The sequence below is a fragment of the Populus nigra genome, chromosome 5 (genome assembly GCF_951802175.1).
Source record: "Populus nigra chromosome 5, ddPopNigr1.1, whole genome shotgun sequence".
NCBI lineage: Eukaryota > Viridiplantae > Streptophyta > Magnoliopsida > Malpighiales > Salicaceae > Populus > Populus nigra.
In genome coordinates, this window is record NC_084856.1 from 15,476,932 (window position 1) to 15,621,110 (window position 144,179).

The 144,179-nt window shown below is 32.3% G+C and overlaps 8 protein-coding genes and 2 pseudogenes across 11 annotated transcripts; 8 read left to right on the forward strand and 2 right to left on the reverse strand.

Annotated features, from left to right (window-relative positions):
• Nucleotides 1-6,328: 6,328 nt before the first annotated feature.
• Nucleotides 6,329-30,848, forward strand: LOC133695043 (uncharacterized). The gene is made up of 35 exons (XM_062116796.1): nucleotides 6,329-6,641; nucleotides 6,863-7,584; nucleotides 8,413-8,538; nucleotides 8,628-8,713; nucleotides 9,357-9,465; nucleotides 9,722-9,817; nucleotides 9,931-9,993; nucleotides 10,079-10,138; nucleotides 11,250-11,318; nucleotides 12,283-12,364; nucleotides 12,549-12,601; nucleotides 12,735-12,833; nucleotides 12,899-14,131; nucleotides 15,420-16,412; nucleotides 16,485-16,820; nucleotides 17,359-17,617; nucleotides 17,800-18,022; nucleotides 18,116-18,506; nucleotides 19,081-19,230; nucleotides 19,329-19,550; nucleotides 19,758-19,979; nucleotides 20,391-21,044; nucleotides 21,640-21,900; nucleotides 21,996-22,340; nucleotides 23,418-23,824; nucleotides 23,900-24,329; nucleotides 24,722-26,017; nucleotides 26,463-26,723; nucleotides 26,806-27,096; nucleotides 27,190-27,675; nucleotides 27,938-28,369; nucleotides 28,594-28,872; nucleotides 29,098-29,649; nucleotides 29,737-29,946; nucleotides 30,520-30,848. Exons 1-35 carry the CDS (start codon nucleotides 6,584-6,586, stop codon nucleotides 30,637-30,639), a joined length of 11,676 nt encoding a protein of 3,891 aa, XP_061972780.1. The 5' UTR covers nucleotides 6,329-6,583; the 3' UTR covers nucleotides 30,640-30,848.
• Nucleotides 30,849-46,141: 15,293 nt separating this feature from the next.
• On the reverse strand, nucleotides 46,142-47,966 carry LOC133693884 (uncharacterized). Its single transcript, XM_062115245.1, has 3 exons — nucleotides 47,767-47,966; nucleotides 47,130-47,590; nucleotides 46,142-46,911 (listed from the first exon to the last, which is right to left on the reverse strand). The coding sequence occupies exons 1-3, from the start codon at nucleotides 47,849-47,851 to the stop codon at nucleotides 46,339-46,341; spliced, it is 1,119 nt and encodes a 372-aa protein (XP_061971229.1). The 5' UTR covers nucleotides 47,852-47,966; the 3' UTR covers nucleotides 46,142-46,338.
• A 4,759-nt stretch (nucleotides 47,967-52,725) lies between these two features.
• Nucleotides 52,726-55,251, forward strand: LOC133694454 (naringenin,2-oxoglutarate 3-dioxygenase-like). The gene is made up of 3 exons (XM_062115960.1): nucleotides 52,726-53,218; nucleotides 54,075-54,503; nucleotides 54,627-55,251. Exons 1-3 carry the CDS (start codon nucleotides 52,859-52,861, stop codon nucleotides 54,927-54,929), a joined length of 1,092 nt encoding a protein of 363 aa, XP_061971944.1. The 5' UTR covers nucleotides 52,726-52,858; the 3' UTR covers nucleotides 54,930-55,251.
• Nucleotides 55,252-60,722: 5,471 nt separating this feature from the next.
• Nucleotides 60,723-63,114, forward strand: LOC133695417 (naringenin,2-oxoglutarate 3-dioxygenase-like). The gene is made up of 3 exons (XM_062117410.1): nucleotides 60,723-61,211; nucleotides 62,022-62,450; nucleotides 62,574-63,114. The coding sequence occupies exons 1-3, from the start codon at nucleotides 60,852-60,854 to the stop codon at nucleotides 62,874-62,876; spliced, it is 1,092 nt and encodes a 363-aa protein (XP_061973394.1). The 5' UTR covers nucleotides 60,723-60,851; the 3' UTR covers nucleotides 62,877-63,114.
• A 4,663-nt stretch (nucleotides 63,115-67,777) lies between these two features.
• LOC133695418 (naringenin,2-oxoglutarate 3-dioxygenase-like) lies at nucleotides 67,778-71,676 on the forward strand (annotated as a pseudogene).
• Nucleotides 71,677-83,609: 11,933 nt separating this feature from the next.
• LOC133694465 (calcium-dependent protein kinase 28-like) lies at nucleotides 83,610-89,862 on the forward strand. 2 transcript variants are annotated; one of them, XM_062115978.1, is made up of 13 exons: nucleotides 84,060-84,200; nucleotides 84,316-84,990; nucleotides 85,172-85,302; nucleotides 85,510-85,551; nucleotides 85,699-85,810; nucleotides 85,898-85,976; nucleotides 86,260-86,429; nucleotides 87,001-87,127; nucleotides 87,271-87,386; nucleotides 87,478-87,585; nucleotides 87,730-87,792; nucleotides 88,582-88,755; nucleotides 89,324-89,862. In XM_062115978.1, exons 3-13 carry the CDS (start codon nucleotides 85,172-85,174, stop codon nucleotides 89,486-89,488), a joined length of 1,287 nt encoding a protein of 428 aa, XP_061971962.1. In that variant the 5' UTR covers nucleotides 84,060-84,200; nucleotides 84,316-84,990; the 3' UTR covers nucleotides 89,489-89,862. The 2 variants fall into 2 exon arrangements, with proteins under 2 accessions (XP_061971961.1, XP_061971962.1); XM_062115977.1 differs by lacking the exon at nucleotides 84,316-84,990 and having other exon boundaries at nucleotides 83,610-84,200.
• Nucleotides 89,863-90,092: 230 nt separating this feature from the next.
• Nucleotides 90,093-93,562, reverse strand: LOC133694466 (transcription factor bHLH121-like). 3 transcript variants are annotated; one of them, XR_009842289.1, is made up of 7 exons: nucleotides 93,429-93,562; nucleotides 93,149-93,316; nucleotides 92,692-92,816; nucleotides 92,045-92,172; nucleotides 91,462-91,923; nucleotides 90,946-91,388; nucleotides 90,093-90,625 (listed from the first exon to the last, which is right to left on the reverse strand). XR_009842289.1 is itself a non-coding variant. In XM_062115979.1 (6 exons), the coding sequence occupies exons 2-6, from the start codon at nucleotides 93,283-93,285 to the stop codon at nucleotides 91,284-91,286; spliced, it is 957 nt and encodes a 318-aa protein (XP_061971963.1). In that variant the 5' UTR covers nucleotides 93,286-93,316; nucleotides 93,429-93,562; the 3' UTR covers nucleotides 90,734-91,283. The 3 variants fall into 3 exon arrangements, 2 of the variants coding, with proteins under 2 accessions (XP_061971963.1, XP_061971964.1); XM_062115979.1 differs by lacking the exon at nucleotides 90,093-90,625 and having other exon boundaries at nucleotides 90,734-91,388; XM_062115980.1 differs by lacking the exons at nucleotides 90,093-90,625; nucleotides 93,429-93,562 and having other exon boundaries at nucleotides 90,734-91,388; nucleotides 93,149-93,420.
• A 2,090-nt stretch (nucleotides 93,563-95,652) lies between these two features.
• LOC133694825 (DNA-(apurinic or apyrimidinic site) endonuclease 2-like) lies at nucleotides 95,653-104,023 on the forward strand (annotated as a pseudogene).
• A 1,763-nt stretch (nucleotides 104,024-105,786) lies between these two features.
• Nucleotides 105,787-106,380, forward strand: LOC133694826 (putative RING-H2 finger protein ATL71). The gene has a single exon (XM_062116527.1). The coding sequence runs from the start codon at nucleotides 105,787-105,789 to the stop codon at nucleotides 106,378-106,380; it is 594 nt and encodes a 197-aa protein (XP_061972511.1).
• An 8,789-nt stretch (nucleotides 106,381-115,169) lies between these two features.
• LOC133693119 (chaperone protein dnaJ 11, chloroplastic-like) lies at nucleotides 115,170-115,993 on the forward strand. The gene has a single exon (XM_062114242.1). It carries the CDS (start codon nucleotides 115,243-115,245, stop codon nucleotides 115,660-115,662), a length of 420 nt encoding a protein of 139 aa, XP_061970226.1. The 5' UTR covers nucleotides 115,170-115,242; the 3' UTR covers nucleotides 115,663-115,993.
• Nucleotides 115,994-144,179: the final 28,186 nt, after the last annotated feature.

Here is a 144,179-nt window from a genome sequence, read left to right on the forward strand (position 1 = left end):
AAGCTATATCAAGCTACCAGTATATGTATCATAACAGAACATACAACTACAAAAACAACCATATTGACATTATAAAAGATCAAAGACAATATAACAAACAAGAAAAGAACCATCAATCAACCATATTTAACTTTAGTCAACCATGTCCAAATCATATATGCAATGACATTGCCCTTCCTTAGAAAAACTAAACTTTTAAGAAAACAACAACCCTACATGATAATAAAACTTCAAAAAATAATAGAATGCTTTTAATAGAAAACAACAATAAACCTTGTCAATGAGCACAAACATCATTTGTTTTAAAAGCAAACACACAACAAAAAGTATAAAAATATATATAATCCAACAATCAATAAAACAACAATTATAAACACATAAAATGTGAACAAATAAATACAAAGTAACAAAATAAAAGAGAAAAACTCGCACACAAAGTCCTAGTAATTCTCAAAGAAAAGGGACTCTAATTCTCTCTCATAGGTAGTTTATAAGCATTATTATGAAAAAATAATTGAAATAAGGTTAGCATCTACCCCACCTATACAATAACATGGCAAGCAAAAATTAAATAAAAAGACATCAGTTATATAAAACATGATAATTCCAGAATGAAACTGAATTAAAATAAACAAACCTAAAAGAAAAATGATTAACTTATCTAGTTGCATATCAACATAATAAAAATAGTACACTAAGAGATTGCACAATTGACAATTGGTTATGACTGTCCAGAACCATCCAACCATTAAATCCCACTCATACCCAACAACTTTTCTAAGGTAAAAAAACACAACCTAAAAGTTACAAAGTGGGAAATGCATTAAATGCATAATGATGTCTACTGGTCCAAATTGCCACATCAGCAAACTAACCCCAGCTTCTATTAACAAATAAACGAGGCCACACCTATAAATTAAGGCTAACACCTATTAATTCCCAACCCGTTCCCAAAAAATTACAACCATCAATTACAACTCATCTTAAGTTATTATGAGCACAAAGAAAAGAAGACTCACCAAGGCAAAAAGGATGACTTGGCATTGTGTGAATCTATAATATTCCTGTCTCTAGATACATAATAGAATAAACATTGAATTTGTTATACATTTTACTTTTTTCATAATATATTTGCAATGTAATGTACCGATGGTAGCACCAACATTGGATTTAATTGTAATAACTAGATTTGTAGGCCCATGCTACGTTGTGGGGCAAAATAATATTTTTTATTGATAAAAAAAAAAAGGATGTTTGAGTGATGAAAGGTTGTTTTAAATAAGTAAAAAAAGAAACAACTCAAGGCATAAACCCAACTAAGCCAAAAAAATTGGTATAATTTAATTAGATAATAAAATAAGAGATAACAACAATACATCAATCAATTTTTTTTTTAAATGAAGACTTGTAAACAAAACAATTACAAAAACAAAAAAGACAACGAAAATAATATTCCCGCTAATCAAATATGAAAGAACAAAATTAGAAAAAAAATGACCTAAGCCTTCTCGAGTGAGCATGCCAAATATGCAACCAAGGTCATGAGATCGAAATAAATCAATAAAAAGCAAATAAAAAACTTCAAAGTCTAATTCTAAAAAAATCCAATATAGAAGCATGAGATAAAAAAAAAGGTAATTTAAAAAAATGACAAAAAAAATAACAAGCAAGTCGGGAAAGCCAATTAAACTATACAACCTACATCGTATAAATAAAATAACCTAATAAAAGGCAAACCTTAAAAGATTATGAAACTTTATTATAAAACAACCAATGTTGAAAGACACAATGGAAAAAATATTAAACTTAAAAAAAATGATCATAAAAAAAAAACTCGAGGCAACCTAAGCCAACTTGCCAAACATATGATGCAAGTAATGAGACCGAGATAAACAAATAAAAAGAAAATTAAAGAATATCATGAAGCCTATTATTATAACAAAAGCTAAATGGTGTGAGAAAATCACTGTAGATCAAGAGACTTTTTACGGTGGATTGTAATAGTAGTTTCTTTTTCAATTTCTCATCTTTTCACGAGACGTTTCTTTAGCTTTCCTTTTCTTTTCCATCGAATAGATGGCGTATGCGCCATTAAGAAGGCGTGTGAGATGCTTTTCGGTGGCTAAATCTGGCTATCAGCCTCCTCAATGGATGTGTAGCTGTGTCGTCTTCTACATTGTATGACTCGTGTAGAGTCTGTAGATAGATAATGATTAGATTGCCGCCGGTGATTGATTATTTGTATTTTTTTCTTTCTTTTCTCTCTCTTGACAACTAAAGTGTATAATTATTCTCTTTGTTTGTTGTTTGTCAAGTTAGACATGTTTGCCATACCCAAGTACTTTGGGTCTTGCATAGCTGCTAGACCCACGCACTCTGGGTCTAAACCTAAACGCTTGGGCCTAGCAACCATGCAAGACCCACGCTTGGATTAAAAAATTTATAATTTTTAAAAGCATGATTGGACTGTAAAAACAAATGTTGCCTCATTCAAACATGATTTTTCGTTTATATGTAGTTAAACTTAACTGCAAACTCTTTTTTGTTTGTGCAACTTATTTTATAAATTTGTTATATTGAAAGAGGAAAGAGTGAAAAAAAAATGTTGAGTTCTAAGTGACTTATTTCAAGTCTTCAAAAATAAACTTCCCTTTTTATATACATTATGAATGAAAATATTAATTTTATGTTTCCATCCATGTGTTGGATAATTTTTTAAAGGATTCATGCTTTTTAAATTTGAGATGTTGTTGCATGCTCTAATTGTCAAAATTTGTTACAATGAGAGTTTATTATACATTATAATAATTAGTATATATGAAAATTTGAAATATATGATCATAAGAGAAAACTTTTGAATTTTTGAATTGATACAATATGTTGTAGGAAAAGAAAATATTGTATATGTAAAAGACTTATTGTCATTTTGACTATCTTAATTTATGCATTTTTGTAGATGATTTTCACTAAAATTAGAGATTAATAAAAAAAATTGAGTGAATTTTAGGGATATGTGTGACAACAACGCCAGACCCAAACATGGGTACCAGACCTAAGTAGCTTGGCCTTGGTGTGGTTGCTAGATCCACGTACCTTGGGTCTGGTGTGGCTGTCAGACCCAAGGTGCAAGGGTCTGGCATGCGTGCCAAACATAAGGTGCGTGGGTCTGACAAAGAGTTGAGTGGAGGTTTAAAAATTAGCCCACATGGTTATGTTTAATAACGTTATTAAAATATTCCTCATACTTTTAATATTCTTTATACATTTTTAAAAAATTGAGATTGACTCGCTGCGGAGAACCAGCCAATATGCTAGTCCTATCTAAAGATAAATGGCCTATGCTACATTGCTAGTTGGTCAAAAAAATTTCCAATATTAAAAAAAAAAGATGACAAAGCAATGCAAACTCCCCTAAAAAAGAAAAAAAATTCACAAGTTCTGGTAATTGGCTCAATTGAGTTTAACAAACTTCGCTAACCTAAATAAAGTGTTGAAAAAAACAAAATGTAAAAAAAGAAACCAAAAGCTCAATTTCTAGCAAATAAAATATTGAAGGCTGAAATTAAAGAAAAAATATGAAAAAAAGGTAAAAAAAACTTGGACCAAACCCACCACAAACAAAATGTAAAATCTCTGACTCAGTTGTGTTATAAGGGTAACCCCATTGAAAGAAAACTCAATAAAATAATAAGCTCAATTATTAAAGAATAAATGTTGAAGAATGAAAATAAAAAAAAATTAATTTTAAAAAAAGTTACAATAAATATTTTTGAGTTAACCTGGGTTAATCTGCTAGCCCTATAATTATGGAAGAAAAGCATATATGGCTAGGACTGAAATAATCCCTTAGAAAGGCAAGCAAAAAGTAAAAGGCAAAGATAAATTTCCAACAAATCTAACGTTGAATGATGAAAATGAATTTTTAAAAAAAAAGACAAAAAAAGCCCAAACTCAACACGTATAAATCTTAAAAACCATGAAGCCGAGACTAATCTCATAAAAGGCAAACCCCAAAAATCACAAAGTAAAATTCTAAACCAACAAAATACCGAGTGATGAAATTGAAAAAAATGATGAAAAAGGGATTAAAAACAAAAAATAGCAATAAAAAAAACATCGAAAACAAAAAAAAAGAATTTAAAAAAGCAATGAAAAAAAAAGATCCAAATGAACCTGGGCTAATTTGTTACCACGGGTATAAGATTGAGATAATCCTATAAAAAAGAAAGGAAAAAAACAGGAAGACCAATCCCTAATAAATCAAATATTAAAAGATGAAATAAAAAAAATTATTTTTAAAATGTGACAAAAAAAAGACTAAATTGAACCCGTGTTAACCTTCAAAATCAGCGAATCTGGTCATGAATCCTGGACTAACTTTATAGAAGGCAAACCCTAAAAACAACAAAGCAAAATTATAAATTAATAAAATGCCAATGGATAAAAGTGGAAAAATAGCAAAAAAAGGGACCAAATCGACATAAAAAATAAAATCAAATGCTTAGAGAATTAAAAAACAAAATTCAATTATGAAAATAATAAATAAAGCAAATAAAAATCAAAAGAATAAGGACAAAATTTGATATAAAAATCAAATTAAACCAAGTGATGAGGGATGAAGTTGAAGAAAACAATTTAAAAAAGATAACTAACAAAACAAATAGAAATCAAAAGAATGAGGGCAAAAATGGATATAAGAAAAAAGTGGCAGACACCTTTAAGTTTTGTCCAGGAAAAGAGAGAGAAAGGAGAAAAGAAGAAGAAAAAAATCCACAAGAGCCTAACCATTTCTATGTCGTGAACAAGCGTTTGACCATTGGAAAGAGGATACGATGATGCTTCCAATATTATCGTGGAATACAATGTTTGATCACTGATTTAACACACATGCGTGGCCCAAAAGGTATAGACATTGCCTGTGCGTATGTGCGTGGGGCAATGCACTAACCATCTTTTCCTATAAACAATATTTTTAATAATATTATTATTTAAGGTGCGCGTAAGTTAGCCCGGATACTCATGTTAATTAAAAAAATTTAACAATAATAAAAAAAATCAAGATAAAAAAACCTAAACAACCTGCACTGGATGCTAGTTTAAATAATTTTAATCAATATGTTATTTTATTATGCATCAAAAATAGAAAAATACCTCTAGTAATGCATTAACATTATATCTATCGCAACCGTAATCAAATATAAAATTGTAAAAGTGGATGAAAAACAGTAAAAAAAAAAACCTTTTACCGATGACCCGGTTCTTGGATGTCGGTTCTCCTCTGAAGTACTTAGGCCCCGTTTGTTTGCTGGAAAGTAGTTTCCTTTTGGAAAGTGAATTTTGAAAAAATGAATTACTTTATGATGTTTGGTAATGTAATGGAAAATAAGTTGGAAAACAGTTTCCAGTGTTTAGTTATGTCATTGAAAATGAGCTAGAAAATAACTTATTAATATTTTATTTTTCTCAAGTTTATTAAAATAATAAGAAACAAATCTTAAAAATTAAATAGTTGAATGAGAATGAAATTGAAAAAAAAATTATAATTTCATAAATTATCTCAAATAAAATAAATAATAATCAAAATAATAGAGACCAAATCTAAAAATTAAAAAAAAAATAAACGATGAAGAAATTAAAATAATAATAATCAACATTTCATAAATTATTTCAAATAAAATAAGTAACAATCAAAACAATGAGGACCAAATTTGATAAATAAAAAATTTCAATAAAAAAATGATAAGGAAAAAGCAAATAGCAATTATAAAAATAAGGACCAAAGTTAATATAAAAATTAAATTTTAAGAGATAAAATTGAAAAATAAATATTCAAAACAAAATGTATATTGCAATTAAAAGTTTAAGTATCAAATTTGATATAATCAGCAAATAATGACATTTCTAAATTTTTCAGGAAAACATTTTCCTGAAAACCAAGCCAAATTTTCATTTGACTGGAAAGTGTTTTCCGTGTACCAACTTTCCTAACAGCAAACAAACACAAGAAAGTTTGGAAAGTGATTTTCCGGAAACCACTTTCCGAAAAACAAACACAGTAAAAAAAGAAACACTTTTCTGAAAATCAAATCAAATTTTTTTAATTGAAAAGTATTTTCTATTAATTGAAAAATATTTTTTATTAATTAAAAAATATTTTTTATTTACTAATTTTTTTAATAGCAAACAAACACGAAAAAATCTTAAAAGTGACGAACATGTCCCTAATTTCTCATTTTTTAGTTCTCGAAATCTCTCGTGAGCCCTTGGGTGAGATAAAGAAAAGAAAACAAAGCGAGAGAAAGTTATTTATAGCAGGGGTCAGTACTTTCACCTCTAGTAATAGACTAATAGCAGTGCTTCTTCACCCTTCCCTTTCAGAGCCGATAGATACAATCCCCCAAGTTTTCACTCTCAAATTTAAAACCCTAAATTTCTCTCACAGAAATCAATTTCTCTCTCTTTACACAACCATAAAATTATACCAGAACCGAAGCGAGAGAGTTTAGCAGCAGTTCACCACCATGGAACCCTAGAAAAACCCTAGAAATTCAAATTGAGAACAAAACTTAGGGTTTTTGACGCCATGAGTCCAATTCAGAATTTCGAGCAGCATTCTCGCCATCTCGTGGAGCCTGACCTCCGTAAGTCTTTCTTTCCCTCCCCTTCTTTTTTCATTTTCCTGTTAGTTCGTTGAGAAAATGAAGGAAATGAGTGTAATTTGTGTGTTTTTTGTTGTTTATCATGGAACTTGAAGTAATATAAGAGAGATGATAGTCTTATTAGGTTAAAGCTGATAATAGTTATAGAAATTTAAGTCCCTTTTCTTTTTCTTAATTATGTTCTGTTTATAATTTTTGAACAGCGATTCAAACGAGGCTACAGATGGCTATAGAGGTGCGGGATAGTCTTGAGATTGCGCACACGGCGGAGTATTTGAATTTTCTTAAATGTTACTTCCCGGCATCTTCTATTATTCTGTTACAAATTACAAAACCGCAATTTGTAGATAATTCTGAGCATAAGTTACGAAATATTGTGGTGGAGATTCTGAATCGCTTACCGCATAGTGAGGTTCTTCGGCCCTTTGTTCAGGATCTTTTGAAAGTTGCAATGCAAGTGCTTACTACCGATAATGAAGAAAATGGGTTGATATGCATTCGTATTATTTTTGATCTTCTGAGGAATTTTAGGCCAACATTAGAAAATGAGGTTCAGCCATTTTTAGACTTTGTATGTAAGATTTACCAGAATTTTAGATTGACTGTTAGCCATTTCTTTGATAACACAAGTGCGGCTGTTGAGGATGTTAAACCAATGGAAATTTCTACTTCTTCAGATCAAGGGCTTTTGAGTACTGGACACATTGGGAATGGCCAGCTTAATCCTAGTACTCGTTCATTTAAGATAGTTACTGAGAGTCCACTTGTGGTTATGTTTCTGTTCCAATTGTATAGCCGTCTTGTACAAACTAATATTCCTCACTTATTGCCATTGATGGTTGCTGCAATATCTGTCCCGGGCCCTGACAAAGTTCCTCCCCATCTGAAAACTAACTTCATTGAACTGAAGGGTGCACAGGTTAAGGTAAGTTTCGTTTGCTCATGATGTCCGTTCATTGTCTTTTCCTGCATGAGATAAAGCTCGTTTCATGTAGATGTTGCTGATGACTTAAGGCAGCACTTAGCTGTTAGTATATTTATACTGATTTTGGAGGGGAGAAAACCAGTTTTTTCTTAGAGTAGATTTTTTAGTCATTAAAATGACTTAAATATGTGCTCTTCACGTTTATAAATAAGAGAGATTGTTTTTGAAGGGAAACCATAGTTCTCACTTGCCTTGGAATCATGGTGTTATCGGAAGATATTCATGTTTTTAGATTCTGTAATCTAGCATGACTGCAGAAACAGTGATGTTATTGAAGCTCCTTCAATAAGTTAAAATCTTTTGTCGTGGGCTTGTGAAACCACTTGAAGTAGTTTCTTGTCTTGCTTTTAGATTTTAATTTGAGGATGTGAAGGCGCAATGGGATTCCAGGCTGTAAGGATCCAACGAATGATCACTTAAGTGCTAGAGCATATAAAATGTCTAGCAACTCTTTACTTGAATAATGTAAAAACTTTCAAACATATTCACAAAAGCTTTATGTGCCTCTGCTCCCAAATGGATGGAAGTTTACTGTTTTGATCTAAACTTGACATCCTTTCTTGTGCTTAGAGCTACTCTTCAATTTTGCCACCTTTTGTCCTCAAAAAGCTGGGGGAGTGGTACATAAAATAGATTTGATATCTGTGGAAATAACAAATAGAGCTTCGGCAGAAATCATATTGTTGTAATCAAACTTCCAGAACTATGTGCACCACAATTTGTTTCTATCATATCATTACACTAATTACACTATTTTGCCGTTTGCAGACAGTTTCTTTCTTAACCTACCTGTTGAAGAGTTTTGCTGACTATATTAGGCCACATGAAGAAAGTATATGTAAAAGCATTGTGAATTTGCTTGTTACATGCTCAGACTCTGTAGCCATTAGAAAGGTTAATGATTGCTTTTTAATTGATTTTCTCTTTATGAATGTTGGTCTCTTGTAGTTTCAAAAACTGATGTCTGAGCACATTTGGTGCAGGAACTGCTAGTTGCCTTAAAACATGTTCTAGGGACAGATTTCAAGAGGGGTTTATTTCCTTTAATTGACACACTTTTAGAAGAGCGGTAAAATCTTCTATCTTATTATGGGTCATGCGTGTCAATGAGCTTTCATGATCACAAATTCTCGGGAGATGCTAAAACTGTCTAATTATTAAATTTTTGGGGCACATGGAAGACAATTGAAATAGCACTCTAATCTGTTTGTTGTGTGGGCTTAATGGTACTATGTGAAGTAATGACTGAGTGTTAAAGAATTCAATGCAAAAATTACAACAGAGGAAGAGAAAATTGAACATGAACGTCACAGTTGGCAATCTATACCTACTCCTGGAAAATAATAAATTGATAGAGGTTCTGTATAAATTGCTGACAAAAGATTGAATCATTTGATTCTGAGCTTATTCAAGGAAGCATCATGTGGTTGGTGGCTTTACTGGAAGAGGTCCATCACATTTCTTCAGAATGTATTTTATGCAACTATTTGTATAAAATGGAGCCAATTTTCCTGGTCCATATTTTATTTTGCTTATTTTTAGTTTGTATATTTAAAATTTCTTATAATTTTCCTTTTGATGGTATGTACATCTACTCCGATCATTTTCAGATAGTTGTGAATATTTGGCCCTTCGATTTTAAGAATTTCATTATTGGTGGTTCTGGCACTGAACATTTCCTGTTTAACACTTAGTTTTCCTATCCATTCTAGAGTTCTAGTTGGGACTGGTCGGGCATGCTATGAAACTCTGAGGCCATTGGCTTATAGTCTACTTGCAGAGATTGTTCATCATGTTCGGAGTGACCTTTCCTTATCACAGGTTCTGTTTCTTATGGGATATCTGATGTCAATTTTACTTTCTGATATCAAATTTCTCAATTACTATTTCATCTCTTGCTTTCTCACCTATGTGTTGTGCACTGTACTAGACACGTATTGGTCAGTTCTGTTGCCAGTTTATTAACATAAAAAGTGAAAAAGTTCCTCCTGGTTCAATATATTTTATCCATGAGATTCTTTTGGTTCTTCTTATTGAAAATCTGTCTTCTAACTTCCTCTTTCTTACTCTACTGCAGCTGTCACGGATTATTTACCTGTTCTCAAGTAACATGCATGATGCTTCATTATCTCTCAGCATCCACACCACCTGTGCCCGGTTAATGTTAAATCTGGTGTGTATACTTTATTCTGTCCTTGAAGGCTTAGCTTCCTAATTAGGGGCATAATTATGATTAGTTCCACAGACCTTTTTTTTATTCTTTTAAATTGTTTTTGTCGGGTTTAGGTAGAGCCAATTTTTGAGAAAGGTGTGGACCATTCAACCATGGATGAAGCTCGGATTTTACTGGTATGAACGTCAGTTTAAGTATTGTAAATATCTTTTGGTTGGATTTTCTCATTATATCTTGGGAATAACTTATGCGGTCCTACAGGGGCGTATTTTGGATGCTTTTGTTGGCAAATTCAGCACTTTTAAGCGCACCATTCCGCAGGTAATCCTTGCTTGGTGATCCCTTTTCCATGTGGTATTTTTGTTGGGACAAAATTTTGGTCAGTTACTGGATTGAAGTTTAGGGCACGCGTGCTTCTTGTTTTTTTTTCCTCGTGCAGCAATTGGTGCTAGGATATGGTTAAGTTGATGCTTCGAGTGTATTTAGATGCCATTTGCTTTTATTTTCTCACTTTTTCTATAGTTAACATGCAATCTTCATCTTGTATTTTTCGTTCTGAGAGTTTGTGGATATCATTAGCTTTTCATGTTTCAGTCACAGGAGCTGGTGTTAAATTAGTTTTCAGTGCCTAAACTGTCTTGGCATGTGAAGTATGTCATGACCTTGGAACATGTATTAGAGATTGGAATTTACAGGTTCATGTTGTTGTTTGATCTGGATTATACCTTGGAACTATTGTATTAGAGATAGGAATCTACAGGTTCATGTCGTTGTTTGATCTGGGTTATAGGATGGTTCCTTTATAAGTATCATCTTTTGGCATAGTTCTGATTAGCATTTTGGAGCAGATGGAATATTTGTGTTATTTTATCTGGTTTCTTCATTGTTATGGATTTAAAGGCAGATGCAATCAGATATGGTCTAAAAATGCAGTGACGCTAACATAAGCCCCCTTTTTTATTGTTTACTATTCTCTGCTGGATACTAGCTCATCGAAATATGTTTAGGTGTTTGATGTTACTTTTGGAGGTACCTATCTAAAGTACTTTGCTGCAGAGTTTTAGCTCTCAAGTGTTCCTGCTCTAGTTTTTGCTATAGCCCTTCTTATTGTCGGCTTCAAACAATTCTGTTGATATTTTAGTTAAAAAAACAGAAAATAAATTGAAATATAATAAGATTTTTCCTGACCTTTTGCACCGTGTTAATTAAATGGCATACTTGCATCCACATGCTTGTTCAAGGTTCTAAGTATGTTGGGCCAACTTTCTGATAGCCTTATCATTGCCATTTTTCTTTCTAGATAGCAATATTTGATTATTTTTCTTTCCATTTTTCAGAAGCCTGTCTTCTTTGCTCTCTATTTTCTTGTTCTCGTCTTCAAATCATATATTTTTGCCTGTGATCATTAATGCACTTCCTTTTTGGTTGATAGCTGTTGGAGGAAGGGGAGGATGGAAAGGAGCGTGCTACTTTGAGGTCAAAGCTTGAACTCCCTGTGCAGGTTGCTCTGTGACTTTCCACGTGCTTTTAAATCACTGTCTAATGTTGCATGACGCACCAGTTTGAACTTTAGCTCTTGTTCTTCACGCTTCTTGTTTCTGCTGTTACAAGAATATACTCTGTTAACCCATCCTCTGATTTTAAATTTTACTCTGTAGATATGATTGTTACAAATGATAAGCCTTGCTAGATTGCTACACTTACTATGTTCCACAATTGATAAACTACTGCTCTATGTTACTATTGGATTTAAGTTTTTAGTATTTGCTAGCTGTATGCTGTTAGGACTTGTTTATTTGTTGCTTGTGTATTGGAACCCTTTTGAAGGTTCCTGTGATAAAGCATTTGGAATATCACCTGTAGTTTGCTTTCCTTGAACCAAAGCTGGAGTCTAGAAATAGATTCAACAAAAAATACTGGCAATGGCCTGAGGTTACGCAGTCTTCAGAAGTGCTATTTATTTGCGCATGGTTTAAGACATGGAACTTTAACTGTGGTCAAGTTGGCTGTTTGTGGGTCAAGCAAACTGCTAAAGCCTAACTGTGATCAAGTTAGTTGTTTCTGGTAAAAGCAAACTGCTAAAGTCCTGAAGTATCTCACATGAAAGTTGTTGTATCAATAAATAGAATGTGTTTAGTTGATCCTTGAAATAAAAGGCCTTTTAGTTTATCTGTGAATCTCTTTATTTTATATATCAATGAACTTTGCATAGGTTGAAAACATTAAATGTTTTCTCCAGTATTGCGGGAGTTATTTTGAATATCTGTGCATAAATATCCTTGTGTACTGGAAAATATTTAGAACATTTTGCATGTTTCAGTGAAGCACTGTCATTGACGTGTTACAGGAGTGTCCTCTTTCGTTTGATGGATGAATACAAATGGTTGATATTTTCTTTTCCAAATCCATCATATACACAATCTTGGGTTTGTCTTCCTTCAATCTTGACTTGTAATTGGTTGCAGGCAGTTTTGAATTTGCAAGTTCCGGTGGAACATTCTAAGGAAGTCAGTGATTGTAAGAATTTGATCAAGACCTTAGTTATGGGTAATAATCCAATACCATCCTTGTTCTCCTTCAATGTTTTATGATGATGATTATGATAACCTATAGAGTTTCAAGCACCATTTGATGCTACTCAATGGAGATGAATGCTTCTGAATTATGTTTCTAATTGTTAATTTACCTATTCTCAGAGAACTTAAGAATCTTTGGGTGGTTATGTTTTCAGGAATGAAGACTATTATATGGAGCATCACTCATGCACATTTGCCACGATCACAGGTTTCTGTTTCAAAATTTAACCACGTTCAAAAATTGCTTTTCATTTAACATTTCTTTACGTGTTAGCTTCTTGTTCTTTTTCATAGCTTAATTCCATTGGGTTCTTTTTCATAGCTTAATTCCATTGGTTTAGGTTTCTCCTTCCACGCATGGAACACATTCTCAAGTGCTTGTTTCACCGTCTTCTAGCTTACCGGCTCCCCAAGCATTCAAAGGGATGAGAGAAGATGAGGTATTATGTGATGCATCTTCTTGCTTGTCTCTCGATTGGCTTGGTCTGACTTTGATTTTTAACAGGTGTGGAAAGCCTCAGGTGTCCTGAAGAGTGGGGTGCATTGTTTAGCTCTCTTTAAGGAGAAGGATGAGGAGAGGGACATGCTTAATCTATTTTCCCAAATACTGTCCATAATGGAACCTCGAGATCTTATGGACATGTTCTCATTGTGCATGCCTGAACTTTTTGAATGCATGATTAGCAATACTCAACTGGTTCACATTTTTTCTTCGCTTTTGCAATCTTCGAAAGTATATCGCCCATTTGCAGATGTCTTGGTGAACTTTCTTGTATGCAGCAAACTTGATGTTTTGAAGAACCCAGATTCACCTGCAGCAAAACTGGTTCTGAATCTCTTTCGGTTTATATTTGGTGCTGTCTCTAAAGCACCTGCAGAGTTTGAACGTATTTTGCAGCCTCATGTCCTTGTTATAATGGAAGTTTGCATGAAGAATGCTACTGAAGTTGAAAAACCTCTTGGTTATATGCAGCTTCTTCGAACAATGTTTAGGGCTCTTGCTGGATGTAAATTTGAGCTTCTCCTCCGGGATCTGATTCCAATGTTACAGCCCTGCCTGAATATGTTATTGACAATGCTAGAGGGTCCAACTGGTGAAGATATGAGGGACCTTTTACTTGAACTATGCTTAACAATGCCTGCACGCTTAAGCTCATTGCTGCCGCACCTTCCACGTCTTATGAGACCTCTTGTTTTGTGTCTGAAGGGAAGTGATGACCTAGTGAGTTTAGGTTTAAGAACACTTGAATTTTGGGTAGATAGTTTAAATCCTGATTTCCTGGAACCCAGTATGGCTAATGTCATGTCAGAGGTAATTTTATCCTTATGGTCTCACCTGAGGCCTGCACCTTATCCCTGGGGTGGAAAAGCTCTGCAACTCCTTGGCAAGTTAGGTGGCCGCAACAGACGTTTTCTTAAAGAGCCCCTTGCACTTGAATGCAAAGATAACCCAGAGCATGGGCTTCGTCTTATACTTACATTTGAGCCTTCAACTCCGTTTTTGGTGCCTTTGGATCGATGCATAAATCTTGCAGTAGCAGCTGTCATAAACAAAAACAGTGGCATGGATGCTTTCTACAGAAAACAGTCTTTGAAGTTCCTCCGTGTTTGCTTATCATCTCAGCTTAATTTGCCTGGGAATGTTTCTGATGAGGGATATACAGCCAGACAGCTGTCAACCACCTTAGTTTCTGCAGTTGATTCATCCTGGCGTAGGTCCGAGACATCAGATATAAAGGTAGTTGAAAAATATTGATTGAAATGCTGCTGAATCTCAATTGTTAGTGCTTTCTAATCTACATTAGCAATTTCAGGTTTTCCCACAGTACCAATGTCATGTCCATTTGAATTGAATTTACTTTTGGATGTGGATGCAATCATAGTACCACTAATGTGCCTGAAGTTGACTGCTGTTGGGCCTGAATAATGCTAGGATTTGTGATCTCATAGGAAATCCTCGTGTTCCACCCATCCTTTTAAAGGAAAACAAAAATTTACTTTGGATCTTATCATCTTTGGAATACTGACTTCGGTACTGTTGTGGCATGGGATTGATTTTCTTGCTTTTTTGTAGTGCTATGCTGCAGGCACTTCCTGAGGCACTTCCCTAGCTGATATTCACAGGGATCCAAGTGTCCTCTTATTTTGATTTTGACTTTTTTTTTCTATCTCCCTTTCTTTTTCCTGTTTCTGTTTGTTTTATGGATGACATGGTCTCCAAAACCATCTTGTACATTCTTTTCCAGCACGTGCTTTATAGTGCCTGGTCCAGTACTTCAGTAGATTAACCTGAGTGTCTTGTGCATTGTGATGGAATGTCTCTGTAATTCAAGTTTGTATATTCTGCATGTTGGGAATTCTTGTTTTGCATGAAATATCCAGCCACCAAGCCTTGTTGCTGTTCACCATCTCCATTATTTTCTCATACCTTTTCCCTTTAGTAAGTTCAGTTAAAATTTTCTAGGACACTTCGTAATGCATTTCAAAAATTCTGAAAATCCCTTCCTCCAAACACCACTACAAAAGTTAAGAACAAATTTTCCTCTCTTCCTCAATTTTAGATAAGATTGTTCGTTTAATATTTCAATCTCACAAATGTTCATCTTTAACCAATTTAGCATTTTATTCCTATGAAATTTTAGCTCATTCTGATTTATCACTCAAAGCTTGCAAGTGTTGTTTAATTATGTAATTTTTTTTTATCAGATTATTAATATATAATTAATACATTATTATTGTACTCAAAATATATTAAAGTAAAATGATATATTCTCTAATAAAAATATAATATATAATGATAGAGAGAGAGACACCTTGGGGCCCACACTCTCTCATACTCTCTATAGCATAAATATATGTTTATAAAGATATTTATAAGCTCCTTTTACTGATCCCCTTTGTTCTATTAATTTGTCATATTTGAATTTTCTTCATATTTGAACAGAAAGTACTAATTCTTTCTTATGACGTCGTTTGTGTAGAATGGTACAGCATTGCATAATGACATATATGGTGTATTATTTCAGGCTGATTTAGGCGTGAAGACAAAAACCCAGCTTATGGCTGAGAAATCAGTTTTCAAGATTCTGTTAATGACCATAATTGCTTCCAGTGCTGAACCAGATCTGCATGACCCCAAAGATGATTTTGTTGTCAATGTTTGCCGCCATTTTGCTATGATATTTCATATAGATTATAACTCAAATAACCCTTCAATTCCAAGTGCTCTTGGTGGGCCTATGCTTTCATCAAGTAGTAGTGTCAGTTCCAGGTCAAAGACTAGCACTAATCTGAAAGAGTTGGACCCTTTGATATTCTTGGATGCTTTGGTTGATGTGCTATCTGATGACAATAGGGTCCATGCCAAAGCTGCTCTAGATGCTTTAAATATCTTTGCTGAAACACTTCTCTTCCTTGCTCGCTCAAAAAATGGTGATGTGCTGATGTCAAGAGCAGGCCCTGGTACACCTATGATTGTGTCTAGTCCATCAATGAATCCTGTATATTCACCACCCCCAAGTGTTTGCATCCCAGTTTTTGAGCAACTTCTTCCACGTCTTTTGCATTGTTGCTATGGAACGACATGGCAAGCACAGATGGGAGGTGTTATGGGACTTGGTGCTTTGGTGGGAAAGGTAACTGTTGAGACTCTGTGCCACTTCCAAGTAAGAATTGTGCGGGGTCTAGTCTATGTACTCAAAAGACTTCCTCCCTATGCAAGCAAAGAGCAGGATGAGACTAGTCAAGTGCTTACACAGGTTCTTCGTGTGGTGAATAATGTTGATGAAGCTAACAGTGAACCACGCAGGAAAAGTTTTCAAGGGGTAGTTGATTTTCTTGCTTCAGAATTGTTCAATCCCAATGCATCTATTATTGTAAGAAAGAATGTGCAATCATGTTTGGCACTATTGGCTAGTAGGACTGGTAGTGAGGTATCGGAGTTACTTGAGCCTCTGTATCAGCCTTTGCTTCAGCCCCATATCACACGGCCACTCAGGTCAAAGACTGTTGATCAACAGGTATGCTGTGTTGCTGCCTACAACTAATGCAATTTATCAATTTTCTTTGCTAACCTGATTTGGTACTTATAGGTTGGGATAGTTACAGCTCTGAATTTTTGCCTGGCCTTGAGGCCGCCACTTCTCAAGTTGACTCAAGAGCTAGTTAACTTTCTGCAAGAAGCGTTGCAAATAGCAGAGGCTGATGAAAATGTATGGGCTGTGAAGTTTATGAACCCCAAGTACACCTTGTCACTAAATAAGCTTCGAACAGCTTGCATTGAGCTACTCTGTACTGCTATGGCATGGGCTGATTTCAAGACTCAAAATCATTCTGAATTGCGTGCAAAGATCATTTCCATGTTCTTCAAGTCCTTGACATGTCGGACACCAGAAATTGTTGCTGTTGCCAAGGAGGGGTTACGCCAGGTATTGTTTAGCTTTTCTCAGAGGCTTAGCTTGCATGTAGATATTCATCTCCATTTCCTTATAGCTTGGCCATGATTTCAGTTTTTGTACATAATTTACATTTAACAGCTGTGTTGCAAGGAGCAGAGATCTTCATAGATGATTCTGTGGGTATCCCATCTCAACTGATGTGTATATTCAAGTCTGTCCATAATATTGTTTGACCAAGAATTAACATAATGCATTAGGAATATAAGTGTACTTTTCTTTTTTGAAAAATGGAAACATTGAACCAGGGGGAGAGAAGCATATATCACATCACAAATGGCTAATAAATAAATAAATAAAATAAGCCCCCTTTTCCCATACATCCATCATGAGCTATCTGTTTTATTCAGTTTCCATTTGACTTCCTATAAAAACACTTCTTCAAGTTTCTCTAATGAACTCAACATGTCATATTATTCGCTTTCTCATTCTGGCTTGGGAATGCTTTTGCTTCTGATCTTGCTTTTATTTAACAGAAATTACTTTCCTTATTTGTCTGGACTTTTTTTAGGTTATTAACCAGCAAAGAATGCCGAAAGAACTTCTGCAGAGCAGCCTCAGGCCTATTCTAGTTAACTTGGCTCACACCAAGAATCTTAGCATGCCTCTTTTGCAAGGTCTGGCTCGCTTGCTTGAACTTTTGTCTAGCTGGTTTAATGTCACCCTGGGTGGTAAGCTGTTGGAGCACCTTAAGAAATGGATGGAACCTGACAAGCTTTCCCAGAGTATAAAGTCATGGAAGGCTGGTGAAGAGCCGAAAATTGCAGCAGGTAAGCATCTAGACCATCCACTTTAGTGGACACAGTTTGTTTGCCTAGCTAGCAGCTTATGTAATGTATGCCTGCATAGACGCTTGGTGAGATATGAACATGTGTGGTCTGATTTTGTGCGTCTTGGTTAAATTTACGTATGTGTATTCCTAATTGTGATTCCTTTTACTGGTTCTGTGCAGCTATCATTGAGCTATTCCACTTACTTCCCCATGCTGCATTGAAGTTTCTTGATGAACTTGTGACCTTGACTATTGATTTGGAAGGGGCTCTTCCTCCTGGACTAGTATACAGTGAAATTAACAGTCCATATCGTCTACCTCTTACAAAATTCTTAAATCGATATGCAACACTAGCTGTTGATTATTTTCTAGCCCGATTAAGTGATCCAAAATACTTCAGGCGGTAAGCTTAAACACTGGAGTTAATTTCTAAATTATGTTTCTGGAAATGACATTGTTGGTGTTCTTACCTTTTCTGCTCTTTTGTGAAATGCAGGTTCATGTACATTTTGAGATCAGATGCTGGCCAACCATTGAGAGACGAGCTGGCTAAATCCCCCCAGAAAATACTTGCAAGTGCCTTTCCTGAGTTTCTGCCAAAATCAGACGTGGAGATGACTTCTAGCTCTTCAACTCCACCTTCTGCTTTGTTGGGTGAAGAAAGTCTTGTTGCCCCTCCAGCTGACGGTGCAAATTTACCATCTATCCCCACTGGTGCAACTTTGGATGCTTATTTTCAAGGTCTTGCACTTATTAAAATGCTGGTCAAATTGATACCGGGCTGGTTGCATAGTAATCAACTTGTGTTTGATACGTTGGTACTAGTATGGAAGTCACCCGCTAGAGTATCCCGTTTGCACAATGAACAGGAGTTAAACTTGGTGCAAGTAAGTTTACTAATCATTTATGGTAATATCTGCCGTACCAAGTTTCTTCTTGGCTATAATATTATTGAGATAACCTTGTTGACTGGGGAACAATAAAGTTTTATTCTCATAACACAATTGATTATAAAACAATGTTGAACACTGAATTTGATTAGTGATAGCTGGTTGAATTTCTCCTCTCTATCTTTTATCTCTTCAATTGCCTTAAACACTGCCTTTTGTGTTATCATTGCCCTATTCTAGTTATGCTTAACTTGCACAGAAGTGTGTTCATGATTTTTCCTTCTTCTGCTGAAAGCATGGTCTTTCTGCCTCAGCTCCCAAAAACTAAAGGAAAAAAATTTGAATTGGTCTTATGTGCATATGCCTTGCACACAGTTGGGTTTTGCTTTTGCAACAATGTTCTGCAGTTGGTTCAATCAGTTTTTATCAATCCTATAATGTTGACCATATTAATTGTGAATCAAACAAACAGTGCCTGTATTTTGAAGAAATGAAAGGTCCACTTAATTGGTTGAGTTAGATTGACTTATTATTCTAAAACCTTTGGTTTTTATTCATTTTTCAAATGCAGGTTAAAGAAAGCAAATGGCTTGTCAAATGCTTCCTGAATTACTTGCGTCATGACAAAAAAGAAGTTAATGTTCTCTTTGATATCCTCTCCATCTTCTTATTCCACAGTCGCATTGACTACACTTTTTTGAAGGAGTTTTATATTATTGAGGTACTTAAGCTGATTTTTCCCCATAGTGAAGATTACCTTTTCTTTTATTAGTTCATTTGGCTTTTATAGCTTTTGCACAAATTATCATTCTATATCAGGTCGCAGAAGGATATCCGCCAAACATGAAGAGAGCGCTCCTCTTGCATTTCTTGAACCTTTTCCAATCAAAACAACTTGGTCATGATCATTTGGTGGTTGTTATGCAAATGCTCATTCTTCCGATGCTTGCTCATGCTTTCCAGAATGGCCAAAGCTGGGAGGTTGTTGACCCTGGTATTATAAAAACCATTGTTGACAAACTTCTTGATCCACCAGAAGAGGTTCTCCCTTGGAAGTTTCATTTTTCTTTTATTTATTTAATGTATTTTGTTTGTCATTGTGCCTTCTGTAGGTGCATTAATTTATTCCTTAATTAAAGTACCATAGTATCAAAATATTCTGTAGGTGCATTAATTTATTCCTTAATGAAAGTACCATATATCAAAATATTGTAGGTGCATTAATTTATTCCTTAATTTGGTGATTAGGTTTCTGCTGAATATGATGAGCCTTTGAGGATAGAACTCTTGCAGCTCGCCACTTTACTGCTAAAATATCTCCAAAACGACCTTGTTCATCATCGGAAAGAGCTCATTAAATTTGGCTGGAATCATCTCAAACGTGAGGACAGTGCTAGTAAGCAGTGGGCATTTGTGAATGTGTGCCATTTCTTGGAAGCCTATCAGGCCCCAGAAAAAATTATACTTCAGGTACCTTAAGAAATAATTAATGACAAATCTTCTGCAGAGATGTCTCTTTTCTCTTATTTGTCAAGTTGTGTTCATATCATATCTTTTGACATAACCTTCAAACCTCAACCTAACTTCTGTCAAATGAAATGGGTGTAAACAACCCATTTCCTACATGAATTGCTTTTCTTGGATTGTACATTATGAGAGTTTAATTTATAGAGTACACCAATGGTTGTGATCACTGAAGAACAACCTATGTGCGGATTATATAACCCTGCAATTCTGCCTACAAATCTTGATATGCTATCATCAGTCTGAAATAATGATCAAGCATGCAGGAAAAGAAAACATGTAAACCTACTGCATCTATTTTTACCCCTGTGCCTCACATATCATGAAAATGGACCTTACACAAATTAAAAAATGCAGGTTTTTGTTGCGCTTCTCAGAACTTGCCAGCCGGAAAATAAACTTCTGGTCAAGCAGGCTCTTGATATACTGATGCCAGCTTTACCACGGAGGTTGCCTCTCGGCGATTCTCGGATGCCAATTTGGATACGATACACAAAAAAAATTTTGGTTGAGGAAGGTCATTCGATTCCCAATCTGATTCACATTTTCCAGCTTATTGTGCGTCATTCAGATCTCTTCTACAGCTGCAGAGCACAGTTTGTTCCCCAAATGGTCAATTCTCTCAGTCGGCTTGGACTGCCATGCAACACAACAACAGAAAACAGGCGCCTTGCCATAGAACTTGCTGGGTTGGTCGTTGGCTGGGAAAGGCAAAGGCAACATGAAATGAAAGTCATGACTGATAGTGATGTCCCCAGTCAGTCTAATGATGGATTTAACCCTGGGTATGCTGGTACTGATTCTAAGCGTGCTGTGGATGGATCTACCTTCCCTGAAGATGCAAGTAAGAGAGTTAAAGTGGAACCTGGTCTTCAATCCATCTGTGTCATGTCACCTGGTGTTGCCTCATCAATACCAAATATAGAAACCCCTGGACCTGGTGGCCAACCTGATGAAGAATTCAAGCCTAATGCTGCTATGGAAGAAATGATTATCAATTTTCTTATAAGAGTGAGTCTTTTGTTTCATCTTTGGTTTTAATACGAGAGCAAGATTTGATGAGATCTTGCTTTCCATTTGATAAATGCTTGCATTTTCTGTTTACAGATCCTTGGTAGGCTTTGATTTTACAGCGTAGTGCATAACCTGCATGAATTAGATGACCACGGGACAATCAAAATATTGCAACCAAAATACTCTTATATACTATTTATTCTTTACGAAATAGTGTAAGACCTATTGAATTTAGCTAAAATATGACCTGTTTAGTCAAATGATCTTTCTACTTCTACCCAATCTTTTCCAATTCAAGGTGGCAAAACCTGCAGAAATGAGGGCATAATGTACAAAAAATGAAGTTACACTGACACCATGATAGAAAGCTGATCTGTGTCCAAGATGGATAAAATGTTTCAGTCTGCATCTCTCTGCAAATTGAAGAACATCGAGATCATTTATGATCTACATTACCATCATTGTGCCTGGTCAAATTTTGCACCTATTTTATCACACTGTTGTGGAGCAGCTGCATTTCATATAATAGTTATCTTTTTCTTTATTTAGTATGGAGAGAAAAGTTGACAATGTAGTCCGCTGTGTGGAACAGGTTGCCTTGGTCATAGAGCCCAAGGACAAGGAAGCTACTACTATGTACAAACAAGCCTTGGAGCTACTTTCACAAGCTTTGGAGGTGTGGCCCAATGCTAATGTTAAGTTCAATTACTTAGAAAAATTGTTCAACAGCATGCAACCATCACAGTCAAAGGATCCTTCTACAGCTCTTGCTCAGGGCTTGGATGTAATGAATAAGGTCTTGGAGAAGCAACCTCATTTGTTCATTAGAAATAACATAAACCAGATCTCTCAGGTAGTCACATATAATAAGCACTTGCTTGTTTTTTTATTCCTTGGGTTTATAATCATTATTTTTTGGCATTCATGTTTCTCTTATGTTTATATCAGATTCTAGAACCCTGTTTCAAGCAGAAAATGTTAGATGCTGGAAAGTCATTGTGCTCTCTGTTGAAGATGGTTTTTGTTGCTTTTCCACCAGATGTGGCCAGTACACCACCTGATGTGAAGCTATTGTATCAGAAGGTCGATGACTTGATACAGAAGCACATTGACTCTGTTACCTCTCCTCAGACATTGGGTGAGGATACATCTGTTAGTTCGATTTCCTTTGTACTGCTTGTCATCAAAACCCTGACAGAGGTGGGGAAGTACATTGAACCACCCATATTGGTTCGTATCCTTCAACGACTAGCACGTGATATGGGATCATCAGCAGGTTCTCATTTGAGACAAGTATGTCATTGCTTCTTTTCCTTTCTTCTTTTTCCATTTAAACTTACATAGTACCTAATGTGCTTTCTGGTTTCTTTTTGTTAGGGGTAAAACATTTCCTTTCCTTTTTTTCATGCCAATGCTTTTGCAGAAAACATTTAAACTAGTTAATAGCTATACTCACATGAAAAAGCTTTAATTACGAATGGAATTTGCATGAAGCAGAATGGCATTGCACCAACATTCTATCTGTTGGTTTTCATACATGGGAAAACCTATTGCTTCTTTGGTATCGTGTCAGAAATTTGAATCACAACTCTTTGTTTGACATACATCCATGCCATATTCATCTAATATGCTTAATCTGTGTTGTGATAAACACCGAGTTGTGTGGCTTTTCTCTGCTGGTGGGCAACTATTTCCTTTGAGGAGGGAAAGTGAGTCATTGCAACCATAAGAATATTGTATCTTCCGGGACTAAACCAAAAGATAAACAAAACTTAAAACTTTTGGTAATACCAATCCCTCTTGAATATTTAGTTAATGAAACTCTTTGGAAGGCCCTTTGAGTAAGAACACCACCAACAACAATCCAGCCTCAATTCCAAACCTGTCATGGTTGACTTTATGGATCCTTTTGCACCATTTCACATGCTCATATGCAAATCTGCCTCTATTGAGAGCTTTTAAATCATGTGATATCACTTCCATCCATGTTAAGCAGAACACCATAAAGGCCAGTAAAAACACTATTCTATGACAAAGCAGTTATCTAGATGTGGTTTGATTTTGATGAATATTTTAGCTGTGCTCTGACCAAATCTCCAATTAATGGCAAGCTTTGCATGTTTCCACAAAACTCTGCAGGCCTTCATCCTCCAAAACCTGAAATTAACAGAGGACATATCCTGCTCTCTTTCACTAACAGAAATAAAAAATAAAAGTAAACCTATTTCTATCTAGGATCACCCAGGACCCTCAACCGATAGCGATAGGGAACGACTTATATTCAAGGAGCTTTGACCACTAGTAGTAATGTATAATGTACTGCCCTTCTTCACTAACATTGATTTTATATCGTGTTATTCTCTACATCAGGGTCAGCGAACTGATCCAGATTCGGCAGTGTCTTCTTCTCGTCAAGGTGCTGATCTCGGAGCAGTCATCTGTAATCTAAAATCCGTGCTGAAGCTTATTTGTGAAAAAGTGATGGTTGTTCCTGATTGCAAACGATCTGTAACTCAAGTCTTGAATGCCTTGCTTTCAGAGAAAGGCACCGATTCTAGCGTGCTTCTTTGCATTTTAGATGTTATAAAAGGGTGGATTGAAGATGATTTCTGCAAACCAGGAAGAGTCACATCAAGCGGTTTTATCAGTCATAAGGAAATAGTCTCTTTTCTTCAAAAGCTGTCACAAGTTGATAAGCAAAACTTCGGTCCTGATGCTCATGAAGATTGGGACAGGAAATATCTTCAGCTTCTTTATGGAATTTGTGCTGATTCAAAGTAAGCAATATTTTGAGATAATTGGTGTTTCTTATTTTATTAGGGTTTTAACTATATTACTTCATTGACGTCCAGATATTTGGTGGCCCTACGCCAGGATGTGTTTCAGAAGGTGGAAAGACAATTCATGCTTGGTTTACGAGCAAGAGATCCTGACATTAGGAAGAAATTCTTTTTGCTTTATCATGAATCTCTTGGGAAATCATTGTTTGCAAGACTGCAATATATTATCCAACTCCAGGACTGGGAAGCTTTAAGTGATGTTTTCTGGCTCAAACAGGGTCTTGATCTTCTTCTGGCAATCTTAGTTGAGGACAAACCAATCACTCTTGCCCCTAATTCTGCCAGGGTTCAGCCAGTTGTGGTCTCAAGTTCCCTTCCGGATAGTTCTGGGATGCAGCAACTGGTTGCTGATGTTCCAGAGGGTTCTGAGGAAGCTCCTCTCACTTTTGATAGTCTTGTTCTTAAGCATGCTCAGTTTCTGAATGAGATGAATAAACTTCAGGTTATTGCATTTATATTTAAATCTCTGCGACTCAGTGCTATGTCATGCTTTAACAACTAAGTATCTGTATGACCATGAACTTTAAGTGTTGGTAGACTCTAGTGTGCTCAATTGATATTTGTGCTTTGTTGCGTACCCCATTTTGCTGAAATCGTTGTTTTCAAGTAGCAACGATTGTTTTATAAATAATACAAGCAATACATATTCTGCCTCTGGACCTTCATCTCAATATCACTTGAAAGCAGCTAGTGATTCAGCTGCTTCATTATTAACTTTATTGATGTCATATGTCCTTGTGCAGTGCTTTTCTTGCTGTCCTGCCCAGCATGTGAGTTGAGAGGTTTGCTTTACTAAATGTCATTTGAGGTTTAACTACTCCTATATTCTTCCAGGTGGCTGATCTGGTTATTCCATTAAGAGAACTGGCCCATACAGATGCAAATGTCGCATACCATTTGTGGGGGCTGGTATTTCCCATTGTCTGGGTGACCCTGCACAAAGAAGAACAAGTTACATTAGCTAAACCAATGATTACTCTCTTATCAAAAGATTATCACAAGAAGCAGCAAGCCAGTAGACCAAATGTGGTGCAAGCTCTCCTAGAAGGCCTTCAGTTGAGCCACCCACAACCTCGGATGCCAAGTGAGCTTATTAAGTACATTGGAAAAACATATAATGCATGGCACATAGCCTTGGCTTTGTTAGAAAGTCATGTCATGCTATTCATGAATGAAACAAAGTGCTCTGAGTCTCTGGCTGAGCTTTATCGTTTGCTCAATGAAGAAGATATGAGATGTGGGCTGTGGAAAAAGAGGTCAATCACTGCAGAAACTAGAGCTGGACTTTCACTAGTTCAGCATGGTTACTGGCAGCGTGCTCAAAGCCTCTTTTATCAAGCCATGGTTAAGGCAACACAAGGCACATATAATAACACAGTACCTAAGGCTGAGATGTGTCTCTGGGAAGAGCAGTGGCTTTACTGTGCAAGTCAATTGAATCAGTGGGATGCATTGGTTGACTTTGGTAAAAGTATGGAGAATTATGAAATTCTTCTTGATAACCTCTGGAAATTGCCTGATTGGGCGTATATGAAGGATCATGTGATCCCTAAGGCTCAAGTAGAAGAAACTCCAAAACTCCGTTTAATTCAAGCCTTTTTTGCTCTTCATGATAGAAATACAAATGGTGTGGGTGATGCAGAAAACAGTGTGGGAAAAGGAGTTGATCTTGCTTTAGAACAGTGGTGGCAGTTGCCTGAAATGTCTGTACATTCCAGGATTCCTCTTTTGCAGCAATTCCAGCAGCTCATTGAAGTTCAAGAATCTGCTCGAATTCTTGTGGACATTGCAAATGGAAACAAACTTTCTAGCACTTCTGTTGGTGTGCATGGTAATCTCTATGCAGATCTCAAGGACATCCTTGAAACTTGGAGACTGAGAACCCCAAATGAATGGGATAACATGTCTGTTTGGTATGATCTGCTCCAGTGGCGTAATGAAATGTATAATTCTGTAATCGATGCATTCAAGGATTTTGTAACCACAAATCCACAACTTTATCACCTCGGATTTCGTGACAAAGCGTGGAATGTGAATAAGCTTGCTCATATTGCTCGTAAGCAAGGCCTTAATGATGTTTGTGTAACAATTCTTGAAAAGATGTATGGCCATTCAACCATGGAAGTGCAGGTATGAAATCTTTAGAAGGCTTTGCTTCTGGCCCAGAAAATTTTTCCTCTGCTGAAAGATTGACATCTATCATGGGTGTTTTTATTTGCTGCTTTGTTGAATTGGCGGGTACTTATAAGGAGATGTAGGATTGTCCTGACTATTTTCTAATATATATTCTTGGGACCATCTCTTAATTAATATGTTGCAGCCTGGTATTGGAATTTGTTATTTAAATATTCAATTTTTATGAATACTCTAGTTTTTTAATATCCTCAATAGTCATGGACTGTTAATGCTCTAGTAAATCTCATTGTCAACTAAGCAGTGTGTTGGTTGTTGTGTATTTTGCACATCAATTTTTTGTCCTTTCTTTTCTCTTTGGTGATTGTGCTGTTCTGATTCTCCTTTTTGGGATGGAGAATAGAGGAAGTATGTCATCGGTTCTCTTGTTTCATGTTTGCAGGAAGCTTTTGTTAAGATAAGAGAGCAGGCAAAGGCTTATCTGGAGATGAAGGGAGAGCTTACCAGTGGTCTCAATTTGATTAACAGCACAAATCTGGAATATTTTCCTGTGAAACACAAAGCTGAGATTTTTCGTCTTAGAGGGGATTTTTTGTTGAAGCTTAATGACTCTGAAGATGCCAATATTGCATATTCAAATGCTATCAGCCTTTTCAAAAACTTGCCTAAAGGATGGATAAGCTGGGGGAATTATTGTGACACGGTATGTGTTATTATTTACTTGCATTACAATGTGTGTTGCCAGGTTCTGTTACCCAGTACTGATCTGCTGTCTGGTGTTTCAGGCTTATCGAGATACTCAAGATGAAATTTGGCTGGAATATGCTGTTAGCTGCTTTCTTCAAGGCATCAAATTTGGTGTTTCCAATTCCAGAAGCCATCTAGCTCGGGTGCTGTATCTTCTCAGCTTTGATACTCCCAGTGAATCTGTGGGGAGAGCATTTGATAAATACTTGGACCAAATACCCCACTGGGTTTGGCTTTCGTGGATTCCACAGCTATTACTTTCTTTGCAGAGGACAGAGGCACCTCATTGCAAACTTGTTCTACTGAAAATTGCCACTGTGTTTCCACAGGTAGATGTCGTTCCTTGTTCAAAAGATTGTTACCAAATATGTTATGCCATATTTTACGTTAATCTTGATTTTCTCCCGTCTAAAATTTTACAGGCTTTGTATTACTGGCTCCGCACATATTTGCTTGAGCGTCGTGATGTTGCAAATAAATCTGAACTAGGTAGATTGGCAATGGCTCAGCAAAGAATGCAGCAAAATGCATCTGGTGCTGGGGCTGCTTCTCTTGGATTGACTGATGGAAATGCGAGAGTGCAGAGTCATGGAGGCGGTGGTGCTTTAGCCACAGACAATACTGTTCATCAAGGCACTCAGTCTAGTGGTGTGATTGGGTCTCATGATGGTGGAAACACTCATGGACATGAACCTGAAAGATCCACAGCAGTTGAAAGCAGTGTGCATGCGGGGAATGATCAAACTTTACAACAAAGTTCTTCGATGATCAGTGAAAGTGGTCAGAATGCTGTGAGGCGTAATGTTGCTTTGGGCTTTGTTGCTTCTGCTGCCAGTGCTTTTGAAGCTGCAAAGGAGATAATGGAGGCTCTTAGAAGCAAACACAGTAATTTGGCTAGTGAACTTGAGGTGATGATTGTCATGCTAGATTTCTTGCTTCAATTATGTTTTTATTATATACCTCACAAAACTCTTATACATGTTATGACAGAATATCTACCACCTCATGGAAAAGGAGAAATAATAAGAAACCAAGTTCTCTATTTCTAAATGCTCGTCCATGATAATATGAATACTGTTTTTTTTTTTTCCCCACTAATGTTGAATTATTTTAGTTAAATAGAAAGTGGTTTTCAACCTTTTGGTTCATAATGAAATTCTGGTTTTGCAGATTCTACTTACAGAAATTGGTTCCCGGTTTGTGACTCTGCCAGAGGAGAGACTTCTTGCTGTGGTTAATGCACTGCTCCACCGCTGCTACAAGTACCCAACTGCCACTACAGGAGAGGTTCCCCAATCTCTCAAGAAAGAACTCTCTGGTGTTTGCAGGGCTTGCTTCTCTGTTGATGCTGTGAACAAGCATGTTGATTTTGTGAGAGATTACAAACAGGATTTTGAGCGTGATCTTGATCCAGAAAGCATAGCTACTTTCCCTGCCACTCTTTCCGAACTGACTGCTCGATTGAAACATTGGAAAAATGTTCTACAGAGCAATGTAGAGGACCGGTTTCCAACTGTCTTGAAACTTGAAGAGGAAAGCAGGGTTCTGCGTGACTTTCATGTTGTTGATGTAGAGGTTCCAGGACAGTATTTTTGTGATCAGGTAATTGAGCCGCACTTGACATATTAATTTCTGTGATGGATTTCTGCTTTGCATAGTGAAGTTTTCTTGTCTGGTATGGGTGAATAGATCTTGGAAACTGATATTATTATTGGAACTTGTACCACATCATTAGCCTTTTGAAATTTAGAGCCTTTTTTGTATTCAATAGCGTATTTATTGTTTTTATTTTTCTTGTTTTTATGATACTATTTAACTATTTCCAGGAAATTGCACCAGACCACACAGTTAAGTTAGACAGGGTTGGAGCTGACATTCCAATTGTTCGAAGGCATGGAAGCAGCTTCAGGCGTCTGACTCTTATTGGTTCTGATGGTTCTCAACGTCATTTCATTGTCCAGACATCCTTGACCCCTAATGCAAGAAGTGATGAACGAATACTGCAGCTTTTCCGTGTAATGAACCAGATGTTTGATAAGCACAAAGAATCAAGACGTCGTCATATATGCATTCACACTCCAATCATCATTCCTGTTTGGTCCCAGGTGCCTATCACTGCTGAATTTATTTGAATCTTTAAATGGATAAGCATGATGAAAATCATACAAAGACAGGAAATAGCATCTTATAGCGGGACATTGAATCCGTGGTTTTCTGTTCTTTGTTTCCTCTTTCTTACTAGTACAGTTTTTGCTGATAGATTGCACCTGATAGTGCTAACAAGGACCTATCTGAATTGTAATTCTGATAATTATTTTCTGCATGGGCAGGTCCGCATGGTCGAAGATGATTTAATGTATAGCACTTTTCTTGAAGTGTATGAGAACCATTGTGCAAGGAATGACCGAGAAGCAGATCTCCCAATCACCTACTTCAAGGAGCAACTAAACCAAGCTATATCTGGCCAAATCTCTCCTGAAGCTGTTGTAGATCTTCGCCTCCAAGCTTACAATGAGATAACTAAGATTTATGTGTCTGATGGCATCTTTTCCCAGTATATTTACAAGACTCTTCTGAGTGGCAATCATATGTGGGCTTTTAAAAAGCAATTTGCAATCCAGTTAGCGCTTTCAAGTTTCATGTCTTTCATGCTGCAGATCGGAGGAAGGTCTCCAAATAAGATACTATTTGCTAAGAACACTGGCAAGATTTTCCAGACAGATTTTCACCCTGCATATGATGCAAATGGCATGATTGAGTTCAATGAACCCGTTCCTTTTCGGCTAACAAGGAACATGCAGGCATTCTTCTCCCATTTTGGAGTAGAAGGTCTTATTGTGTCTGCCATGTGTGCTGCAGCACAGGCTGTGGTTTCACCAAAAGTAAGTTTCGGTGACCACCCATTTAGTTGGTGAGTTACTTTGATGGATATCATCCAGATGTAATGTTTTCAAATTTCTATTTTGCAGCAAAGCAAACATTTATGGCATCAATTAGCCATGTTTTTCCGTGATGAACTTCTGTCTTGGTCTTGGAGACGACCACTTGGGTTGAATCTGGGACCTGCTGCCAGTGGGAGTAGTATGAACCCTGCTGATTTCAAGCATAAGGTCACTACCAACGTAGACAATGTCATCAACCGTATCACTGGAATTGCTCCACAGTATCTCTCTGAAGAGGTAACCTCTATCTCCAATATCCCATGAAATGTGATGTCTCAATTACATATTTTGGTAGTTATGAATAGCAGAGATACATGCCCTGACATATTTTGGTAAATCTGTGGCAAAACCATCACGTATATTGTAGTGGTGAGGCTTGAAGATAAGCTGCCTGATTTGCATTGGATATCTTGAATCATCATCTCACACATTCTTTATGGTGAGCTGAGATTTAGAATATTGTAGAGTTCAGGATTGAACTTAAAGCACCAAGGCTTTATGGTTTGGATCAGATATAAGGAAAATCATTAGCATTGCAACCCTAATTGGTTGGAGTTAAAACTAAGACAAAAGTAGCTAATTTCTTCATATTGACTTTACAGAAGTAGCTATTCGAACAGAAATTATTCATCTTTCTGTGAAGCAGTCAATAAGCATATATGATAAGAAAGGTCACTGTTGTCCCAAATCTGTCATGATGCGGCAATGTGCATGATGCCCAAAAATGTGATCGACGGAAGATCTAAAACTAATTCGTTTCCTTTGCTGATGGACGTGTTTTGTTTTCTTTCCCATTTTGTGCTGCATCAGGAGGAAAATGCTGTGGACCCACCACAGTCGGTGCAGAGGGGTGTCACTGAGTTGGTAGAAGCTGCTTTGACACCAAGGAACTTGTGCATGATGGATCCAACATGGCATCCCTGGTTTTAAGCCATGAATGGAGAGTAGCGATTGAATGTCAATAGTGGTTTTCTATTGTAAATAAAGATTATTATGTACAGCTGAATCTGGAAATTGCTGCTAGTTGTCATTCATTTTGAAGTCTAAATAGTTAACGGTAGGCTTTATATATGAATGTCTATTAATTGAATTAAGCATTTGCATCATGAAAATTCTACAATCAGATGGAAGATTTTACAGTCTTAGGAGTCTTTACTGAGTTTATACACATTTTAAGTAGTGAACTTATTAGTTTGCCCTTTCCAGGGGTTTTTTTAGGTTTTCTTGAAAGGCTCATTGGCCATTACACAAGTGAAATGGTTGACTTTCTCTTAAAAAGTAAAATATTTGAAACTGGTAACATTTTAACCACCATTAAAAACAACATTTTTTTTTTTTGTGTTATTATCAAGTTTAACCATGGCAAGTTGATCTTTTAATTAATATAAAATATTAATTAAATAAAAAAAGAGGTTTGTGAGTGCAGCACATGTGACTGTGTTCAGCGTCTTTTGGCAGCTAAAAATTCCATTAGAATCGTGGTGACATTTTTATCCTTGTAGGGCAGCGCGTGATAACAATGGCGAGACAATTTATCAATGACGGGATTTTATTCCACTTAAAAGCTATTACGAAGGTGAGATGAGATTTGTACGATATTTTAATTTTAATTTTAATTTTTAATTTTTAATTTTAATTTTTGATTTTTTTATAAATTTTTTATTTATTTTTAATTTCATCATTCAATTCTAATATATGATATATTATTTTTTTCAATTTGATTTTTTTTAATATCCTTTAACAAAAACTTTATAACTGTCCTCTAATTTATTTTTTATTTTAATTTTAATTCTCATTATTTTAATTACTATTTTTGATTTTCAATCCTTTTGTATAATTAATTTTTTTTAATTTATCTTTCAATCTCAATTATGATATATTATTTTTTTTTCAATTTGGTTATTTTTTTAGGATCCTTTTGTTAAACTGATTTTTTTTTTCAATCTTACCCTTCAATAAAATTTTGTAGTTGTTCTCTAATTTATTTCTTATTTCAATTTTTTTACCATCATTCTTTTAATTGATATTTTTGGTTTAAGATATTTTAGTATAATTAATTTTTTTTTTCAATTTCATCCTTTAATATTTGATTGACAGAGGACTGGGTTTCATAGTTTTTTCGTGCTTCTGATCTAATTACCCGTGTAACTCCTGGGTAAATTCCTGTATTTTAATTTACAAAAAAAGGGGGGGCAAATAATTATATATATAGAAGTTAAATGAGTGGAAATTATTATCTAATAATATAAATGTGGGACAAGGATTTAAATTGACTAAGTCAAACTTTTGGGCCAAATGATTTTAAAACAAAACAAGAAATAAATGAAAAAGGGAGGAAAACTTGTAAATATATAAACAAGTGGGGAGTGGATTTTAAGAGGGGAGTGGCCGGCCATGTTAGGGCTTGAGAGGGAGAAGAATGGAGTAAAATTTATCAAAGTTCATCTAAAATAAATTCACAAAAAAAGAAAGAAATGAGATATAATTAGTGATTAAAGTTTATTAGGAAGGGTTTGAACAAGAAAATCTCAAAAGGGAAACAAAAGATTTTTTTTTAAAGAGGGGAGGCTTTGAGAGGAAAATAAGGGGGGAAGGAGGAAAGAAATTTGTGGTGATTTCAAGCTTTCCATCTCTTATTTCTTTGAATTAAAAGGTAACAAATCTTTTCCTCTCAATTAAATTGATATATTTAGTATGTTAAGATTTTATGCAATAGTATTAGTGAATAATGATGGTATGAGTTATGAGGTCTAATGGGTTAATTTATGAAATTATGATGAATTAATGTTTTAATAAATGAAATAATAGTGGGTAACGTTTCAATTTGTGAAATTAAAGAAAAAATAATTATGGGTTCTTTTGAGGAGAGGTTTCGGCCAAGAGGAAGAAAATGAATGAAAATGTTGGATCAATAATTAATTGTTGAGTTATGTGGTAATATTGATGATGAAGAAGTTATATTAGTGACGAGTTAATAATTAAATGAGTTATATGGTAATATTGATGATGAAGAACTTAAATGAGTTATGTTAGTGATGAGTTAGTATTGTTGTTTGATAGTTAGATGAGTTATGTGATAATATTGATGATGAAGGAATTTTATTAGTGATGAGTTAATATTGTTGAGTGATAGTTAGATGAGTAGTTTTGTGGTGATGTTGTTGATGAAATAATTAAATTGATGACAAGTTGATTTTGTTGAAATAATTGGTAATGAAATGAACATGTAGGAGTGGACGAGGCTACAGGAACCACTCAGCAGACAAGTTCAGCTAGCAGGACGCAAACATCAGGTAGGTGTTTAATATCTTGAATATTTTTTCTCTAAACTTTAGATATTTAAATTTTTCCTTGATCAATGAAATTTTATGTGGAATGCTGGTAGATTTTTCCATGATAATTTATTTTAAAAATAGAAAACTTGTGAGCCAGTTATCCTGAAATGGAACTAGTGCCCTGTGAATGGGTTGTTGGTGGACCAGTTATCCTGGTATGGGACTGGTGCCCTGTGAATGGGCAGCTGATAACCAGTTATCCTGGTGCCCTATGAATGGACAACTGTGCTGGTATAGAACTAGTGCTGGTAGTCCAGCTGTGCTGGTATGGAATTATTGCTGGTTTGAAACTGAAGTTCTATGATGTGGACATATTTAAATTTTAGATTATTGATTTGTGAATAGTACTTGGAAGATGATAGTAAATGTGAAAATTTTGTGAGTAACTAATGTATATATTTATATGTTAATGCAAATGTAAATGCTCTAATTGACCATAATTATCTTTTAAATCATATGTAGGTTCATCTCAATACCGCGCCTCATAGTAGTTTTTAGAGTTTACTTCCATTACCAGTAAATCTTTTAAATATGTAAATTGTTGATAATAACATTACTATATGTATATTTTAAAAATTATAATGTTGGGTATGTATGAATTTAAAAGGATCAGTTTAATTAACTTGTACTCTGTTATGTAAATATTATCTAATTATAGTGGTGATATATATATATAAATATAAAAGCATGTAGTCATGTAGTTAATATCATTTGTGTTCTTCATTTTAGCAAAATAATTATTCATTGAGTTGATATGTTTGGGAAAGTAAAATATTGTTGATTAAGATATGTTGGAGTATGATAAGAATATTGAATTGTGGAAATGGTTGATTAGGGACTGATGTTGATTTTGTCGATAACTTGGGATATGATAAATTATGGAAAACTCTGCTGAAATTTTTGAAAAAAAAAACATCATGAATTTTCAAAAAATATATTCCTGGAAAATTTCGGGGTTGTTACAACCCAGGTCACAGGTTTAAAAAAAAGTTAATATAGGGTTGACATTATTTTTTATTTGTTGACTTTTTTTTAATTCATCATTCGAGACTATTTTTTTAACAGGCTTTGTGATTTTTTTTTCTATCAGCTTATCATGATCAGGTTGACTTGCCTCTTATCACTCAGGTTACATGTTTGTCATGTTAATTCGAGTTGATTCCGACTATGTTTTATTTGTTATTTTTTTAATCCAATTTTATCCTTCCATATTAATTGGCTAAGAATTCAACTACATTGTTTTTTCTATGTTATAATGATTGTTTTTTTTTTTTAATTTGATCCATGCACGTCTAGTTTACTCTAAATTTATTTGGTAAATTATCTTGCAAAATGTTCATCTTTTGGTGGTTTTTGGCCGTTTGAGACAGCACACCGTTTATTATTTCACAAAATGGCCATGTTACGAATTTAGCTGAATAAAAATTTACCAATTTTGAAAAGAGTGGCAGACAAAGCGATTACTGATTGTCATTAAGTTGGTGTGACTATCAGGTGAATGGGACCCATGAGGATCCGGTTTGAATTTCTTGCCCTGGATTCCTATCACAGACCTTAATCGTCCCTACATGCCTTTTTAACTAAAAATAAACAAATTAGCACAGCAATTTAGATTATTTAATAAAATAATAAAGTTTGAAAAAAGAAGAAGAAGATGAAATAGCAAATTTGAACTTGTCATGATTTTAAAATGCAACATTTCATCATTTCATCTATATCGCTTCATGTTATGTTATTATAATGATATTGTTGCTCCCAATGTATAATGGTGGAAGTAGTGTGTTGTTGTAAACCCCTGAAAAATAATTGAGACCGAAGGTAGTAAAGTCTCAATGAGTAATAGAAGCTTGAAATTTAAAAAAATTAAATAATGGTGGAAACAATAATTAATGTAATATGAAATAAAGAGGATGACCTCTATGAATAAATATAAAGGTATTGTTGAAGTTGAAATAAAGATTATGAATTTAAGTTTAAAATTTGTAATGTTGACAAAAATGATAACATTTTTATGGATAAGAGAATAAGGAAAATGAGAGAAATAATTCCAAGAAATTGATATAGTGATAAATATTAAACAATAAGAAAGGATACTAAAACGAAATGGCAAGAGTAAAGGTGCAAGCATTGATTATAGATCAAAAGCGTTATTGTAAAACAATAATAAACTTGATAAGGAAATAGAAGGAGAAAAATATAAAATAAATATAATTGGATGTAAGAAAATTATTCTGAGGGATTATTAAAATAATTTATATGATTTATGTAAGGATTGAACAGGAAAATTTAAATTTTTGATGAAAAATCACGAAATTAACCAGTTTTACACTGAAGAACAGAGCTCTCAATCTGAAAGTAGAGTCAGGCTGAAATTGTTTAGAGAGTCTCTTGACATATTGTTTTACTTTAGTTTATAATTTTATGTCAATAAGAGACTCAGAAGGCCTTGCAGTTTAAGTCTGAAAAATAAGTAAAGTGCGGGAATAATACAATAGATAATTATATAGTGACATTACTGTAAATAACCAAAAATAACATTATACAAGAGATAATTTATCCTCTTAGTTATTGATATTCCTTCTTTGCTAAGTGTCCAACCATTTTTAAATAATAAAAAAAGGGTTAGAGTTTTGAAATTTCTCCATTAAATTCTTTAGAAAAACACTAAAAAGAGTTAGATTTAAGTGCAAAAGAGAAGGTTTGCAAGGATTAAAAGGGAGTTTTTAAAGTATGGAAAAAAGAAATTTGAAGCTAGAGGGAGAAGGAAATGAAAGTGAAGAGAAATTTGGTTTTCCTTTGCATTTTCATCTTGTTAAGAGGTAAGAAATCATAAACAAAGATTGATTTGATTTTCTTTTGAGTTTTGGATGATGTTATGCGGAATTTTGAATTATGGAAAAATTAGGTTGATGAATTAGATTGTTTAAATTGGCAATTTTGTTATGGAAACATGTTAGTAAGAGAGATTAAATATTGAGTCAAGTGAAATTAGTGTAAAATTTGAAGAAAAATGTATTCTCTCTTTGTATACCATGTTAAGCCTAGAGAGAGAAAATAAGGGTTGGATTTTTACTTGATTTCTTAGTTGATTTTTATTAATTACATGATGAATTGGATTAATTAGGATGGAAAATGAAAGGGTCATGTGATAATTGTGGAAAATTTGGAGAAAAGAAACTCATGCCTCATTTGAAAGTGAATTTTGGTGAAGATTAAAGTTGAGAGATTGAATTTGTTGGTTACAATTCACATGAAATCTATGCTTAATTGTCATATAATAAAACTAATGAATAGGTAATATAGAATTGAAGAAAAATCTAAAGAGAAGACAATGAAAATAAATGCCATAAGATGTAAATGTTGATTTTTTTATTGAGATTGCCTAGTAAAATAAAAAGAGGTGGTTATAAGCCATCATACTATATGAAATTAAGTTGATGATAACTATTAAATGGTTATTTAGCACATGTAAAAAGAATTTGGTTAAATGGGCTAATGAATTATAAGTTATGGCTAATTTTAGTTAAAACTAGCTAGAAATTTAATACATCTTGATGGATTGACGTGAATATGAGTAAATGAGAACCAAAATGAAGTTCCTGGTTTAATTTGATATGAAATGATTATTTGAAATTTTTTTGGTATAAGGGAGGCTGTAGAGTCTGTTTAGCAATAAAAAATTTCACATGAGTCCAGGCACCAGGTAGATACCCTGCACCTTTTTCAGTTAAAAGTGTTTCTTAAGTTTCAATAGTTGTAATTTCTTTAAATGTGTTATGCAACTATTTTAATTGTAATATATGTCATGAAAGAAAAAGATAAGGATGAAATTAGTTATTTGGTAATGGAACTAGTGTCCTGTAATGGGCTATGTTGTGGAACTAATTACCCAGTAATAGGGTTGGTGCCCAGTAATAGGCTAGCATCATCAGTTTGTTTGATGACCAGAATATGTAATTTGATTTAAGTTAATATAATAACATGTTTGTAATATGATATAAATTAACCTGACAGTCAATGTGATATGAAAATAATTTGTGGTTGTATTAGAGGTAAAATGACATTCCATCGATAATGATGGTGATCACGTGTTGGAATGTGATTGCCTACCATGTGTTCAACGAAAAAAAGAAGGTGAGAGAAATTATGTTTAAAATCATAAAGTAATGTGAGGAAAATCCATTTTAAGCAGTAATAGACCATTAAGCTGAAAGGTGAAGTGAACTATGAATATGTTTTTATTCGGTGGGGTGCAAATATTTTAACGACGAGGTAATGGTGTTGATATAATATGACAAGATAAAAATGGTGATAATACAACTAAAGTCAATTGTCATAAAACAAATCAATTATTAAATGACCTAGAGTATGAAGAACACAAATTTTAAATTATAGAGTATAAAAGTCGAATCACTAAAAAGTATATAATATCATTTCTGTTTGTAAAGGAGTGAGTCTTAATGATGCTTCTTTTTATATAGATAATGTTGCCTATTAACATGTGCGTGGAAAAAATTGTTTATTAGATGACATGATGGGTATAGAAATACATCTATATAAATCGAGCATGAAGGGTTCGAATAATAAATTGGACGTAAATAGCGAAATTGAGAGTGATTAAATTGATATGTGTTAAACATATGTATATGTTAATAAGAAAAGGATGCATAAACTAAGTTTTTTTATAATCAAATTATAATTGATTTTGAATATTATATGTTGACTCTTTATGAACTAGGAAGTAAAAATTATTATGAACAGTGTGTTTGTAAGTCGTTTGATTCCTTATATTCTAGCTTAATGAAGAAAGATCATAGCGTAAGGAATAAACCATAATACTCTTGTATTTTGTTAAAAAAAAATAACCTTGATTTTTTTAGTTCAAGGCTCAAAGAAGCTATTTTACATGTAGAAATTATGGGGTGTTACAACTATTAAATACTAATTTAGGCATGTCATTTGCTGAAACGAAACAAGCTATATGTCATGAACTTAGGTGGAATTATTATTATATGTAAGTTGATACAACTTGAGTGTCAAGTTGAAGAATATTAGTATTATCCTTTACCGATTATATGCGATAATATTTTATAGACAATCATTGATTTTTTTAATCCAAAGTTGACCAATTCATTTGTTTGTCCCAACTTCTCGTTGAATTGGTAAAAGAACATCACAATTTGTTATTATTTACAGGTGAGATATAAGCGGGCAAAATATTTAATTGATGAATAATTATTATCTGTAAATAGGTGATAAAAGTATGTTTGACAATTCATTCACTAGTAAACATGGATATGATTCATCTGAGCCTAGTGACAATGAAGATTATGATATGTTGGGCTCAAATGTGATAGTATATGTTAATGGTGATGTTGAAAATGAGGTAATACCTTTTGTTCTTAAACATGAAGATGCTTTAGCATTTACATAAGCTTTTTTCCATGATTAGCCACTTATTCATAGACACTCAATCAAAGGTTCTTATTTGGCGGTTAGACAAACATTCAATAGTAAAAGTGATTTAGTGAATGCAATTAAATGGTAGCATATTGCAAATTTGCTAGAATATCAAGTTCAACGATCGACCTCAAACTTTGTTCAATTTTAATATGTGCAAGCATCAAAAATATCAATAGTTTATACATGGAGGGTACCATAAAAGATTGGACTTCTTTGAGATTACAAAGTTAAAAAGGTCTCATACATATACCCCCACTTTTATCCAAAAAGAACACCATTAGCTCGAAGCAAATTTTGTTGCTAATGTTATTTCAACCCTTGTGATGAATAACTTTTCTATAGGTTGTAAGCATTCATGATGAAATAAAATTGAATTACAAGTATAAAATCTCTTATGATAAGATATAAGTTGTAAAATAGAAGGTGTTTAAACATCTTTTTGGTTCACATGAGAAGTCGTTTGAAATGTTGTCAAGATTATTGTTAGCAATAAAAGCATCAAATTTTGGAGCAATTATTGACTGGAATCACAAAGAAAATCTTGATGATAACACAATGATTTTTTAGAGAGTTTTTTTTGTCATTTAGACATTACATTAATGGTTTCAAGTATTGTAGGCCACTAATCAATATTGATGACATATATTTATATAAGTGATATGATAAGAAGTTATTAATTGCAGTTGTTTTTAATGTAAATAATAAGATATTCCCTTGGTTTTTTCTACTTGTTTAAGATGAAAATAATTAAAATTGGAAATGGTTTTGACTTTGCTTACAACGATACATTATCGATGAATGAATATGTATTTGTATAATATTAGATAAACATGCAAGTATTAAAAATAAAGTGGCAAAAATTTAGCATGAACCTTTAGGATACCATCAGTATTGTGTCTGATATTTTATTAACAGCTTCAATCATAAATTTAAGGACTCATCTACAAAATAAGATTTGATAAAGATGTGTTATGAACCTTCAATGCATAAACCACTGTTATAAAACCCGGCCTGGCCCGGCGGATTGACCCGGGACCCGGTCGACCCAGTGGCTGGACCGGTCCGGGTTTAGTAAAAGACCGGCTGTGGCAACAGCCCGGCCAAACAGACGAGACCTATTTTTTTTTCAAATGTGGAATTTGAAACCTATTGGTATATATACTCTATGTTCCCAAGAAAAAAGTCATGTTTTTTCAATGTGGGATAAAAAATCTTTTGGTTTAAATACTTCAACTTAAAAGGATAACATAGTATCTTTTCAATGTGGGATTTGAAACCTTTTCATATATATACTCCATGTTCCCATGAAAAAAGTTATGTTTTTTCGATATGGGATTTGAAACCCATTAGTATATATACTCTATGTTCCCAAGAAAAAAATCATGTTTTTTCAATGTGGGATAAAAAACCTTTTGATTTAAATACTTCAATTTAAAAGGATAACATAGTATCTTTTCAATGTGGGATTTGAAGCCTTTTCATATATATACTCTATGTTCCCATGAAAAAAGTTATGTTTTTTTGATGTGGGATTTGAAACCCATTATTATATATACTCTATGTTCCCAAGAAAAAAATCAAGTTTTTTCGATGTGGGATAAAAAACCTTTTGGTTTAAATACTTCAACTTAAAAGGATAACATAATATCTTTTCAATGTAAGATTTGAAGCCCTTTCATATATATACTCTATGTTCCCATGAAAAAAATTATGTTTTTTCAATGTGGGATTTGAAACCTATTAGTATATATACTCTATGTTTCCAAGTAAAAAGTTATGTTTTTTCAATGTGGGATAAAAAACTTTTTAAAATATTCTTTTAAACTTCATAATATGTATAATCTATATTTACATGGATTTTTTCATAAGAAATATTAAAATTTTAATTTTTTTTTAATTTTCCCGGGTTAATCTGGGTTGACCCGAGTTGACTCGAGTTGACCCATGAAATCCGGGACCCGGCCCTTTGGCCGGGTCAACCCCCGGGCCGGGTTTAATAACTATGGCATAAACTTGATTTATGGTTCTCAAGAATGTGCAAGTTAGACCCAATATCAAGAATGGCTTGAGCTGGAATAAAAAAAAAGTTGGCACTTTTTTATGATAGTGGTCACCAATATGGCAATATGACAACCAATCTATTTGAATTATTTAATCAAATCCCGAAAGGTGCTCGTGCAATTTTTATTTTTGCTTTAGTGCAATTGACATTCTACAAGTGTAATAGTTATTGGATTGAACGGAGAGGTCAAGCAAATAATTCCATTCAATATGGAAAAATATGGCGGCCAACACTTCAGGTTAAATTGATAATTAATAGGGATAGATCGAGAGATCACATTACAATGTTGTCGATGTTGAACAATAGATTTTCCTGGGCAACATCCTTATAAAACTAGGTGTTGTTAAAGAAGTAAGATGAATAGTCAGATTGAATGATAGATAGTTTGTCGACCATGTTTACATGTTTTTGCATGTTGTGCTAAGAATCGCTTGGACTTTAAATAGTATATTGATAATCATTACACTGTTCAGATTTACATATTAACATATGACTTAACATTATGTTCATTAACAAATGAGTTAGAATAGAATGGTGACACAGGATTTCAAGTAGAAGTAGACCCATCTAAATGGAAATTTAGGCATGGTCGATGAATGTCAACTCGTTTGTATAACAAGAAGGATACAAAGAAGGAGCATGCACCTTATTCATGGGGTATATACAATGAAACAGGCCATAATAGAAAAACATATCCAACTCGACAACGTATATTTGTTAATACATTTATATTGTACTTTGTTATTGCTTTAAATCCATTATTATGTTTTTGTTTATAATAATATTATACTTATTGAATATTACATTTCACAAGTATTATTACATAGGATACCACACATGTGAGGTGGTAAATCTTCTTCTCATGGAGGGACACATTGTGAGGCTAACATGCTTGACATGCTTAATTATTTTGCTGAAAAGTTTGTCACAATACATACCTAATGAGCATGTTAATACTTCTGTCCTATAGTTATTAGATAAACACAAGTCAGATAATGTATTTGTCGGCATCGTAAGTGTATTTAACTTCAATTAACATTCTCATTACTTAACATTCAATACACTTATATTTTAAATTGTGTTGCATGATAAAGTTAAGATATATTATCGAACACATAAGTTAATGATATTACATGATAGGGTTAAACCATTTATGTTTCAGACGGGTTTTGTATAGATTAGTTGTTTGGAGCACATTAAGCTTGATCACAACTTGATCAATGCATTGATTTAGTGATGGAGACGTAAGACACACATGTTCCACCTTAAGCACAGGGAGATGGAACCCATATTACAGGATGTAGCGGTTCAACTTGGAATTTGCATTAATGGATATGCAGTCACATCTGGTGGGGTGTGTCATCGAGTTGCGATATGCCAATGTGTGTTTATATTAACACCATTTTCTAATGAATTGAAAGGGGTATTGTACGTCTTAAATGGATTGAGAAGATATTTTTCATACTACCAGATGATGCTGATGACGAGATCTTGTGCAGGAATGCATTAAATTATTATTTGAATTTGTGAAGTATAAATGAATTAGTCTGATCATTGAAAGCTTACGCAAGTATGCCAAAGTGTATATTAGGGGTGTTCAAAAAAACCGAAAAACCGATTAAACCGAGAAAACCGGAAAAAAAATAACCGAAAAAACCGAACCGTGAAAAAAAACCGATTAAACCGATTAAAATTTTGAAAAAACCGACCGGTTCGGTTCGGTTTCGGTTTTTTAAGTCTGGAACCGGAAAAACCGAACCGAACCGAACCGAACCGAAACCGGAAAAAAACCGGAAAAAAACCGAGCCAAACCGAGCCAAAACCGAGCCAAACCGAAAAAACCGAGCCAAAACCGAGCCAAACCGAAAAAACCGAGCCAAACCGAGCCAAAACCGAGCCAAACCGAGCCAAAACCGAGCCAAACCGAAAAAACCGAGCCAAACCGGTTTGAACCGGTTTTTGCTCTAAAAAACCGAACCGAACCGAACCGAAACCGGTCGGTTTGAACCGATTTCGGTTCGGTTTCGGTTTTTTTTTTTAAAAAAAAAAAAATTTCCGTTTGGTTACTTTTTTTGATAAAAACCGAACCGAACCGAACCGTGAACACCCCTAGTGTATATACTGTATATATTTAACAGCCTTCTATTCACATATTTCATAGGGAGATGTGTGCCTCTTATTTATCTAACATTTCTTGAGGATTTTTAACATGATCCCCACATATAGTTAGGGTTTTGCTGTTTTGGCTTGCCTCTTCAAACATCTATATGTTGCATGTATGAAGGGAGTAAAACATGTTGAGGGATGTTTGCTATTTTTATAGGTATAAAAGAAACAATTTAGAATTTTCATTTGCGTTTCAAGTGTTTTTTGGCAATATGAAGAAAAATAACTATTATGTTTTTTTAATAACTAATATAGTTCTGGGAGCATCTTTATATGTGTCGACCTCAAATTTTAAGAAAGTCAGTTATGATTGTGTAAACTATAAAGATTACACTTGAGCTCCTATTAGGATGCAAATAATCCAATGTTCAAATGTTGCTTAAAAAAGCTAATAGTGTTATGATTTGTAATGTTAGGTGGTGTGTGATCAAGATGTTTGATAATAATCCTACACATGTATTGTCATTTTATCAGAGCGAGCTAAATAGATAACAATCTATCCGTGTATTTTTTGAACAATATATTTCATAATTAAACTTAACTTTTACCTATTATTTCCATTTAATATTCTTGACACTTGTATTTAGGTCATGTGGAATCCATATGAAGATGTTAAAATGACGGTTGCTCTTATTGTTTGCACTAACAAGATAAACATATAGACATTAGTGGTTCCACTGGTATTTTTTGAGATGGTTGAGCTATATTGCCTAGATCGAGTAATGTCATAGTTCGACTATAGATAACACATTTTAGTTGACATTGATACAAGTGATGGGTTACACGCCATAAATTGTTGGGATAAAAACAACGATTACAATTGGTTAAGCCACCATAGAACTTATATATCATAGTGAGATGCAGAAGGAACAAGATATTTATTGAAATACATCATGTGATTACAGAGGAGAAGTATATGATTTGGTATATGGATATCACACACTAGGTCATTACACCAAATCCCAATCAATTTCTTCCACCGATAAACTTGCAATACGAGCCATCAATAAACTTGCAATACAAGCATCATATTTAAAATACCTTAAGTAATGATAAATTTTTAGAATTGATATATATTGAACAATGTGTTTTATTTATGGAACCTTTAATGCATGTATTTGATTATTATTTGGTTGACTTATTTTTACAGTAGGATCGAAAGGCCGCCTCTGTGCTTGGTGGTTCATTGTTTGTCACAATACTCTTACAAACTTTGGAGAGACATTAACTCTTGATGATATCGCGGTCGAAGATGAAGCCACTCAGACAGGAAGTAGTTGTGCTATTGATGAACCTGAGTCATCCAATAGATGATGTAAGTATAGATAGATGGACTTGTTTATATGCTTTCAATGCATTTTATTGTGTTGTTTTGTTAATTATGAGTTTGTAGTTAATTTTAGTATATTTATAATATTGTTTATTGTAACTTTTTTGGTTTGGGGCCTGGGTTAGTTGAGTTGAGATTAAGATTTTTTTTTATATACAACTTGGAATACTAGAATATTTGAAGTACTAAAATTTAAAATCAAAATCTTACCAGTCACCATGTGAACGAAGATAGCATGATTGTTTATTGAGTTTAGTTTTAATTTGAATATTTTTTAGTTTTTGGATTTACATGTGTCATGAACCAAATAATTATAAGATTAATAAATCAAATAACCATTGGAAGTAGAGTTATTATGCAATTCATCCTGAATCCATATGGATATTTTATTATACAAATTATTTACAAGACATGAAAATAGGAAAAAAAATTATAGTTATTATGTAATTCACCATAAATCTTACAAGACATCTCCTAAATCCATATGAATTTGTTATTATAAAAAAATAATTACAAAACATGAAATTCATAAAAATAATAATTATAGGACATGAAAATGAGATAAACTTTTTAGTTATTAAGTAATTCATCATAAATCTTAAAAGACCCTTTCAAAAAAAAAAAAATTTATGGTTTATTATATACAAAGGTGGAGATTTAACTAGAAGAATTTTTAACTATTTCATTATCTGTCGAGTTTTGAAAATACGATATATAAAGAAATTACAGTTTGTAAACATGACATTTATTTGATATCACGTTCCATAAATCTTACAAGACCCCTTCTAAATCCATATAAATTTGTTATTATAAAAAAAATAATTACAAAACATGAAATTCATAAAAAAAATAATTAGAGATAAAAATTTTAGTTATTATATAATTCATCATAAATCTTACAAGACCCCTTTCAAAAATTATAATTGTATGGTTTATATACAAAGGTGGAGATTTAGCTAGAAGAATTTTTAACAATTTCATTGTCTACCATGTTTTAAAAATAAGAGATGTAAAAAAATCACGGTTTATAAATATAATATTTATTTAATATCACGTTCCATAAATCTTACAAGACCTCTCCTAAATCCATATGAATTTATTATTATTATAAAAAAAATAATTACAAAACATGAAATTCATAAAAAATAATTAGTTATTATGTAAATTCATCATAAAAAAATTTTTATGGTTTATTATATACAAAGGTGGAGATTTAACTAGAAGAATTTTTAACTATTTCATTATCTGTCGAGTTTTGAAAATACGATATATAAAGAAATTACAGTTTGTAAACATGACATTTATTTGATATCACGTTCCATAAATCTTACAAGACCCCTTCTAAATCCATATAAATTTGTTATTATAAAAAAAATAACTACAAAACATGAAATTCATAAAAAAAAAAAATTAGAGATAAAAATTTTAGTTATTATATAATTCATCATAAATCTTACAAGACCCCCTTCAAAAATTATAATTGTATGGTTTATATACAAAGGTGGAGATTTAACTAGAAGAATTTTTAACCATTTCATTGTCTACCATGTTTAAAAAATACAAGATGTAAAAAAATCACGGTTTATAAATATAATATTTATTTAATATCACGTTCCATAAATCTTACAAGACCTCTCCTAAATCCATATGAATTTATTATTATTATAAAAAAAAATAATTACAAAATAATTAGTTATTATGTAAATTCATCATAAATAAATTTTTTAACCATTTTATTATCTGTCGTGTTTTGAAAATACAACATGTAAAGAAGTGTAAAGAAGTCGTGGTTTGTAATTATTTTTTATTTCATGAACATCTTAGTTTTCCGTGCAAAATAAGCACAAAATCTCCTTTCAAATAAGCACAAAATCCCCTCTGCATCCCAGTATCCGTGAGATCCTCTCATTCAACTATAGAGCGTCTCAATCACAACCACTTTCTACTGCACCCAATACTACTGTTGAGTCAACTGCTCTCGTTGACGACATTTTCTTGAATTAAACTTCCTATCAACACATCATTGGCAGATGTGTTAATTTAGAACGAGATTTGCCACAAAACCGAAGACATTAATTGTTATGAACTAAAAGGATTGCGCTATTATTTTCATTAATCTTTGTTCCACAGTTTCACTTTCATGTGTAAATCAAAACCCACAAAATGCTGAAAAAATGAACAACAAAGCAAAGGAATTTATCTTCCAAATTGGTGTCGAGAAAGACAACCCATCTAATAACAAAACCACCTGATCGGAAAAAAAAAAAAATCACTCATTCCTCTTCTGTATGGAAGCGTATGTGCTTCCCTTTCGGAGTTGGCAAACCTGTCAAGCGTAAATAATCATCATCTCCACAGTCTACTACTTCTTCAACAATCTCATCATCACTGTTGTAAACAAATCGTGTGTGCTTTCCTTCAAACTTGGCCATTGCTTTCTCTTTCACACTTATTTGGCTAATGCCTTCACAAAGCTCATCAAGCAACCCTCCAACATCAGCCTCCTCTTCCTCTTCTGCCTCTTCATATTCATCACGATAATAATAATAATACTCTTCTTCTTCCTCTTCTTCTTCAATTACTTCTTCCTCATCTTCATCATGGGTGCTTGCATTGACCTGAATTGACCAAATAGAGGCATTGTCATCATCTGCCGACGATGACTTGTCTTTGCTTTCACTTGTTATCACTTCACAGTTATCTCCTTGGTAAGTCAGTGCAGAAGAGCATTCTGATGAATCAGAACTTTCAGATTTCTCAGAGAAATCCAGCATTAATGACCTCGTCAAACTCTTTTGAGATTCAAGACTCTCTTGTTTCTTCACATCAAAGATCTCACTCACCTCCTGCCATTAAGATAGGAACCCAGATCCAATAAGATCAAAAAATAATCAAAGTAATAGTTGTAAAAACTCTAGATTATCAAACACAAGACAACCTGTATACTGGTTGCAATTACATAAAGAAAATAACCTACTATCTTATATTTTCAGTTTCTTTCATAAATAAATACTCAACTCAAGATTTCCAATTAAAACAGTCTGTCAGGAACAGGTATTGTTACCTGACAAATCTTTAATTTCTCTTCAATAACTGGCAAGGGAGTGACAGAGGCCAAGACAATGTCATCTCCAGAAAGATTAGGGACCTGAGGAGTATTTGCTGGAGTTGGTGCAAGAAGTCCCATTGGAGAATTAACAAATCCTTGAAGATGCAGGAAAGGACGGTTCTCCAAAGAAAGTTTTGAGAGCTCTGCCTCTTCTTCAACTTTCTGCAAGAGGGTTTTCACTTGACCCCTAAGCAATGCCTCTCCCGACCCAGGTGTGTTGGGGATGTTGTTCTTGGCTCTACTGTTCTTTTGCTTGGCTAATGCTGATAATGGAGTCTCTAAAATTCCCATTGCAATCCCAACAATTGGTGAATCATTTGTTATATCAATTAGTGCAGACCTATCTTGTAGTTGTTGTTTTGCATTCCTTCTTCTTGATTTCGTTACATCCTTATCAGAAGAATCTTCAATCTTCCCTGAAATAGCATCAACAACCAAGAAATCTCAACAAACAAATCTAGAAACTGTATAAAGATATTCTTTATCAATCCAAGATTGAACAAAACCAAGGTTTAATGCAAAACCATTATTTCTCAATCTCTGATTTCCCAGAGAAGATTGATTTCTCAATCTTTGAATCTCAAACACTTACTTGAGAGGGGAATATTGTTGTTGGTGTTCAGAGCAGCAACAGTTTGTGATCTTGTAACTCTTTTTGTTGAAGATGGGGTCTCCATTGAAATTAATTCAAGAAGGGAATAAGAAAAGGAATCTGAGAGAAGAGAATGAGAGAAAAATACAAAGCAAGAAAGCAGAATTGAAAGCAAAAAAATACTAAGTAATGGATGTTTTTGACATAATAGATAGGGTTTATAAAGTGAGAGAATCTGACCGTTGGAGCCTAAACCCAAGCACACGGATTCACACATTTGCAAGGAAACTAGCCGTTATGGTGGATTAATTTTGAATAGTGTGCCTCCGGTTTTCTTTCGTACAGTTCCTTTGTTTGGGTTGGAGATTTGGACCTGCTATATTGGGCTGATCCTTTTAACCGGAAAGAAATAATGGAACTTTCTAAAGATGCCCACTTCCTTTGATACATTTGAATTATATATGCCCACTGTGTGTGTGATTTTCCAAGAAAAAATAAATTTTTTTTTAATTTGTGAGAATAATTGGGTTAAATTAACGGGGAAATTGAAAATAAAATAAAGTATCAAGTGATTTACTTCCACATATAAGCATCTATATGAGTTTTCAAAAAAAAAAAAAATCCTCAGCAGGATAATAGCAGGTTTTGACCTGATTTTTTAAATAAGTTTTAGCCCCAGAGACATGATTTCTTTATTCAATTATTTCTTGTTTTTTAGTTTTTTTTTTTTGTGAAGCAACTTTTAATGCACGTTATATGAACGTTTAATCTGTTCGAACTATTATATACAAGGTTATTAAAAATATTTTTTAACATAACACAAAAAATACAATATAAATTTGAATAGTAAAAACAAACAATAAAATCATAAAATTATAAGTATTTATATATATATATAGTTCATACAAATAATAAACAATTCAATCAATAAAGATTATTTGAAGGTTACTCTTAATGAAATTTAAGTAATAGCACAAAGATCATTCGTTTAAAATTAGGTTAGATTGCCATGTTTTAATAAAACTACGAGATAAGTAAACTCGAATCGGTGAAGATGCGGATGTCTCAAAGTTACCTTAAGAAAACTCCAAGTAGAGATATGGAATTTATTGGAGAGGAGTATTTTCAAGTCCTATCATCGCCTTCTTTCTTTCAAGACTTGAGATGAATGAGCTTGAAGATATGAGATTCAAGATGCATGATTTTGCCCATTTTTTGACAAAAAATGAATGCATAACCATGGATGTCAATAAACTTGGTGAACCAGCAACGAAGACTTTATATGAAAGGGTTCGTCATTTAAGCAAGAAGCTCTTAGAGGAGACCTTTTTTCTATGTCCATTCGCAAATCAAAAGGACTTTGTAGCCTCTTGATTTACACTATAAACCCCAGGAGTTGCACTACCTGATGTATTCAAGCAGTACTTGACATTGAATTTATTAGGGTTTTCAATCAAAGAAATACCAAATGAGGTAGGGAAATTGATGCATTTGAGACACCCCCAATTTGACACATTGTTATTTTTGTTTTCCCTACCAAAAACCATGTGTAATTTATGCAATATGCAAGCCCTAGATTATTTTTTTTCATAAACTCATAAATTTAGGTGCAAAATCATAATTTTGCACTAATCAAATTTTATTTTATTGATTTTCGAGTTTATAATTCAAATTTACATGTTAAATATATATTAACTTGTAAAATTATATGATTTTATAAATTAACTCATGTTTTTCACAATAATTATTATTTACTAATAAAGGTGAAATTGACATAAGCAGTGGTAAAAAGTTAACATTACTGGATAGTGATATTTTTTTTATAGTTAAATCCTTTCATTTATTTTGTGTGGACCTAGCAATTAAGCCTAATTAACTAAGACAAGATTTATCCGATGATAGAGTACATTATTGATTTATTATCATTATATCAAAAATAAATAAATAAAAATCCTATGAAAATGTGTGAATATTAATTGGCCCCTGTATCATGTAATTATTATCAAATAATGGTTATTAAATAGTGTTAGTTTTACCCACAAAATAATTAAAGCTGGATAATAATTACTGGGGTAAATTATGTTAATTATCTTATAATTTGATCACTTTTCTCTTGTTAGAAATATTAGAAAAAAGTCTAAGAAGTATTTTTATCCGATTTGATTTTAGATTTTAGATCAATTACAGAGTATTTTAAAGTTAGAAATGAATTTATTAAAGTTTGATGTTTTCGAATTAAAGAAGTTGAAAATAATTTTTAGAATCCAGAAGAACACCAACCCTGACTTTATAAGCACCAGAGATGACTTTATAAGCACCAGAGATGGCCAGAAATCAAACCAGTTGACATCATATTGTTAAGCCAATGTGTTATCCATCTTACCGGTAAAAGAAACTTGGGGGATGAAAGCAGAAAGTCAAGGGAGCGGGCTCATCCTTCTTGTATGGACTCCTTTTAAATTAATGGTTCTTCAATTTTATTTAATTTTAATTTAGAATGAAATTAAATAAATAAAATTGTTAAAATGATATTTAAGAAATTATCCAATCTTTTCATGACTTTAAAATAAGATTATATTTTTGTTATGTAATATTAACAATTACTTTGGGAAACATTATGTATGAATCTAATATGATTTGTTTTTTAAAAAATAAATACACTCATTAATATTCAATGATAATAAAACATGTTCATGAAATAAAGATATGTTTTTGTAAAAATAAAAAATGATAATTTTTTTAAAGGTTTAAATACTTGTTTTCTCATATATATATATATATATAGATATCTATTTTAACTGATATAAAAATCTCCATGCGAGAAAAAATGGAGTTAAAGAACAGAAAAAAAGAAAAGGTGAAAAGGTCCAACTATTAAAACAGGCGTCGGTGGACAGGTAGAGAGAGACGGGGGGCCGGAAGGTAGGACGGTGCTGGGTAGGCAGGCAGGCAACTTTTGGACTGTTAAGTCAGGAGATGAAAATGCACGTGACGACTCCTAACCTTCTACTAATACCATGCAAAGACTTCCCTTTTTGTTTTATTATATAGGAATTCTTATGATTTTGACACTATTCTTTATTATTTATTTATTTTATTTATTTATTTTTGGAAATCTTCCTGCATCACACATAACGACTTTAATTATGAATGAAGCTATTAATCCATGTCTGTTTTTTCCTCTTTTTATTCAAAGTCGGACGGGGTAAGTACGGCAGGCAGGTTTTGGTTTTGATGAGAATACAATCCATGCCTGTTTTTTTTTTAATATTTTTTAAATTAAGGACATGATCGTTTGTTTTATTTTTAAATCTAAGTATATAATTATTTATTTGATTGCTCATAACAAATCGCAACTTTTGGAAAAGAATTAAACAAAAGAGTATAATGGAGGCTAGAGAATGGGGGCAGAAGATTAATTATGTAATGGCTCATCGGCATTTGACGAAAGTAATTAAAAGGGAAATCAGACTAATTTTCTTTAGGAATAATCACTATCAGATTTTTGCATGTTACCCACGGATTATTCTATCATATTTAGACACTGGTTTTGTAAAACATACTTCAACCCATATTAATCACATACCGTTGTTGTTTGTCTAAAAATTTATCGTTGGTAATTTCTAGTATATTGGTCATTCCGTTGATAATATAATCATTGATGAATTTACAGATATAAAAAAAAAATTACCATAGAATTCTATTGGTAATTCCATTTATAAGTATGACATATCATTGAAATAAAATACTGTTTGTAATTTTATAGGTGATTTATTTTTATTTTACCAATAGAATTAGTTTGTCGGTGATTAAATAGAATTAGTGGCATTTTCTATAGTTTTTTTAACTCCCTGGAACTCTATGATAAATTTAGTCCGTTGGTGATTTTGTTTGCAATAATGAGTGGCATTTCAAGTAATTTTTAGTATGTTAATAAGTCCATCAATAAGTTGATTAATTTTTTTTCTTAATAGAAATTCTAATAAACAAAGTAGAAAAAATTGAAAGAAATTAAATTAAAATAAAATAACCAAATATTTATTACAGATTAAAAAATTCAATAATTTAAATATAAATCATCTAGAAAAGAGGGGATAGAGAAGGAGGAGGAGGAGGCGAGTCTTCGCCAAGACTAGGGATAATAAGGTGGACCACATGTATCATCCATGTTTGATTTCAGCTCCATGTACAATTGCTAAGTTCGGTCGTCTTCGCACCAAGTTATTGTGTCTAAGTAGCAAGTATAGTTGTTTGAGCTTCAACTTGTTGTTGTACAATCGTCTAGAACTTTAGAGATTCAGTGCTGAAAATTGATTGCAAGTATCCAACGGTCAAAAACACCACGGACCCTCCACAAATTCTCGATCATAGTGTTTGAGATACCATAAACTCAATTTTTATCGGGTTCATATGATGATTCGGTCTCCAATCACAAATTCAGACCAAGTTCCAGATGGGTCGAATATCATCCTCGTATCTCTCATACAATTGAGTGGTATATGTTTCTTGGAAAAAAAAACAGTTAGCTAGTTCAAAAAAAAAATCCAATTTAAGAAAAAAATTATTATAGTGATAATAGTTCAAAATATTTTTTGCTTAGAAATATATTGAAATAAATTATTTTATTTTTAAAAAATTATTTTTAATATCAGCATATTAAAATAACCAAAAACATTTAAAATTTTTAAGTCTCTATAGCCTAGTAGCGAGAACAAATGTAGCACGAAACCTGGTATACAAATTAAAAGCTAAATAGGAAGACAATAAGTCTAAATTAAGCAAAAAAAGCATCCACCCCATTATTATAATTTCAATCTAGAAGCAAGAGGGCTCAAGAAAACGAAACATTAAAAGCTTGGTAACTACGAACAACCTCACTCCCTCACCAGCTAAGTAGCTAAGGAGAGGTAGGTGGCACATGCCGCCATCCCCTCTTTTACGTGGTTAAATACACACGCCACATAGGCACTCTCTAACCAGGGTACTCAAATACCGGCATTTGCATCCCCATTTTTTGCTTTTACAAGGGCTAGGAGAAAAACACAGCCACTTCAAGCACTCAAGTCTTCGACCTAAAATCAAGCCGAAAACGATGTCCCCTTCTACCCTCACAGCTCTGGCAGAAGAGAAAACCCTCCAAGCAAGCTTTGTTCGGGACGAAGATGAACGTCCGAAAGTGGCATATAACCACTTCAGCAATGAAATCCCTGTCATTTCAATAGCTGGGATTGATGATGGTGGTGAAAAGAGAGCTGAAATATGCAACAAGATCGTGGAGGCATGTGAGGAATGGGGAGTTTTTCAAATTGTTGATCATGGGGTTGATACTAAGCTGGTGTCTGAAATGACAACTCTTGCTAAAGAGTTTTTTGCTTTGCCACCGGAAGAGAAGCTTCGGTTTGATATGTCTGGTGGCAAAAAGGGTGGCTTCATTGTCTCCAGCCATTTACAGGTATATCTTCTTTTACGTTTTGTTTTCTAAATTTAACAATTACAGACCTTTACTGTTAAATTCCCTATCGGACTGATCTTTTTCCAAATGAAAATACATGTTTCCAACTCAAAAAATATACCATGCCAAGGCAACAAGTAGTTGGTGCCCGGCTGGCTAGCAAGCAAATCAATCAAATTATTTAAAATATTCATAAAAACTTCTGTGAAATTGTTAAACAATTTTTTTGACTTTTTTTAATTATATAATCTTGATTAGAAACTTAAAAGAAAAATTAATTCAGTTTGGTTTCGATTCTTAGAAACTGAAAAAACTAAAGCATGAATTATTAGTTTGGCACGACAGAATTGAGTGAAGAGCAATACCTAATATATCCAGTTTTGCTAGTAAATCATTTCTTGATTACGCAAGATCAAGAAAGCCACTATTTTGGTTCAGGAATTCCTCTTCCCAGCAATATGAAGGTGTCTTCTGTCCTTACATGGAGACGAAATTATACCTTAAGACTACAAGGTCAACAAGGGAATAGTTGTAATTTAACTGCCTGTCAGCACCCATGGTGGAGCTAAGACTTTTATTTTCGAGTGGTCTAAACTAATCTTGACTTCTTGACATAAACACACATCACTATATATATATATATATATATATATATATATATATATATATATATATATATATATATATATATATATATATATATATGGTTTTTTTTTTTCTCAATGAGATAGAGTGAGTGAATTACAAGTACAATGCCTCTCTTTAGGAATCAATATCATCAAGTAATTGATGCTTTGATGATAGTAGACAGGACTAATATTAAATCAATATCCTGATTTATGATCTTATAAAACAGGGAGAGGCAGTTCAAGACTGGCGTGAAATAGTGACCTTCTTCTCGTACCCAATTCGCACCAGAGACTATTCAAGGTGGCCTGACAAGCCAGAGGCATGGAAAGCAGTGACCGAGGAATACAGTAAGAAGCTAATGGAACTTGCTTGCAAGCTTCTTGGGGTCTTATCAGAGGCTATGGGATTAGAAACAGAGGCTTTAACTAATGCTTGTGTTGACATGGACCAAAAGGTGGTGGTCAATTTCTATCCAAAATGTCCACAACCAGACCTTACACTTGGACTCAAACGCCATACTGATCCCGGCACCATCACCCTCTTGCTCCAGGACACCGTTGGTGGTCTTCAGGCCACTAGAGATAACGGAAAGACTTGGATCACCGTTCAACCTGTTGAAGGTGCTTTTGTGGTCAATCTCGGAGACCATGGTCATGTGAGTATGAAACTAAAATATTTCTTGTTAATGAAATTGACGTGAATGTTGAGCTGGGTTAAATACCAGCACTACTACCCGTAACTAATTGTACTAAAACTAAATGGTATGTTTGTGAGGCAGTATCTTAGCAATGGAAGATTCAGGAACGCAGACCACCAGGCTGTGGTGAACTCAAACTCTAGCAGGTTGTCCATAGCCACATTCCAGAACCCAGCACCAGATGCTACAGTGTACCCTCTCAAGATTAGAGAGGGAGAGAAGTCGGTGCTAGACGAGCCAATAACATTTGCTGAGATGTATAGGAGGAAGATGAGCAAGGACATTGAGATAGCTAAGAAAAAGAAGTTGGCTAAGGAGCAGCAGCTGAGGGATTTGGAGACAGCCAAATTAGAAACTAAGCCCATTGAGGAAATCCTTGCTTGAAAACGTCATTGTTGTCAAGTGTTTTTGTGCTGGCCGTCTTTTACTCTGTCTGATCATGTTTTTCTTGGTGTCTGTTTAGTTTGATGGTGAAAATGTGTTGAGTCTGTGGGTTATCTAAGAGTAAACCTTGCTTCTTATAGTTAAAAAATAATTTCTCCACCACCTTGGAAGTCTTTCATTTGTCGCCCAGGGCCAGGGTTCTTTTGTTCTAAAATATCTTTCAGAGCTTTTAGCTGTATCATGGAATTATGAAAATAGTCATTTTACACTCTTCATTCAATAAAATCTCAGACGGACCGGACCATGTTCGATAGAGATCAAATCTATAGTTTCCAAATTTCAAATTCACAAGTGCATTCCCATTGTGGATGAACCAAAAGTGAATATTAGTATTCCCCAACTTTTAACGGTGAATCTATAAGGAACGAAGCAGGCTTCAGTCCTATGCTAACCAGCTGCCCATAGCACAATTAAAGCTGCAAAAATAAAAGCCAAAGAAACGATATCTCTAAGTTGCTGCTCTTGCAATTTGAAGCAGCTTTAAATCTTAACGCACCATTCTATTTTTCTTCTTCTTTTATTTTGTAGTTCATGAAATCTATGGCTATTTGATAGAGAAGGAGACACAGAACCCAAAACACAAAGGATGGAATCTATTTTTATTTTTTAGATTAGCATGGATGTCCGGGCTAATCTTAACGTACCATTCTATTTTTTCTTCTTCTTTTATTATAGTTAATGAAATCTATGGCTATTTGAAAGAGAAGTAGACAGAACTAAAACAGAGGATGGAATCCATATTTTTTTAGATGAATGTGTGTGTTCGGATTAATTTGTGTATATCTTGACAAATTCTATGAGATTTAAAGTTAACACCATATAATCTTTCAGTAATCCTAAAATTTATGAAACTCAAACTGATAATTTTTAAAAATTAAATTCAGAGTTTTACTAGTTAAATAGATAAAATTCATTTTTACTTGGATAAAATAAAGGTAAGACAGTCCAACATAAAGAAAATTAAATCCAATAGTATACACTAAGAAGGCCCGAGGCAGAGGACAATAAGCAGCCTCCCGAAACATCCTCACAGAAAGTGCACAAAACTAGTAAAATTAGATTTCAGCGGCCTCTTAGACAATATTAGATCGGTAACTCACGCTGCAATGCAGGCTGATTTTTTTAAAAAAAAATAAATAGAATTAACTATTTAACATGCAACTTTCTTAAGTACTATACAAAAATAAAGAGAGCAATAGTAATTTAAATATTTATATAAGTGGGTGAGACAAGGGATGACAAGAGTTCTTGCAGCAGTCCCACAATAATTTGGGGGCAACTGATAGGACTGAATTTGGGCTCAAAGACGCATTGATAGGACTGGGTTATGACCCAAGGATCCAACCTCTGGGCTTGAGGCCCAATAGTCTAGTTGCACCCCCAAGAGAGACAACATTTCCTCGCCAGGAGACCTAGTTAACATTGTTAAAATCGCGACATGTAAAATCATAAGATTTTATGAGTCAATATGTATCTAACATGCTAAATTAGATTAAAAACTCGAAATCAGTAAAATCAGACTTAATTCATGCAAAATCGTTAAACTCGGTCCGATTTTACGAGTTTACTAAATTTGTGATATGAACCAAGTCAGATCCAAATATGACCTTAAAATATCTACTGACTAGTTTTGCGAAATTGAGCATATATTTCAAACCGTATATTGAATAAAGCTGAAATTTTACAGGGAAATATTATATACATGAAAATATATCGTGGTAAATTTTCAGGTCAAATGGAGTTAGGAAACATAATATTTTATAGGGTCAAATTTAGTATACTAATATTATCAAATATGTCAAACAATACCTTCATGTACTTTTTGAAACATATCTAGAGTTACTAGTGGAATTTTGTTTCGATTAAAGTTGGGATAGAAACTAGACATCTGAAACTTTCCAACTATATATCGTAGGTCTAATAATTCATCCAAACGAGAGAGAACGACATGTTTGAAATTAAGACTCAAATCTGCCAAGAATATAAAAAAATTGAAGATTCAGCTACATAGAAGAATTTTAACATGAATTTTTTTTTATTATTCTATTTTTTTTATTTATTTTTAATTTGAATTTTTTTCTAGCACATTAGACATTGTTTAGGGGTTTATTTCATTATTGAATTTATGTTAGTTAATTACTAATTTGAACTTATTAGCTTACAACCCAAAAGGAGTCTATCAAGACTTATTTTGATGGGAACAACCAAGTTGTCACTAGGTTTATATGTACTTCCTACCTTTCAGTGATTCCCTGTAATGAAAAATTTTATTTTGATACTTTTTATTTCTCCATGTCATTAATTTATTAATTTATATTATCTATTTCTCTCATTTTATTTAGATCATTAATTGATTATACTATTGTTGACTCATTTTATTATATTTTATTGTAATTTAATTTCTTAACTAGAATTAAAAATATATATTTAATTAAAAAATTATTTATAATTTTATGAGTCAAATTTATATTATATTTTTTATATCATACAAAAAAATATTTTTAACAATTTTTAACCTAGCTATGTATCGAGGAGTACATCCCACTGGATCAAGGAAATCAAGCTTAAAAAGGAGGTAACACATGCAATTATCTGGTGTCAAGTTGAATAGGATGATGCTAGTCAAAATTACGTCTAATTTCCACTAATTAAAGGACCAAAACCCAAGTTCATTCAATAAAACACATCACTTCAACACTTGTCATCTTAGAAATTAGTTTAATTATGGTCATTAATAATACACAGTTTACATACCCCAAGAATTAGAAAGATGATTTTTGCAATCCTAAAGGGTAGCTCAATTGGTCAGATCTTAAATATGCTCTTCAATAATCACGAGTTTGAATCCTCCGGGATCACTGGAAACTTACATGGTCGTTAACTTCATAGTTCGTGAGATTAGTCGAGGTGCACGCAAGTTGGTCTGAACACCCATATTAATTTTAAAAAAATGATTTTTGCAATGCCTATTGTCAATTTAGACCATTCTTTCTAAGTAATGCAAATATATAAGTGACAAGTATATTAATCACTTATCCTTGTATAAACAAATCTATGTACATGATTCACGGTTATATAAGTAATTTTCAACTCTAAAATAAAGGATTTCATCTTTTTCCTCTAGTTTATCTTAGCAACAAGAAAATACACACAATCTTATAAGAATTATATCTCCAAATTAAACAAATTTAGGTATCAAAGAATTTCCAAATCCCATAAAAAAAACTTGTTTTGTAGTATTCCACTTGTTCAAACCTAGAATTACCAGTCCTTCGGCCTCTCTTTACTGTGCAATCAACAAATTTGATATTGGGTTTGATGGTGGCTATGAGAGTATATGTTTAATTTCTCTTTTACAAGTGATCCAATATTGATAGAGTTTTTATGGAAATATATTTGTCTTTATTAAAGAAATAGGGTTATTGGGGCCAAAAAAAATAAAAGGAAAGATGATATACTTTATTTTCTCAGTAATTTCCATTTTTCTTCTATATCTCTTTTTCAAAAAAAAAAATGATCATCTCTCTAAAGTAATCTTTATAATGCATTTTCAAATTCTTAAAACTAACATATGCATTCATTCATTTTCCTATCCGTGTAAGAAATTAATTTTCTCATCCACATTCTTACCTCCAAAATAAGAGCAATTACAAAGAAGATAGCAAGAACAACTTCGTAGCCTTCATTCCATTCACGTCCCTTTTCACCTAAATGGATTCCATAAAAGACATTTGCTACTAAATAAATAATAAAAAAAAATCCTCCACACACTGCAGTGATACCAATTCCAATAATTACTTTTAACGACTTGTCTGGTCGAGCCAAAAATGCCATCACCTATTATATTGTATACTATATTAAAATGCATGGGAAAAACACTATATATGTACTATAAACATATACTTATTGCACTGTGAATGACAGTGTAGCCATAAAATGTTTGCATTGTGGACGGCATGAAGGGGTTGTCTTTGCTGTGTTTAGTTAAAAATTATTGTTGGGGGCGTTATCTTTTCTATTTTTTATGTCAAAAGCTGTTGAGTCTAACTTCCAAGCCAGACTCAGATTACTTTCAAAAGGTTCCAATAGCGATAGATCCTACCCCTAACAAGACCCAATAGCATTAGGTTCCTCTCCCAACAAGACCCGGTAGCTTTAGGTCTGGCTGATCAGCATGACTAACTAGCTTTGGATCCTGCCCTCAGCAGGACCCAAAACAGCTTCGGGTTCGGCTGCCTAACAAGACCCATCAACGCTGGGTCCTGCTATTGAGTCTGGCTTCGCAACCAGACCCATGTTTATTAGGTCTAGATATTGCCAATTTTATTTGTTTTTCTCTTTAGATTTTTTTATATTTCTCTTATTTAACCCCCCCCCCCGGCGCAAAAAAGGACCCATCAAAGTTGAATCTTACCCCCAGTGGAACCCATTAAAGTTGGGTCCTGCCCTCAACAGGACATAATAGCTTCGGGTTCAGCTGTCAACCAGAACCCCATAACTTTGGGCCCGACTGCCTAGCAGAATCCAATAGTGTTGGGTCATGCCCTTAGCACAACGCAAAATAGATTTGGGTCCGATTGTCTAGCAAGATCCAATAACTTTCGGTCTGGCCTTAGCCGGACCCATTCTGGCTCCGCAGCCAGACCCAAATTTATCAGGTCTAACTCTTCCGCCAGATCCAATGATATTAAATCTGGCTCCACAATCAGTGGCGGAGGCAGGGGGCTGGCAGGGGCCCCAACTCCTACAAGGAAATGTTTTTCCCAGCCCCTCCCTTGTATAAAATAATTGAAGTTTTAACCTTTTTAAAATAATGCTTTTAATTTGGCACCTTTTAATTTTTTTTTTCTTGCTCCATCCCTGTCCGCAACCACATCCAAAGATATTGGATCCGGCTACGCAGCAAGATCCAATAGCGTTGGATCCTGCCCTAAGCAACACCTAATAGCTTTAGGTCAAGTTGCCCATCAGGACCCAATAACTTTGGGTCGGCCTCATCAACACCCAATAGCAATAGGTCCTGCTGGCACCTGAACCCATCAGCGTTGGGTTATGCCCCTAGCAGGACCCATAAGTATTGTGTATTACTTGGTCGTCAGACTTAAGATATTTAAAAAATTCTCTATACTTTTTATTTTTTTAGATTTTAAAAAAAAATTATTATTGGCCTGCTGCGAATCATGAGCTAATATGCTAGTATATACTAAAATACAAGTCAGAATTAACTTTTTTTTCTTTGCTAAAAAAAAAAAAAGGTATAAGTTCGTTTGCAGGAATCATCCGTGGCAAAGCATTCAGCTGGATTAAAAAAAACTTTGACTCTGTTTCGGGTTGTGTTTGTATTAGAATTTTAATAATATTTAAAATTTTTTATTTAAAATTAATTTTTTTTTAATTTGTTTTGATGTTCATTTAAAAATAATTTTTTAAAAATAAAAAATATATATATTTTAAAAAACAATTATTAATTCACTCTCGGATATAAATTTTCATTACTCTAAGTTCATTGTATATGAAAAAGTTTTCCTATCCGTGTGTAGGCAGTAATAATTTCTAATCATGAAAACGAAAAATTAACTACCTCGCTCCCTCGCTCTAAAGAAAACGAAATATTAAAAGCTTGGTAACTACGAACAACCTCGCTCCCTCACCAGCTAAGTAGCTAAGGTGGGGGTAGTTGGCACATGCCACCATCCCCTATCATACGTGGTTAAATACACACGCAACATGGGCACTCTCTAACCAGGGTAGTCAAATTAATACCGGCATTTGCATCCCCATTTTTTGCTTTTACAAGAGCTAGGAGAAAAACACAACCACTTCAAGCACTCAAGTCTTCGACCTCAAATCAAGCCGAAAACGATGTCCCCTTCTACTCTCACAGCTCTGGCAGAAGAGAAAACCCTCCAAGCAAGCTTTGTTCGGGACGAAGATGAACGTCCGAAAGTGGCATATAACCACTTCAGCAATGAAATCCCTGTCATTTCAATAGCTGGGATTGATGATGGTGGTGAAAAGAGAGCTGAAATATGCAACAAGATCGTGGAGGCATGTGAGGAATGGGGAGTTTTTCAAATTGTTGATCACGGGGTTGATACTAAGCTGGTGTCTGAAATGACAACTCTTGCTAAAGAGTTTTTTGCTTTGCCACCGGAAGAGAAGCTTCGGTTTGATATGTCTGGTGGCAAAAAGGGTGGCTTCATTGTCTCCAGCCATTTACAGGTATATCTTCTTTTACGTTTTGTTTTCTAAATTTAACAATTACAGACCTTTACTGTTAAATTCCCTATCGGACTGATCTTTTTCCAAATGAAAATACATGTTTCCAACTCAAAAATATACCATGCCAAGGCAACAAGTAGTTGGTGCCCAGCTGGCTAGCAAGCAAATCAATCAAATTATTTAAAATATTCATAAAAACTTCTGTGAAATTGTTAAACAATTTTTTTGAGTTTTTTTAATTATATAATCTTGATTAGAAACTTGAAAGAAAAATTAATTCAGTTTGGTTTCGGATTCTTAGAAACTGAAAAAACTAAAGCATGAATTATTAGGCTTGGCAAGACAGAATTGAGTGAAGAGCAATACCTAATATATCCAGTTTTGCTAGTAAATCATTTCTTGATTACGCAAGATCAAGAAAGCCACTATTTTGGTTCAGGAATTCCTCTTCCCAGCAATATGAAGGTGTCTTCTGTCCTTACATGGAGACGAAATTATACCTTAAGACTACAAGGTCAACAAGGGAATAGTTGTAATTTAACTGCCTGTCAGCACCCATGGTGGAGCTAAGACTTTTATTTTCGAGTGGTCTAAACTAATCTTGACTTCTTGACATATACACACATCACTATATATATATATATATATATATATAAATTGGGTTTTTTTTTTCTTAATGAGATAGAGTGAGTGAATTAAAAGTACAATGCCTCACTTTAGGAATTAATATCATCAAGCACTTGATGCTTTGAAGATAGTAGACAGTACTAATATTAAATCAGTATCCTGATTTATGATCTTATAAAACAGGGAGAGGCAGTTCAAGACTGGCGTGAAATAGTGACCTTCTTCTCGTACCCAATTCGCACCAGAGACTATTCAAGGTGGCCTGACAAGCCAGAGGCATGGAAAGCAGTGACCGAGGAATACAGTAAGAAGCTAATGGAACTTGCTTGCAAGCTTCTTGGGGTCTTATCAGAGGCTATGGGATTAGAAACAGAGGCTTTAACTAAGGCTTGTGTTGACATGGACCAAAAGGTGGTGGTCAATTTCTATCCAAAATGTCCACAACCAGACCTTACACTTGGACTCAAACGCCATACTGATCCCGGCACCATCACCCTCTTGCTCCAGGACACCGTTGGTGGTCTTCAGGCCACTAGAGATAACGGAAAGACTTGGATCACCGTTCAACCTGTTGAAGGTGCTTTTGTGGTCAATCTCGGAGACCATGGTCATGTGAGTATGAAACTAAAATATTTCTTGTTAATGAAATTGACGTGAATGTTGAGCTGGGTTAAATACCAGCACTACTACCCGTAACTAATTGTACTAAAACTAAATGGTATGTTTGTGAGGCAGTATCTTAGCAATGGAAGATTCAGGAACGCAGACCACCAGGCTGTGGTGAACTCAAACTCTAGCAGGTTGTCCATAGCCACATTCCAGAACCCAGCACCAGATGCTACAGTGTACCCTCTCAAGATTAGAGAGGGAGAGAAGTCGGTGCTAGACGAGCCAATAACATTTGCTGAGATGTATAGGAGGAAGATGAGCAAGGACATTGAGATAGCTAAGAAAAAGAAGTTGGCTAAGGAGCAGCAGCTGAGGGATTTGGAGACAGCCAAATTAGAAACTAAGCCCATTGAGGAAATCCTTGCTTGAAAACGTCATTGTTGTCAAGTGTTTTTGTGCTGGCCGTCTTTTACTCTGTCTGATCATGTTTTTCTTGGTGTCTGTTTAGTTTGATGGTGAAAATGTGTTGAGTCTGTGGGTTATCTAAGAGTAAACCTTGCTTCTTATAGTTAAAAAATAATTTCTCCACCACCTTGGAAGTCTTTCATTTGTCGCCCAGGGCCAGGGTTCTTTTGTTCTAAAATATCTTTCAGAGCTTTTAGCTGTATCATGGAATTATGAAAATAGTCATTTTACATTCTTCATTCAATAAAATCTCAGACGGACCGGACCATGTTCGATAGAGATCAAATCTATAGTTTCCAAATTTCAAATTCACAAGTGCATTCCCATTGTGGATGAACCAAAAGTGAATATTAGTATTCCCCAACTTTAACAGTGAATCTATAAGGAACGAAGCAGGCTTCAGTCCTATGCTAACCAGCTGCCCATAGCACAATTAAAGCTGCAAAAATAAAAGCCAAAGAAATGATATCTCTAAGTTCCTGCTCTTGCAATTTGAATCTGCTTTAAATCTTAACGCACCATTCTATTTTTCTTCTTCTTTTATTTTGTAGTTCATGAAATCTATGGCTATTTGATAGAGAAGGAGACACAGAACCCAAAACACAGAGGATGGAATCTATTTTTATTTTTTAGATTAGCATGGTTCTCCGGGCTAACTTGTGTGTATTTTGAAAAATTTCATAGGATCTAAAGTTAATGACTATGTAATTTTTTAGTGGCCCTGAAATTTCTAAAACTTAAACTGGTAATGTCTAAAAAATAAATTCATAGTCTTATAAATTAAATAGATAAAATTTAATTTTACTTTTACTTAAATTAAAAAAAAACTATATAATCGAACATAAAAAAAATTATGTCCAATAATATAACACGGAGGCCTAGGACAATAAGCAGTCTCCCAAAACATCCTAATGGAAAGTGCAGAAAACTAGTAAAATGATATTTCAGCCGCCTCCTAGACAGCATTAGATCGGTAACTCACGCTGCAATGCAGGCTGACAAAAAGTTAACGTGAATGAGAGATGCTCAAGCAACAATAGTGTTTTTAAATAAGGAAAAAATATTGAAGGAAAGCGGCCAAGATGAATTCCTACTGCAACACATGTTGCAGAGTTTGATTCCAACACAGATTACAGAGTTTGATTCCTACTGCAACACATGTTGCAGAGTTTGATTCCTACTGCAACACATGTTGCAGAGTTTGATTCCTACTGCAATGTCGCCAATTCTCTGGATTCATATCATGATTGCTCTGTAAATAATTGATAGGATAATTATTAATATAGATAGATTCTGATATGTCGAGATTATAGGAGAATTAATAGTCATCATCCTTCTTGTTGTTGCCTCTAATTCTGTATATATCTTAGCTGCTGTAACAGAGAAAAACACTAAAATGATATTAGAGATGCTTATTTTCCAAAAAAAAAATTATGAATGAGATTAAATATTTTTCGTTAGATTATAGAATGAAACATCAAAGTGTGTAGTTTCATTTTGATTCTTCTTATCCTTTCCTTTCATAAAAAGTAATTATGATATAACTATAAAATAATAGTGCAATAGTAATTTTTATTTTTAAAAAATTAGGATTAAATATTTAACATGTAACTTTCTTAAATACTATACAAAAATAATGAGAGCAATAGGAATTTAAATATTTATATAAGTGCATGGGTCAAGAATTTCTGTCACTCTTACCCCTTTTTTTTATTATTATTAAGAATCACAATCTTTACATTATCGGAATAGTTTGTATGTGTCAAAACTAAATCATTTATTCACTCCGAGCATTGAAATATAAGATTATTATTTTCCATAAATTACTTTATTCAATATAAATATACTTCCTGCTCTTGATCTCATTTTTAGCCATGGGTTCGTTGTGCTGGATATATTGAAAATGAGAGTTTGGATGGCATCCTTCTGATTTTCTTTTCTTTTTAGTTTTAGTTGTTTATCTATATTTTTTTCTACTTTGAGACAAGGGATGACAGGAGTTCTTGCAGCAGTCCTTGTGAACCTTGTAGTCCCACAATAATTTGGTGGCAACTGATAGGACTGAATTTTGGCTCAAAGATGCATTGGTAGGACTGGGTTATGACCCAAGGATCCAGCCTCTGGGCTTGAGGCCCAATAGTCTATAATTTGAGGAGTACACCCCACTGGATCAAGGAAATCCGGCTTAAAAAGGATGTGCCACATGCATTTATCTGGTGTCAAGTTGAATGGGATGATGTTGGTCAAAATTAAATCTAATTTCCTCTAATTAAAGGACCAAAATGCAAGTTTATTAAATAAAATGCATCACTTTAGACACCTGTCATCTTAGAAATTAGTTCAATTATCGTCATTAACAATACACAGCTCACCTAACCCAAGAATTAGAAAGATGATTTTTGCAATCTTGAAAGGTAGCTCAACTGGTCAAGTCTTAAATCTGCTCCCAAATGGTCACGAATTCGAGTCCTCTCAGGGTCACTGAAAACTTACATGATCGTTAACTTCAAGACTCATGAGATTAGATGAGGTGCACGCAACTTGGTTCATATATTCACGTTAATAAAAAAAAAGATGATTTTTGCAATGCCTATTGTCAATTTAGACCATTCTTTCTAAGTAATGCAAATATATAGGTGGCAAGTATATTAATCACTTATCCTTGTATAAATAAATCTATGTACATGGATTCACGGTTATATAACATAAAAAAAAGAGTAAATCTAATTCATAAACCGATAATGCCATCACCTATTATATTATATACTATATTAAAACGTGTTAGAAAAATACTATATATTTACTGTGAACACAAACTCATTTCACTATGGACGACATTATAGCTATAAAGTGTTTGCACTATGGACGACATTGTAGCATTTGTGGGGGGCGTTGTCTCTGTTGTGTTTAGTAAAAAATTATTGTTAGAAGACGTTGTCTTTTCTATTTTTTGGGTCAAAAACTGTTGGGTCTAGCTTAAAAACCACACCCAAATTGCTTCCAAAAGATTCTAATAGTAATGGATCCTACCCCTAGCAGTACCTAATAGCATTGGGTTCCTCTCCCAGTAGGACCCAATAGCTTTAGGTTCGGCTACCCAGCAGGACCTTATAGTTTTGGGTCCGACTCGCAGCAGGATCCAAAATAGCTTTAGGTCCAGGTTGCCTAACAGGACCCATCAATGTTGGGTTCTACTATTAGGTCTGGCTCCGCAGCCACACTCATGTTAGATTTTTTTTTTCCCATTTTTCTTATTTAATCCCCCTTAGTAATACCTATCAAAGTTGGTTATGCCTCTAATGGAACCCATTAAAGTTGGGTCCTACCTCTAGCAAAACCCAATAGCTTTGGGTCTAGTTGCCAAGCAGGACCCCATAACTTTGGGTCCGGCTACCCAACAGGATTCTATAGTGTTGGGTCATGCCCTCAGCACGACACAAAATAGCTTTGGGTCCAGCTGCCTAGCAAGACCCAATAGCTTCGAACCTGGCCTTAGTCGAACCCATTCTGGCTCCACAGCCAGACCCAAGAAACTTGGGTCTGGCTCTTCCGCCAAATCCAATGATATTAGGTCTGGCTCCACAGCAACACCCAATAACGATGAGTTCTTCTGGCATCTAGACCCATCAGCATTGGGTTTTGCCCCCAGCAGGAATCATCAGCGTTGGATCTAGCTTGACCGTCAGACCCAAAACACTTAAAATATTCTCTATATTTTTTATTTATTTTATATTTGAAAAAAAAAATTGTTATTGAATAGCGCGGGTCAAGATGCTAGAATCACAATCAGACAGAGAGAGAGAGAGAGAGAGAGAGAGAGAGAGAGAGAGAGAGATGATATTCAATTAACCTTTTTTCCTTTGCTAACAAGTAAAATGTATAAATTTGGAATTTAACAACTCATATCAATTGAATTACATGATCGATCCAATAATTATGTACTGAGATTTTCCTGACCTGAAGGCATCTAAGAACAAGGAAGTCCCCAAGACCCTTCTGGGTAGACACATCAGCACCAAGACGATCTTCAAGGACAACTCCGCAGATGAAACCAGCTATACCTACTAAAAATCGAATACAAGTATGGACATAGAACCACATATGATCCCATTTCCTGAAATAGCGAGCAACTATTGCTCCGTTTATAATCAAATACCCCAGCCAACCATTTTCAATGCTCCATGGCTCTTCCTTAATCTTTACTGTGGGAGTGAGGTTTTCTATTTTACCGAAAATACACATAAATAAAAATTATACCTTCATTATTGTATTATTATTTTGTATAAGATTCGTAACTAGGTTTGTAATTAGCAACGCTTGGTTCGTTTTTTTTTTCTTTTTTTCATAAGTTCGTTAGCAGGAATCATCCGTGGCAAAGCATTCAGCTGGAAAAAAAAAAAAAAAAACTTTGACTCTATTTGGGGTTGTATTTGCACTAAAATTTTAATAATATTTGAATTTTTTATTTAAAATTATATTTTTTTAATTTTTTAATTTGTTTTAATGTACATTTAAAAATAATTTTTTAAAAATAAAAAAATATAATTTTGATGTATTTTAAAAAAAAATAAAAAACAATTATTATTACGCTATTAAACATTCATTAAAGTCAACCCAAATTTCCATTACTCTAAGTTAATTATATATGAAAAAGTTTTCCTATCCGTGCGTAGGCAGTAATAAGTACTTAATCTTGAAAACGAAAAATTAACTACCACACTCTAAAGAAAACGAAAAATTAAAAGTTTGGTAACTATGAACAACCTCGCTCCGGCCCTCACAAGCTAAGGAGCTAAGGAGCTAAGGAGAGGTAGTTGCACGTGCCAGCATCCCCTATTATATGTAGTTAAATACACACGCAACATGGGCACTCTCTAACCAGGGTAGTCAAATTAATACCGGCATTTGCATCCCCATTTTTTGCTTTTACAAGGGCTAGGAGAAAAAACACAACCACTTCAAGCACTCAAGTCTTCGACCTCAAATCAAGCCGAAAACGATGGCCCCTTCTACCCTCACAGCTCTGGCAGAAGAGAAAACCCTCCAAGCAAGCTTTGTTCGGGACGAAGATGAACGTCCGAAAGTGGCATATAACCACTTCAGCAATGAAATCCCTGTCATTTCAATAGCTGGGATTGATGATGGTGGTGAAAAGAGAGCTGAAATATGCAACAAGATCGTGGAGGCATGTGAGGAATGGGGAGTTTTTCAAATTGTTGATCACGGGGTTGATGCTAAGCTGGTGTCTGAAATGACAACTCTTGCTAAAGAGTTTTTTGCTTTGCCACCGGAAGAGAAGCTTCGGTTTGATATGTCTGGTGGCAAAGAGGGTGGCTTCATTGTCTCCAGCCATTTACAGGTATATCTTCTTTTACGTTTTGTTTTCTAAATTTAACAATTACAGACCTTTACTGTTAAATTCCCTATCGGACTGATCTTTTTCCAAATGAAAATACATGTTTCCAACTCAAAAATATACCATGCCAAGGCAACAAGTAGTTGGTGCCCGGCTGGCTAGCATGCAAATCAATCAAATTATTTAAAATATTCATAAAAACTTCTGTGAAATTGTTAAACGATTTTTTTGACTTTTTTTAATTATATAATCTTGATTAGAAACTTAAAAGAAAATTAATTCAGTTTGGTTTCGAATTCTTAGAAACTGAAAAAACTAAAGCATGAACTGAGTGAAGAGCAATACCTAATATATCCAGTTTTGCTAGTAAATCATTTCTTGATTACGCAAGATCAAGAAAGCCACTATTTTGGCTCAGGAATTCCTCTTCCCCGCAATATGAATGTGTCTTCTGTCCTTACATGGAGACGAAATTATACCTTAAGACTACAAGGTCAACAAGGGAATAGTTGTAATTTAACTGGCTGTCAGCACCCATGGTGGAACTAAGACTTTTATTTTTGAGTGGTCACATCACTATATATATTTTTTTAATATTAATAATAACTTTTTTTCAAATTTATTAATTATTTTATTAATAATATTAATTATAATAAAAATAATAATATTTATAACACAAATGATAATATTTTTAATATTCATACTATTAATTATAATAAAAATAATAATATTTATAACACAAATAATACTATTTTTTATATGAATATTTAGAATTATATAAAAAAAATAATTATATCATAAATAATTATATTAAGAATTTCAAGGATGCTTAGAACACAAATAATAATAGTTTTGATATGAACGCTTTGGATTATAAGAGAAAAAATAATATTTATAACACACATTATTATATTAACACACATGTGGTTGGGCGCAGACGCGTCCAGGCCCAACTTGGGGATGGGCGTGGACGCATCCCAACTTGTGGTTGGGTCTAGACGCGTCCACGCCCAACTGGGGGTTGAGCATGGACTCGTCCAGACCCAACTTGGGGGTTTGGGGGTGGAAGCATTAACGCCTAACATGGGGACAGGAGTGGACGCGTCCAGCCCAACTTGGGGTTAGGCGTTGACGCGGCAAGCTTCAATTTGGGGTTGGGCATGGTTGTGTCCAGATCCAACTTCGGGTTGTGCGTGGACGCGTCCAGACTTTTAATTATAATAAAAATAATTATAACAAAAATAATACTATTTTTAATGCTAATATTTTTAATCATAATAAGAATAAAAATAAAAATAATTAATAACACAAATAATACTATTTTTATTATAAGTAATAATATTATAATAACAACAGCAAGCGGACAGCTAGTGCTTGGTCTGCCTAGCGCCACATGGCGCTAATCGACCCTTCCATAGCAATCTGACCCGAGCATCTTAGGGTGCTTGGGTGAGCCAGGCCGCGATCGCCCCACATACAGACCCGAGCGCCACGTGGCGATGGGGGTGGCTTGGGGAGAGCCAGGGCGATTGGGTCACGGTAGAGTGCCTGATTATCTTGGGTTTGAGAAAGCACCCGATTGTCTTCGGTCCGGTGTCATAACTCTAACTCAATGGGTCTTGCATGACCCAATTCTATTGGGTCTTGACGGAGAATTTTAAATATTTTAATTTTTATTATAATGAAAAGTATTACTCTTAAAAATAGTATAGTCGGTGTTACAAATATTATTAATTTATTATAATGAATAGTATTTGCGTTAAAAATATTATTATTTTTATTAAAATTTAAAATATTCATATAAAAATAGTATTATTTATGCTATAAATATTATTACTTTATTTATAATTAATAGTATAAATATTAAAAATATTATTATTTGTCGTATAAATATTAGTATTTTATTATAAGTAATCATAATATAATAACAATGGCAAGCGCACACCTGGCGTTTGGGTGGCCTTGCTCAAGCACCTCCCTAGCACGCAGACCCAAGCGTCGGGTGTTGCTTAGGGGTGCTTGGGGTGAGCCAAGCAACGCACGCCCCACATACATTCCTGAGCGCCTCGTGGCGATGGCGGTTGCTTGGGTGAGCTAGCCCACACCCGCTCAATATGGGGCACCTGCCGCTTGGGTCTGAAGAAGGACTGATATCATCAACTACTGGATGCTTTGAAGATAGTAGACAGTACTAATATCAAATCAATATCCTGATTTATGATCTTATAAAACAGGGAGAGGCAGTTCAAGACTGGCGTGAAATAGTGACCTTCTTCTCGTACCCAATTCACACCAGAGACTATTCAAGGTGGCCTGACAAGCCAGAGGCATGGAAAGCAGTGACCGAGGAATACAGTAAGAAGCTAATGGAACTTGCTTGCAAGCTTCTTGGGGTCTTATCAGAGGCTATGGGATTAGAAACAGAGGCTTTAACTAAGGCTTGTGTTGACATGGACCAAAAGGTGGTGGTCAATTTCTATCCAAAATGTCCACAACCAGACCTTACACTTGGACTCAAACGCCATACTGATCCCGGCACCATCACCCTCTTGCTCCAGGACACCGTTGGTGGTCTTCAGGCCACTAGAGATAACGGAAAGACTTGGATCACCGTTCAACCTGTTGAAGGTGCTTTTGTGGTCAATCTCGGAGACCATGGTCATGTGAGTATGAAACTAAAATATTTCTTGTTAATGAAATTGACGTGAATGTTGAGCTGGGTTAAATACCAGCACTCCTAACCGTAATTAATTGTACTAAAACTAAATGGTATGTTTGTGAGGCAGTATCTTAGCAATGGAAGATTCAGGAACGCAGACCACCAGGCTGTGGTGAACTGAAACTCTTGCAGGTTGTCCATAGCCACATTCCAGAACCCAGCACCAGATGCTACAGTGTACCCTCTCAAGATTAGAGAGGGAGAGAAGTCGGTGATAGACGAGCCAATAACATTTGCTGAGATGTATAGGAGGAAGATGAGCAAGGTCATTGAGATAGCCAAGAAAAAGAAGTTGGCTAAGGAGCAGCAGCTGACAGATTTGGAGAAAGCTGAATTAGAAACTAAGCCCATTGAGGAGATCCTTGCTTGAAAATGTCATTGTTGTCAAGTTTTTATGTGCTGGCCGTCTTTTACTCTGTCTGATCATGTTTTTCTTGGTGTCTGTTTAGTTTGATGGTGAAAATGTGTTGAGTCTGTGGGTTATCTATAAGAGTAAACCTTGCTTCTTATAGTTAAAAAATAATTGCTCCACCACCTTGGAAGTCTTTCATTTGTTGCCCAGGGCCAGGGTTCTTTTGTTCTAAAATATCTTTCGGAGCTTTTAGCTGTATCATGGAATTATGAAAATAGTCCTTTTACCTTCTTCATTCAATAAAATCTCAGACGGACCATGTTCGATAGAGATCAAATCTATAGTTTCCAAATTTCAAATTCTTAAGTCTATTCCCATTGAGGATGAACCAAAAGAGAATATTATGGGGTGTTTGTTTGATAGAAAGTAGTTTTCTGAAAATCACTTTCCAAACTTGTCTGTGTTTATTTGTCGTTAGAAAAATTGATTAACGGAAAAAATTTTCCAGTTAAAGAAAAATTTGACTTGGTTTCCGGAAAAGTCTTATCCTTTTATTTTAGGCGGAAAACACTTTTCAAAAATTATGAAAAATTTATAAATTTCATATTATTTGCTGATTATATCAAATTTAGTTCTCAAACTTTTGATTGCTATATATATATTTTTTTGAATATTTTTTTTTCAATTTCATCCCTTAGAATTTAATTATTATTTGCTTTTTCCTTATTATTTTTTAATTGAAATTTTTTATCTATCAAATTTGGTCCTCATTCTTTTGATTGTTATATTTTTTTTTGAAATAATTTATGAAATAGTAATTGTTATTATTTTAATTTCTTCATCTTTTAATTTTTTTTATTTGTTAGATTTGATCTCTATTATTTTGATTATTATTTATTTTATTTGAGATAATTTATGAAATTATATTTTTTTCAATTTTATTTTCATTCAATTTTTTAATTTATAAGATTTGTTCCTTATTATTTTAATAAACTTGAAAAAATAAAATATTAATAAATAATTTTTCAATTTATTTTTCATAACATAACCAAACATTGAAAAGAATTATTTTTTAACAAACAAACAGGGTTTTAGTATTTCCCAACTTTAACACTGAATCTATCGGAAAGATGCAGGCTTCAGTTCTATGCTAACCAGCTGCGCATAGCACAATTTGAAGCAGCTTTAAATCTAAACGCAACATTTTATTTATTTTAATTTTTTTTTATTGTAATTCATGAAATCTATGGCTATTTGAAAGAGAAGTAGACACAGAACACAAAACACAGAGGATGAAATTCATATATTTTTTTATATTAATATGGGTGTCCGACCCAGCTTATTATTACCTCGACAAATTTCACGGGATCTGAAATTAACGATCATTTAATTCTTTAAAAACTCTAAAATTTATGATACTCAAATTAATATTTTTTAATAAATAAATTTAGAATATAACCAATTAAATTATCCTCTCTCGAATAAAATCTAATTTTACTTGAATAAAAAGAAAGTCAAACAGTCCAACATATAAAAAATTAGGTGCAATAATATACACGAAGAAGGCCCGAGGCCTAGGACAATAAGCAGTCTCCCAAAACGTCCTCACAAAGAGTGCACAAAACTAGTAAAATGAAATTTCAGCCGCCTCCTAGACAGCACTAGATCGGTAAGTGACTCTGCAATGCTGGCTGATTTTTTTTTTTTTAAAAAAAAAAGAGTTAACGTGAATGAGAGATGCTCCAGCAACAATAGTGTTTTTAAATAAGAAAAAAAACCTGATATTGGAGATGCTTTTTTACCCAAAAAAAATCATTTTTGAGATTTTATTTTGTAATTACATCATGATTGAGTGAACACAACTCTTGTTATACATTAAGATTTTGCACATATAAATTTCAAAATTAATAAAAAAAATAATCAAATCACCAAATAATATGCTGACCTTTTCTTTTAATGACTAGCCATGGGTTCGCTGGATGGCACCCTTCCGATTTAAAAATCCATCAGTCAAATAGAAAGATATAACAATCTATATTCAAATGGTTAAATTATTAAATCATTACACTCGAGTTGAGCTTGACTGCTAAATTGAAAAGGATTTTTCAAATTTCATTAAAGTATTTTTTAAAATTCTTTAATTGGAACTGAAAACCCAAACAACAGCAATCAAATGGGAGTCTAAGGAATGGAGTTGACGAGCAAATCAAAGGTTAGTGTCAGGGCTCCCTAAACATGTTGAACTTAACTTTGAAGGGTATAGCTCAACTGGTCAAGCTTTATATATGCTTCTTAGAAATTACCAGTTCGAGTCCCATAAACTTTAGGGCCATTGAAAACTTACATGGTCGTTAACTTCAGGGCTCGTGAAATTAGTCGAGATACGCGCAAATTAACCCGAATATCGATATTGAAAAAAAAAACTTAATTTTTATTATGTAAGAGAAAGGGTTGCAGCTAAAACACTTAAAAGTTACATTTGTTTCAAGAAAAGATCAAGTGGCAGACATCCTGACAAAGCCACTATCTCCAGTTCGATTCAACCTGCTTCGCTCGGCTCTTACGTGCTATCTCCCCTGTGTAGCTTGACTCGAGGCTTCAGTGTTTTAAAATACATTAACAAAACAATCAGATATTGATTTTTTCAATCACCTGGAATATACTTCAGGGTACACAGGAATCCCTGATATATTACAGGTAAGTTAAACAAGCAAGCATTATAATCATCATTAATTATCGTTGACATGTAATTAAATTGCTAATTATTAGTATTTATTTTTAAACATTTCAATGGGTTATTGATAATATAAACCGTAACCTCTAATTTTCTCAATTAAAAAAATCTACTGGTAGTGTATAATGTGTTTTTTTTTTACCACGGCTGTTATGGGTAAATTAAAATACCTACGAGTCTGTCTTTTATATTTTGAGCTATTGTCTGACCAGGTCGTCAAAGAAGTCACTGATGCTGAATTTTCAGAGAATGCTAGCGAAGTATTATTGGATGAAATCGCTTTCGTTTGGGGAAAGAAAAGGTCTTAGTTTATGCAACTGGCTAGTCTTAAGTCTTTTATGGACTCGGTCAGTGTTTGATTTTCTTCCATAATTTCGTTTTCCTTTCATGTGATGTCAATTGGGAGTGCAACCCCTCCACAAAAGTTAATTTTGCCCTATTAATATATTGACACTAAGGGGAAACTTCATGCAAGTCTTCAAAATAATACATTTGATAGAAACCTTTTTCATATATAAAATTAACTTAAATCTCGTTTCTTTGCTGTAAAGTAGTTTTTTTAAAAAAAATAAATTATTTTCTGATATTTAATCATGACAAAATACAATATATATAATTATATAATAAATTTTTCAGTAAAATAGATCAAATCAATCATGATTAAAATGACCAGCTGTTTCAAGAACTCCAGATGCAATTTTTTTCATATATTAAGCTCTTTTTTTTAACATGGAACAGTACAAGATAAATCACTGTTTATATTATTTATTAAGCTTATTTTTCATCAATAATCTCTTAAATTAATTTGTATGTTATCACAACAACTATATTGTGTATGGTGTTTTAAGATTTTCATTTGTAATTATAAGTGTAACAAGTCAGAAAATTTTATAATGTATAAAAAACAATTAGTGATATCTTATTACTTACTAAATTCAATTAAAAAAAACAATAAAAGAAAAACACCATACAAATTGCTCCTACCAAGTTTCATTACTTACTAAATTCAACATGCTTCATCTTTTTTGTATTATTTGATCTCCTATTCATAATTCAAAACGTGCTTAAATCAACTTCTAAGATGGATTAGTATCTTTTTTCTATATTAGAGTATAATATGGTAATCAACTGTTATGATAGCTTATAATGACCCGGTTTGCGAGTTTGGCGAGGTAACCCTGGTTATTCCGGTTTGTGGGTTTAGCGGGGTACTTTTTTTTCTAATTGAATTTAATTATGTGATTATCTATTTTTCTTTTTATCATATAATTAAAAACAATATTTTTATAAAAAACATGTTATTAGATTTTAGAAAGTTCATAGGCTTGTTGACGAGTATGGCGAGTTTGATTTCTTTTTTTTATATAATTTTTTTATTTCATTCTTTGATATTGGATTGATTGATAATCAAATTTAATAATTTGTTTCATTTTACTTTCTTTGAGGTTATCATCATCTTAAAAAAAGTTTCAATATTGGTTTGACGCTTAGATTTGTGATAATTTATTTTTGTTATCATATAGTTAAATAAACAATAGTTTAGGGGAAAAATAAGTTATTAATCCCAATGGAGTCTATTACCCGGTATGCAGGTTTGATGTGTTGACCCAGGTTACTCAATTCATGGGTATAGTTGGGTTTACCCATCAAACCTAATATGCTTTTTTTAGTTTTTAGTCCTTTAATTTTTCTAATTGTTTTTTTATTCCACTCATTCAATATTGGATTGATTGAGAAATTGAATTCATGGTTTATTTTTTCTACTTTCTACAAGGTTATCACAATTTCAAATAAATATTTTTTTTAGGGTTGACGTTCGATTTTGAAAGCATCTAATGTTATCATAAAATTAAACAAAAATAATTTAAAAAAACAATAGAGTTATTAATCCTATTGAAATCCATAATCCAGGTCTTAGAATGATCAATATCTATCCAATCTAGCATCATCTTAGTATAAAAAAATTATTGTCTTAATTTTTTTTAAAAAAGCTATGTCATGTTTTTACCGGTCATCTAAGTTATTTTTAAACCCATTAAATTGAATAATTTACTTTGGATAAGTTCTCATGCAGTTTAATTCGAAACTCGAGTTAGATAAAGAGTTAGGTTGATAAATTTTACGATCAAAATACTTAATTAAATTTAATAATATTATCAAAAAAAAATTATATTTTTAATATTTATAAAAAAAGTTTTAAAAAAATTCAACACAAACGCTTGAGACAATGCTAGTACATGCTGTAGGATGTTGGATTAGAGGGATAGCAGCTTCCAACGCCGAATTAGGAGCGGAATTGCAAGCTGATAAAACGAAATGCTCCACAATTTTTTACTTTCTGGAAAAATAAATCCCACATGTTCCCAATGGGACCGTTTCATATAGTTTAAGGAAAAAAGTTTATATTCCTTTTTAAGCTGCAATGGCTCCTGTAGTCACACCTGTAATAATTTGATTGGACAGGCAAACAGACATGGATTGTCATCGGTGGTCCACCAGTAATTTGCTTACACGTTTATATGATAGCCGCGGCACGCGGTTGGATAAGAATGTGCGTTCATACTTGTGAGCTTTCAAAAACAGAATTGAAAAATGTGTGGACTTCTTAAAAGTTCGTTTCAATTTCGGTGCTGTTGATTGTGACGGTTGTTTTTTATATATAAAAAATATTTTTTTAAAATTTATTTATTGAAATCAATAAATAAAAACAATATAAAAATATATTTAGAAAAATATGACTGAATTTAACAGCCGACGAGTTTGAATTTGGGACACCAAGCCGAGTCTTAAAAAATTGTGTTTCTTTTTTCCATGTACCATGATGAATATATTATGCCAACTTCCCTTCCCTCGTTTACACAAGTGTTCATACTCGTGGGCTTGTTGCCCTTCTATTATATATTTAAGGTCACATGTTTGTTACCTAAAAGTTGTTGGTGAAATATATATCTCTCCACCACTTTGCACTTTTTTTTTTCCTCATGTGCTGGAAGATGTCCGTCCTCCTGGCTGCAGATACAGGAATAGTATTGATTGCACAACTTCTTTTGTATTTATTGATGTACGTATTCAGGTAAGTTTGCGTGTAATTTAATTAATTTTATAAGTTTTAAAATTAATGACTATATAAATTTCTAGTGGTTCTGATGTTTACGAGACTCGAATTGATAATTTATAAAAAACAAATTTAAGATCTGATCAGTTAAATTACATCACTCGAGGTTATAATTACTCTTTTTTTTAATATGCTTGTGAAAAAGTTCATATAGCTACTTCATTAGTGTAACAACACAATTAAAAATATAATAGTTTATTGCTTAAATCTTTTTAAATTGGGTGTTTAATATTATAGTTTTAAATTTTGATTTAAGGCCAAGTGGTGTTTATTTTTATTTTTTAAAAAAAGTTAATTTTTTTTAAAAAAACATGATGTTATAGTAGTATAAAATATTATAATAATCTAAAAATACTATAAAAAATCAATTTTTTTTTTTAAAAAGAAACTCTCATCACCGCAAAAACAAAAAAAACAAACGGACGATAATAGTTCTGCCGAGGTTACTTCTTTCCAGTTCCGGGGAGTACATATTCTGTTATACCAGCTAGGTAGATAGATACTCTTTACAAGGACAAGGACTGCTTTTTAATGCATTTCATATTCATAGGTGGATAGATATTTTTTATAAACGGTTTTTTTTCGTTTCTACATGGTTAATTTATAATTGCGAGGCTAGACTATACTAGCTCAAAGCACACAGTATTTTTTCTTCATTATAAGTGGAGGGAGGATGCTGAAGGCATGAGTCAATATTCCAACAATAATATATTCCAAATTAGTTTTTGTACCATAACACGAAAGTGGATTTGACCATGTTTTATACGTCACCAACAAGCAATCCAATAATAAACGAGAGATGTGCTTGATTTCGTGTCCTAGCGGTATTTACATAGAATTTTTTTATAGTGATTTACTTGTCTACTGGACTTAAATGGTGTTTAATAAATTTAGAGATTAATCGTGATACATGTAAGTTGACTCGGATACCCTAAATTATAAAAAATAATAATAATAATAGTAATAATAAAGAGAGATTGATGAAAAATCTTTAATTTCAACTTTAGCTTTTTTGTCAATGACTAGTTATAAAAAAACAATAATTAACAATCTAATGAATAGTTGTTGGTTGAATTTCATGGCTAGTAATTACCTTTTTCCTTAATAATTTTAGTACCGTTTGTTTTTCTATTGAAGAGAGTGTTTCTATATAAAAAAATCAAATTAATTTTTTATATATATTTTAAACTATTTTGATATACTGATGATATCAAGAAATAATATTAAAAAAATAAAAAATTATTATTTTAATATATTTTCAAAAATATATTGTAAAAAAATAACTGCTATAATAATAATAATAATAAACGGCGTTTTTCCTATAAAATGCAAAGGCTCGAAACGAGGCATGTAGTCAATTACCTCTTGTTACTACTCATTCGTAGAAAAAAACAAAAGTGGTTGGATCAAATAAAAAAGATCAAATGCCAAGGCTGGAAACGAGGCAGGCAATATCCGGAGATCTACCGTGTTTTTTTAAAAAATATTTTTTTATTTAAAATAATTCCTTTATATTTTAAAATTATTTTTAATATTCTAATATTAAAAATAGTTTTTTAAAAAAATAAAAAAATTATTTTAATATATTTCTAAATAAAAAATATATTAAACCAGAACAGCTACCCATCCCAAGCAACCCGAATAAAAAAAAAAAAAGTGAATTGGTTTTCCAGGAGACAGTTCGTGTCTAGCTGTCCTTCTCACCAGCATGGGGTCAAGGTCTGGAAGAGCAATGAACTGGACGAAGACTAATAATTGTACTTGTAGATGACATATGCGATGACTGACCCCGTTTTGATTTGACTTTTGAAGATGTCTTAATTATGACCATTTCATCAAATTTACAAGTTTTATTTATCGATCATTTATTTCTAATCCCTGCTTGCTCGTTGCAATTGCCTGTGAAGCCGCGTCAGCAATAATAAGTTGCTGGAAAAAAAATTCACCTCAATGAAATCATTCATAAATTATTAATTAAACCAGATTATTAAAACAACTAAACTTTTTTTAAAATTGTTTAGGTTTAAATTTAAATAAAAATTAATTTATTTTTTCAAAGATAAATAAAACTGAATTTATTTAAATTGCAACAGATTAATAATAATTAATAAGTCTGAGGAATAGATCAAACAACAAATTGCAAACCGGACAAAATAAAATAGACATGCACTCAAAGCAACATAACAAAAATAAATAAACCAGCTTGTTAATAAAAATATACATTAAAATAAATCCTTCTTAAAATGCTTCACTGAAGTTAATAAGTAATTTACAACATGTTAAATACATGCTACTTTGTTCTCTTTCAATTACCGACTGATTATCGCAATAAACATATATTTCTAGCATTATCTTCAATTAATATAAAATATTCTCCAAAAAATTTTAAATTCACTTAACTTTATCTCTAGTTTTATCAAAAGCAATAAACTATAATTTCATTGTAGATCTTGTAATGTAAACATAAGGGATTTTCAAAAAACAATTGCTTTACCGAGCTTGAAAATATATTTACTAGTGGATTTTGAATCATTGATGTCAAATTTTCAATTCACATCATTATAACCCTCAAGTAATGTAGTTAATATAGTGTAACTTATACTTTAAAGTGTATCTTAAGTATTTGAGAATCATATTTAACACTTTCTAATAATCCAAATCATGGATTATGAGTAAATCTATTTAGCTTGTTAATTTAGTATATAATATCTAGTCTTGTACAGTGGATAATATACATCAAGCTTTTGATAATTTGATAATATTTAATCGGAGGATCTTTTCACTTTTATTTTTAGGCAAATATACACTTATATTTATTCATATTTTGACAATGTTATTATCACTTTTGTAAAATTTATCAAGAATTTTCTTGATATAATGAGATTGAGAGAATGCCAAACTATTAGATATTATTGAGATTTTTATTCTTAGTATGATGTTTACAATACTCAAGTCTTTCATGTCAAACTTAATAATTAGTATTTGTTTGGTGGACATGATTATATATTCATTGTTTTTCAAATTTAACATATCATTCACATAGAAATATACAATGACATATTATTTATCTATGTTTTATATATAAATATATTTATCAACCTTGTTGATTTTAAATTTACTTGATAGCATAATATTGTTAGTCTTTTTTTATATTATTGTTTAATAGCTTTTTTCAAACTATATAATGAATTAACAACCTAACAATTTTTCTTTAATAACAAATATTTCGAGATTTTTCATATCACATCTTCATCAAGGTCACCATTTATAAAAAAAATATTTTTACATTTATTTGATATATTTTAAGCTTACTAATATTTATGATGGTTGTTAACATTCATTTAAAAGTTATTATTGACAAATGTTAATATGTATCAAAATAATATACACTTTTTTTTTTGTTTTATTCTTCTTATAAGTCTTATTGTATATTTATTTTAATGGTTCTACAACTTTCATTTTTCACTTGAAAATCTATTTATGGTCTAATGGTTTTCTTTTGAGTGGAAAATCTACTAGTTCTCATGTATGTTTTTGCATGATAAAATCAATCTTGTTATTGACTACCTATCCCCTTCCAATATAAAGTTTTAAGGTAAGTCATTACCTAGAGTAGTTTTGAGACTCATTTTCTAACAATTAAATTAAAAAATCAAGATTGAATATTTTTTATATTTTTTCCTTTTACTCTATTTTAGCTCTATTCATTATTGTTTTATTTGATAACGATCACTTGAACTTGTTTCACTTGTCTTTTTAAGTGAACAAATTTCTCTTGCCTTCTTATTATAAAATATTTTTTCAAAGAATATAGCATTTTTTTTTAATTTTATTATTGTATCATGATGAATATTCTCAATACTTAATTTTTATACAAGAAACTAATACACACTACTAGTGTAAACATATCCAATGAATGCACAATTTATAATTTTAGATCATGTCTTGACCTTTTTAGGTTAAGTTATTATTACTTTTGTAAAGTATCTTCGCACTTTGAGTTACTTTATGAAGGTCTTCTTTATTTTCATAACTCATATGGTCTCTTTTTAGCTTTTTATAAGGTATTTTATTAAGTATATAATTAACAATAAAAGTTATGTCCTCTCACAAGTTTGAAGGAGCTCCCAAACTTATTAATATAACATTTATTTTTTTAAATTTATTTTTTAAATCGAACAATACTATTTTATTGAAGTGAATAATTAAGTAGTAGTAGTTTTTTGGATGTTGCCATTTTAGAAATAAAATTCACAAAAAAATGTATTGTTATCTTCTTTACCTTTATTGCTTGTTTTATTGTCTATAATTTTTTGTAAAATTGATTTTTAACTTCACTTTCATAGTTTTAAACATTTCAAGAGTCTCGTAAAAACAATCTTTTAGTTTGATTATTGTCTAATTTGAGTTTAAAATTAAATAATAAAAAGAAATTTATGATGGTTTTTTAAAATTATTATTTTATATAAAAAAAACTTCAGCAGTTAACAAGTAAAATTCTGACGTTGGCGACTAGCAGTAATTAAGCTGAAAATTTTCTTGTCGAAGACTAGAGTAATTAAGTTGAAAAGTCTGACTTCCTTTCCGAAGATCATAGAAGCAAATAGTAATACTAAGCATTAACCTGCCCTCTCTCTCTCTCTCTGCGCGCGCGCGCCATGCTCATCATTGTTAATTACTAATTACTGAAAAAGTAAAAATAATATTTTTTTAAATATTTTTTTTTTCATTTTAATATGTTGAAATTAAAAATAAATTTTTAAAAATAAAAAATATTTTAAAACACAACTATTATTAATTAATAAGCTCTACATGTTGATTAACATTCACGATGGACTTGGTTGTGGAATCCGATAGCCCCTGAGAAGATCAAAATGCTAATTTGGCTGATCTTTCATAATTATCTTCCTACGAATTTACCTAGGTTACATCGAAGGGTGGTGTCTAACTCTTCTTGCTGTTGATGCAATTATGCAGTGGAAGATATGTTGCATTGTTTAAGGGACTGTGTCATTGCTAGAAAAATCTGAGACACTTTTTGTTTTTTTTTTGTAATATAGTTATTTGGAATAATTTGTATATATTTTGATTAATTTTATAAGTTCTAAAATTAAAATTATATATATTTTTAATTATTTTAAAATTTATAAAATTTAAACTGATAATATTTAAAAAATAAATTTATAACCTGACCAAACTAAATGGACAAATATGAGACACTCTTGATTTTATTAATGTTGTTGGGTTCTGGAGGACGATGTCCATTGGATTAACAAATTCGCTTCAACTGACAGGCCATATTTACTTTATATATATTTTGATTTGAAAAGGTGTATTTCACACATTAATATAAAAGGGTTTTATTTTATTTTTTATAAATACTAGTTTGATATTGATAAAAATTAATTAGAAACAATCTTTTTTTTTACTAATTTTTTTCTACAAACTTTCTATTTATTTTTATTAAAAACAAAACAGAATTTCTTAATAAATTTATAAAAGTTGCTGTGCACGAGTTTAAGACTTTGCTATATAAATTTATAGAAATTATTGTCTATAAATTGAAGAGTTTACTATAATATCCTATAGATATATTGTGTTAAAACTGGAGGTAAACCAGGGAGGGTGGGATTTGGTGTTCTAATCATAAATATGGACGGATCTTGGTTGGTGGGATTCAAAACTTTTCCCGGAACTGCTAGCTATTAAACACGGTCTTACTGTTGCCTGGAGTAATGGATATAGAAAAGATTATATATGTAACTCTGACTCCAAGGATGCCCTTCGCCTCATTCAGGGAGAAGTTTCATTGTTGTTACACTAGTTTAGTGCTATTATTGTAGATATTAAGGATCTTTTGTCGAGAGCCTGTGAAGAAGGTCTACTCGATCCACACCCTCAGGAAAGCTAATTCATGTGCAGATTTCATGGCAAAGTACGCGGCTAGCTAGAGGGATGGAAGGTCTTCATATCTGGGATCACCCCCCGCTAGGTCTGAACCATCTTCTGCTCGCAGATCCAATAAACATCCTGGGCCTCGTAGTTTCTTGTTTTTTCTCCTTTCCTTTGTACCAAAAAATAATAATATTTATGATGAAATAATTAAAATCAGAATTTAAAAAATATTTAAAATAATTTTCCAATATAGACTTTATTTTTGGAATACATTAAAAAAAACAGAATTTAAAAAAATAATTAAAATCAAACTGGTGGGCGAATATATATATATATATATATATATATATATATATATATATTATATTGCCATCCCTCCTTCAACTAAAATAACAGAATTTTCAAAAATACAGTTCCGTCCATAAAAGATGAAATGACGAAAAGAGAGAGGAAAACAAACAAAACAAACAGTTTGCCTTCTCTCTTTTATTATTTCAAAAAACAATAAAAATAAAAATAAAAATAAAAATAAAAATAAAGAGTCTCTTTTGACCACCTCCACGGCTCCACCCTCCCCTCTCTTTCTTCTCTTCTTCCTCCTACCTTCTCCTGGAAAATCATGCATTTTCATCTATCATCTGTCAAGCCAACTATTTATTTTCGCCCTTCGCATCATCTCTCAATAAAGTCTTGAACTTTGCAGATGAATTAAAGTAAAATTCAATACAAAATCATGGGTGCTTGTTTTTCTACCATCAAAGTTAGTGGTTCTAACAGCAACAACAACGTTAATCACAGCAGAAAAGAACCCACCAAGCCACAAACAAAGACAACAAAAGCAACAACAGCAACAAGGAAAAGGCAAGAAGTTGTGCATCATCATCAGAATAATAAGAACGTAAACAATGAGGCAGAAAAGAAGCTAAAGGTCAAAGAGAAGCAAAGTAGCAAGGCGATCCCTTGTGGGAAAAGAACAGATTTTGGTTATGATAAAGATTTTGACATGAGATATACAATTGGCAAATTGCTGGGTCATGGTCAATTTGGTTATACATATGTTGCTATTGATAAGGCTAATGGAGATCGAGTTGCTGTCAAGAAAATTGAGAAAAACAAGGTATTATTTTTGGTTTTCCTCATCATTTCGTGAGCTGGGGTTGTTTTTTATGGAGGATAAAAATTAAGATTCTTTCGGGGTTGCTGTTAATGTTAATGGTGGTTTTATTGATCAGTTGAAGATTCTGAGAAGATCTTATAAAGGGGTTTTTGCTTCTTATAGATAAGTTCTCTAATTTGCGTTTAAAATCATGGTAGACCCAACCTTTTCCCTTCTGTTTCGAAAATCCCCCCGCCCCCCTTTTTTTTCTTCATCTTTTAAGTGCTTCAGAAACTGTTGCATCGGGGAATTCGCTTCGCATAATGTTCGTTGACTTGTTGGATCCTAGTTTTGCAACCTAGGGATGTTATTATGTTAGGTGCTAGGACAAACAGTATGCAATTATTGCAAGTTTGGTTTTGGTGAATACATAGCATTGTTTTGCTAAGGATGATTCGCCTATCAGATAGTGAAATTCTGGTCTTCTCCAATATTGGTTGAAGAGTGCAGGTTTGAGAATATTGCATTAGATTGTGAATCACTTGTTTTTTATCATTCAGAATCTTCTTTTTTCCTATCGAAGAAAGCAGAAAAGTACGTTAGTGGATAAGAATGTTCTTACTGCTTCATATCCTTCACATAAAGTTATTTTATCTATGCTTTTCAAATGGAAAGCTTCAATTGTGTTCTTTGGTAGCTTTATTCCATTCAATCATCTTAATTTTCCTCTTCCAAATTACTAGATGAGCAGTAATGTTTCGTTTCCTTCTCCAGTTAGATAAAATGGAATTTTTAGCCATTAGCAATTCAGGTTAGACTAAATAAACGTTGACTGCTGAAAGCTTGAAAGTTTTAAGATGGATAAAGTATTATCATTCTCCATCTTTCAGGAAAAAAAAAATCGTTTATGTTTTTTTATTTTTATTTTTATTTTACAGTAGATGTTGAGAACTTCTTACCTACATAAAATTAATACTTGGCTTTGCTGGTAGATGGTTCTTCCTATTGCGGTAGAGGATGTTAAACGGGAGGTCAAGATATTGCGAGAACTCACAGGCCACGAGAACGTAGTTCAGTTTTATAATGCATTAGAGGATGATTCTTATGTATATATTGTTATGGAGTAAGTTTTATATTCACTGGATCTTTTCTGACTATACTATTCACATTTTACCTTGTTGCTTATGTAATTGTATCTACTCGCATTTCTACTTATTGTCCACCATGTTTTTTCCCCCCTGAAGAGTGCTTTTTACTTTTAATCTTCACTTGCTATGCTCACAGTTTTCTTTCACTAATCTTGTCAATGTTTTATGTTGTCATTTACCAGGTTATGTGAAGGTGGAGAATTGCTAGATCGGATATTGTCAAAGTAAGAAATCTTTGTTCATGTTCTGTAATATTGGTTAAATTTATTTGAAAATAGTGGCACTCAGTATACTACCTAAAAAAATACCATTTTCAGTAGAATTATTTTTTGCAACGTTCAGCTTACAGCTGCTTGATTTTCTTCAACCAGGAAGGACAGTCGTTACACTGAGAAAGATGCAGCAGTAGTTGTGCGACAGATGCTCAAAGTTGCAGCTGAATGTCATTTACATGGCTTGGTGCACCGCGACATGAAGCCTGAGGTATCGCCAAGTTTATCAGCTTGGATATTAACTTATTTGTAGAATCATGCTTCTTGAGAATGATTACCTTTTATTCCTTGCCTGTAGAATTTTCTTTTCAAGTCAACCAAGGGGGACTCACCTCTGAAAGCGACAGATTTTGGTTTGTCTGACTTCATAAAACCAGGTGAGTCATATTTTCATCATGCGAAGATCTTACTTATGCTTATATGCATGATGTCTACAAAAAGAGAGAAGGAAGGAAGAAAAATACTTATACTTGCTAAGAACTTACATAATGTGAGTTGTGTGGGCTGACCAGATCAGGCTGATTCCAAAAGCTCTACTTTTTAGTTTTACTTGACCAATGAGAGTGCAGTACTCTTGCCAACCAGTGGTTAGAATTTTATTTCTAGCATTTCTTTTGAAACCCATAGATCATTTATATTATATGATCGGATGGAATGCAGGCAGGAAGTTTCAAGATATTGTTGGCAGTGCCTACTACGTTGCACCTGAAGTATTAAAACGCAAGTCTGGACCTGAATCAGATGTCTGGAGTATTGGTGTGATCACATACATTTTGCTATGTGGGAGGCGTCCATTTTGGGATAAGACTGAGGATGGTATATTTAAGGAGGTGCAGTACCATTTTAACTTTTTGACAAGGCTTTTTTCATTCCTGATTTCTACCTGTCTCTTGTTCTAGCCATTGTAATTAGACAGACAATGGATATGCTAGAGCATTTAGTTTCTGTTATATTCATTTTTTGAAAATGTTTCTTACACTCAATACTTGATATGGGGACATATTTGATATATGATTGTGTGGGAATGGCACAAAAGGATCCATATAGCCAAACCCCAACTAGTTTGGGACTGAGGCTTGGTTGTTGTTTTTGTAGCTTACATGTCAATAACCTTCCACAACACTGTACTTTTATTTACATTAAGTTCTGTAATTACTTTAAACCCTAGTCAGTTCATTTTCCAAACACGAAGTAGCCAAAATATCCCATCCTCAATTGTGTCGTCATCACAGTTTTCCAAATAATCATATCCTTCTACTAATGGGTTGTAGCAAGACCTTTTTTGCATAGTGGCTCCCTTTGAATTCCCACTTAATTCAATCATTACATGTTGGATACTTTTTTTTTTTGCATAATTAATGTTAGTTTGTTCTTCAAAATTCTAATAACTGATGGATGCAGGTTTTAAAGAACAAGCCTGATTTTCGCCGTAAACCATGGCCTACCATTAGCACTAGTGCAAAAGATTTCGTGAATAAGTTACTGGTGAAGGATCCTCGGGCAAGACTTACTGCTGCTCAAGCTCTATGTATGTGTCAGCTTATGGAAGAAATAAATGCTTGATTGTTATGATCCATTATAATTAGATGCATGTGTTGTTTGGTTCTAAAACAAATCTGTCCTCTTTTTTCTTGCTTAAAAAGTTGATTTCTTGTTTTTCAACTTTTCCAGCACACCCATGGGTCAGAGAAGGAGGAGTTGCATCTGAGATTCCTATTGACATATCTGTCCTGAGTAACATGCGACAATTTGTGAAGTACAGTCGTTTGAAGCAGTTTGCTCTAAGGGTAAAACAAGCTTTGTTTTTATAGGATTGTTTGAAGGAAAAAGATGGTTCCTTTTATTTTTTTTAATATTTTATGGATTGATATTTTGCAGGCATTGGCAAGCACGATTGATGAAGAGGAACTAGCTGATCTTAAGGATCAATTTGATGCCATTGATGTGGATAAAAATGGTGCTATTAGTCTTGAAGAAATGAGACAGGTAGTTTTCTTTTTACCAAACCTGTTACATGTTTCCTTGCTATTGAAACCTAAAATTTCATTCTATGCATTCTGTGCTCAATGAGATACATTTCCATGTGTATGGTTTCTGCATTTTGTTGTAACGATGATGGTTTCAATGCAGGCCCTTGCTAAAGATCTTCCTTGGAAATTGAAAGAATCACGTGTCTTGGAAATTGTTCAAGCGGTAAGTGTGAATTTCATTTCTTCTGAATAGTTTCCGACCCCAAAGTAAAAAAGATGGAATTGAGACTTGAATTTGTTGGTGGAAGCCTTCTTATTTTCCCTGTGCTGGTCATTTCTATTTTTCTGCTGTATGAAGTGAGTAATGTAAGATGCATTTTGTCTTTTTAGTGAGGAACATTTTTCTGTCCATGGAATATAACATTTTTGGCTTTTAAAAGAGGTGTAGGAAGCTCCTAAAACTTGGCAACCACTGGTTCCCTGCTTGTCTAAGTCTCTCATGCAACCAGGCTTAGTTATCATAATGTCTACAAGTACTTCTGATGAACATTTTCTTCTAGTGGTCATTTGTTCTAATGTTTCTCCATTCCCAATTTTTGTTTTTCTTGGTAACCAATATGACATTACCCCACCCTTCTTTCATCTTGCTTCTGAATTCTGTTTTAGATGGAGGATCCACCAAGGTTTTCAGATATTCCAATATTTATACTATAAAGATAATGCATTAGATATTAGCTATTTGTTTTATTTAAATCATTTCCTTAGAGACTCTTAAGATGCCTTTGGTGCTTATATATGAAGCACCTATTCATGTGTTTTGGAGTGGTCTTTGGTGTCATATCAAAAAGCTGTGTACTCCTCTCTCTATTGCATGTCCCTTTTCTTATTTTTCTTCTCCTCTCATCTAATCTCTGCTCTTCCATCCTGTCTTGCCCGCCCAAAATCTTTTCTTGCTCTTCATCAGTTTTGCTTGTTTTGGAACCTGATGGGGTTATTTATATGTTTGATGCAGATTGACAGTAACACAGATGGACTAGTGGATTTCACCGAGTTTGTTGCAGCTGCTCTGCATGTCCATCAGTTGCAGGAACACAACTCTGAGAAGTGGCAGCTGCGGTCACAGGCGGCTTTTGAGAAATTTGATATTGACAGAGACGGATATATAACTCCTGAAGAACTTAGAATGGTCAGTGTTATTACTCTGCTTTAAATATCCTAATTCTTCATATCCCTTCCTCACTTAAAACTGAAAACAGAAAACAGAAATGAATAAGAAAAATGTACAGAATAGCTGAGTGAAGGTTCTTAAACTTCATGTTTAATTTAAGTGACTATCTTGTTTAAAATGCCAACACGTTAAGTGTTCCATCAATGTAGTTCCATTGGCAAAATTAAGCTAAATATTTATTTGATTGCCTAAAAGAACTTTTTAGCTGTTGAAGAAATAGTTTCATTGAGTTTTGGAACAGAATTTATTTGGTGGGAACTATTAAATAATGCCTGATGTTAGTCCATGCACTCATCCTTTTATTTTTGATGCATCACACTTTTTGACATGCGCTTACTATGCCATGTCAAAGTCTCCTTGATCATGTGTACTACTAGCATTTCACCTCTAAGAAATTCTAGATGGTATCGGAGCTCGTAGTTCACTTTGTGCTTTCTTAAGGACAAGGGTTGGATTGTTGTGACTAGCATTACTTTTCGTGTTTCAGCTTTAATTGCTCAAGTGTTTTTGCTTTATTGCCTTGCAGCATACGGGCTTGAGAGGTTCTATTGACCCACTTCTTGAGGAGGCTGACATTGACAAGGATGGTAAAATAAGCCTTTCAGAATTCCGTAGACTTCTAAGAACTGCTAGCATGAGCTCGCGAAATGTGCCAAGCCCATCTGGCCATCGTAAATCTCATAAAATATAGATAAGAATTGGAGTTTTAAAGACTGAGACTAGCGAGCAAGCTAGAAAAGTGGATCTCCTATTCGCGGAAGCTGCCCTTCTAGATTATATCACGCCAATTTCTCAATAACCATCCCACCTGCCACATCTCTTTCTGAAACTCAAGTCTTCAATGGTAGAATTCCTCGTATAACTCGTGTATATTAAAAGATGTAGTGCGTTGAACAGAGAGAGAGGTTTTGGTTATGGAGTTGGAACTTTTCCCGGAGGATGGCTCCATGGACGTTATACTAGTCTACATTCTTTTGTGAGTGCGGGGGTCCTCCTTGCGGGTGCCCTCTTCAAATTGTAACGTGCAATGCAAGTATCAATGAAAGGTTGGTGTTTGGGAGTTCAGTGCGTGCCCATCTTTACCCTTAGTCAGTATCCCAATTTTTGGTATTCATGAACACTGAAACGGCTGTTATACTTCTCTATATCTCGCAATTTATACTTAGAATCTAGTAAGGACGAGTTAGTAACGTCAGGTTAATGAAGATTCCCTCTGATAGAGGCATGTAAAGGAGGTATTAGAGTGTGGATATCAAAATATGATTCTATCAAGAGTCACATAGGCTGCAGAGTGCTAAACAGAATGCACAAATCCACGCATTACGTATATTATGCTTAAGCTGATGAAAGTAGTTTCGACATGCTTCCTCCAGAAAAGTATTGTTTTCAGAATTTGAGCTCTTGGCTATAATGATATAAAGAGAGATTGCTAGGCTAAATAAAAAGAAAAAAAACTGTACTTTCTTTCTCCATTGCATGTCTCTTTTCTCATTTTATGATTTGCTGAAACTTGCTTATGATTTCTTTTGTAATCGTTTCACACGCTTTGCTCCCCTTCAGCAACCACTGGCTTTGGCTTTTGAATGGTAAAACCCAGATGCATCTAGATCAGTCATGAAAGAAAATTCACCAAGTGCAGGTTGCTTCACCCCCGACATTATGTTATTCGTACTATTGCAGGCGGTGAATGCTTAACTGAGAATTTCACTCTTCTTTCATAGATTGTCGAATGTGAGACTCCAGTCTTTTCACTTTTCTTTCTATCGAGACGCTTGAAACCTTCCTTTTGAAATGATTGCAACAACCTACTAACCTAGATACATGCTGCCTGCATGATAAATTGCATTGGAAATGGTTATAACCATGTCGCCCAACTCAATAATTCTAGCATACGATCCATTAGAGTTGTGCTTCACTGAGGCATTTTTCATTGCCATTGTAAAAGCAACAAAATAACAGATTAATTTCAACTGTGAAAGGCTGTGATGCTACATAAAAAGGAACCTACAACAGAAAGGGATGTTTACAACTAAACTGGCTAACCAATGAAAGTATCAAGCATTTTGCAGTGATAATTTACAGTTTTCTCCACCTGAATAAATTGCTCTTATATTGATCAGCAGGCACCTAAAAAAAAATCGGACAAACCTTAATCTTTATGTCAGTTAGTCAAGAACCAGACCAGAATTCTAGAGAAGTAGACTAAGTAAAATGGAGTACGGTGCACCCTCTTCAAGGTCCTTCTGTTGCCGCAGATAACCAGGTTGTTACCCCAAAACTCCACTATAACCATAAAGCATGCTGCTTCCATGTTGAAGCTGTTAGAAATGATCTCATGCTTGTCAGGCTACTGCTCAAATCGAGGAAATTATTATCCAAGTGTCACAAGAAACACATAATATCTTAACAGTCAGCACTTAGAAAGCACCGAAGGCGCGAACAACTGGCAACCTCAGTTATTAGGTTTTGGGACATCTCCCATGCTGTTAGAGGAGCATCCCTGAAGATGACGAGCACGAGGAGCTAACATTTGTGATAATTCTTTCCTTTCTTTGACATTGCTTGCCTTTCTTTTCTCCAGATGATATATCCTGCACAAATGCTTGAAATCAGTTTTGTGTCTTCATGTGCCAAGAATTAATGCCTAATAACTTCAGAGTAGACCTGTTGTGCTGATGATCCAGGCATTTTAAGTTCAAGGTCAGTTGCAACATCAGAAGAATCGTTGCATCTTTCTTTATTTCTGCCCCCCTGGTGATCTGTTGACTTGGTTCTGGAATCCTGTTTACTTGAAAATTGGGAACCAGAAGCATACTGAGCAGCTGGCTGATCATTTGGGTGATTTGCAGTTGGGTATGGAATAAATGTTGAACAAGGACTAGCAATGGCACCGGGATTCTGGTTTCCAAAGAAGACAAATGGCTGCAATGACGGGTGCATGGAAATTGGGCCTGGAGGGACAGGTACAGGAACCGGATAAGAATAAGGAGGAATTACAACAGAAGGATCAACAGCAGCCCATGGGAACATAGCCCTTGTCCTTTGATGATACTGGGCATTTAAATTTTCAGTATCAGCCTTCAAAGATGCCTTCTCTTCCATGAGCTCATTTTTTTCCTGCATTAGCTGCATAAAATATATTTTCATCAAGCCTGCATTAGCTAATTCTTCTTAGCATTCAATTACATGAGGAATCATACAGGCATAAAGCATAACAACCATTAGGGACAAACACAAAAAAAACCACCTCATGGGTTTCTTCTGAGAGTGTCGCACACTCAGCCTTTAACCTGTTCACTTCAGCTGTTAGATCCTTCAGCACTTGAATTGTGTCTGTCAAAATGGTTGCCTTGTCATTCTTTGGCCTATCTGGGTCTGCATGCAAATGTAAATAAGAAGTAAATAGTTAAAATCAAGCACTTTCACATTCTCCAAAAAAAAAAAAAAAAACGAAGTGCATATTTATAGCTTGTGACTTGTGTGTGGTGAAATTATACTATTTATTCACATTTGTTTGCAAAGCCAATAATTTCTCAAAAAGGAAACCAGCTTATGGAGGTGGATGCATCAGCAAGTTAACAGCCTAACACACACACACCCCCCTCTAAAGTAAATCAATTGAATATTATCAGAACTAGAAGTCCAGTAACTCAATGGTGAGTAGTACGCAGTTTGAGTTCATGCAAGAGATGAACCATTAAATCATAAAGACAATATCAATCATATACATCCATTAACAAAATGTATCATATTATACAGAAATAACTAGGCTTCCCTTTTCCAATTTTTTAACTCAATTGGGACAGTGAGAGGCAACATGTTCAATTGGCAGAACAAAAGGAGTGCATTCGAGCATGAAGGTACTAATAACCAAGAATAGGAGCAAATTATTACCTAGTGTGGTACCCAATTCAAGAAACTGCTCATTAAGATTATCCCTCCTCAATTTTTCACGGTCTGCCTTTTGAACTTTTTTTGCAACAGCAATTGGATTTTTCACTTCCACTTCTTGCCTCTGCCTGCCAAAAAAAAGGTGATACCCCATAAAACAAAACAAAACCTCAAATAGAGATAAGAACTTAAATCAAATCTGCACTTTAATAAGAAAAACTTACAAACCACATTCAAACTCAATAACTTCCAATCACCACAAACAAAAGTCATGCTAAATTACTGTACAAGAATGAACCTTCACCAAAATATATAGTTCAAAAACACCTAAAAAAAGAAACAAACTTCAACCAAAACCCAGAAACCAAAACTCAAAACTGAATCACAATATCAACACATAGAATCAGTATCAGTCGTGTTAATTCTAGATTTGATTACAAAAAAAAAAAAAAACAAGAACCTGGGTTCAAGAGCTGAGTTCTGAAGACGAGTAGAAGAGCGAGGTGGGAATGAATGAAGTGAATTTGAAGGAACCATATTGGTTGTTGCAGCAACGAAAGATTGAGCGTAGTCATTTCTTGTGTTCCATTGATCCATTTTTTCACTTGAACTACCTGGCCTTCTTTGTCTATAGTTAATGAAAAGAAACAGAAAGGATTAAAGGGGGCTAAAATTTTGGTTAAAAGATTGATCTAAGATTAAGAAGAGATATAATTGAAAAAGTTTGCCACCACCATTACCAACAACAAATCAAAAAATAAACAAAGAACCCGTGCTTTCCACGAGACAATAACGTCATGTGGCTGCCCATACACAGACACATTCCAACCCAATGCTCTCTCTGTGCTTTGTCAATTATCGGAAAGTAACTTTTGTTTCGGATGGATAGTGACAAGACATATAATAATTGCCAATGGCTTGTGCGGTCCACGCTCGCCAAGTTAAACGACATGTCGTAAGCTCAAACTCCAATAAGAGGATGACCTAATTCTTCAGATATTTTCTCAGGCTGAAAATGATTTACTTATTAAGGAAAAGCTATGTAAAAAAATAGATCAATATTGTTATATATATATATATATATATAAAGGAATTATACTTTAGCCACGTGAGACTTGGATGCAATTGTAAAATTTAAACTAATTTACAAAAACTATTCAAAACTTAAAAAAAAAAGAGCACGAGTCACTTTGAGGTTTTTTTTTTGTTTTTAGATTATTAAAAATAAAATTTGATGAAATAACATAACTAAAAAATTATTTTAAAAAATAATGCAGTTTAAAAAGTCACATATATCATATATGACTCGAGAGTCGCAGATACTATCTATGAATTTAAATGAAATTTAAAACAGAGCCCCATTTCTTTCTCCCTTCCTTTCTTAAGATCATCACATCTCTCTCTTTCGACCATCAATCACTACCACCACCCATATTCTACACTTAGAGGTATATATTCAACACCTTTTCTATATCAATTTGATATAATTTATGCTAATATGTGTTAATTTTGATTCAAAAAATGTTTGGGTTTAGAATCAAGGATTTTTTTTTTAAAATAGAGTTTTTTATAATTAGGTTAATTAGATATAATTTGAGTTGATAATTATATTATTTTATAAAATAATAAATGATTTGGGGTTGTTGTTGATTGTGAATTAAGGTTAGAGTTAGGGTTTATTTAGGTTAAATTATGAATTATACTGAATTAGGTACAAAATAAGATAATTAGCTATGAAATACATGAATTGGGTTGATAATTTTGTTATAATTGTGAAATTTGAAGAATTTATGTTTTTGTCGATTAATTTGAAGTTGGTTTTTAGATTTGCTTCGTCGATATATAATTAGCGGTTGCACTAAATTCTGTATTATATCAGTTAAACATGAGGTGACTAAGAGTTCCATGACTCAGTTTTTTCAAAAGCCTATTAAATATCATCAATATTGTTCGCGACACTTTATGAGTAACTTCAACACTAAGTTTAAAAATGTTGCATAGACAAATATGTTGCATAAGATATGTATAAATCCTTCAAAACATGAGTTTGACATTTTATACGAGGATATGATGGAAAATGATGATGCAATCAGAGTATGACTAGAAGTTGAACCTAAAAAAAAAGGGCACTGTCATATGATTTTGATGGTTGTCGTTATAACAATACGACGACAAATTTTTCAAAGATTTTTAATAAAGTTTTTAGAACTATACGTGACTCGCATGTATCAGCTATAGTGCAAATAACTTTTTTAAGTGTAATAAATAATTTGTAGAGCACGTAGAAAAAGTTGGATAATTTTTAAGTCGTGATGTATTGTGGCCTCCAAAGGTCTTAGTTAAATTACTTGTTGATGTGGCAGCTTCTAGATTACACATGACAACTCTATTTGATCTTGGAATGAGGTTATTTTAGTATGAGACACCCCTGATAGCTAGTGTTATAAAAGAAGTCCAAGAAATGATTAACATTAATGAAGCAACTTGTACATGTGGTTAATGAAAACTATATCAACAATCATGTTCACACCTAATAGTATGTCAAACTTTACAAAATATAGACTATGTGCAATTTGTTGATAGTTTCTACTTCAACTTGTTGTACAAAAATACATATAGTCCTTTTTTTCAACCCTTGCCTGATATGCCATTATGATCTGCATATATTGATCTAGATGTATATGGATGTCCAACTAGATGACAAACAAATAAGGTTCGAAGAAAATCCACTCATCTATATAATGAGATGAATGCTAGAGAGGGGTACTCACTGAATAAATATGACATAAGTTGTCAAATGGGTCGTAATAGAAAAACTTGTAAAACTAGACAACGTATGTTAATAGCTACATTTGTTTCAAATTATGTAAACTTAAAATATTGTTATTAATTCAATTATATGGATATTAAATTGTGTTGCAATGCTAATAGTTTTTTTTTTATATACAAAACCTTGATGGAGGCATGGTTTGGACTAGAAGAGGTTTGTCTGCTTTTAGAAGTGCTGATAAACAAGACCACCTGGTTATTGAGGCAGGTCCAAATAATAAGTCAGTTCTAAATATGTAAGATCAATATCATTTAGATGATATTTGAAGTGAAAAGGTCATATCTCTAGATTAATATCATTTTTAAATAACTATTTTAATTGTTCAAATAACTAAATTACTTGATTTTCAAGGAGGTGATCTTGTAACACCTTAACAATATACATTGATGGAGTTACATGAGCATGCCCACCTATTTGTTATCAAGGCAAGTTTTTATGAGATCAATCAACTGTGTGACATCTTGACCACACATTAATTGTAGCTTTGGTTGAGCAATAAAGGTGCGAGACACACACTTTCCATCTACATCCATACTATAGAATGTCACCATGTTGATTGGCCTTCCGATAGATGGAGCCCCTATGACAAGATGCAGAGGGTTGATTGACAAATATGCTTTATATATTATTTATTAAGATGGTGCCTCTAGTAAGTGCTTACAAGGGTGATTGCATTAAATCGACATAGTTGGATATAAATTTAAAACTCCTCAGTAAATAGGACCACTTGGTTCTATATGCTCAGACATATATATTGTATATGTTTGGAGGTTTTATTTTCACGAATATTACAGGTAATGCAATACTCGTGTTCTTTCTGATGCTACTTGAGGACTTCTAGGCCATTCCTAATTATATTCAGGGGGTAATGCTTGCATGTCTCTACCAACAACAATGTAAAGTATGTTTAAAGAATAAAAGATAAATTGCCAAGTGTCTATTATTTGTTCTAGTATACTAATTTAAATTTTTTGATTGTTAGAATTAACTATATTTTAAATACTAACGTAGAACTGTCAATGTTAATTAATATAGCTCTAATCATGAGAATATATTCATATCAGATATCTAGAGAGTTGGAGTAAAATATGTTGGACACTATCACTAAGAGGTCACTATTCATTTATTCTAGGTAATAATAAAATAAAATTAATTTTAATCAATATGTTATTTATATAAATTGAATGAAAAAATGTACTTTGTGGCTTGACATGTTAGGATGGTGTGATGCTAGACATTTCACAGTAAATCCCTCTCATGTCCACGAGTTATACTAGGATGAGTTGGACACACATTAGGCACATTAGGTGCAGGTTACAAATTTATTGTATTTTTTGAAGTTTAATTTTTTAATTTTTAACTTGTTATCTAATATAAATCTTTCATATATTTTGATAGGTTATATGATGTCATATCCCGTTAACTTGATACTTTTAACTTTGCCTATATGTCGTGACAAATCTGAGCTTTGGTTAGCACAAGTCTCATTACATTGCTTCAATATTGTTAACATGCATTGCCCATATTAGATAATGCAATAATTTGATATATCTCAACACATATCAGATTATATTAATACTGATGATAAACTGTATATTATTAGTTACGCTAAACGTGATGAGAATTGTTTAGTGATTCATGAATCTTACCTAGATATTTGGTATACTAAAATGGATGGTGTTTTTTAGGAGCAACATTTGATGATTGATGCAGATATCTACATGAGATGGTACCTAACCATTAAACATCATTTTATTACACCTACCTGATCGTGTTTCCTTAGACATCCACATAACTCAATGTATTATACTCCTCGATATTTAAGACAAAATCGATTGATATGCAATATTATTTTACATTCAATATTTATTAAATATTATTAATGTTATTATATATGATGAGTACTAATTGCTTTTTAATGTATGTATATAGATCCATTACTTAGTGTGTGAGGATAAAAAAACAATAATGGCTATCTGTGATGGTGTCGATGAGATGAGATGCATTATGACCAATGTTACACTCAATTAATGTCATGGTGTATTTTAAGAGATTAAGGATGATGAGTGTCTTGAAGCAACATTAACGAAAGATGATATTGTTTATCATGGGAGCGTTGAGGATGTTGGTTTGTCCTCGAGCATCCTAGACCTGTTTATGAGCTGGGGTGATATTGGTGTTGAAACCTACATATACTTATTCTCAAGTTGGACGAGTTGGGGTGGTGGTGCAAGTCCGTCCACGAGCATCCCTGATCCATCCACGAGCTGGGTGATATTGGTCCTCCTCACCCCTACATGGATGCTATAAACATGTCCTCAATGTGGACGATTTAAGGTGGAGCTCCAAACTTGTCCACAAGCGCTTTAGACACTTCCATGAGTAGAGATGATTATTAGATATAGTTACATTAAATGTTATGAAAATTATAAATAGATGTAGTTTATTTAATTTTAATAAAATATTATGTTATGTTAATTATTTATATAATTTTGTTAATTATGATTGAAAATGTTATATGTTGTTTATATGAATTGTGTTTCAAGGCTAGAAAAGTAGTTATTTGAATTGTAGTTTTTTAGGTAGGGAGTTAATGGCTTAGAAGGTGTTTGAGAATGTGTGTAGACAGAGGCGGAACTGAGGGGGGCAAGCAGGGGCCCGGGCCCCCCCTCGAGTCATTTTCATTTTTAAGAAGGAGGTGCTATATTTTTTATTTTAAAGAGGTGGGTTTATTACAGTAATTAATGGTGACTTTACTTTTGATTTTTTAATTTACTCTTGACCCACGTGGATTTCCTAATTTACTCTGTACCTACGTTGAATAAAACAGAGTCATGGACTAATTCTTTACAGTAATTAATGGTGTTAAAATTTGTGAAATAAAAAACATAGCCACTAATTTACCCTAATATAAATCTTGCAGGTTGCAACCGATTACATAGAGAAATAAAAACACAAATCATGAGCAAATGTTTTCTACAAAAGATTGAAGCAGAGTCCTCAATTAATTTATCTTTCATCAAACAAAACAATATAATTTAAATTTAAAATCTATTTTTATTTTATTTTGAGATGTTTGTTAATAATTTGATGAGGTTCTTTTATAATTCTATCATTTTTGCTTCTTTTTTTTTTCTCGGATCTGCTAGTTCTACCAATTGTTTTTTGAATTCTTGTTATAGTAATTTTTTTTCTAATTAATTAGATATATTTTATTGGTTTGTTTTGATTATGCTTGAATTTTTTTTTTATGTTTTGTTTTTAGCAAAGCTACTAAAACTATCAATTTTTTCTTACGATATATGTTTTGATTTTAAGTTGAACGATGAAAAAACTAAGAAGAATTGATTCTTTATTATTTTTTGCTTTATTTCAAAGTTTATCAAACATAAATAATGTTTCGCTTTAACTAATATTTCTTATATACTTTGTATGTTTATATTTGATAGATATAAAGACCAACAACATTAAAGTGATAGATACATTATGAAAATAAAATTAACTTTATTGCTTTGACTCAATTTGATATTGCTCTAAACTAAATTATGCATGTTTTGTTTGTAGTAAGTTATTACATGAATAAAACTAAATTATGCAGGTTTTGTTTTACAACTCATGCATAATAAATTAAAATAAATATTATATCTTGTTATATTAATTTTGGCCCCTCCTAACAAACAATCCTAACTCCATCCCTGTGTGTTGAGACTGCTTTTGAAAGTGTTTTTTGCTTAAAACTCTTTTATCAATGGCAAGCACAGTAAAAATAGTAACTTAAATACAATATAATGGCAGTAGTCAACTTAGACATTTTCGCATGCATCATTTGCTTCGCTTTCATCTTAGTTTGGTATTGCATTTTAAAAAGCGGATAAAATTTATAATTGTTTTTTAAATTGTTTTTTATATTTATTCTAATATCAAAAATATTTTTAAAAAATAATAAAAATATTATTTTAATACATATTCGAGTAAAAATACTTTAAAAAATATCTGCTATTATAATCTCTATCACCTCACCCAATCACAATTCCACCAACTCTCTTTTTGCTCTTTTTTTGTCTTCATAATCTTAATTAATAGTTACAAACTAGTATATTGGCTCGCGCTTCGCAGCGGGTCAATATCAATATTTTTTAAAAATATAAAAAATATTAAGAGTCTAAAGAATATTTTAAATATTTTTGGTCTAACAGCCATGCAAAACCCAAAAGACTTGGTCTGGAAAGAATATCATCCCAAGAGCTTTGGGTTTGGTAGCCATGCCAAGTGGATTAGATTTATCGTGGTTGTCAGACCTAAGATACTTGGATGTGGTAAAAACACTGGACGCAAGCTACTCTTTTATTCTTTCTAAGGCTAAAAGCGTTATTGTACTATACATGAAAATTAAAAAAACTTGAAATATCCTTTTCCGACAGCCTATCTTTTTTTGATATTTGGGGATAAAGAAATATTTTTACTATTACAAATATTATGAAAAGCCAAGCCCTTGATCAACAGTTTTAATTTTTATTGACTTTAGGTATAAAAGAATACTTTAACTATATTAAAAATTGAAAAAGCTGCATACACCCCAAACAATCTTTTGATGACCATTGAGTTAGATGAAAAGACTCAAATACCCCTAAACCAAATACTTAAATTTAAGTCACTAAAGAGTAAAAGGGTAAGGTCTGTCAGTCATGCCGACCTAAGTAACTTGGATCTTGCATGACCAAGTAAACAACAAATAAAGAGAGGACAATTATACACTTTAGTTGTCAGGGGAGAGAAAATAAAGAAAAAGCACAAACAATCGATCACCGACGATAATCCAATCATGATATGTCTATACACATTGCACCATGTAGAACAAAGCACAACTGTGCATTTAGTTAGACAACGGATGATCAAATTTGACCACTGAAAAGCATTTCACGCCTCTTTAATGGCGCGACCACCACCCACTCATTCACCAACAATTTTTTGATTAAAAAATAAAAAATACAACATGAAAATACTAAAATACCCCTCATAATCCTTTTAATATATAATTTTACTATTCCAATCCATCCAGAATCATTTATATTCAGAGCTACAATGAAATTCTCGCACCATTTGACTTTCTTCATAATTTCACTCACAGGAAACGAAATTATGAAAGCCAAGAAATAACATCAGATTTATTAATAGCTGATGGGTACGTGCCCTGTTTTTTCTTGCACTCGAGCTAATGCTAAAGGCCTTACTGGGTACTCTGGTAAGGTGTTTGATCAATTGGTTCAATGAAATTCAAAATAAATTTTAAAAGTCTGCAATTCTACTGATGATTTTATGCTATCTTTACAGAGGTTGCAACATTTTGTTGTGTAAATTCTGCTTTTTCGAGTTCCGAAGTGGCATTGCCGGTTGCGGCAGAGGAGGGTTTTACCAGGTTTGTTGATTGGTCTAAAAGAAGAAAAGGGCTTCAAGAGTTTGCCAAAGATGGGCTTGTTAAGGTTGATGGTGAAGGACGCTGTATTATTGCCGATCATGATCATTTTGCTGCGTGTTAATGTGTAGGAAGTTTGCATATGGGCCTCAAGCGGCGAGTGAAGATATGGAGAGAATTGAGTTTAAGATGAAGTTTTTTAAGATATTACAGGTAATTAACTTTGTTTTTTTCCCGCCCTTGTCATTGGTGATTATGCATGAGTTGACATGAAGAAGTTTATACCACATATCACGTTTGCTTTTTAGTCTTTTGATGGTTAAGTTCGAGTACTTGATGTCGGTAGTGTATTGCATAGTTTATCACGGATGAGTGATGAAGAGTTCCGTATGCTTTGATTGATTTTATCGATGTGATGCTGGCCCCGATTTTGAGAAGAATGAGGAAGCTATGAACTAATTTTTAAGCAGAGCTTGTCTATAATGCTATGACTATCTGGAGCAGTCTTAGTGTGTTGTAGCTTTGTACAAGTTTATAAAACTTTAACAGTCAATGCAAGCATTGAATATATTTCTATTCTCCTCTTTGTAGATTTGGAAGATGGTTCAGGTCTATGCTAGTGCAGTCAGGTGGCCTCTTTTTTTTTATTTTTTCAGAGAAAAACATCCTGAAAGGTTTAAAAATTCACTTGATTTGCATTTTGCGTGGTTTTAATTATTGATTTATAGGTTGAGTTATACTTGGAGAGCAAACAGAGATTTGCAGTTCTTAAATAGATAGTGTTGTATTTTTCACTGTCCATGTTTACTAACCTCTTCATAATAAGAGTTCATCAATTCTTATCTCCTTTTGTGATTGATCAATAATCCTTCATATCTTGCACATTATAAATTTTCACGTTGCTAAAATTTTGTTTCCTCAGAGGGTATCTTTCTGATTGATTGAAGTTTCCATTGAGTAGTATATTTAAAAGTTCTTTTTTACTTGCATCATTATGAAGTCATTATATGTTTGCTTCCTTCTCTTTGGGAAAACTTCGTACCGAGTCCTAGTTTTTCCATCCTGAATTGTTCTGCAGAAGAGGAGCATGCACGTGCTGGTCGTCGAGTACAGGTGCTGAACAATTTAATTTTGGGAGTAGGATTGACCATATTCTTTGTGCTGGACCATGCTTGCATCAAGAGCATGACCTGCAAGGCCATAATTTCTTGTCCTGCCATGTGAAGGAATGTGACATATTGACAGAGTATAAACGCCGGAAACTTGGAGATACATCTAGGTATCATTCGATCCAGCTATATCTTGAATGTGGCAATGCCATGGAACCTCTCAGTTTTCTTTGTTGTCTGAACCTCTCGATGCTGTGTGCATGTTTATATATATATATATATGTTAGCTTGTTCATGTGTATACCAATGAGTCTGTCTGCATACTACAAACACCATAGCTTTCTTTACTTGGCTACACAGGTGGAAAGGAGGGCGGGGCATCAGATTGGAAGGCTCAGATCATGCTCCTGTTTATACAAGTTTGGAGGAAATCCATGATATTCCCACACATAGCACTCTGCCTTTATCTGCTAGATATCTATCTGCCAATGATTCATGGTGTCCAGCAAACTCTTGGTATGACAATTTGTGTTCTAGATTATTGTTTCTATTATGTGCTAGATATCATCCTCCCCCCCTTTTTTTTGTTTTCCTTTGGTAATTCTATTACTACATCTTTTCTTCTTTCAATTTTGTCCTTGTATTAATCCCAAGTCCTTAACCTTGTGCAGTGACCTTGTTAATGATAAGGCAGGCTGCTACATGACTTCAATCCTGCAGGATATCAAGTTCATCTTCAGATGGAGATGCTACTGTACGGGTATGCAGCTAAAGCATTAAAGATCATTCAAGGGCTGCAGTATATTTTGCTAATCTACAAGTGCCTCATGTTCTTTGACCAAAGATTTGGATGGTGCCTTTTCGAAAACAGACGTGAATTCACTGATGAGAATCAGGACCGTCCTAACACTACAGTGATACTGCAAAGTCAGCATACTAAGTTGGTGCCTGCAGAGGGAACCCAGAAAAAAGCAAGAAAAAGTCGGTGTTTCCAGCTCTCTCTAAGATCTTTTTTCCAGATAAGTCCCAACCTTAGCACTGTGGTTGAGAACTCTTCTACTAAAACATCACCTAGGCCGGCAGAACCAATCTCTAGAAATCACTCGAGTGATTCTCATGCAATGGATGATAAAAGCAGCAGTCCCAATTACTGCAAAGTGAATTCAAGGACAGTCTCTCAGGATCAAGATGAAGGAAATGATGGTTTGCTTGAGAGACAGAAAAATAGTGTGCTATGTTGGAGTGGCAGAAGATACAGCAACTCATGCAGAATAGTATTCCTGTTTGCAAGGGTCACAACTCACAAGGAACCTTGTGTTGCTCGGATAGTAAAGAAACCAGGTCCTACTTTAGGCCGCAGGTTTTTTGCCTGCTATTCACCCTAATCCTTGTTCACATCCAATCATTCAATGATACGCATACATCCAACTATGTTTTAGTATACAAATCAAATGCATTTGGAACATTATAAGTTAAAATCATTTTGCACGTCCACAATGAAGCAATTCTTGTAAATGACCTGTCATTTGACCAACTTCTCTGGCCTTCTGTACTGTGCAGACTGTGGCAGATAGTGTTTGACCTCTCTGGTGATGCTCCTTTTCATTTCAAGTTCTTTTGGTCTTGTGGGGACCTGCATCCAATCCTGAAGCAAATTGAGGCTACTTCAAATGGGCTTCTTCCAAATCCAGGCACAAATGACTGCTTGTGACTTTATTTGTAAATAACTATTGCTGCAGTTTTTGTAAAACTTCCCTTCCCCATTCAACAATTTGTTCCCAGTCCTCTGTTCAATCGAAGGGCTTTAGGCTGTTCGGCAATGGCACCAGCTGAAGATGTTCTGCATCAGCTGGTTGTGTTATGTGAAATTGTTGCACTTTTTCTGTTACTTATAATTAATGTGATGATACAATCAGCACGCTGTGATATACAATTGTCTTTAGGCAATTGATTATTAATCCAGCCGATATGCTTTTATATTCCCTTTATGAACCCTTAATAAGAGGCGGGCAGCAGCTAGTAGGCAAGTGAAAACTTGGAGCCTCTGGAACCTTAGATTGTGGAAACAAATACAAAAATTCCCATTGTTATCCCATTCTATTTATTAAGAGAGAAGCATGGAAACCCTTGAGTTAGGCAGCGAGTAGGTCTGGTGACAACGACTAGGTAGGGCCATGCTATGACCCGTGCGCAAAATACAAGTGCTTGTAAAAAAGCACAAATAACTTCAGAATCGGGTTTTTAACTCGATTGAGTATTAATCTAAATAATACAAATAAAAAATGTAACTATACTAAATAATTTGACAAAAAAACTAACCATGGAAAAGAAAAAACATGAACTTATCTATGTTAATATATAAAATCTTTAACTTGGTCGTGATATTGGGATAATCTTGTTAAAAACAAATTAAATAAAATCATGAAACTTAATTGTTAAACAACTTAATGTTCAAGGTGAAATAAAAAAAATTATTAAAAAAAGCAGCAAAAAAATAGATTTGTGTAAACCCGGGTCAATCTGTTAACCCCGCGATCAAGAGTATAGAATTGGGATAACCCGATAAAAAAAAGATCAATTCCCAATAAATCAAATGTTTAAAGATAAAAGTGATTAAAAAAATTAATTTAAAAAAAAACTTAAAAAATCGACTAAATTCAACACATATTAACTTTCAAAATCGGTGACTTTGGTCAAGAGCCCGAAACCAACCCCACAATACGCAAGCCCTAAAAAAACAAAATTATAAATCAATAAAATAGTAAGAGATGAATTTGAAAAAAATACAATAAAAAAATAACAATAAAAAAGATGAAGACTAAGATATAAAAATATTTTGAAATCAAAAGATAAGGGATTAAATTGAAAACACATTCAATTAGAAAAAAAGATAAAAAAAAAAAAAACAACAATCAAAAGAACGAGAACCAAATTTAATATAAAAATTCAATAAAATCAAATAATTAAAATGAAATTGCAAGTTTATCATGCTAACTCGAATTGATTTTAGATAATTATTTTAGGTCTTTTTTTCAATTTATTTATTTTATATTTAATATGCTAGAGCTACATCGTTTATTTGTTTTTTTAAATAAAATTATCATAATATCATGATTATTTTTATTTTTATTTGATTCATTTACTATTATTGTTTATTTTTTTTATCATTAAATTAAATTAAAATTAACTTATTTAACTTAATTGGATATACAGCCTGAATCATGAAGATTTTATATATATATATATATATATATATATATATATATATATATATATATATATATATATATATATATATATATAATCATGTTTACAGCACCTTAAATATTATTTTTTTTTTACATAAAAAGTAATCTGCCCCGTAACATAGCATGTGACCACACCTAGTTTGTCCTATAAGCAAATATGTCATACTTTCCTTACAAATGCTCGGCAAGTATAGTAATTATGCAAACGGATTCAAATCTGCAACGTCTCAAATCAAATTGGAAAAAAAACAGCCTAGCCCAGAATATTTGACAACATAATTTATTTGTTAAATGCTTTATTATAATAAATTTGACTCTGGTCAGTTATGAACTCTGAAGGAAGCTGCATGGAAACTTCACCAAGGGACTTTCTCATTTCTTGGCTGCCACTCAATTCTCTTCCATAAATAATAACAATTAACAAGATTCTGGTTTCACCAAAACCCCCATTAGCTTTTCACCATTGTGATGGATCAGTATCATCATTTTAGTAGACAGATGTTGAATGGTAATTTGCCAAGACAAGAGGAACAAGCAGACCAAGGAGGATCAATTGCAGGTATTGGCATTGCATCTGTTATGATATTAATTCTTGTCGTTCTCATTTCTGTTTCCATCTGCAAGTGTTCTATCAGCTTAATCAACTTTCCTTCTAATAATCAACAAAATCCAACAACATCCAACTCATGTTCCCGTGAATCTGATACACAAACCCACCATGAACTTGTAGCCCTCCCAGTTTTTGTCTTTGGAGAGCAAACACCACCCTCAGCCCCAACGTTGCCACAATCATCATCATCATCATCTTCTTCTTCTTCTCCTTTCGCGTTTTCTGATAAAAGCTGTGCAATTTGCTTGGATGATTATGCTGATGGAGAGTTCATAAGGGTCTTGCCTAGGTGTAAGCACATGTTCCATAAGGACTGCATCGATAACTGGCTATCATCAAGAACTTCAAGTTGTCCCATTTGTAGAGACCAAATCATAGACAAGAATGTGGAGTCTACAAGGATAGATTCTCCTAATATGGTGGAAAATGTTACCGGATCATTTACGTTGTTTCCTGTCAGCAATAGCACGATACCCAACTGAACGGAGGAAATATGCTTCTTCTTTTTTCCTGGTTTAATTGTGAATTATGATAGTCTGATAGGTGTAATTCATGAGCCAGAAAGTTTTTGGATCTTAAGATCTATTATCAAAAAATTTTGTCATTAATGAGGTTTGATTGAATAAAAATCTCAACTTCTAGCGAGTTCTGTTCTAATAAACCTCGCACACCAACTGCCCTGTGAACAACTGAGCAGAGTTTTGGTTGGATGACAGCGTTCCTTGTTAAATTTGCTCTCTGCGTGTGCGTGTGTGTGTGTATTCTGAAAGAAAAACCCCATATCTAACAGCATCCAAGAACCACAAAAAAAATCTTATTCATATAATTAAATAAAAAATAAACTTCAGAAAATACCTACAGTATCGTTAGTAATTCCAAGATGAGTTTCTTGTTTATTATACTCTGTCGGATGGTTTCTTTGCTCAATATGAACTTGATAAATTTCCAGAATCATGGATTCCATGTTTTTTAGTTTATTAGAAGGTCTATTCGCTTTTGAGTTATAAAATAAGGAGCAATCCATTTCTAAATTACTTTTCTTTCTGTTGCGAGTAGAATTTGAACACCAGTTTGCTGATAGATGGCAGACCATGCCAAGTGATTCTAAGCTAAGTAGGATCAATCAATTACTCAGTTATTTTAAGTTTATTAAGAGCCTTTTTGAGCCATGTAATGTAGCCTACCGAAGGACTTTACCAAATTATTTAGTTAGTGAACACATAGGGTTTTGTATTTCTTTTGTTTCGGGTGAATTAAGAGATGAATTTCATTTACTAGTTGACCGATGGGGAAGGCCTCTCACGCTGCTGATTCCTTTTGTACCCCAAAAGAAGATTTGTAGCGAAGCAAGCCCATATGCTAACGAGCCATCGTGCTGGGCGGTCCATGGAGTCGGCATCTTGGATTGAAATACTCTACAACTTCTTAAAGCCCGTGATTTGTCCGAATTAAGGTTAACATAAGTCAAGGCTTAGGCAAACGTTATTGACGTCGAGAATTAGAAGCTTGGTCACGCTAAGGTGCAATTCGCCCGCCCCCCACCCATCCTATCTGACACGCCTTTCAAAGTTTGCGGCGCCTAATGTGTTAATATATTTTTAAAAAATTTTAATTAAATATTAAATTACATTACCACCCTTAATTAAATATACAATTAACTAAGAAAAAAAACTTAGGCTAAAACACCCTAACATCCCTTACCCCAATTACTTACATTTATTGGATTCAACCCCAATTACTTATATTTATTAGATTCAAGGGAGCATGTGTAATTTGACTATTTATAAAAAAAAAATTAAATATTGAAATACCCCTATCCCTACTTTGTTGATTCTTTTATTCTTGGATATATTTTTATTGTTTTATTGTTATTAAAAATATTGAATAGGCAAAAATACCCCCAACTAAATCTATAATAACTAATAAGCCGTGTGAAAATACAAAAAACATTACATGCTCCAAGACAAGTCTCTTTTTTAAAAGGTCATAGACGTAGTTTGATTATTGTAGTGAATAATGGATTGTCTATGTGGTTACAAGGAACCTCCCCTTCTTTTTCAGTTGCTTTTTTTTAACAGTTTCATCATCATCATCATCGTTGTTGTTGTTGTTATTGTTGTTGTTGTTACCACTACTATTATCGTGTCTTCTTCTTTGCAAAGAGAAATTTTACTATTTGACTATATCTGTATTTTTTTTGTCTTAGTATTGACACACACTACCTAGATCCTGTTTGTGAATAGTTGTGCCAAATATTCTACATCTAATTACCTATTATATTTAATAAATAGATTACATCTAATACATTTAGATTTATATAATATATTTAATTTATATAATATTTTTATATATTTGATTTTTTATTCATTTTATTTGAATAGAATTGAAATTTATATTCATTTAGAATTTATTAAAATGTAATTTAGAATTTCTTAGAATTTAGAATGCTCTACCAACATTATTATTATTATTATTCAAATAACAAAAGATATAAACTTGATTTGAAGGAAAAATTAAAGACCATAAAAATTAAAAACTTTGACTAAAGGACAAAAGAAAAACATAAAAAACCAAAAGAAAAGGGACCAAATTAAAATTAGTATTATTCTTGTTAAAAAATAAATAAATAAAAAAATGATATGAGGGATAAAATTGAAAACCATAAAAACTCTGAAAAAAGAGTTAAGGGAAAAAAAAAGAAATCAAGAGTAAAAGGACCAAATTGAGAATATTACTTATACAAATTAGAATTGAAGGATTAAATTAAAAAAATAAAACTTTAACACAAGGAAAAAGGACAAAGATAAAAAAATCAAAACTCAAAAAACTGAATCTAAAACACCAATAACAATAAGGACAAGAGTTGATTTTCTAGGGTAGGATAGAGAAATGAAGGGGAAAAAAAGAAATAAAGACTCACAAGTGAAAAACCGACTACCTTTAGTAGACACACGTCAGCGAAAAACCGATCACCTTTAGCAGACACACGCTACCAATAAAGGAAAACGACACAAAGGAGAACCAAATGAGACGATGGAAACTCATTTCCACCATTAGGCGACGCCACACGCACCGCCTAAAGTGTGTTGCATCTCCTGCACGCTAGCAGCTTTTGCATTTAAAAAGTATAAATTAAATTTTAAATTACGTTACTACCCTCAACCAAACAAACAATTACAATAAAAATGAGAGAAAAAGACACCAATACCCCTATATTAATGGCTTAATTTTTTTCTCCTTAAGGTCATATACATAATCTTATAGGATGCTAAAAAAAGAAAAAGACAACAACACTCATGCCCTACAATGTTAGGTTTTTATTTTATTTTTTATACCAGAGATATTTTGATTCTTTTATTCTTCATAAATATATTGAATAGACAAAAATATCTCCAAACAAATCCATAATGCCTAATGAACCGTAGGTAAGCAATTTTTCTTTTGAAGGAAAAAAAAAAGTCACCACATTGTAGTGATGAATAAGAAAATGTGAGGGAGGTTACAATGAATCCTCCTTTTGTTTTAGTTGTTTTCTTATTTTCATATATCTAATGATTTTTATATCATTGTTTTAGTGAAAGATTTTTTAGTTAAAGACTAACTCTAGTTTAGTACTTTGAATAGTAATTTCACCTATTTGGTAAACTAGATGAAAGCCAAAAAAATGGTTGTTTTTCTTATCTTTCTTTGCAACATGACATCATCTTTTTTTTTAATCTTTTTAGATAGTTTTTTATAAGATATTGTATCCCTACTTATTTTATAATCTTTTAAAATTTGATTGTTCCTTGTAAGCCATTCTTGACATTTCAAATTAACACGTGTAAAAGAACTTATTTGAGTTACACTTTTCACATCTCGCTTTTCATCTAGCTTAAAATTATTGGTTCAGAATTAAAGAAAAATAAAATGAAAGGGTTAAATTGACCATTTGATCTTTATCTTAAAAAGGTCTTGAAGCCAAAGCCAATACGACTAGTTTTTATCCTTATTCATAAGAGAGATCCCTAAGATATGTTGTTTTCCTTTTCTATTACCACAATATCTTCTTGTATAGTTGTAGGATATTACTTTGCTTATTTGTATTTACTATTTCCTATTATCTAGGATTACATAGTTGTAACCATTGTATATAATGGATAGGCATCTCCTTAATATGGCAAATAGGTTTTCAACCATATATTGTTGTCTGTCAAACACTTTTATGGTATCAGAGCTTGGTTACAGATCTTCACCATGGTTGATTCATCTTTTTAGTGTCCTAGTCTTCTACTCAACACAACGGTGCATATGCTCACTATTAAACTTACCTCCTCTAATTACTTGTTATAGAGAAATCAATTTTTTTTATTCAATTAAGTGTTTAATTAAATCAATTAAACCAATTAAAAGTTTAATTAAGTTTTTTAAGTTTAATTAATTCTTCTAGTTTTGATCAAGTTGGATTTCAACCTCTACTTTTTTTTTCCTGTTAAGTCTTTCTCCAGCTCTTCATGTCAAAATATCTAAATCTGATTATTTTAGTATCTTGCAGCTTGATAGTTTATCTCCTCATGTCCTGAAAATATTTTTAGATTTTAATTTTTTTTAAAATAGTTTTTATATTTTAGATATGAACTTTAGAATCTTTAGTTTATAAAAATTTCATTTTATGTTTTTTGAACGTCCTTATTATGATATGTAAGTTCGTTTCATTCAATATAATTCAAAATCCTCTTGTATTTTGGTTGGCTTCAGATCTAGAAATACCTTCCCTTAAATGAAATTTCTATCTTTCTAAATAATAATAATAAAAATAACTAGCTCGGGAAATGAAAAAGGAAAAAGCGAGCCCAGTAAGCTCATCAAGAAGTGAGCTCAATTAATATATTGAGTTAACCATCTATCAATTGACCCATAGTATTATTAATTTGATTTATTTGTCAATATATTATTGATTTATGTATTTATTTGATTTTTATGAATTTCTTTAGATATTTTACATCACCCTAAATCTCCCCCTTGTTTTTTTTTTACTTAATTCCCATTTACAGAAGTGCGTGGATGGTAATATATAAAACGCAGCCAAGGTGAATCGCATCTAGCCAAGGTCCCATTCATGTGAATGGCTGCCTAGGGATTAACATGAACAAAAAGAATATGTGTACACTGTTACTGATGGGGACTAACATTTACATGAAAAGTCTGTGCTTGAATTATAATTTTCCAATACAAAATGATGATCGCGGCTAGACGTTGTCGAGGGAGGACAAGAGATTAAGGGATAGAACTCAAGATCAATCGAGGAAAAAACAGTGACACTTTGATGGACAAAACTAATTCATTGCCGACAACGAAACGTGTAGGAGACAAGAAGATAATTTTAGGGTTAATGTCGCTTTCATGGAACTATTACCATCGTGGATTCTTGGATATATACATGTTTGAATGACTTGGAAGATTGCCACTCAAAACAAATATTAATACCATTAATTTTTCTCTAGACAATGACAACCTTTTTTATATATGTTTAATTTAATGTGTTTGAATTGATTTATGTGATAATCCAACTAAATCTTTCTTTCAAACAATATTAATGGAATTCATAGTGTGTGTGTGTATAGCGGATGCAAATAAATTTTTTTAATTATACCCCTTGATGTTTCATTATTTCTTTTCATATTCGATAATGATTTATCCATATATTTTTGCGCGTAGTTTGAGAATGCGTCTTGTTTCTAAAAATTTAAATTTTTTTAATGTTTAAGGTTAGTACATTGTTTTATTATATAGAAGAGATTTGAACATAAGAATCTATTGAAAACAGAAAACACAATAACAAGGATGGGACCGCACCCAAATTGCAGCGCCAACTGGTTCTTGTCCTGAGAATAATTCCCCTTGAAAGAAAGTGACAGAGCATCCATGGAATCTGTTCATGGAGTTAGGTTTTTGGTGACTTGTTTGTCATGTGACTCTTGTTTACTCCTTAAGGCTGTTGAAATTCATTCCACTATTCAATTATTTTACAGAATACAACATCAAATGACATGGAGATCCCATCCTCAACTTGACATATATATATATATAAAGATTTGAATTATTGTTTTGGAGAATATTTATCATTAGTCTTCCAATAATAATGAGGCCAACCTATGTGCTATCTTCTTTCTTTTTCTTTTTTCAGTAAAAACTAATATTATTATTAATCATTAGTAGTTAGAGAAGAAATTAATCGAACTTAATATATAATATTAGTAGTTAGAGAAGAAATTAATCGAACTTAATATATATCAGCCACAACAAAAGATTAATTTAATCATCACAGTAATAATAAAGATGAGGCCAAATTTGACAAACTCTTACAAGGAGAATAAACAACTGAAAAGACTAAATAAAACGAGTGCCCGTCTTTTTTCGGAATAATCTGCCGAATATACAACTCTTTTTGCTACAATTTATACGAAAACAATTTTTTATCGGCTCAAAGTCTATTTTAACGATAATCCAAGCATTGAAAGGCTTGAAAATAAATTTGCCACTTGAGCTGGGTAAATATCGGCAAAGTTAGGGACAAAATTAGGATGAAATACAATTGATAAGTTAACTATTGTCCCCCTTGACATGTCATAGAAGTGAAGGTTGGCCATGGATGCAACTACCTTGTCTGTAATGGACACATTCAAGGCCAATAATGTTGGGTTTTCTAAATCAAAGAGAAGGGAAAGGGAATAAGAATGCAGGCCTAGCCAGGCCCCACATGGCCCAACCAAGGCTAATAATGTTGATTCTTCTAAAATACATGAAAACAATAATTAAAAAAAAACATATATATAGTATAGGGTTATTTAGATTATCTAAAAAATTAGTTTTTCTTCTAAGATTTGATCACTTCTTTAAGATTGAGTTATCAAAAATCATAAGCCATCAAATTATTTGATTTCTAACAATAATCCACTTAAACCACTAGATTAGAAATCTTCTAAAATCTTTTTAGATGAGAGGGATTGCTATATCTTGAGTACTAAATCTTTTTTTTCTATTTTACTTATCTATATAGGTGTATTTGATATTTAAAGTGTGTGCAATACTTTTTTTTTTTAAAAAAAAAATGAGGCATAGAATTTTATTTGTAAAGAAAACTCGATAACACCATTAATGGTAAAACATCACTTTTCCTTCGTAAAAAATATCACTTGCATTATCTCAAGACAATTTTAGAAATCTATACAATCAAGTCATTACTTGATATTTTAAGGTCTAGAATTGTAATCATTTATATTAATTATATTCTATTTCTTAATTTTTAAAACTTATTTACAATCAAGTCATACTTGATTAATCATTCGAGTTTAATTTCTTACCAATGATTCTTAATTTATATGACCATTTAAGTTCCTAATATTTTAACCAAAATATAAATCACAATTCTAAATAAAAATAAGATTAAATAAATTCAACAATGTAATTCATTATCAATTCAATAAATCAATTGATTTATATTTGAAGATCAAATGCATTATCTAGTAAAGTGTTATGGTTCGCCAAATAAGAGATAAGTCATATGTAGTTTGATATAACCTTTCAATAACTAATTTCTTAATATAATTAGTATTCATTCATTAAGTACTTTCTAATTTGGACATTTTAGCATGAAATATATTGGATATTTTAAATATATTTTTTTCTCAACATTATAGTCATTGATCATTTGAACAAAATTTAAAAACCTTTTTAAATCTTATTCCACCTCATACAGGGACTCACAATCAATATTATTTCAAAGTATATATAATATTTTTTTTTCAAATCATCTAGGGAAATGAATGCTCTCTTGATTACTCAAATATCTTCATATAGTTTATGTTATATTCAATATCTACATATTTATTATCATTGATTAAGACAACATGTAGTTAGGATCAAAACATATTATTTTTTTATATAAGATTACTTAATGATTTCAAGTTTAAGGATCATTTATACAATTATTAAGAAAGTCTTTTCATACACATAAGTGATCTTTGTATGTGAAATTTTCATACGGGTCAGTTTAATATATGTCATTAATAAATACTTACATATTAGTTTTAGGTACCTCCCATATTTTAATTCACACAAACAAATACTTCATCTAATAAAAGAAAGAAATAAACACCTCTTTTGAATGGGAAAGAAGAGGTAGTTAAGAAATAATAATAAACACTTCGTTGATGATTTAGTACGTAGTAGAAGAAGATTTCATAAATCTCTTAATTTTAATATAAATGATTTGTTTTTAAATATTAGACCACAAAAATACTGGTCTTAGATTCATTGCGTAGAAGTTTATCCCGATGAAATGACATGACTATAAAATGAAGAAAAATATATATTAACAATTTGTAAAAAAAAATATATGTAAGATGACCTCAAAAGATTTCAAAATGAAAAGGCGTAGAAATTCCATGGGGAGAAAATAAAATAAAATAAAAAACAACGCCCGTGAAACCAGGTTAAGAAAGTATGATGTTATGATGCTTTGACCCAGAAGAAAGAAACATCTATCGGAGGCGGAATTCTACATTCAAACATCAAAGATTGGAAAAAAGAAGGTCGATTCTTCGGTCATAGCATTATAGATGGTTTAATCAACAGAATTATGTCTGCTTTGAAAGCTTCCATGATATCTGGAATGCTATGTCTCCAAGAACTGTTTCTGCTTCCAATTTCAAACTCCCTATTTACAATTAAATAAAAACTGTCGGCGGCGAAAAACAAATGTTCTTATGGGGTATCTTGTAGGAGGAGGAAGAAGAAGTATACTGCCACTGTTATATATATGGTCTGTGTACTGGATTCATTTATTACGTCGAGATAAAACCTGTGCTGCATGAGAAATTAAATTAATTAATTACTGCTACCTTTTTTCACTCTTTAAGTTCTGCCATTGAATGTGCAACCTAATGATAAAGATCTAAATGGATTGGAGCAATAGCTAAATTCAATAAATTCACTTGTTGCTTCAAATATCCTTGTTGTCATCTGGCAAGCAAAGGGCATAATTGGATAGAAGAAGAAGAAGAAGAAGAAGACGAAGACGAAGAAGACGACACAGACCCATCATTGCCATTCCACATTCAAGATTTTGCCCTCTCCCTCACCCCCACAAACTTAAAAAAATCAAAATATCAAATTGGACAAGTCATTGTTTGCTGAGTCATTCCCAGACCTCAAAACTCACCCAAACACATAATAACAGATAAGCATATATATATATATATCCACTTAACCATAGTTAATTAATCTCAAACCCACCTCTATAAAAATCCCAGCAACCCATCTCCCTTTCAAAACCCATAAACCACAACACTCTTTGCCATACCATGCTCTCTCCCTGTCTCTTCACTTCTGCTCCTCCACGTGTAACATTCAAGCGAGCGTTAGTAACAAACAGCACCACCACCACTCTCCCGCCGCGAAATCTGTCTCTCAAGAAACCTCAAGGCATGGCCTCATCTTTGTACGAGATTCTAAGGATTCCGGTGGGGGCAACAAACCAGGAGATCAAGACTGCTTACCGGAGACTGGCCAGGACTTACCACCCTGACGTGGTTGCCGAGGACCGGAAAGACACGTCTGCTGACGAGTTTATGAAGTTACACGCTGCCTATTCAACTCTATCAGACCCGGAAAAGCGGGCTGTTTATGATAGTAAGCTATTTATAAGGAAGCAGCGGCCATTGACCAACGTGGGGTTTTCGGGCTATAGTGGCCGGACTTGGGAAACTGATCAGTGTTGGTAGTCCAATGTGACAAATGAAAAGATTTTAGTAGCAATCGATCAGAAATGCAAAACCCGATCAGTCATGAATATACAACACTAGCCGTGTACAAACATGGCTTTCAACAAGATGAGGGAGATGCTGAGCAAAATGGCGCCAACTGTTTCTGCATCCTTAATCGCGACTGATGTTATCAACTGTCGTATTAAATAGTTTGTAGATATTATATAATATTGTAAGTATACATGAGCAAAAAGTAATACAAACAAAGCCTGTAAGATTGAGTAAAGTACTTGGAGGCATATCTTGTGTAACTGGAGATTATTAAAGTAATTTTCTACAAGAGCTGAAATTGTGCAGGGTGTGTTCAGTAACAGAGTTTTGCTCTGTTTTTTCAAGAAAAATAAAAGGAAAAAAAACATGGAAAATAGCCCAATGTCATGAATATATATGTATATAGTCATCTCTCTGTGTTTTTCTGCCCCAGCTTCTCTTCTCCTCTGCGCAGCAGTTCTCCTCTTGACAAAAGAGGAGAGATTGAAGGCATCTGGGCAATCGTTATTTCCAAAGTAAGAGGAATTGGAGGTAGCTCCAGCAGAAAAGCAAAAGGGAAAGTGACCCAGGTAGCAGGTGTGATTAATTTTGTAGCTCCAGTAGAAAATCACCCCTTTCTCTTAAAATCAACTTATATCTATCTCTGTTTATTTTAATTTTGTAGCCCAGTAGAGGGCAAGTTTTTCTTTAGAAAACGACATAGCAAACTAGAATGTTCGTGAGCTTGATCCCACACTGCACCTTGAGTAAAGATTGATGCATCTCATTAATGAGCTCAACTAGATTACCAAGTTGCTTCACCCTATCTAGTCAAATTATAGGCCTCCTATTCCTCGGCAAGCAACGTTAATTTAAGGTCAAATGATGTCCTGTAACAGGTGGGTCTTGCTTTAGCTCTAAGATGTGCATCGGCGCTGGTGTATTTACATGTGAAATGACAGCGATCCAATTCTGTTCAATTATTAAGTTCCAGAAATAATATATTATATGCCATGCAAGTATTTGATAATCATGTTTCTTTGTTCTTGGATAATCTTGTTTTTTTCTCTATGAAATTAGTTCGCTTGATTAAAATTAGTAATTAATGAATAGATTGACAATTGTTAATAATACCCTGCTGTTATGTTGCAGGTCAATGCCAAGTTGAGGAAATATATGGCTATTGGTAAGTAGTGGCATGAATTAAGTTTACATTTTGGCTGAAAAAATGATGTTTTCTAATTCTTTATTGGAGAAGAAAAACCAGAAGAAGAAAAAAGAAATCTAAGTAAAATAAAATAAAATTGTTTTATCTTACTGAACACACACCCGTAGTTATTCTGTAAACCATTTTTTAATTGCATTAAGTTAGAGGAAAAGAGGCTCTGTTCTGTTTAATTGCTAAAGGAATAGTTAATAATAGGCTTAGGATAATCATATGGTAGGTATCATGGGGATAAGAATTTAGGAACAAAGGGTTTGTTTTTTTATGTGGTTTCAGGTTTAAGTGTTGTAATTGTTAATATGATGATCACTGGAGGTTTAAATGGTTGTTAACTTTAAGGTCTGTGAGATTAGTCGAGGTGGGTGTAAACTAGTTCGGACATCTGTGTTAATTAAAAAAAATAATCAAGATAAACGTAAACTGATTCAAATATTTATTTTTTTAAAAAAAAAAGGCTTGGGCATTGGAACCGGAACGAAATTTGTATGTTCAGGAAAGTAGATTTCTCACGGGGAATTTCATGAGGACTGCTTACTTGCTGACAACATAGCAATCAATTTGGCTAGTTACGTGGGAGATGTGCCCATTTGTATATCGGAAGCGCTACCGCAACTTGCCATATTTGACTTAACTCTGCTTTTGGATGAGTGTTATAGCTTTCAGATTATGACAGAAGGCAGGCAAATGGCCTATCAGCTGAGCCAGGGTGTGCCAGTAGCTTGCCACAAGCATTTATGGCGACTTTTCCATATGGCAGATGCCTTCAAAGACAAACCTCTGCCTCAGGAATTAAGATAAGTTTGAGCCACTTTGTCAAAAAAAAAAAAAATCAACTGTAGAAAATGAAAAGCTACTAGATAGCAGGAGAAAGGGACGGGCGGACGGACGCAGGATCACTCAACTGGCACCCCCAATCTGCGTGTATCAGTGGCAGTAATAGGCTTCCATTTGCAGGTCAAGTTGAACCTGCTGGAAGAAATTTTTTAATATATGGCAGTAATAGACTTCCATTGCAGGTCAAGTTGAACCTATTGGAAGAAAAATTTTAATTCATATATTCTCAAGGTGACGACGCCGCAAGACATCAATATATGGGAGAAGATTATACATATACAGGAATAATAATTAATTTCTGTAGTTTTGACAGGAATTTGATGCTAAGAGTCTCGTGGTCTTCAACTTATTATTTTCCTCTTCAATGTATGTATTAACAGAACATATAAAGCGCCTTTTTAAAATACCGTAGAGTTTATTGTGTACGTAGACATAAAAAAAAAAACTATTCATTATTATAGTAAAATTACACTTTCATTCTTTGAAGAAAATTTTGTTTGTCTTGATTCTGAGGGTGGTTTTGTCTTTTTCAAAAGCCAATTATTCATTAAATATATGTTTTTTTATATAATTTTTTTACAATACAATACTTATTCACCCACACTAAAAAACAATTGCCAAGGATATTTATTCATTTATATTTTTCACAAAATTATACATTGACTTTTATATTCTTAGAGTCGGAAAAAAAAGAGGCAACAGTTCAAGGGTGATTTTATCTTTACACATGGGTATTTTTTTTGTTAATACTAAAAACATAAAAGGTGTTTTGGACTTTTTACTCTTAATAATTAATTTTTTAATAAAAAAATTATAGGGATGTGCACCTCATGTGTTAGTGCCCACACCTTTAAAGCGGCGTATGATTCTAGTGCAACCATTCATATGCAACAATAAAAATCATTTCAAAGATTTAGATGTTATAGAAGATGGACAAGAAGTTCTAATGAAAAATTATAATGTTGCAAAGTTTATAGGGAAAAAAAGTGTTAAATAAAATTTCAATTTAGGAAAGAAGTTGTTGTTGGTTAATGTCTTATAAGTACTAGATATAAGACAAAATCTTGTATCTATAAATTTGCTTTATAAGAAGGGTTTTAAAATTGTTTTAGAGTATGATAAAATTATTTTGTCCAAAAATAGACTATTTATGGGAAAGGGTTACTCATGTGATGGAATGTTCAAAGTATTAATAATAAAGTTAATGTTTTTATGTTATAAGACTGATTTGTCTTTATCTTTATCTTTATGGCATGATTGTTTGTCACTTGTTAGTTTTAGGTCATTAAACTATATGATTAAATATAATTTATTTTTTTATAAAAGTGAAGATAAAAGAACATATAAAATCTGCATTCAAGCAAAGATGACTAGAAAGATTTTTTCTAAAGTTGAAAGAAATACAATTTATCAAAACTTGTGCATTCTAATATATGTGAATTGAAAGATATCTTAACTAGGAGAGGAAATAAATATTATATCACTTTTATTAATGATTATTCAAAGTATACTTATGTTTATTTAATAAAACATAAAGATCAAGTTTTTCAAATGTTCAAGAATTATAAATTAGATGTTGAAAACCATAAAGGAAAAAAAATTAAATTTCTTAGTGATAGAGATATTGAGTATTTTTCCATGGAATTTTCTTCATTAATTTTATGAAGAAAATAAAAATATAAATCAAACTAGTGCTCCGTACACACCTCAACATAATGGTTTGGCAAGAAAAAGAAATAAAACACTTGTTGATATGCTTAACTCTATGCTAGTAAATGTCAAGTTGCTTACTAATTTGTGAGGGGAAGATTTACTCACTGCTTGTTATATACATAATAGAATTCCTTCTAGAAAATTAAAAGTTTCTCCATACAAATTATGAAAAAAAATAAAACCAAACTTAAATTATCTTAGAGTTTAGGGTTGCCTTGTCTTTTATAGAGTTTTGGATCCTAAAATGATGAAATTAGGATCTAGAGCTTTAAAGGGCAATCTTGTTTGCTATGTTAAAAATCCAAAAACATATGGAATATTGGATTTGAGTTCTAATGTAATTGTGGAATCTAGAGGTGTTAGTTTATTGAAAATAAATTTCAAATTGGTTCCAATGAAAATAATGAACAAATCAATAATTCTAAAATTAAAATAGAGTCAACAAATAATACAGGTTTTGATACAAATTCTAAAAATAAAAGAATTCAAATTGATCATCATATTGAACTTAGGAGAAGCCAACGTGCTAGAAAAAAAAATTTATATTAGGATTATATATCTTCACAATCTATTGTTTTTTTTTAGTTGAATGCAATCTGATTGACGTGCTTAATAAGATACCAATCTTATTAATAGTAGAAGATAATTCTAAAATATATAAAGAGATAATGATATCTCGAGATGTTGCTTTTTGAAAATAGAAAGTTAATGATGAAATATATTTATTATTATATAAAAATACTCGGACTATTATTGATTTAACTTCAAGTTCCAAGGTAATTGGATATAAATAGATTTTCAAAAGAAAATATTATAGTTATGGATCGGTTCAAACTTTTAAAGCTCTAGTGGCTTGTACAACATTTATAAGAGCACTTTTGATTTTATTATCAATATATCTTTTGTATATACATCAAATGAATGTTAAGATAACTTTTTTTAATGTTAAATTAGATGAAGAAAGTTGATATTATATAAAACAAATAATTTTCTTTTTATTTTTACCGGAAGGGTTGACTTTTGAATTATATAAATATATTGGTCTCAAAATGTGTATTTTTAAATTCTATAAACATATTAGTTTGAAAGGTTGTTATTTTCTTTATAAATATTAGATGTAATATTTTATAAAACAGAGTATAAAATATTTTATCTATCTTTTTATTTTGAAAAACCAATAAATTAATAACTCGAAGAAGCAGTGAGACCAACCACTTATGAATTAAAATTCAAATACACAACCAGGATGGTAGAGGAAGAATCAAGGAGATATATAGAAAGGCCACGATTCTTGTGCAATAATAATAATAAAAAAAAGGTCCAACTTTTGTGAGTATTCGAGAAAGTTCCAACTCATTACGTACACTTGTTCATCCTCTAATAAATACATATACACCCACTAAGAAGAAAGCGTTTTTAGCTTAATTATTTAATATCTATGTGTTTATATATTCTGTCTTTAAGTTAATTATAAAAGTAAACTTCATCTTAACATAGAATTAAGTCGACTTCGGCACCCAGAATTACTCTTGTTCGTCTTCATTTTCTCTTGTTTTTATGGCATATTAAGCTTCTTGTAGCGTAATAGGATTGATTACGCAGATAATTATGGAATAATTATAGGAGGGAATCACGACTTTCCAAGTTTTTCCACCTCCATGGCATGTGGAGGTCACCATCCATCGGCGACAGCTCTATAATAATGGTTTTGTGCCGGAATTTGGGACTGTTCTGGCCAATTACTCTATCAATTATCTGTGGAAATTGATCCTTCAATGGTAGTGACAGGCTCTGACGAGTTCCACAGAATATTATCCCCTTGTCTCTTAGTGACTTCTGACTGCTAGTGTTCGTTTTCAAAACTGTATGAAATTGTCAAGATCACATGCGATGTTTTTCCAAGGATTGGAAGCCCCACTGAGAATCCGTTTGTTTGTTACTGTGTTTGAAAAATATTTTAAAAAAATTTTAAATTTTTTTATTTTAAATTAATATAATTTTTTTATTTTTAAATTATTTTAATGGGTTGATTTCAGAAATAACTTTTAAAAAATAAAAAAATATTATTAATATATTTTTTAAAATAAAAAATACTTTTAAAAAATAATCACATGTACATTTTCAAATATAGTACCTTCCTTTGCAGGACCATCTTTCCTTCATAAGGACTTGTCAAAAGGCTTCGAATTTATGACACACTGTACTATTATTAATCAACTGCAAACTTAGGTACGACTCGATATTGATATTATAGTTGGAGTTAATTTTTAAAATATTTTTTTATTTAAAAATATATTTAAATAATATATTTTTTTAATTTTTTTAAATTTATTTTTAATATTAGTATATTAAAATAATTTAAAAACAAAAAAAAATATTAATTTAAAATAAAAAAAATTTAAAAATAAAAAATTTTAAAAAATACTATTTGACAAAAAAAATAATTAAAGCAAGTTTGTTTCTCTTGCTTATGTGATTTATTGTGAAATATTTGAACGATAAATTAATGGATAATTTTAGAAGTTAAAAAACAAATTCAAAGATGATTGGCCAAAATCAACATAAAGATAAAAACATAGTTTTTTTTTTCTATTTAGGTGTGCAAAATTTTTATTTGATCCCTCAAGGTTTATTTTTTCATTAATCAATCTATATTCTTTTAGATTGTTATGATTTTATTCTAAATTTTATTTTTATCATGTCTGAGGTTAAAAAGAGGAGAAAGAAACCACCTTCATTGAATTCTTCTCTCAAAGATGAATTCATAAATAACAAAATGAAAGTTATTGGTAGGCAAAAGTCATTAATCTTTATATATATATATATATATATATATATCTTTGAGAGAAGAATTTAATGAAGGTGATTTCAAGTTTTAATTATGCTAGAAAAGATGGATTGGTTCTCAAATTTTTTTTATTTGATTTGATTTGATTTGATTTTAATTTTATATTTTTATATTATATCCTCTAATTAATTTTTTTATACACTCATAAAAATAATCAAAACGTTATTTTTTTTCTTTATAATTTTTCTTACAAATGATGATAATTTTTATTTAAAAAGTCATGCTTTTGTTTAAAGAAAAAGAAGCACGTCTTATTTTAATAAAGAAATGCATTTTTTTTCTTACTTGATTTAAATCATTTGAGTTTAATTTGGCATGTCTTATTTTAATTTCTCTAAATATTTTTTCAAATAATAATATTATTAATAAAAAAAATCATTGTTCCTTCAAAATAAAAAAAATCAATAAAAAAAGAGTTGTTACAAGAGAAATACATTTTTCCTCAAAATTTAAGTAATTAGATTTCTTACAAATATTTTTATTAATTACCATAAAAAATTAAAGAATTTGTTCCTCTTAGATTTCAAATAAATAAGTTATATTTACACAATACATTTCTAAGAATGAAAATCAATGCACTTAGTGACAAGAATTAACTTCCAAGATAAATAAGAGAAAGCAAATAAAATGATAAAAACAATTGAGGTAAAACATTTTATATATGTTCATCTATCTTTTGTTTTTTCAAATAAAAATCTTGTTATAGTAATTAATTCAAGAGTTGTTACAAGAGAAATACATTTTTTTCTAAAAACTTAAATCATTAGATTTCTTACAAATATTTTTCAATTACCATAAAAAAAAATAAAGAATTTGTTCCCCTTAGATTTCAAATAAATAATTTATATTTACATAATACATTTCTAAGAATAAAGATCAATGCACTTAGTGCAAGAATTAACTTTCAAGATAAATACTAGAAAACAAATAAAATGATAAAGACATTTGAGGTAAAACATTTACATATGCATCTACTTTTTATTTCTCAATTAAAAAAATCTCATGATATACTAGAATATACATCTATAATATCAATGTTTTTTTTTAATATTAGAAATTAGCTTGAAATCCTACTAGAAACTTAGCATGGGTGCACTTGCTATTAAAACATACTAAAAGATTTGGTGGATTTGAATAGTGCAACTCACTATATATGCAGACTGAGTCGCAATGCATGCACTATTTATTTTTTTCTTTGCTTCAAATTAATATTTTTAGATCATTTTGATATAAAAAATAATTTAAAAAAATAAAAAAATATTATTTTAATATATTTACAAGTGAAAAGCATTTTGAAAAACAACCGTAACCACACTCCTAAATAGACGATAATCACATTAAAGCATACAGCTGATGAGAGCAATGTTCTCATGAAATTAAAAAACGTTATAAATTATTTGTCAATATATTTAGACAACATTTAAACCAAATAAATTTGTTTCATAAATTGTTGATAGTAAATAAAAAACATGATTATAATTAATTAATTCACAATAAAAAGAATAAAGGGATGTTTTATCAAATCCCTTTGATTTTATATATGTTTATTATTTAATCCTCCCATTATTCCATCAAGTTATATGCCATAATTTAATTCATTTCTTGTTAAAAAGTCTTATTTTCTAGTCAAAATTTCTAAATTTTCCCACTACAAATAGAAGCAAAAAGACATTTTAAAGAGAGTTTCTTAAAATTAGAATGCTAATATCTTGCCCCGAATTATAACCAAAATAATATGGTCCGGGCCTTCCTTTTTACGAGGCCTCCTTACTGGCCTATATGTGGCTAAAAAGAAATCTAGCCCAATTTAAAATAGCTTGCTGTCACCCTTCAAGAGAAAGGCTTCGAAGCCCAAGTGAGGATGTTTCAAAACACAAGGACTTTACTTCCCGAAACCTATGGCTGGAGCTGGATCACAGTTCCTCTTTTTTTTTTTTTTTTTTTTTTTTTTTTTTTTTTATGTAGGTGTCGGGGTCAGCTTGCGCACACCTCGACTAATCCCACGGATCCTGAAGTTAATGATAATGTAAACCTCTAGTGGCCATCATATGAGCAACCACAGGGCTCGAACCTGAGACCACAGAGGAAGCAAACCTCTTGATCACAAATTTTTACCATTAAACCACCATTTAGATGGTTATCTTTACAGTGAATTTTTACAGGATTGCTCAAATCATGGGTAAATTAAAACTATAGATTTCTTCACTAGACTGCTCGAATTATTAAGCTTCCTGAATATTACCTTTTAGTTTGTTTAATATTAATTTAGACAATTTGCCATATATTATTGTAAATATGCAATGTTTATACATTCAAAATAAAATAATTAAAATGATCATTCTATTTCAGTGAATTTTTATAGGTCCTCCGAATGGGAGTGTTTGTATATGGTGATATAGATTGTTTTTTAAGGTTTTAAAAATTATTTAAATAATATTTTTATTTTTTTAAAAATTTATTTTTAATATTAGTATATCAAAATAATTTTAAAATATATAAAAAATAAATTTTAAAATATTTAAACAATAAAAAAACAATGTTCAACCGCTGCACCAAACAGTTCTAAAATAGATTTGCCTTCCTTTTTGAAGCAAAATAAATTGATTCAAAGAAACCAAAACCGTCTTGATTAAAATCCATAACGCATAGCTTGAGAGGTTCTAAATAAAAAAAATTTAAGTTAGAAACTATAACTCAATCGGTAAATGCATAGGTTTTTACCATAAATCTATTTAAATTGTTCTTTAACATGAATGTGAAAGAGATTATCATTTTGCAAAGTTGAACATCATTTCATTTTCGAGTGAGTCAGTTTTGAAAAAGAAACAAAACCAAACCAAATTTATAAACATTGTAATTTTCAAATCAAACTATACAAGTTTAAACCCAATCTATTTTAATTTGATTTGGTTAACTTGAATTAAATATATGAGTAACTTTTTTCTGAATAATGTTGTATTGAATTGGCCCAATCCATCATCAAACCTTAGATTTATTCAAGTTTTATTAACTTTTAAAAGTTGAAACTGAAACAAACGAATCCATCATATATTATGAAAATTTCAAATTCAATTAATTGTCCGGTTAAATGTGATTGTGATTGCTTTTCGTGTTAAAATATATAAAATTAATGTTTTTTTTTAAAATTATTTTTGAAATTAGTACATTAAAATGATTCAAAACATACAAAAATATTTCATTTCTAGCAAAAGTTTTTTTTTGAATTTTTAAAAAGCACGGAGTAAAAAAACAAATTTTTTAGCAAATTGGCTTGCTAATATTTTTTTTAAGTCAGCTGGCACCTTGAGTTAGTAAGATAATCCAGTTTGCTGAACAGATTGTTTTTAATATATGTTTGGTAATGTAGGACTTATTTGTTTACTGAAAAATAATTTTTTTTTATAAAATAAATTTTAAAAAAATGAATTTAAGAAAAGTGAATTATTTTTTGATATTTAGTAGTGTGATGAAAAATAAGTTAGAAAACACTTTTCAGTGTTTGGTTATGTTATGAAAAATAAGCTGGAAAATAACTTATTAATGTTTTATTTTTTTCAAGTTTATTAAGATAATGAGGAACAAATCTTACAAATTAAAAAGTTGAATGAGAATGAAATTGAAAAAAAAATATAATTTCATAAATTATCTCAAATAAAATAAATAATAATCAAAATAATAGAGATCAAATCTAAAAAATTAAAAAATTAAAAGATGAAGAAATTAAAATAATAATAATTAACATTTCATAAATTATTTCAAATAAAATAAGTAACAATCAAAAGAATGAGGACCAAATTTGATAGATAAAAATTTTTAATTAAAAAATAATAAGGGAAAAGCAAAAAAAATTATAAAAATAAGGACCAAAATTAATATAAAAATTAAATTCTAAGGGATGAAATTGAAAAATAAATATTCAAAACAAAATATATATAACAATCAAAAGTTTGAGGACCAAATTTGATATAATCAACAAATAATATGATATTTTTAAATTTTTCACAACTTCTGAAAAGTGTTTTCCATCCAAAATAAAAGGAAAACACTTTCCTGGAAACAAAGCCAAATTTTTCTTTGATTGGAAATTGTTTTCTATTAACCGGAAAGTGTTTTCTGTTGACCAACTTTTCTAATGACAAACAAACACAGGAAAGTTTGGAAAGCAATTTCCCGAAAACCAGTGTCCAAGAAACAAACACAACCATAATTTAAAATACTTTTTCAAAACATTTTTCATTTAAAACATATTAAATGCTAAGTATTAAAAGAACTAAGAGCATGTTTGTTTTTGCGATCAATTTATTTTTCATTTTAAACATTTTTTTTAATTTTTGAATCGTTTAATATGCTGATGTTAAAAATAAATTTAAAAAATATAAAAAAAATATTATTTTAATGCATTTCCAAGCGAAAAGTACTTTAAAAAGCAACCGCTATCATAATCTCAAACATTTCATTCATTTTGAATATGTGTTTTTCTCCTAACAAATGCTTTTTTTATATATAAAATATTTAAAAAAAAAATCCAAAAAAATTCCCTTCAGAAAAATAGAACATAGAAATGCAAGATTCAATAATGATATTGCTCTGTATTTTTAGTTTTAACTAATGCCAATGTTGATAAAATAGATGTTTCCATGCCATTTATAGTAACGAAGAATTAGCAGGTCTCGAGCGGGGATCAGCAGAATATTTCCTCCAGGAAGTAATTGTCTCTACCTTCCTATGTCATTTTCAAGATTTCACCACAAAATTCTAGACTACAGGCAATGCCACTGCAGTACAGCATAACAGTCCAAATGTCCTGCAGGCTATAATGCACATAAAAGCAGTGATCTGGACGCAACAAGCAGTGATTATATATCCTCCATTAGCATCAACTTGATAAGCTATCCCTTGTATAAGATCAGTGAAGAGTGATGATGATCTCTGCTCCTCCTCGCAGTATCTAAACATTTGGTTTCATTTCCATGACAGACTGCTCTTGCTTTGGAATTTTACAGTAATATGGGTTTTTGGCCTTTCGAAGTGTGGAATCGGCAACTAGCCGGAAAATGTTAAACTTGTACTTGGCATCCATAAAGTCACGCTCCTTTTCAGTGAGAAGGCAGTTGCTTCTTTAATTTGCTCCTTTTCTTGGATCAGCCAGCAGATAGACCATATCATTAAAGCACCAATTTAGAAGGGAAACTTGGAGGAAAGGGAACAGAGCAAACTGCTAAAACATAATGCAGCTGCTGAGCAAAGAACAATACATGGCCCCAATTAATACAAAGTTTGAAACTTTCAAACAAACGACAAATCCCGAGAAAGAGATACTCGTGCATAAGGATCTGTCAACTTGATAGACCTGAACTTAGCACCCTACTCTTGAGTCCTATTAGAGCACAGTACTAACGAGGAGGCTCAAGAAACTTCCTAGCCATGCAAGAAGATATATTCTTTCTATTTTGTATTTTTTTTTTGTTTGTACTAAGGTTAGTACATGTATACACTTGTAATCTATCATAAACACATTGAATGTAATAAAAAAAACTCACGGCAAAAAAGCTAAATATTTTCTATTAAATTCTCTTTTTTCTTCTATGTCTCTTCCTTTTCTTTTTGTTTTCTTAATCTTTTATGGTATCAAAACCTTACTTAACAACATCAATGACTTCCCTGGATAATCTCTCTTGCACTTTTAGCAATCAAGAAGATCAACCCACCTATACTCCTCCTACCACCCTACAAATTACAACAACATCCCCATTGTTGTCACTTTATAATATTTATCATTATATATCTCTAAAACTAAATAATGAAAACTACTTGTTATAGAAACCTCAAATCAAACATTTTCTTATTGGCCAAGGCTTATATACTTCATCGATGGATCAAAACCATGCCCACTAGCCCTCTTTATTGTAAAGAATGCATCCACAACTATACCATACCCATATTACATGTATTAGGTTAAATAAAATCAATTGATAATAAGCACTTTAATTGCATCTTTGCCTGCTAATTTATTATATCATGTGATTGATTGTTAGACCTCTCACTCTATTTGGATAATCCTAGAATTAGCCTCAGCTTCACCTTCGATAACTCAAATTATATCTCTTTACTCAAGTCTTCTTGAATTACAACAATTCCTTAAAGAATCAGTTTTGGCTTATCTACATCGTAGAAAAGCATACAATGATAAATTGACAGCAATTAGCAAGCCACCTCCTTTCATAAACTCTAACATGTATTTGTTCAAAGGTCAACAATTAGAATTTAAGGATATAGTGATCACCTTAATGGCTTGATCCAAACTTATTACCTTTTTAAGAGCTCATAATTAACTCTTAAACTATGAATTCTTATATAAAGATATCTTTTTTATGATCTCCATCGGATCCACATCTATTGATGATGTAACTATCCATTCGACCAGTATTGCTAGATAGTCCATTTTTATTGGCAAATGTAACAACTTTAACTTTAGTTTTTTATATGGTCAGAATGGTCTTTTTAATAAAGGTAAGATAGAAATCAGAAGGTCACTAAAACAAAAGAAACTTGAGCCAATGGAATAATTCAGATTGAAATCAACCATGATAAGACAACCGAAACTAGTGTTAAATCTATGATAACTATAATCATACTACATATCAAGTTCTTTCCACTTTTTATGTTCTGGTTCTCTTATCTGAGGAAACTCTTTGACCTTTTCAGCTTTAGGTCCTCTACCTTCACCCAACAATATTTTATACAACCATTTCTTTTTGAATCATGACTAATCATAACATCCTGAAATTAAGGTAATATATCATATAATGCTAGACATTGCTGGACTCACTCATATGAAACCCTACACTAACTTCAAACAAGTTATAGTAGATGATGGTAAGAAATTTAATATTTTGTACCTTGGTTATACTTTAGTTCATACACCTTAATGTCCTATAAAACTATCTTCCATTTTACATGTTCCTAATAACATAAAATTCCTACTTATGTTTATCAATTTGTTGATAATGATGCTTTCTTTAAATTTCATAGTCATTTTTGTCTTGTCAATGATCGAGTTAGAGCTATCCCCCTATCCATTACACTAGCTTAGGTACCAACCCTCTATATCTAGTCCTCAACTATTCTCTATCACAAGAACTACCCTTGAAGTATGACATCAACATCTTAGTCGTCCACACTCTTGCATCTTGTATTGAATTCTCCTTAATAAGTCTCTTTCGGTTTCTTCCTCTTTAACAAGTATAGTTGATGTAATTTAGGTTTGTCAAAGTATGTTAGTTCAGCTCCTTTTTTTTAATGGTGTTTGAGGTCTTTTACTGACTTGTTTGGTGAATGGATACAAGTACCTTTTTTATAATTGTTTTTCTAAATATATATTTTTTCCCACTACTCAATTAATATGAGATTTATGAAGTTTTTATTTAATTTTAAAAGTTAGTTGAAAATTAGTTTAGAACTTGTATATAACAATTTCAAAGTGACTACAAAGGGTATTTATAAACCTAAATTCCTATTTTAAACATATATGCATTTCTCATCTTATTATTTGTCCTTATACACATTACTATAACAGGTTTGTAGAACACCATCATCGGTATATTGTTAAAACCAACTTTATTTTACTCAAATATGCTTCCATCTCATAATTTTTTTGGCCTTATACCTTTAAAACTATTGTTTTTCTTATCAACTGAATGCCTACATCAATTCTTCAAAACCGATATTCTTTTTTAAAAACTTTTAAAATGACAACCTAACTATGTATTTTTAAAGGTTTTTGGTTGCTCATGCTTCCTATTTTTGCATCGATATAACAAACATAAACTTGATTTTTGTTTTACCTCGTTTATCTTTTTTGGTTATAGTCTAGATCATATAAGATACTGTTGCATGGATGCCTACTCATCGTATTTATGTCATCTATCATTTTACATTTTATGAGTATTCCTTTTCTTATATAAAGTTCATTTTATTATTTTCCTCTCCATTATCACAATGTTTGCCTAATTGTCCTTATACCATGTATTCTTTATTGATTAGCATTCCTGTCTTTGCCCCATTACCTTGTCTTTTTATGTTGTCCTCTACCTCATCTCTTAGTTATAGGGCTCTTTGTAGTGTTCCATATCAAGTCTCTTTTTCAGCCTTTCCTTTCCTATTCCATCTTTAACATAATTTTGTATCATCTCTCATCATTCATCCATCTAAAAAATGTTTCTTAGTACTTTTTATTTTAACATTGTCATAGAAAACAACTTTCTCAGTTCATCATTTTTTATGAATTTGTCATCTTACATTCTTATCTAGACTTACCCTATAACCCTTCATCCATGTTAGCTCAAATATCATATCCCACGTTTTTCCTTGGCTAAGGTTGTTTTACCCTCTTTATCGGAACCTACTTGTTAAATTTAGTCATTTGTTTTTTTTATCCTTCTATAAATATTATTGGATACAAGTGGATGTATAAGATTAAATAGAAACTTGATATGTTTATTATATGCTGTAAGCCTAGTTTAGTAGCCAAGAGGTATGATCAATAGAAATGTATTAACTTTGACAAGACTTTCAGTCTAGCTATCAACTTGGCTACAGTTCAAATAATTTTGGCTATTGTTATTTTATAGGGCAGGTCTATTCATCAATTGAATGTTTATAATGCACATCTTAAAACTAATGTTTACATGCAATACCTTTGGGTTTTATTGATTCTTACCCCTCCTTTTTTTAATGTATACAAACTTTACAAGGCTCTCTATAGATTTAAATAGGTATCACATGTATCATTTGATTGACATCACCAATTTTTGTTACGTCTTGACTTTCGTAGATTTAAATTGAAACTTCTCCTTTTATATATAATACTAAAAAATTATTATCTATATTATGGTTTATATTGATGATATCCTTCTCATAAGTAATTATCCATCTTATATGACTTATTTGATTGCTTATCTTGGTGTATAATTCTTTATTCTAGACTTGAGCATCTAAGTTACTTTTTTTATAATGAGATACAATATACTTCTCATAAGTTATTCTTTTCTCAATCTCATTATGACTCTAACATCATATATAGGGTTGACATGTCTTAATGTAGTTTCCACAATAATATTTATTGGTTTTCATCTTTCCACCACTTCTAATAGTGGTTTCATTATTCTAACCCTATTTGATATTATTAACTAATTTTAGCTCCTTAGTATCTTACTTTTACATGGCTAGATATTTCTCTTATTGTTATTAAGGTTTATAAGCTTATGTATGCTATATATAAGGACCATTAGTTTATGGTTAAACGTATCTTATGTTATGTTCATGATACAACTCGTTTTATCTTATCTTTTAATACCTCTTCTGATCTCCTACTACATGGTTTCAATGAGTTTTATTGGGTTGATAATGTTAATGATAACAAATTTATAGGTGCTTATGCTATCTATCATGGTTATGACCTTATCTTTTAGGAGTCCAGTAAGCAAAAAAAATTACTCAATCTTCCTTGAAGTTTAATAAGGCTATTACTAATATTGCTATTGAGTTTTTATGGCTCTTCTCCTTATTGTTTGAAATTTTTTATACATCATCTTCTCCACTTATCTTATGATATAATAATTTAAAAGCAACTTATCATATGTTGTCACTCTTGTTAATATGCATATTTACAAATAAAAATGATTAAAAGAACATGATAGTTGTTTTCCTAAATCATATGTTGTCACTTTAAAAATGACCTTGTTGATAAGATAACGATTTACTGTATGATAAAAAAAAAAGAATCAAAAACATATTGATAAAGGCATCTTTCAACTCACTGATTCATGTTCATGTTTAACAAAAGAAAACCATAATTCATCAAAATAACATGCAATTTTTTTGTATATATATTTCTTTATGTCTTATGTTTTTTTTTATATATGTTATATGAAAACACCCCTACTGTATTAAAAAAAAACATTTGCAATGCATATTCATATGCAAAAGAGCATCATATCAAAAATTAAACACACAAGAAAATCAAACGTTTACAGATAAATCACATCTATATATAAGATTATTGACGCACACACATATAAAATCAAACATGTAAAATCATATAAAATACCAAATCCAATATTCAATAACATGTTAAAATTATTCAAAAATTAATATGGGGTTCAAAATGGGCTTTAGGAGAAAAAGCCGTTAGAATATTGAGGTAGCACTAATGCGTGGATCTATGTGCCACTATTATTGCTGGTGTGCAGACCCATGCATCACCATTGATGGGTCGTGCCACTATTATTGCTGGTTTGCAGACCCATGCATCACCATTGATGGGTCGTGCCACCTATCAGATTTGAAACACCACCCTTACCTTGTCCTTTCTATAATGGTGGTGTCGATCATCGTTACTTGATGAAAGAGATCCAACCAAAAGAAGTTTTAACTTCCTTTTCTTTTTCTCTTTTTTACTCGGTCTGTTTCTTCTTATTCTCTCTCTCTCTCGCTCTCTCTCTCTCTCTTGTTTCTTCTTCTTTAACAGGTGGCTGGATGGTCTATTATGGAGGAGTTATTCCTATGTCACTAGAGTTATGAACTATCAAGTAATGGAGTTTTGCTGCTACTGTTGGCGTTAAGGAAAGTTGGACTTTCAACGAGTTAATGCTATTTTTATTGTTGTTGCTAATGACGTGAGGCTATCTTGGTATGGTGATGGGTGGTCGATGTCATGGGTAGTGATATTTGAAAGTTTTAAGGGAGTGGCTAGGGTTCTTTATATGGAAGAGGGGAAGAAGATGAAGGGTTTTTATTTTTCTCTCTTTCTTTCTTTCTTAGCATACTTTCTTCTCTCTTTCACTTTATTTTTTTCTTTCAAATATTTTTGGCTCTCCTTCAATGGTGGCTAGTTTTTTTTTCCACATGCCTCCCTTCTCTTCTCTTTATTTTTTTTATCCTATGATGATTAGGTTTTTTTTACACATTCCTTTTTTCTCTAAAAATCTTACCTTTATTTATAGTATTTTTTTTTTACTTTCTCCCGATTACTTGGGGAGAAAGGAACCAAATTTCACTTTGGTCCTTTTTTTCTTGTTTTGCGTTTCACTTATCGACCTTTTTTTATTTTAATTTTCATCATTTTTTTTATGTTTTGACTTTTTTCTCGAAAAGATGTCAACAAGAGGAAAATTGTCAAAAATTACAAAATAGGCATATGAATGGTTTGTAGAAAATATTTTGAAAATGAGGGACAAATTTTTGGGTTATTACAAGAAATGTTACGCTTTGATCTTGATTACATGTCCTAATCAAGGGTAATATATATATATATATATATAAACTATATGAAGCTATTTAAGTGATCAAGAGAAGATTCATCATCCTCGGTGAATCATAGAAAATGCTACTCATGTTCACAAATAATATTGACTGTGAAATTTTTCTGCAAGGTAAAATGAAATTTAAAAAAACATTCAAATCTTATTCAAAGAATCAATTATTATGGTGTTGAGAACAAATATGATTCATATAGGGGATTGCAATTCTACAACTAGAAAAATAAAGTATAAACTTGATTGAATAAAATTCTAGAATTGTCTTGAAATAATATATGTGATATTTTTAGGAGGCAAAGTAATATTTTTATTTATTTATATGGTTTTCAGATTTTTTTTCTATAAATAGAATATTATGCCTCATATTATTTGATGTAGGACCTGATGTGATCAGATAAATAAGCACATTATAGAACATATGATGTAAAAAAAAACTCGAAAATATAAAAAGAAAGAGCTAGCATTTAAAAACATAACAACCCTTCTCTTCTAAAAAGATTTTAAGAGATTTCTCACTAGTGGCTCATGTAAATTATAATTAGAGGCTAGAAACTTAAACAACTTGTGGTTTGCAACAACCTAACCTTGAAGAAATTGATCAAACTTAAAAAAAAATCTAAGCTCTAAATACCCTAGATTGTGTAATGAGATCCTTGGAACTTCTAAAAAAAATAATTTAAAAGATCTTTTATTTTTTAGTCAACCACCTCCTACTTCTCAACCTATGGTTAGTCATGCTAATAAAGGTATTACTAAGACCCACATTATTCATTCATTATATGTTTTGTATGCTCGGCCATGGTTTCAAGTATATATTATTGTAAAAGAACCTCATGGATTTAAGTTGGTTGTCAAACATTTTGATTGGCTTTCAGTTATGGATAATGAAATTATTAATCTCAAACACAATAACACATGGTGTTTAGTTCCCCACCCAAATGATCATAATGACGTGGGTTGCTAGTGGATCTTTAAGAAAAATTGCTAGTGGATCTTTAAGAAAAAAACTTCGAGTAGATGGTTCTATAGAACACTATAAATCTTGTCTTGTGGCCCAAGGTTTTTCTCATAAATATGACATTGTTTTCACTGAAACATTCAGTCAAGTGGTTCATCTTACCACTATTTGAATTATCTTGTCTCTCTAGTTGATCTTTAAGAAAAAAACTTTGAGTAAATAGTTCTATAGAACACTATAAAGCTTGTTTTACGACCTAAGGTTTTTCTCATAAATATGACATTGTTTTCATTGAAACATTCAGGCAAGTGGTTCATCTTACTACTATTTGAATTATCTTGTCTCTTGATGTTATGTATGGTTGATCACTTTGTCAACTTGATGTTAAAAATGCATCTATGTATGGCTTTTTTATATATAGAAAAAGTTTATATGGAACAAACTGCGAAATACATTGAACTCTAATTCCCTTCTCATGTTCGCTTGCAACATGCTTTTACGGCCCAAAACAAGCCCTATGGGCATGGTTTCCAGCATTTCAGTCAGTTTTTTGCTTGGGCTTGGTAATTTTATCACGAGTTGTGCAGATTCCTTGCTCTTTGTGTATCATGGTCCTCATGGTATTGTTTATCTTCTTTTATATATTGATAATATGGTTATTAAAGTTAATAATTAGTCTATTTTTTATAAACTTATTGTTCGACTGGCTTGAGAATCTTCTATATATGAAGAATTTTGGTAATTTACACTATTTTTTAGGAATTGAGATCACTCGCAATGACAAGGGGATTTTTTTTTTAGTCAAGCAAAATATGCTCTTGATCTATTGACTCATACAAACATGGTGAATTGGAAGCCTTTTTCCCCTTTTCTAGTGGGATCTCATCTAACCGAATCTGGAATGCTCATTCTGATGTTACTCAAATTCGGTCACTTGCTAGATCGAGTTTTGCAATATTTGACACTTACCTCGCCTAATTTATCTTACAGTGTTAATTCTATATGTGAATAAATGCATGCTCTTACTAATAATCACTTCCATGCATTGAAGCGTATTTTACAATATGTTAAGGGCACCTATCGTTATGGGTTACAACTCACACAAGATTCGACTTTGCTTGGTTATTCTGATGCAGATTGGGCGAATGGCCTTTTACCCGGTGTTCTATAATAGGCTATGTTGTTTATTTTGATCGAAGTCTCGTCTCTTGGTGTTCAAAAAAGCAAATCAATCTCGCTCAAGCAAAATACTGTGCTCTAGCCTCTGTTGCTCCTGAACTTTTACTGGATACTTCAGCTTCTTCGTGAGCTTCATATCGCATTCCTCTTTCTTCCGCAATTGTTATGCGATAACAATACGCTCCAAACACACTGAAATTCATCATCATTTTGTTCGGGAATTGGTAGCTCGATGGGTCATCAATCTCTAATTTGTCCCCTCTCATCTTCAATTAGCCAATGTTTTTACTAAAAGGGTGGCGAAATTACAGTTTCTATTGGATGGTGGCAAGTCGTGTGTTTTCGCCATTTCAACCATGTTAACTTTGAGGAGAATCCGCTTCTCCTAATTATGATTAACAAGATAATTGATTCTCAGTAATTCTAGCTCCTATAACTGATACACCTTGATTCTACGAGATAGCCTTTTACTGTGTATATTCAAATTCTTTTCCTTGTAAAAACTTATTGTGTAAATGAAGATCACCTCATAGCATTCATGCTTGAAGCATTATCTTCGAAGTTATAATAGAAATATTCTTACAAAATAAAATAAAGAATAGAAGAATTCAATCAAAAAGAAAAGAAAAACCCTCCTCCAATCAAACAAATTCGAAGAATACAGCAACCAACTAGTGGGTAAAACACAAATTATCAACATATAACACCACGAATGAGTCTTAATTATAATAAGTTTTGCTGAATTTTTTTCCAGGTATACTTGCAGTCGAACTGAACTTGCTTGGATCTATTGTTTAATTCCTCTTTAGTCTTGCAGAGTGAATACTACTGTAACATGTTCACACGTGAATAATTAGTTGTTTTAATTGTTCAAACATATTATTCAAGACAAGGAAAAAGAAACCACAACCAAGTTCACGTGAGACTCAAGTCTTTCATCCTCGACAAACACGTGTATATACCTGCATGCATAGCAGAACAAGTTAGCAGCATTGAATCCAAAGCCTTGAACAAAGAAATTTCCTGTATTGAGTGATCTTTTGTGAGGGATGGATGACTTGTGGGCCTTAAATTGAGCATTATATATCAAGTAATAACTAAAAGTACTGATCATGATTAATGTATGTGGATCACATGCATTCCAAAAGTTTGGATTTATATATGAACGTGATCTTTCTATGTTGTAAGTTTCTTAAGCAATATAATTATATATATCCAGCAAGATTAATGTCTTACATGATGGAATCTAGCCATAAAGCTGTTAGACAGACGTACGTAGCTTCATGGAACCTGCTCAATAGATGAGTTAACCAATAACTTTTTGCCAGAAAACAAACAAACAGTTGATCATAAGTTGTTTTTAAAAAAGTATTTTTAGTTAAGGTTGGTTTGGAAAAATATATATTTGGTTAAACTGTGGTTGAAATTGAGATTGAATAAAAAATGATTTAATGTGTTTGGTTAAGAATGCTTTTGAAATTAATGTTACAAAATAATTTTAAAAAATATATATTGATATTTATGGTTTTTAATTTAAATATTATAGATTTAACTATTGCGATTACATCATGAAATAAATCATACTTTATATAAAAAATTTTATTGTTCCATTAAATTATCTACAAATCCATTACGTATAAAATTCATCCGACAAGAACTACAGTTTCCATGATTTTTTTAGCGTGCAATAAAACTAGGTAAAATATTATCATGAATAAAATTAAGATTACAATATAAGTAAATTTAGTTCACTTTAAACTAATATTTAAAAAAAACAAAAAAAAATTATTGTTCACGTTCACGTGTGATTAGTAGTGAAATCAAATAACTATACTGGTTTTTCAAAAGAAAAGAAAGGAAAAAACTATTCACTTGAACAGTACAAGTGAATTAAAATTCACTCGCAATGTTCACTTTAATGAACAGTGCGATAGTGAAGCCTGGCTACTTCTACAAAATGCTACTTCAACAAAACCTGCGGCATAGCTGAATTTTTGGTGGGTCTTACTAGCATAAACCATTGTTTTTTCCTTAACCAAATGGTAATATTTGTGGTTGCGGGTAAACCTCACCCGCAGTCATATTACCAAACTAGCACCAATGATATCTTTCTGCCAGTGGCCATTGCTAAAGCCGGATATGCAGAATCATTCTAGGGCTGTGTTAGATTACTGGTTTTTTTAGTATAAAAACCTTGCTGATACTTTAACTAATTGAGGCTCATGAGCATATAGCTTAATTAATATTAACATCTCCTTTTTTCAGAGAAAAGGTTTCCTGTTCATATATATATATATATATATATATATATAAACCAGTTTCATATCCATGAAAGATTGCTACCAATCGCTCCTTCATATTTCTCTCTCTTTTCTTCTAAATTAAGCAGATAGTGACATTCCACCATCGCTAGAATTCGAGCCATATCTAGGGTGCTTCGAGGAAACACAGACGAACTGAGAATACATCCAAAATGATACGGATACACGGCACAACAAATTAAAATGCATCTCACTCATAAAACTGGGGTCTACGAGCTTAATATGCTGCCTTAATGTGTGTATATCTAATCAACTATACATATGAATCAAAAGGACAGATTTATTATCCATGCAGACGGGCTACAAGGGCCCGATGGTATTACTTAAACGTCAAATAATTAAGAAAAATCAACAATACAAAATACCAGTACTTATACAGGTAACGTGGGGTCGTCCTGCTATTACCATTGATTCTCAACTTATCACTGATACAGCTTGATGAGCATGAACTGTATTTTAAAGCTAAATTCAGTATTTGTCAGGCCAGGCTGTATATATTTGATGTATTCTATTTATCTAACACATTAAATAAACGTTGTGTTTAATTTGTAAAGATTAAGTTTTCTTGAGTTCAGAGTTGAGAGATCTCCCAACTTTATTAATGTTAATTGAAGTGAATTATTTTTTCTTTTCTTTTCTTTTCTCTTTTTTGCATGTGGATGTCGATATAGTCGATTCCTGTATATATAATTTAATAGTTCCAAATATAGATGGTGAATTTGCTCATCTCTTTTCTGCATGTTTGATATCTATACATGGATAACATGATGGAGCTAATCATTGTGTTCCTTTAAAAAAAAAAGCATACAGAAAGAAAAGTAAAGAATGATTGCCATGGATGGAGCACAGTATCTAATGGCCTTATCGCTTTTTGTTCATCCATGTCTTTGCGCACATGAACACAGCAATTATATGAGCAAAATGCGTGCTACAGTGTCTTCGATCCCAAGATCATGTTTATCCACTCTTTCTCTCATTTTCTCCCTTCGTTGTCGCTAGCCTTTCTACAGTAAAGCAATTGATTTGAGCTTTACAAGGACAATTATTAACAAGATATGAATCACGTGGTATAGATTTATGGAATATCCCATCCCCAATGCATATAGTGTAGTTATGATTATTTTTTAAATAATATTTTGTGCTGAAATGTATGTGAATAATATTTTTTTATTTTTAAAAATTATTTTTAATATTAATATATTAAAATGATGTAAAACATATAAAATATATTAAATTTTAATAAAAAAATTAAATCTTTTAAAAATACGATTTGTATTTACAAATATATTCATAGAATGCTGCTCGTCATACAAAGTCAAGAGAGAGTGCAATATTGTCATTTCAAGTCCTAACATACATATGTGTCTAATTATTCTCTTGTTTTGCCGTGTTAAAGAATCTTATAGAAGAGAAAGTAAATTGTTTTTTTTTTTTTTAATGAAAGGAGAACGTAATATTGTTATTCAAATTTCAAATGGATGGTGAATGTTTTTTTTTTTTGTTAAAAAAGGAAAAGCATTCTGCAAGTACACGCTTTTTATGGAAGGTTCACACTATATTTTTAAGCTAATGGTTGCAGTGCAAACGTCCACTATAAAAAAGCATTTTCTTTTTCATCAATTGTTATTTTCTTTTAACATTTCTCTAACAATCATCATCAACCTCTCCATCAATAAAAGATATCAATAAAGGGTTAGATATTATAAGTAATGAGTTTATCAAGGATACTTCAAATCACATAAAATATCCCATATTGAATAAATACAAGAATATAAAAAATAAAAAATAAAATAAGAATGGATCACCCACCATATTTAAGTTTTTGAATAAAACTAAAACTCAACCATTAAATTCTATATGGTATCAAACTCAAATAGATGTAACGATCCAAAAAATTTTAAAGCTCAAACCACTTGAGATACTCTAAAATATATACAACTGAGGGTGAGTGTTAGGGAACATATCTCTATAAATATAAAAGGTTGAGAATAAATCATCCATTATAAAATCTTAATCTTTGAAATGAAACATAAACCCAAATATTAAATTCTATAGCATTTATCATTCATTCATAGTAATGAGATTTTATTTTGGTTTTCTAATGTTTGACATTAAGTTGTGCCCCTATATTTAACAAAACAACTATCTTAGTTGCATCAAGTTAGAATTAATCTTGTTTTGATCGGGTAGATCAATATTGAAAAGTTTATACAAGTTTCGACCAAATTAGCTAACTCCTTGTTCCAACAACCATACAATCATATTTAGCATTGTTAGGTGAACAATAAATCAATTTGGAGCAGTTTATTGGTTGTCTACATTATGTTTGTTTAGTAAATATGGTAATGGTAACGGTAATGATAATGATGATGGTGATACATGCATGCTTTAGCTAATATCTGAACTGAAAATTGTTATCTCATTTACCTATTCATTAAATGTTAAGAGCACACTACTAGGTGGATTGTTACTATTTGGGCTTGGACAATGAGGTTGAAAATCATACTTATAAAAATTAATTTGGTTATCAATCAATGTTTAAAATTTTTAGAATTTGTTTAATAATTTAAATTTTTAATTGAGATAGTTCTTTGATATAATATCGTAGTATTAATTTCTTAAAGATTATAAGTTTGAATCTTTTTATCCTTATTCTCTCCAATTAAATTAAAAATTAAGTACAAAATAATGGTGATCTTATGTAAATTTCAAGTTTAACAAAATCTCACTAAAAGAGATGTATTAGAGAGTACATATGAATTTAAAAGGGGATGGGAAGGCTCACTCCATATTTTTATAAGTTTAAGGAAAAATCATGTGAAAATGGCCCTTGCAAAATGGAAAGATTGCAATTCAGGGTCCTTTTGTTTTGCGTAAAATATTTTCTCATAAAACATTTTACATGTAAAATACTTTTCAATATTTGGCTTGAAAAATGTTTTCCTGTAAAATACTTTTCAATGATGGTGGTGGTGGATGAGGTGGCAATGAAGTGGTCATGGTGGTGGTGGAGGAGGAGATGTGGTAGTAATGATGGTGGTGGTGGTGGTGATAAGATAAATGTGATAGTTGAAATAATTAGATAATATTGTAAGTGAATTACTATTTGTGGCAGTGATGATTGTAGAGGTGGTGGTTGTGGCGGTGAGATGGAAGTGTTGGTTGAAATGGTTAGATGATATTGTAATTGAATTACAATTCATAAAATATTTTGCATATAAAATATTTTTCAATGGTGGTGGTAAAGGAGAAGGTGGTTAGGTGGTCGTTGTGGTGGTTGAAGAAGAGGTGGTAGTAAAGGAAAAGGTGGTGGTGATGGTAGTTGAAATAATTTGTTGACATTATAAATGGATTCCTATTTGTAAAATATTTTACATGTAAAATATTATTCAATGGTGGTGGTGGTGGTAGTGATGATGAGATGATGATGTTGGTGAAAGAGGTGGTGGTCAAAGAGGAGATGATAGTGGAAGAGGAGGAGATGGTGGTGATGATGATAGTGAGATAGCAATGTTGGTTGGAATAGTTGGGTAATGTTATAAGTGAATTACTATTCATAAAATATTTTTAATGGTGATGGTGAGGAGGTGGTGGTGAGGTAATCGTGATGATAGTAAAAAAAAAGAGGTAATGGTAAAGGAGAAGATGGTGATAATGGTGGTGGTGGTTGAGATAGTTGAATAATATTGTAACTGGATTACTATTCGTAAAATATTTCTCAATGGTGTTGGTGGAGAAGAAGGTTGTTGTGAGTTGGTAGTGATTGTTGAAATAGTGATATTTGGTTAGATAAAGTTATATGTTCAGGGCATATGATATTTGCTGAAGATATATTTGTAAATCCAAGAAAGGTGAATGTTGTATTATATAGGAAAAGGCCTATAACTGTAACCAAAGTTCATAGTTTTCTTGTATTGATGGGGTATTACCAGTGATTCATTAATGCACTTAACTAGAAAAAGGGTGAAATTTGAATAGACAAGAGAATGTGAAAATAGTTTTCAGGAGTTGAAAAAAAGATTAGCCTAAGCCCCAATGCTAACCCTTTTAGAGGGACCAAAATGGTTTAAGCCTTGAACTTGATGAAAAACAGAGTAACATTTTTCATTGGTATTAAACTAACAAATCAACCATGCAATCATATTCATATATTATTCACCAGTATTCCTATTTTACTAAAATCTTGATAGAGTCTCCTTTATATATGATGTCACTAAATAGTTCTTCTCTTCACCTAAAATACCTATGTGACAATTTATGGAAATCCAATTCTCATAACACAATAATTCATATTTAATATCGGGCCTTAAACCATTCAATCAGGTAATCATTATTTCCTTCCAGTTGATATATTTAATTTTCGTTACACATATAGACAATCACACATAACCTTACATCAAATACAATTATACAACTTAAAATTCAAACACATTTAAGTTTTACTTTCATTCCTAAATTATACTAATTACAACATGTTTAATTAATTATAATCTTTATTTACTACATTCCCTTTGGGATAATAATCCACTACAATACTAGTCATCTTACAAGCTTAGACACTATCTAGAAGAAATGTATATGATACCCTTGCAACCATAAATCTGTTATTAACTTTCAATTTGATAGCACAATAAAAGTCAAAACTCACGCATGCATTTTATAAACACAATTAGGTAGTGAACATTTTCTTATTTCATGCATTATATATAAAATCACAGAAGTATCTCAATTTTACACTTCATTTTATTCTTTAATAAGCATTTTTTTAAAACCTTTTCTTTTGGTTATTACCCTTCCCCTGCTTCTTACAAAACTCCCTACCAAAATTCTCATTTCTAAATCTGATGGCAATCTTTTTATCCAGATCTTACCTTGAAAACTTTCTCCTTTGAATCTCATCTTTAAGTTTTATTTCTTGTATCTTTTTATCTCATGATACTACCCCTCAAAATATATTAACAAATAAAGATCTTACCCAATGCTTTCATTATAGATACTCTCGAGAACATAGACACCACAACGAGCACCTTACTACAAATTCCAAACTATAATGATCAATACTTCAACTACCTAACTATACATATTGATCATTTAGTTCACACCTTAATTAGTCTTTCTTTATCATCATGTTATGTAGACATGAAACTTCTTATCTCAACATACACATCGACCATTGTTTAATTGTAATAATGCACATTTGCATATTTTCACATTATAGAGTCCATATTTCATGCTAAGTAGGGTTGCTACATCAATCCATATTTTTCTAACATCCAACATTTCTCTAATTGCCATCACTTATCACTTTTAAATTTTCATTTCAACCATCATCCCATTACATTAGGACCATTTTAACGGTCTCTAAATTTATTATACTTTTTCTATTAGAACATTCCCAAAGTGAACCACATTATACTATTCTATATAAACCCTTCTTATAACATAATATATTGTCACCACAACCCTTAAATACATCTTACCTAAACTAGCATAATATCCTTTAAATACCCTTCATTTTTTTCCAAAAATAATCTTTAAGCTTATACATTATATTACCGAAAACAGCTTGTAAAATACTTCCAATGTCGTCCCAAATATAACCTTTAAACTCATTTCAATACACTACTAAAATAACCTTTAAAAACAATCCCCAATGTTGTCCTAAAAATAGCCCTTAAACTTACTTCAATATGACCAAAATAGCCTTTGAAACTCACCCTAATGCAGTCCCACAAATAGCATTTAAACTTACTTCAATACACTGTCAAAGTAGCCTTCAAAACTCACCTTAATGTTGTCCTGAAAATAGCCTTTAAACTTACTTCAATACGTTGCCAAAACATCTTTCGAAACTCACCCTAAATGTTGTTCTAAAAACAACCCTTAAACTTACTTCAGTACACTGCCAAAATAGCCTTCAAAACTTGCCCAAATATTATCCCAAAAATAGCCCTTAAACTCATACACTACGTGTTGTCAAAATAATCACATTTCTCATTAAGATGTGACTATCAAAGTCACCATCACCCATACCACTTCTTGTAAACTCTTAGCTAAAACTTTTCTTAAATATAAAAAAATAGGATGAATGATGGCTATAATATGCCCG

Excerpts from the sequence above, each read along its gene's own strand:
- LOC133695043 (XM_062116796.1), top strand. The coding sequence starts at position 6,584 with ATGAGTCCAATTCAGAATTTCGAGCAGCATTCTCGCCATCTCGTGGAG. Across the intron at positions 9,466-9,721 it reads GTGACCTTTCCTTATCACAG|CTGTCACGGATTATTTACCT; the intron begins GTTCTGTTTCTT and ends ACTCTACTGCAG. Across the intron at positions 9,994-10,078 it reads ATGAAGCTCGGATTTTACTG|GGGCGTATTTTGGATGCTTT; the intron begins GTATGAACGTCA and ends GCGGTCCTACAG.
- LOC133695417 (XM_062117410.1), top strand. The coding sequence starts at position 60,852 with ATGTCCCCTTCTACTCTCACAGCTCTGGCAGAAGAGAAAACCCTCCAA. Across the intron at positions 61,212-62,021 it reads TTGTCTCCAGCCATTTACAG|GGAGAGGCAGTTCAAGACTG; the intron begins GTATATCTTCTT and ends CTTATAAAACAG. Across the intron at positions 62,451-62,573 it reads ATCTCGGAGACCATGGTCAT|TATCTTAGCAATGGAAGATT; the intron begins GTGAGTATGAAA and ends TTTGTGAGGCAG.
- LOC133693119 (XM_062114242.1), top strand. The coding sequence starts at position 115,243 with ATGCTCTCTCCCTGTCTCTTCACTTCTGCTCCTCCACGTGTAACATTC.
- LOC133693884 (XM_062115245.1), bottom strand. The coding sequence starts at position 47,851 with ATGGAGACCCCATCTTCAACAAAAAGAGTTACAAGATCACAAACTGTT. Across the intron at positions 47,591-47,766 it reads CAACAATATTCCCCTCTCAA|GGAAGATTGAAGATTCTTCT; the intron begins GTAAGTGTTTGA and ends ATGCTATTTCAG. Across the intron at positions 46,912-47,129 it reads AGAAATTAAAGATTTGTCAG|GAGGTGAGTGAGATCTTTGA; the intron begins GTAACAATACCT and ends TCTTAATGGCAG.
- LOC133694466 (XM_062115979.1), bottom strand. The coding sequence starts at position 93,285 with ATGGATCAATGGAACACAAGAAATGACTACGCTCAATCTTTCGTTGCT. Across the intron at positions 92,173-92,691 it reads TGAATTGGGTACCACACTAG|ACCCAGATAGGCCAAAGAAT; the intron begins GTAATAATTTGC and ends ATTTGCATGCAG. Across the intron at positions 91,924-92,044 it reads TCTCAGAAGAAACCCATGAG|CTAATGCAGGAAAAAAATGA; the intron begins GTGGTTTTTTTT and ends TATTTTATGCAG.
- LOC133694826 (XM_062116527.1), top strand. The coding sequence starts at position 105,787 with ATGTTGAATGGTAATTTGCCAAGACAAGAGGAACAAGCAGACCAAGGA.
- LOC133694465 (XM_062115977.1), top strand. The coding sequence starts at position 83,817 with ATGGGTGCTTGTTTTTCTACCATCAAAGTTAGTGGTTCTAACAGCAAC. Across the intron at positions 85,303-85,509 it reads TATGTATATATTGTTATGGA|GTTATGTGAAGGTGGAGAAT; the intron begins GTAAGTTTTATA and ends GTCATTTACCAG. Across the intron at positions 85,552-85,698 it reads CTAGATCGGATATTGTCAAA|GAAGGACAGTCGTTACACTG; the intron begins GTAAGAAATCTT and ends TTCTTCAACCAG.
- LOC133694454 (XM_062115960.1), top strand. The coding sequence starts at position 52,859 with ATGTCCCCTTCTACCCTCACAGCTCTGGCAGAAGAGAAAACCCTCCAA. Across the intron at positions 53,219-54,074 it reads TTGTCTCCAGCCATTTACAG|GGAGAGGCAGTTCAAGACTG; the intron begins GTATATCTTCTT and ends CTTATAAAACAG. Across the intron at positions 54,504-54,626 it reads ATCTCGGAGACCATGGTCAT|TATCTTAGCAATGGAAGATT; the intron begins GTGAGTATGAAA and ends TTTGTGAGGCAG.